The sequence below is a fragment of the Chanodichthys erythropterus genome, chromosome 15 (assembly GCF_024489055.1).
Source record: "Chanodichthys erythropterus isolate Z2021 chromosome 15, ASM2448905v1, whole genome shotgun sequence".
NCBI lineage: Eukaryota > Metazoa > Chordata > Actinopteri > Cypriniformes > Xenocyprididae > Chanodichthys > Chanodichthys erythropterus.
The window spans coordinates 28,071,905-28,216,083 of record NC_090235.1 but is presented as its reverse complement, the minus strand read 5'-3'; the positions used below and the strand labels follow the sequence as shown (position 1 = coordinate 28,216,083).

The 144,179-nt window shown below is 37.8% G+C and overlaps 6 protein-coding genes across 8 annotated transcripts; 3 read left to right on the top strand and 3 right to left on the bottom strand.

The window, feature by feature from the left end:
- Window positions 1-57,934: 57,934 nt before the first annotated feature.
- On the top strand, window positions 57,935-60,643 carry marcksl1b (MARCKS-like 1b). The gene is made up of 2 exons (XM_067411598.1): window positions 57,935-58,208; window positions 59,345-60,643. The coding sequence occupies exons 1-2, from the start codon at window positions 58,122-58,124 to the stop codon at window positions 59,879-59,881; spliced, it is 624 nt and encodes a 207-aa protein (XP_067267699.1). The 5' UTR covers window positions 57,935-58,121; the 3' UTR covers window positions 59,882-60,643.
- Window positions 60,644-63,460: 2,817 nt separating this feature from the next.
- On the top strand, window positions 63,461-70,971 carry hdac1 (histone deacetylase 1). Of its 2 annotated transcripts, none has more exons than XM_067411071.1 (14): window positions 63,461-63,581; window positions 64,336-64,448; window positions 64,539-64,656; window positions 64,804-64,878; window positions 64,976-65,114; window positions 65,692-65,833; window positions 65,915-66,007; window positions 66,111-66,219; window positions 67,629-67,769; window positions 67,856-67,964; window positions 68,560-68,687; window positions 68,878-69,024; window positions 69,220-69,268; window positions 70,264-70,971. In XM_067411071.1, exons 1-14 carry the CDS (start codon window positions 63,530-63,532, stop codon window positions 70,289-70,291), a joined length of 1,443 nt encoding a protein of 480 aa, XP_067267172.1. In that variant the 5' UTR covers window positions 63,461-63,529; the 3' UTR covers window positions 70,292-70,971. The 2 variants fall into 2 exon arrangements, with proteins under 2 accessions (XP_067267172.1, XP_067267171.1); XM_067411070.1 differs by having other exon boundaries at window positions 68,878-69,036.
- Window positions 70,972-72,701: 1,730 nt separating this feature from the next.
- Window positions 72,702-79,493, bottom strand: eif3i (eukaryotic translation initiation factor 3, subunit I). Its single transcript, XM_067411381.1, has 11 exons — window positions 79,355-79,493; window positions 78,981-79,073; window positions 78,814-78,901; window positions 78,586-78,651; window positions 77,514-77,663; window positions 77,302-77,429; window positions 75,104-75,214; window positions 74,929-75,018; window positions 74,744-74,817; window positions 74,512-74,604; window positions 72,702-72,980 (listed from the first exon to the last, which is right to left on the bottom strand). Exons 1-11 carry the CDS (start codon window positions 79,355-79,357, stop codon window positions 72,899-72,901), a joined length of 978 nt encoding a protein of 325 aa, XP_067267482.1. The 5' UTR covers window positions 79,358-79,493; the 3' UTR covers window positions 72,702-72,898.
- Window positions 79,494-80,813: 1,320 nt separating this feature from the next.
- On the bottom strand, window positions 80,814-92,311 carry txlna (taxilin alpha). The gene is made up of 11 exons (XM_067411101.1): window positions 92,219-92,311; window positions 91,552-91,712; window positions 91,153-91,422; window positions 89,469-89,560; window positions 86,990-87,160; window positions 86,545-86,739; window positions 86,136-86,255; window positions 85,849-85,923; window positions 85,162-85,254; window positions 84,875-84,970; window positions 80,814-82,698 (listed from the first exon to the last, which is right to left on the bottom strand). The coding sequence occupies exons 2-11, from the start codon at window positions 91,703-91,705 to the stop codon at window positions 82,393-82,395; spliced, it is 1,572 nt and encodes a 523-aa protein (XP_067267202.1). The 5' UTR covers window positions 91,706-91,712; window positions 92,219-92,311; the 3' UTR covers window positions 80,814-82,392.
- A 590-nt stretch (window positions 92,312-92,901) lies between these two features.
- si:ch73-130a3.4 (uncharacterized protein LOC664763 homolog) lies at window positions 92,902-94,848 on the top strand. Its single transcript, XM_067361353.1, has 4 exons — window positions 92,902-93,024; window positions 93,679-93,871; window positions 93,948-94,049; window positions 94,140-94,848. The coding sequence occupies exons 1-4, from the start codon at window positions 92,945-92,947 to the stop codon at window positions 94,368-94,370; spliced, it is 606 nt and encodes a 201-aa protein (XP_067217454.1). The 5' UTR covers window positions 92,902-92,944; the 3' UTR covers window positions 94,371-94,848.
- Window positions 94,849-96,712: 1,864 nt separating this feature from the next.
- kpna6 (karyopherin alpha 6 (importin alpha 7)) lies at window positions 96,713-116,643 on the bottom strand. 2 transcript variants are annotated; one of them, XM_067411182.1, is made up of 14 exons: window positions 116,526-116,643; window positions 110,191-110,324; window positions 109,183-109,278; window positions 108,875-108,974; window positions 108,702-108,796; window positions 107,712-107,843; window positions 107,523-107,611; window positions 107,285-107,384; window positions 106,594-106,757; window positions 105,729-105,807; window positions 105,500-105,625; window positions 105,179-105,306; window positions 100,797-100,975; window positions 96,713-100,561 (listed from the first exon to the last, which is right to left on the bottom strand). In XM_067411182.1, the coding sequence occupies exons 1-14, from the start codon at window positions 116,527-116,529 to the stop codon at window positions 100,374-100,376; spliced, it is 1,614 nt and encodes a 537-aa protein (XP_067267283.1). In that variant the 5' UTR covers window positions 116,530-116,643; the 3' UTR covers window positions 96,713-100,373. The 2 variants fall into 2 exon arrangements, with proteins under 2 accessions (XP_067267283.1, XP_067267284.1); XM_067411183.1 differs by lacking the exon at window positions 116,526-116,643 and adding an exon at window positions 112,547-112,728.
- Between the last annotated feature and the right edge of the window lie 27,536 nt (window positions 116,644-144,179).

Sequence of the window (144,179 nt, the reverse complement as noted above, 5' to 3'; positions counted from 1 at the left end):
GCATGAAACGCGTTGATGAAGTATGATGTCTGCGCGAACAGAGTGTACGAGGGTATGTAAAAACATACGCTGACAGGCAGATAGGACGCTATATTTCATTTGGACATAATATAATAATTAGATGAACATTTTATGGTCATACGCCTTCTACATACGATATATATATTTATAAAAATACATTTAGACCATTTAACATAGTGATTGTTATCACGATATGAGGAGACTTTCAACCAGTTTACCAAAAAAATGTTTCTGCAGAGAATCACCTATTGCACCTTTAAAGCAAACTAAAATCAAACCACCTCCCAAGATGGTCTCAGTTCTGTTCAAGGAGTCAGGGATCATTTGAAGCGTTCAAATATAAGGCAAAATTCATGTGTGAAACATCTAAATGAGTGTGTGAGATCAGCTTTGACTTCCTATGAACTGTTCTCATAATGAGCATCTGTCTGCCTGTGCCTTCCAATTTCAAAATGACACCGTCCTGGATATTCCAGCCGTTCAAGGCTGAGTCAGATGTGTGTGTTGGTATGCATGTGTGTGTATGTATATGAATGTATGTTTATAATCTCACTGACCCTGATTCCTGTCTCATAGTTGATGGGTTCTTCCCTCCTAACACAGGAAGTGCTTGGAAGCCGCCTCCCCCTTTCCCAGCCTCCCATGCTGCTGCATTCCTGACCCTGCTCCCTTGCTTTCCTTTCTCTCCACTCACATCCGCTATATTCCACTTCCCACTTTGTGTGTGAGTGAGTGAGTGAGAGAGAGAGAGGTTGGTACAGGGTCAGAATGTTCTGGGTCTTTGCCCAGGTCAAAGAGACACTCGAGTTTAACTCTGTCCTCGCTTAACTGCTCCAGTTCTGCAGCTCATCATATTGGCAAATCAGTATCTTCTAGTTTAATGACGAGATGAAAACACATGAAATAAAGAAAATAGAGGAATTTTACTTGCAGTGGCATATGGTTGGTTGAACATCAAGATAAACAATCTTAGTTCAAGTGCAAGACATGTTTGATTCAGGACATGTTCACAAATGGGTGAAAAATCCTGACAATTAATATTTGAATGATAGTGAATACTTAAAACAAATCTAATTTAATTAATTTAATTACTATAAACATAAGTTCTGATCTAAATGTCAGATTAATCATATTAAAGCTGCAGTCTGTAAGTTTTGCCTCTTTGTCGCCATCTCTGTTTGAAACCTGCAATTGCAGTTATTTGTGGAATTATCAAATTTATGTGGGTTGTGCATCGGCACGGCTCCTCAGCGCGGATGAATCTAATGTTTTGAGGTGTAGGTGAAAAAAGTTACAGACTGCAGCTTTAATATGAAATATCAAATTAATGTTGATAACATCATTTGAAATGAAAAAAAAAAATAGCTTGAATTATAAAAAATACTGAAGAATTTTCAATAGGGTCTCAGATTTTTGGATCTTGTTGTATATTGGAAAATTGTACAGCTACAGGTTTTTAGTCTTATTTCAAGCAATGTTTTAACCTTAAATCAAGCCTATATTCTTATTTGTCAGTGTCATTGTAAGGGTTTCTGGTAACTGGTACAGCATGGCCAGAAAATACGGAAATCATGGGTTTGTACTAGACTTTGAATCCATTGTAAGTCACTTTAGAACTATCTGTAAAACAATATAAGTTAAATAGTCTTAAAGTAAACACATAAAATAGAAGTGCATAAGTGAATAAATAACAGAATGCTTTCTCCAGGAAGTATTTGTTTAAAACACTGTTGTCTGCCTATGCAAGTAGTTACATTCATAAGCAATACATCACATGGAGATAATATTGGGCAGTAAAACAGCTCATTCCTCAAAGGAAAAATTGGCATGTTTGAGGAACAAAAGACCTGTATTCACCACTAGAGCACAATACGTCAAAGAGTCAATCAGAAATGAAAATCTCTTTTGTTTCTTCGAGTGACTCATTTGCTATCTCAATCGCTGTCTCCAAAGAAGATTTATGAGCAAAGCTTTCTTCATTATGTCTGTGTCAGATTTATGAATGAAAGAGTAAGACGCTAAAGAGCTATTTAGGGGAAAGCTACCTTCCTGTTCGGAAATGCATCACTTCCTGTTAGATTCGCAGCTGAGCCCTGGGGACACCGAGGTGATTATTCATTGTGAGTAGTTCCGATAGTGCTATCTCATTTGTTAAGTACACGGAAATCTTAAGTGGAGGCATCCCTTTATTTGCACTTGTAGCAAGGTGTCAACTGAAAGTGAGTGTAGAAATATCTGATTTTTTCACTTTCCTTTTTTCACAATATGTCAGACCTGCCAATTGAAAAGCAGGGGCCACCGACTGACTGAATGAATGAATAAATAAATGAACAAAAGAACAGTGGAGAGTGCAGTCTGAGGAATGGATTGACATTTAGTTCACATACTTTCACTTCTTTTCATTCATAGAATTCAGCTGAGCTGTATCAGCATAGTTCAAGGTCTCACACTGAACACAGTGGCCCCAAGGAAACAAGGAAAGCACCCAGAAAACCCTGACTACTCCATTGAGCTCTAGTCATGAGTGTGGCTGTCAATACAATGTTATTTATGTGTTTGAATGGTTATTTGAGAAAAATATGCACAGTAAAAGTTTGATAGCGACGGAAGCTAGTCATGTTTTTGTGAATGCATAAGTTTGCATTGTGCAAGACAGAGCTTGTTTGTGCAAGACTAATGACACATGACACAAATGCATGCCATTCATTCAGTCAGGCAGCAGACACACTTTTTACAGATGGCATTTTGGCTGCCGCCCTCCAATTCACCTAATCACAATGCACCAGTGCAGACAAACAAACAAGAACCAATGCAGGAACCGAAGTTCAGACAATAGTGCTTGTGATTCAAATCAAGTCCTGGACCAGAGAGCCACACAGAATCTGCGCTATTGTCCATGCATGTATTCAGAAAACTCCTGTAACCCTGTAAAGAATTGTTTTCAGAGAATGTACTTACTTTCAGATATATTAAGATATACAGTAAGTGTATATTCATATACAGTACAGTCCAAAAGTTTGGAACCACTAAGATTTTTAATGTTTTTAAAAGAAGTTTCGTCTGCTCACCAAGGCTGCATTTATTTAATTAAAAATACAGTAAAAACAGTAATATTGTGAAATATTATTACAATTTAAAATAACTGTTTTCTATTTGAATATATTTGACAAAGTAATTTATTCCTGTGATGCAAAGCTGAATTTTCAGCATCATTACTCCAGTCTTCAGTGTCACATGATCCTTCAGAAATCATTCTAATATGCTGATCTGCTGCTCAAGAAACATTTAATGTGTACAATTGTACAAAATATTTGTGTACAATATTTTTTTTCAGGATTATTTGATGAATAGAAAGTTCAAAAGAACAGTGTTTATCTGAAATCTAATCTTTTGTAACATTATAAATGTCTTTACTGCCACTTTTGATTGATTTAATGCATCCTTGCTGAATAAAAGTATTCATTTCTTTAATTTCTTTAAAAAAAATAAATAAAATAAAAATTCTTACTGACCCCAAACTTTTGAACGGTAGTGTATAATGCTACAGAAGCTTTGTATTTCAGATAAATGCTGTTCTTTTGAACTTTCTATTCATCAAGGAATCCTGAAAAAAAAAGTACACAACTGTTTTCAACATTGAAGATAATCATAAATGTTTATTGAGCAGCAAATCAGCATATTAGAATGATTTCTGAAGGATCATGTGACACTGAAGACTGGAGTAACGATGCTGAAAATTCAGCTTTGCATCACAGGAATAAATTACTTTGTCAAATATTTTTAAATAGAAAACAGTTATTTTAAATTGTAATAATATTTCACAATATTACTGTTTTTACTGTATTTTTAATTAAATAAATGTAGCCTTGGTGAGCAGACGAAACTTCTTTTAAAAACATTAAAAATCTTAGTGGTTCCAAACTTTTGGACTGTACTGTATATATTTAGATATATAAAGATCTGTTCACACCAAGATAAATAAAAACCCTAAAGCCCCGTTCACACCTCCAGCGACACGCAGTTACAGTGACTGTTGGTGACAGAATGTAAGCATGTCAAGCCATGGGAGGCACAATAAAAGTTCAGAAATTTCTACTTTATGCAAATGAGAAGCAAATTTCGTGAGCGACAACAAATAGGAGTGAAGGCTCTCTGGAGCTCACATCACCATCTCAACAACAACAAAGCTGGAAAATCTCATACGGCCCCATTCATTTCAGTGTTGATATGCATAACTGACTGAATTGACAACTCATGACTGACCAAACAACTCTAGTTAGAACATCACGGGTTGCCATCTCTTAATTATGGTTATTATGGTGTGAATGCAGCATAAGCTCGTTGTTTGATTCGGTAGGAACTGTAAAAGGTGGCTGCTGTTTGTTTGTGGTGCTCTGTGACTGTCTGTCTACAAACTCTGCATAACATGAAACGCGCTGATGAAGTATGATATTTGCGCGAACAGAGTGTGTGAGGGTATGTAAAAACATACGTTGACAGGCACTATATTTCATTTGGACATAATATAATGATTAGATGAATATATTATGGTCATACGCCTTCCACAGACCATATATATTTATACAAATACATTTAGACCATTTAACATAGTGATTGTTATCAGGATATGAGGAGACTTTCAACCAGTGTAACAAATAATGTTTCTGCAGAGAATCACCTATTGCACCTTTAAAGCAAACTAAAATCAAACCACCTCCCAAGATGGTCTCAGTTCTGTTCAAGGAATCAGGGATCATTTGAAGCATTCAAATATAAGGCAAAATTCATGTGTGAAACATCTAAATGAGTGTGTGAGATCAGCTTTGACTGCGACATGCAGCGTCAAAGCAACACGAGCGACAGTGACCGTTGGTGACAGAATGTAGGCATGTCAAGAGATGGGAGATGCGATAAAAGTTCAGAAATTTCTACTTTATGCAAATGAGAAGCAAATTTAGTGAGCGACAACAAATAGGAGTGAAGGCTTTCTGGAGCTCACGTCACCGTCTCAACAACAACAAAGCTGGAAAATCTCATGCGGCCAAAATTAAGATTGTTCAGCCTTACATTGTTCAAACCAGAGTCGGACACTGATGGAGAGACTCAGGAACTTTTACAGTCCAACTGGAAGTTTCTGAGTGGTTAGTGGATAAATTTATGTATAGTTGCTGTGGAGTCGATTCAACTCATTATTAGTCCTTAAATATCTACCTTTACATTGAACTTTGAGCGTTGTAACTTTGCAGATGTTGTTTATGCCCAAACAGAAAAAATACACACTAACTAAAGTTAAAAAAGTGAAACCATAACCACCCCTTTAATAATATTTTGTCATGCTTTAAAGAAATAGACTTATTATATTTTGACTAACATAATAAAACACATCTAAAGTACATGATTATAATGTAAGTGGGTCAAAAAAATCACCCTATCCTCAACTAATTGCATTTAATATAATTTTAATCTATAATACATTTCAATTGAACTGTAAATATCATGCAATTAAGTGTCCAAAAACATTACATTCAGTTTAAGTATATTCTTATAAAATATATTATTTCCATAATAAGTAGTCTTTGTTTTTCAGAGGGGTGCTATTACTAGCTATTATGAGTAATTTGCTGAAGTTTAATATTTTAAGTTAAGGGTTTCTAGTCTTTCTAGCAAAAGTAATAGTGATACCTTAGAAAACACCACTTACAAGTAAGCAAATATTGACTTGCTCTGACCCTTACCTTAATAGCATCCAAGTGGTATTATTCCTATTCCTAGTATTTATGACACTGAACAGTTCCCTTTTAAAGTGTGGCATCTTTGTTTTTACTGGTGACCAATGTGTTTATGGTTTCCTTCCTCGTTTCTTTCCTTGGTCCTGTATCCATCCATCCATTCTCAATGTAACAGAAGTCTATGTGTGTGACTGGCAAGGATACAGAGAGACGTTGAGGTAAAATCTGAGTAGATGAGACATGTTGACAAGACTGTGAATGAGTGTGTGAAGTGTCCTATGTGTTTAAGTGTGTGTATGTGTGTGTTTTATGACCACTCTGCCGAGTGCAATCTAAGGATCTGATTACGCTGTGAAAAAAGGCCCTCCAGCCCCAGTGTGATGGGTGCAAAGGGATCTGCGTTATCATTATCTACATCTGCTTTCTCTGACAGCCACATTCATTCACCCTAACTTTTCTCCGCCAGGCTTCAGTATCGAATATCATAAAACACTATACCATCCACCAAGGTAAATTCAACAGCTGAGCTATTTAAAGGTGCTTTGTCTTGTGATTGTCTTGGACTGACACTTATTTGCATGGATGCTGTATCACGTGAAGGTTTTCAGTTGCCTTTGCAGAAAAACCCATATTCACATGCGTATTTGTCACTCATGTACAAATTATCATTTACTCACCCTCACTGATCCAAACCTACATGAATGTCTTTCTTCTGTAGAACATATGAAGAAAATATTTTTAAAGAATGTTTTTGTCCATACATTGAAATGAAATTAAACTGTGTGCATAAAGTTGTTTTATTGACTCATCAGAAAACAAAATATGCAAAAAGTGTATCTTTAAATATACAACAGCATTTTTGTACCTTTAAAGATACAATTTGTGCACATTTTGTTTTCTGAGAGTGAATAAAACAGTTTTTTCTAGGGCTCATTATTAAAAGCTGCAGTTCGTAAGTTTTGCCTCTTTGTCGCCATCTCTGTTTGAAACCTGCAATTGCAGTTATTTGCGGAATTATCATCTTTACGTGGGTTGTGCATCGGCACGGCTCCTCAACACAGATGAATCTAATGTTTGCTGTCAGTCAACACATCGGGGTGGATACTAAACTTCAGAATCACAGATTCTACGTCTTGGAAGTATGACCAAAATAAGAATTTTCACTGGAAAATGTCATCTGAACAAGTAACATGAATGCTACTTTTGTTCTGACATTACAATAAATTGCGCTGTCAATGGTGATTAAAGCTAATGATTGCATAGCTCGGATCATGTCAAACTGTGCAAATTATTGTTATTGTTATACTCTGTTCTCAAATTGTCAATGTTAAAGGTGCCCTAGATTCAAAAACTGAATTTACCTTGGCATAGTTCAATAACAAGAGTTCAGTACATGGAAATGACATGCAGTGAGTCTCAAACACCATTGTTTCCTCCTTCTTATATAAATCTCATTTGTTTAAAAGACCTCCGAAGAACAGGCGAATCTTAACATAACACCAACTGTTACGTAACAGTCAGGGTGTACGCCCCAATATTTGCATATGCCAGCCCATGTTCCCAACATTATGAAAGGCATTAGACAAGGGCAGCCAGTTAACGTCTGGATCTGTGCACAGCCAAATCATTAGACTAGATAAGCAAGTAATAACAACAGCGAAAAATAGCAGATGGAGCAATAATAACTGACATGATCCACGATATCATGATATTTTAGTGATATTTGTAAATTGTCTTTCTAAATGTTTCATTAGCATGCTGCTAATGTATGCTACTGTTGGTTAAAGTTACCATCGTTTATTACTGTATTCACAGAGACGAGAGCCGTCGCTATTTTCATTTTTAAACACTGCAGTCTGTATAATTCATAAACACAACTTCATTCTTTATAAATCTCTCCAACAGTGTGTGTAATGTTAGCTTTAGCCACGGAGTACTATCAAACTCATTCAGAATCAAATATAAACACCCAAATAAATACCATACTCACATAACCCAAGCAGCATACATGACGAAACATCTTGTAAAGATCCATTTGAGGGTTATATTAGCTGTGCGAACTTTGTAAATGCACTGTATTATAGAGTCGTGAGCTCGATGGGCAGGGAGCATGAGATTTAAAGGGCCAGCAGCCCCTGAATCGGTGCATAGTTAATGATGCCCCAAAATAGGCAGTTACAAAATTTATTAAAAAAAAATCTATGGGGTATTTTGAGCTGAAACTTCACAGACACATTCAGGAGACACCTTAGACTTATATTACATCTTGTAAAAAAACGTTCGATGGCACCCTTAACAACATCAGCATTGCGTGACTATGTGTATTTAATGTGTTTTAGGGTTACCTGTACATTTCAATTTCTGAAGCCACACAGTCCGAAGTCTTTTGCTTTTGACTAGTGAATCTCCAGTTGTCACTGATTGTCATTTGGACCTTTCTGGTTTACAATCCGCCATCAAAATGATAAGTTTAATTATTCCAGCTGCTGTGAAAAAAGGCTATAAATGATCCGCTACCAGTAGCATCCTCACATATAACCTACTCACTGGGACTCCTTCTTCATGTAAACAGATGTGATGTAATGACGCAAAGACGAATGGCTGCATGCTCAAATTTCCTGCAGAAACCAACCAGTACCAATTTTATTATAAAACATTATTACAAACTTACCGTTGTGAATCGGGCTAAGGTAAGCAGATAGTTTTGAACACTGGCTGGTTATGTACTTGCCCAAAACTTGGTTTTGGTTCATTTTTAATAAAAAAAAGCTACAGGCTGCAGCTTTAAAAATAAAAATCTAACATTAAAATCATACATAAGTAGTTCAGCTTTAAATGTGCATTTCAGCATCAGCTTCCCATTGTGTGTTGTGAGGGATGATGGGATTGCGATCATGAGGGCAGTGTAAACTTAGGGATGTAAAACTGACATTGTGAAATGGACAGGTCCCACTTCAGCTGGAGAGAGAGATGGACAGCAGGATGCATTATATTTAAGTGGCATATGGGAGAGAGTGGACAGCTGTCACAGGTCTGAGAGAAGATACCCAGAGGCCGAGGGGGTAAAGTTACATCAAATCACTGCCCTCCACCTTCTTTTTGGTATTATACATGATCATTAACAACAACCATGTTTTTCACTATTTGAATTCACCTTTTAGGTTGTTTGCAGTCCATTTATATAAATATTTTATATATTTACTATATTTTTAGAAGAAAGCTGAAGTTCACAATTACTATTGTCAATGATGTATACATTACTGTTCAAACGCTTGGGGTCAATAAGATATTTTTAATGTTTTTGAAAGAAGCTTATTATGCTCACCAAGGCTGCATATTTGTGACCCTGGACCTCAAAACCAGTCAATTTTTTTAAATTGAGATCTATACATCATCGGAAAGCTGAATAAATAAGCTTTCCATTGATGTATGGTATATTAGGATAGGATATTTGCCCGAGATACAACTATATCAAAACCTGTAATCTTAGGGTGCAAAAAAAAAAAAAAAAAAAATCTCCTTTAAAGGTGCCCTAGTTTAAAAAATTGAATTTACCTCGGCATAGTTAAATAACAAGAGTTCAGTACATGGAAATGACATACAGAGAGTCTCAAACTCCATTGTTTCGTCCTTCTTATATAAATCTCATTTGTTTAAAAGACCTCTGAAGAACAGGCGAATCTCAACATAACACCGACTGTTACGTAACAGTCGGGGTGTACGCCCCCAATATTTGCATATGCCAGCCCATGTTCCCAACATTATGAAAGGAATTAGACAAGGGCAGAACGTCTGGATCTGTGCTGAATCAACAGACTAGGTAAGCAAGCAAGGACAATAGCAAAAAATGGCAGATGGAGCAATAATAACTGACATGATCCATGATATCATGATATTTTTAGTGATATTTGTAAATTGTCTTTCTAAATGTTTCATTAGCATGTTGCTAATGTAGGCCTCTGTTGGTTTAAGTTACCATAGTTTATTACTGTATTCATGGAGACAGGAGCCGTCGCTATTTTCATTTTAAAACACTTGCAGTCCGGATTATTCATAAACACAACTTCATTCTTTATAAATCTCTCCAACAGTGTAGCATTAGCCGTTAGCCACGGAGCACAGCCTCAAACTCATTCAGAATCAATGTAAACATAAACACTATACTTGCGCGATTAGACATGCTGCATGACGAACACTTTGTAAAGATCCATTCTGAGGGTTATATTAGCTGTTTGAACTTTTTTTTATGTTGTTTAAGGCAAGCGCAAGCTCTTGGGGCGTGGAGCACCAGATTTAAAGGGCCACACACACTGAATCGGCTCATTTCTAATTATGCCCCAAAATAGGCAGTTAAAAAAAACGAATTAAAAAAAATCTATGGGGTATTTTGAGCTGAAACTTCACAGACACATTCAGGGGACACCTTAGACTTATATTGCATCTTTTTAAAAAAAGTTCTAGGTTACCTTTAAAGTTGTCCAAATGAAGTCCTTAGCAGAAAAATCTATAATTTTGTCCATACAATGTATTGTTGGCTATAGCTACAAATATACCCCTGCCACTTATGACTGGTTTTGTGGTCCAGGGTCATTCTAATTTTCTGATTTGGTGCTCAAGAAGCATTTATTATATTATTATTAATGCTGAGCACAGTTGTGCTGCTTCATATTTTTGTGGAAACTGTGATACTTTTTGTCAAGAATCATTTGTAACATTATAAATTATGTTACTGTCACTTTTGATCAATTAAATGCATCCTGAATAAAGATATTCATTTCTTTAAATAAATAACTCTTTCTTATACTGAACCTTAACTTTTGAACTGTAGTGTGACTTTGCCATAGCATCAACGTCTTTAAACTCTGGAAGGATAAATCTGTTAGCCTCAGCAGATTATATTTTTATTTAATGATCCGTGCATGACAAAAGTTCAGCTTGCTGTATGAGAGTGTGTGCATTTGCATGTGTGTATGTGCACAAGTGTGCGTGTCTGAAACATTCTTTGGGGAAATGAAAGTTTAAGTAGGATAAACAGAGTCCATGACCCTCCCCAACCCAGAAAGAAGAAGAAGGGGTGGAGAAAACCGGAGAGAACGGACAGAAGACTCACAAAATTATAGGGGCAAGAAAAGAAGGAAAGAGAAAGAAAATAGAGAAAGACAGCGAAGCAGACTAGACGTCGGTTGGAGCACAGGAGGAAAGGACAGCGAGAAATCCAGAGAGAGAGGAGTCTTTTGACATTCGTGCCCAGTGAAGCTCACCATGACAGTCAGCATCCACACCAAGTCACACTGTCATTCCCAAAGGAAGTGGATGTATGTGAATACAATCCTTTTCCCTCCCACACAAGCACTGATATCGCATCAGTTTGAAAATACAGCACATTTTGAGTCATATTACCCAACATATTTCCTTTCTTCCAAGCTAATCACACCTAATGTGGGTCAGTGCACTTCATATTGGGTTTTTGTAATGATTGTTATATAATTCCCATCAGTCCAGGAGATTTGTTATGTATATTTAGCTGCCAGAGGCCTAACGTCTGTGGACTTTGCAACCACGGGCCAGAACACCAGGGGATTTTGATCAACCAAAGGCTAGTCATTTATGAATTCAGAAAGGACCCTTATTCTGCAGGGAACATTTTGGTAATCCCAGACAGACCTACTTGTTGGGCATTGGACTATGGGTGGTATTATTTAAAGCACCCATCTTGGCAGGACCAACCTCTAGTTGGATTACAGCGGGCAATGCTGTACCAACTTGGCTAAGAGAGTCCTCTGCAAAGAGTCTTAAGATGATGTTGTGCCATTTAAGAGCCTCAGAGATTGTAATGATCAGTCGTCACTCTGGCACTCACATCTGCTGAGAGGTTTCAGAGTATGTGCTTCATCAGAGTAAGTTTCTTCATTAGTTACAGTGACATCTAGTAAATCACTTAAAGGGATAGTTTACCCCCAAAAAATGAAAATTATCCCATAATTTACTCACTCTCAAGCAAGGTGCATATGACTTTCTTCTTCCAGCCAAACACAGTCGGAGTTATTTTAAAAATATCCTGGCTCTTCCAAGCTTTTTTTTTTTGTTTTTGAAGCCCAAAAAAGCACATCCATCCATTATAAAAAGTAATCCATACGATAGTTATATCCATAATTATAACTTTATAAACTGTAATCACTAGCTTCCAGTAATGACTGTCCGTGCGTTCACAAGAGAGTTGAGTTCCGAAGACGTTTTAGACTCATGTACGGCTGTTACTGGAAACCAGTTATTATAGCTTATAAAGTTATAAATATGGATATTTTTTTTTTTACAAAAATGTATCGCTTTGCTTCATAAGGCCTTTTTTAGCACCCCTAAAGCCATATGGATTACTGTTATGATGGACAGATGTGCGTTTTTTGGGCTTCAAACAAACAAACAAAAAAAAAATAAAACCATTCACTCCTATTACAAAGCTTGAAAATAAAGCCAGAATATTTTTTTATTATAACTCTGATAAGCAACTAGGATGGCTTGAGGGTGAGTAAATTATATGATCATTTTCATTTTTGGGTGAACTATTTTCTTTAAGGGGAACCAATGTCTTGCAATAATAAAGGGATAGTTCAACCAAAAATGAAATTTCTGTCATCATTTGGTATGGCTTTTGTGGAACACAAAAGAATATCAGTAGAATATCCTGACAGTAAATATGGATAAAAAAGCACCAGAGAAGTATAAAAGTGTCCATGTGAACCCATATTGCTTTGACTACAGTTGAAGGTGTTAGTCACTGAAAATATTCACATCCAATCATATTTGAAAGTATGTTCGATTTATGAATGTTCATAAAAAAAAATTCAAATTGGACTGATATTCCTGTGTTCAGCTTTATGAAAGTCACTATAAGCTGTTATTTACTTACTGAATAACTTCTTAGGTTTAATATGTTTCCCACATAATCACGTCACATGACTATCATAAACCTATCACATGACTTCATAAAACATATAGTATAGCATGTCATTTGGACTAGTTTTATGATACTTTTATGGTTCTTTTTTATGGAATAAAGAAAGTGATACCGGTTTAAAACAACATGAGGGTGAATAAATGATGACAGAATTTTTATTTTTGGATGAACTATCCCTTTAAGGCACTCATTATTTTTCTCTTTTTTCATTTTCATTATTTTTCTATTTTATGACTGATTTCAAACTTTAGCTACTCTCTGAATGCCTCAAAATATTCAATGTTTAATCATATAATATAGTATTTACATGTATTATATGAAGACTTCAGATAAAAAAGCCTCTAAGTGCCGACTGAAATTTTCTTCTAAAATAAGCATTTTTATCTAGCTTGTATGTTTATGTTCAGTTATTTCACTTTAATCCCATTTAATATGTTCATTGCCATTAAAGTGGAATTACTGAACCTAAACATGTGAGCTTGATAAAAATGCTTATTTTAGAAGAAAATTTCAGATGGCACTTAGAGGCTTTATATTTTTACATTTCCAGCAACAATTAAAAAGATTAGGCCATTACCATTTACTAATGAAGACAGTTCACAGCAATTAGCAACCTGCTCTTTAAATGATTTGTCTGACAGTGCTAAGAGAATATATTCCCATGCCAGTAACCCTTGAAAGCCAATGGGACAGAGATGTCAATTGGTTTGGCACTGTAAGTCAGGCATCCTTCCTTTTTTCCACAGATTCCTCTGAGGACAGAAAGAGGGCAGGGGAGAAGGATGGACCACCGGAGACAAAAGCAGAGAAAACTCCATCTTAAGGCTAAAATTTGTGGGTAATTTAAAAGAGGAGGAAGGAGTTTTTTTCAATGTCCTTTTTTCTACCACTAAACATCTGGTGTTGCCAGAAATAGAAACACATCAACTCAAATGCACGATTTTAAATCTCAAGGACTTAAAAAAAAAAAAAATCTAAAACCAGAAATGAAGCTGCAAAAATGATAAAAAAACAATACCAGTGTGGTATAATGAGAGTCTTCTGAACCCATATTGTCTGCTTTTTTATTTATACATTCAAACAGTGATAAAACAAGATTGGCTCCGGCCACCTGCAACTCCGCCTATACGGATTGATAGATTGCTGCTGGTGTGAATCTGTATCTCTTGAAGGCTCTAGTTTGTAACATCTTCCACTGTCATTTCCCACTCAGAAGGACAGGCTCAGATCCGTCCTCCCACACACCCTGCCAAGATTCTCTTTAAGAATGCTGGGAGACGACAGACCTCCTGCAGTCCCTCTGTCACGTCCTCCATCTTTTCCTCTCACACATTCTCATGATCATCGGCTTCACTGCCATCTGACCCGTCACTTTGACCTGTTTGTCCATGTGGTCTGATTGTTTACAGTATGTATTAGTCTGTAAGTATTTCCATACACTCGTTCTGTGGTTTGTCAGCTCTTCTCTCTGCAGTGATTGTTTAAACAGCGATTTACTTCAGTCTGTTCCACTAGATTGGAAATGGGCCTTTTCCAGCCAATGTAACCTTTTTGGGGCCAATTCACACACATACACACAGCAGGTATATCTGTAGGGCAGTGACTCTCACATGGTTTAGCTTCAGGACCCCAAATTTTACATAAAGTCAAGCAAATATCTGCATTGTATCACAGTAGGTAAAAACAAAACAATGAACTGAGTTTAACTGTATAGCCACACTCAGTATATTACAACATTGATGTAAATGCTTGTGTTTAGAGATCTAAACTCAGAACCGCGAGAATTAAACTCAGAATTGCAAGAAATAGTTAAAATTGCGTTAACTCGCAATTCCGAGGAAAAAAAATCAGTACTCTCAAACTTGTGAGATATAAACTTGAAATAGCAAGAAATAAAATCAAAATTGGGTTACACTTTATTGTAAAGTGTCTTTGTTACATTTAAGCACCAAGTAATATTAATTAACTACATGTACATACTATAGGGTTAGCGTTAAGATTAGTTGCATGTAATTATGCAAAGTTATTACATGTTATTACACAGTTATTATACAGTTATTATTATAGTAACTACATGTAGCAAGGATACTAAAAGTGTTACCCAAAGTTGTGTGTTATAAACTCAACTATATCAATTATGAGGAGGGAAAAAAAAAAATTGTGAGATGTTAACGAGAATGTCAAAATTACGAGATATAAACCTGAAATTGTGAGAAATACAGTCAGAACTATTATATAAAGTCTATTTATATCCGGAGTAAATGAAATTGCAAGGCACTACTCTTATTTACAAAGTCAGTCACATAGTCAGTCAACATGACTGCATTATTTTTGTGACTTAGCACCACACTAAATGGATGTAGCATCTCATCCGTGAACCAGTTAATTGAGCACTTGTGATATTGGCTGTTGTGCCTGGCTATGACGTGGGTCTTCACAAGACTGAAAATAGCTGGCATTTTGCTCTGACCCACTGGGGCAAATATCGCAGACCCTCCCCAAACAGCGTCGCCATCCTTCCAGTCTAGAAGAAGCGGAGAAGATGAACACTAGCTCCCAGTGCTTCATTCTCCCCACAAAGTTCAATCCATTACAGCCATTCGATACGTGAGCCCCATATGGAATCGGCGGTGGTTGCCATGGCATCCGCATAGCAACCAGTGCAGTTGCTGTTGCCTCCAGTTACCTTTTGTAAGCGTTTTGGGTTGAGGGGGTGTGAAGGAGGGGTGACCGTGACTCGGAAGGGTTCAAAGCACTAGATTATGGGATACCAGAAGATGAAAAATGGGTCACAGTAACAATAGGAGTATACAAGTGACTGACAGCTGTTTTAAAGCTTGTCTGCATGTCATGCAAATAACGTTGGGGGAGCGAGGGGTAGCGAATGAACCACCCCTGGTCTCATCTCCTCCATATTGTGTGGGCAGGAAGCTGACTATGATTTCGAGACTGAATGGGTGCAGTCAGATGAAGAGAATGAGGCCGATGTGAATGGCATCCGTTCTGGGAAGGCACACACAAGTTGACTCCACAATATCTGGACCCCCATCATGCCTTTCTGTAAATTAATCTAAGCGAAACCCCGTCCCGGGAGCCAACTGTAAATAACCAATCCCTTTGCCAATCCGCTGGGGCCAATCAGAGACAGAGCAGCACTGGCCTGCTGGCTCCATGTTTAATTCATAAGAAGACTTCTTATTTTAGTATGTACGTAAAGCGACAGAACTTTACGCCTGAGCAGGCAAAATTGCTCTTCATACACATACATACTGGTGAATCTGACAAAAACATATCCAGGTCACATTTTACTACAAAAGAAACAGAAGAAATTATATTTTTCAAATTGTGCATACATATATATATATATATATATATATATATATATATATATATATATATATATATATATATATATATATATATAAATGCATATATCATATACAGTCAAACCAAAAATTATTCAGACATTTTTTTTTATATTTGTTATATATTTTTACGAGTGCGTGCAGGACACTGTAGTTAATTTATGTAAGTGACATATTATACCCAAATATTCTTAATAGAGTGGACTACCAGTAAAATTTTCAAATTTTATTTAAAAAAATATTGAACCAAAAATTATTCAGACACTTTGACCTGACCATGTTTTGCTTAAGTACTATCTGACATGATTAAGAGATTTTTTTTCTGACACAGTTTGTCATATTTATGACAACTGTATTAATGAAAGAAATGTTCAAGGTGTGTGAATACATTTTGGTTTGACTATAACATTGTATTAAAGTAAGGTTTTTACAACACAAAATGACTGCATTATTCAATGATAATCATCCTTATGACTAAAGTAAAAAATAAAAATACAATAATTCAAACAGTAAAACATCTGAATTTTGGTGGAAAATGTGTTTAATTATCATTAAAATAATGTCATATGCAGAATATAGTAGTATTAAAATATATGTGACCTTGACATTTTTTGTACACACACACACACACATATATATATATATATATATATATATATATATATATATATATATATATATATATATATATATATATATATATATATATATATATATATGTATATATATATATATATATATATATATATATATATATATATATATATATATATATATATATATATATATATATATATATATATATATATATATATATATATATATATATATATATATATATATATATACATACATACATGCTTATTTTGTTTTCTGATATGCACATCTGTATATTTAACAAATGTAATTGTGTCTTCTCTGGCTCTTAAAAGGAGCTCACACTCCCAGGTCCACGTGCACATTCTGTCACACTGAGAGGTAGGCACATAAACATGAATATTTCAGATTGTTTCAGATCACTCTGCATGCCCCCACCCCTCCTTCAGTCTGGTCCCACCAGACTGTGTAGTACTGTATGATTCTAAATATGTTTCTGTGTGTGTGTGTGTGTGTGTGTGTGTGTGTGTGTGTGTGTTTGTGTATTACCCACTCTTACATAAAAGCATCTTCAAGAAAGAAGCAAAAACACAAGATCATCATTTATCATTTAGGCACATTAGCTTAACTAAAAGTCTGATGTGGGATGATAAAAGAAGATTACGATAAAACAGTCTGTCTGTGTGTGCTTTTATGTGAGGTTCAGTAGGTGTGTGATGCAAGCTGATGAAAAATCTGATGAAAAATAGCAGTGATAAAGCACCCTTAACCAATCAGACACCTGGTTCTCAGTGATGTCACCACAGATCTGTCGCACTTAAAGACGGCACTTGAGCGCTCTTCATGTAACTGTGTTCTAGAATATTTTATTCATCTCCTCAAGAATCAGTGCAGGGCTTGAGCTAAAATTTTCCGTGACATTGCTCCGTAATCTTCTAAAGGAACTGGAATCGCATCTCTGGCACTTTGTTTATTCATACATTGCAGCTGAAGAGAGTGTAAGGGCAGTATGGGTAAACACAGATGACACTGATATTATTGTCATATCTCATTGGGATGTTGTTTTAGTGAACGTACCTTGTGTACTGGGCCTCAGCCCCACCAACACCGGATACAGCTTATTATGGGAGCGCACACTCTCTATCGCTGTCTCTGTCTTTCCGCTCACACATATTCACCCAACCCCCGTTTGTGACCACTACGGGTCACTTCCTCTTCCCGTGCCAGAAAGGTCAAAGGTCATTCTGAATCCACCCCTGTCACTTTCAAAGCAAACAAAACTGGGGTTCCTCTCTCACCATGCATCTGTCCATGTGTGTGTACATGTACAGTGGCCCCAAAATGTGGGGTCACTTTCACCACACCTAAAAACGATTGATACTCTGTTAGTACAAAAGTAAAAATGACAAAAGTACATAGCAAAATTTATGGAAGAGGAATAGGGCCAAGCAATAATAAAAAAATAAAACCATCTCGAGATTAAAGTTGTTAAATTTCGAGAAAAAATTTGAGATAAAATGTTGAGAATAAACTCATTAAATTATTAAGTAAGAGTTTATTGTCAACATTTTATCTAGACTTTTTTCTTGAAATTTAACGAGTTTTTTCTTGTAATTTAATGACTTTATTCTCAACATTTTATCTCGATTTTTTTCTCGAAATTTAATGACATTTTTCTAATAATTTAACGAGTTTATTCTCATAATTTAACAACTTTTTTCTCGTAATTTAATGACTTTATTCTTAACATTTTATCTCGACTTTTTTCTCAAAATTTAACAAATTTTTTCTCCTAATATAATGAGTTTATTCTCAACATTTTATCTCGACTTCTTTCTTGAAATTTAACGATTTTTTTCTCATAATTTAATGAGATTATTCTCAACATTTTATTTAGACTTTTTTCTCGAAATTTAATGAGTTTTTTCTCGAAATTTAACAACTTTAATCTTGAGATGGTTTTATTTTTATTATTGCTTGGCCTTAATCATAACTGATTTTATACTTCCGTAAAAATTCCTAAAATTTAAGCAGAAATTAAAAAGAATTAAATATAAAAATAAAAGCTAATTCAAAATATTACTAAAAACTATAATATTACATAAATAATTCTAAAAAATAAAGGTGTGGTCACAATTCTCAATAGTGTAGTGTAGATTACTCGAACATCACTTCCAAACTAAGCAGCTTTTTTATTGGTAAACAGCGAGTTTGTTTGTTCAAATTGTAACAATTCTGGACATTTGGATTTTGCTGTCACAAAATTTTGTAAATCATGGAAGCTTTATTTGGTTGTAGGATAAAAACAGTCTTTGAAAGAGACATTTATTTACAAAATGTTTATGCTAACTTATCTACACTCTAGAAAATAATTCCGGGGACCTGTTACCACAACTTAAATAAATGCATGGTTGCAAGTTAAAAATTCAAATTTAAAACACTGCTTCAGAGCTTTATGAATCGAATCAGTGATTCGGAGTGCTAAAGTCATGTGATTTTATCAGTTTAGCCATTTGCTAGGCGATCCGAATCACTGATTCGATTCGTAAAACTCTGAAGCAGCGTTTTGAATTCAGGCATTACTATATTGTTGAAAAGTCGTTATTTTGTTTTTTTGGTGCACAAAAAGTGTTCTCATTGCTTTATAATATAAAGGTAGAACCACTGAACTCACATGAACTGTTTTAAATATGTTTTTAGTACCTTTATGGATCTTGAGATTTTCTATGGCATTGCTGTCTATAGAGGCCTCACTGAGCCATCGGATTTAATCAAAATAAATTAATTTGTGTTCCGAAGATGAATGAATGTCTTACGGGTGTAGAACGACATAAATCCAGCGTTAGCATCAGTTCTGCCAGGTCACGTCAGTCAAGCTTGCATCAGGTGACGTGTCAACCTATAGAAATATACGACGCCTATCACATCATCCATATATAAGCACCTAGGTATTATTGCATTTCTCAGGAGCTAATTACCCTCCTCCATCCCCAGCTCCTCCTCTCGTCAGTCAGGTTATGGCCTTACGATTCCCCTGAATCAGACTAATTCTTGAAATATGTGTTTGTTAAATTATTGGCATTAATGATATCTGCAACTGTTGGATCTGTTCTGTTTACCATAAGGGGTGTTATAGCTGCTCTCCCTGCTCTTACCCATGCTAGGCTGCATGGATGCGCAGGGAGATCTTGCCCAGAACAGAACCATACCGCCAATACAAACTCTATGCATTATCAATCATATTTGACGATAGTGGCCCTGACAGAAATGGTTTTTGGGTGAACTAACCCTTTAATTAAAGAGTTATGTTGACATAATAATGTTGATCATTACATCAACTTAATATCATCTGTAATTTAAACTCAAATTTCTGAGTTAATCAATGAAAATTGAAATTAATGAAATTGTCTTGATAACTTTGTAACTTAGGTAGTTGATTTCTGGTTCCCAGCATGCTTTGCATAGGACTGGATAGGGAGAATACATTTGAAATTAAAGGGTAGGTAACACACAGTTTCTACAAATCTCATGTTAATCTTGAGTACCTGTAGAGTAGTATTGCATCCTTCAAATCTCCAAAAAGTCTTTAGTTTTATCATATTTATAAAGGATAGATACGCTGTAACGAGTCTTTCCGAAAAAGCCGAGCTCCTGTTGCGTTATTTTTTTATTTTATTTTTTTTTTTATTTTATTTTTTTTTTTGTGAAGCCAACACATTATTTTTTTAGAGTGTAGGCCTATGTGCAACATAAAAGTCTTATTATTTAGCATTCCTTTTATGTCATGGTCAAAATTAAGTTTTGAAGAATGAGCAGTCCACAAATTGCCTCTTTTGCCTAGTCACAACAATCTCCAGACAGCTGTTTTTTTTCCCAGACAAAACAATGCCAAAATGGCGCTTGGGTCTGTGTGGTACCATCTCAAATTTGCATGTTAATGAGAATGTCACAATGTTGACATCCTACATATTAGTGCAATGTAGCCACTTTCTAACTAAAATTAGGGCACGAAATAGTGCAATATGGCCATTATTTAACTAAAATGCGTGAAAAAATAATAAAACATACCCACAAATTAATAAGTTGTAGTAACTATTTCTTATTTTTGTGACCAACATTTTTTTTCTTTCATATGCCATGTGCGGAAGAAAAAAGGCACAGTGTGCACATGCATGCTCATTCACTGTCAAAAAATGTGCTGAAATCTGTATGTTATTTGTAGTTATGAGGAAATGTGCTGTTGGGAGTTGTAGTCCAAATGTCAGCTGCAACACTCCACCTCCCTCCCCTTTGTCCAAATGTCAGCCCCCTCTACAAACATCCTAATCACCCCCTCTTACAATCCACCCCAAGATTTAGAGGCTCCCCGACCTCCTTTTTTACCCTGTCCAGCCTCTGTCCCAAAAATCTCCATGCACAGCTAGCAGGACAGCATGGCTCTGCTAATGCTACACAGGCTCAAGTGACCTCTGCGAGCCACCTAATCCAGATGAACACTGTCTAGACTGATCATTACATTCTAATCATGGCCGTTACATGCGCCGGTCCGCCCGGAGGAGAGCTGCCTGCAGGGGGAGATCGGGGCTGGGACGGGATGGGTGTGCATGTAAATGAGACCTCATCAAAATGCGCACAAACATACATGTGAGCTTAAAACTTGAAGTGTTTTGAATAAATGATGCTAATGGCCACTTTGGAGCAGTTAGCACAGACCTAGCCGGCTAGGCTAACAATATGGCTCCTCAAACGCAAGTGCAAACTACAGTGTGGATTAGCGTTTAAAGCTAGTTTATTGGCAAATTACTTATTGGTGCCTTGAAGTAATCTCATACTAGCATGCTAGTCATGTTTAGTAGATGGTTATCTAAATGTTTGTAGAAAATAATGTTGAAAGTTGATTTCAGTAGATATTACTGGTTTTCTGTACCTTTTTGAAAGTTTGTTTTATGGTCTGATGATTTATTAAGATACAGGCCTGTGTGTGTGTGTGTGTGTGTGTGGCAGTTGGTTGGGAACATGATTTATTGTGTAGCACATTGTAGCTCTAATTCCACATGATGTAATCTAGACTTAAAATATTGAGTACATTTTAAATGAAAAGTTAGCATAAGGTATTTTATGTGTTGTTAATGAAACACATAAACAAATACTGTACCACCTCCTGGTGTGTACCAGCTCCTGCCATGCATGTGTATGTGTGGCATGTGTGTTTGTGTATGAAATATTTATGCAGGCAGGCAGATGGGAGAATGATGCTGAAGCTTTTTTGACCCCCCTCCTCCTTCCTCTCTTTCCTCCCCAGTGTATCTTAGTCGTTTTTCCTCATTCTCTTCGCCTGCACTGCCCTAATCTCTCGTTTTCCTGCCGCCGTCAGTGTCAGCTGTCACATCAGATCACATTATTGGGAAGTGTGTGTAGGTGAGGCACCGTTTAGAGACAAGCCATGCAGCAGCTAATATACACTGTGCCACATCTCTCTCTCTCTCTCTCTCTCTCTCTGTGTGTCTCACTCTCTCACACACATACACACACACACACACATGCTGCATTTGTTGCAGTGAAGTTAATGAATTCTACTCAAACCTCAGCTATCTACTTTTTTTTTTACTTTTTTTTTTACTCACTGGCATGGAAAGATGCTTATTATGCATTAATTTAATGTAATAATAATAATACTAATAATAATAATACATTTCCGCTACTACTAGTAGTAGTAATAATAAAAAATAAAAAAACATCATCATTTTCTATTAATATTAAACAAATAAAAACTATGGAGAGAAATTAATAAGGAATATTTAGGATTTTGCCCTATTTCTAGATCACTAATAAGCAAATTTAATAATAAAGGTAGCTCATCCAAAAGTGAAAAAATGATCCCATGATTTACTCACCCTCAAGCCATCCTAGGTGTATATGACTATCTTCTTTCAGACGAACACAATTGGAGATATATTTAAAATATCCTTAGTCCTCCAAGGTTTATAATGGTTGTGAATGGAGGGCTGCGTTTTGAAGCCAAAAATATTGTATCCCTCCATTAAAAAAAGTAATCCACATGGCTGCAGAGGGTTAATAAAGGCCTTCTGAAGCAAAATAATTCAAATAACTAGCATCCGGCGGACGACCGTACACAGAATGCGCAAGTCAACTTGCGACAAATGAGTAACCTCTGACGCGATGTATAATGAAGGATGTAGCTTAGACGCCTCTCGTGATTAAAATAAATAGGGCTGTGCAACAAATTTAAGCTCCTCTTCTCTTATATTGAAATCCTCCGACATTCCTCTTCGATCGTTTTAGATTTATAATCCATGTCCGGTGATTTGTTTTGCTCTATCCTCTGCTCCTCCGTGTTCATCATTACGTTGTGCGTCAGGTCAAAGGATACTCTTCCGCTGCAAATCGACTTGCGCATTCTGTGTACAGTCGTCCACCGGTAGCTATAGTTATTTGAATTTATAGTTTTAAATATGAATATTTTTCTTACAAAAACAATATTTTATTTATTTTATCTTTTTTATGAATGGATGCAATAATTTTGGCTTCCAAACGCAGTCCCCATTCACAACCATTATAAACCAATTGGAGGACTAAGGATATTTTAAAATATATCTCCGATTGTGTTCATCTGAAAGAAGATAGTCATATACACCTGAGGGTGAGTAAATCATGGGATAATTTTCAATTTTGGGTGAACTATCCCTTCAATGAACAAATTTGTGACATTGATCTTGTGATCATATGAACGCCTTTATATTAATATTAGACAATTCAAGCAAAACAGAGAACAACAGGAACAAAAATAAAAGCAATACAAGTACAGAAAGTATTGTGACTCTTTGTGAATTGTCAAAATCTAATTCAGTGACAGTCATACCTTTAAAAAAAAATGTCTCATGTATTTATTTGATCAAAACTTTGAGTAAAAAAATATTTTGAAATGTTATAACAATTTAAAATAACTTCTATTTCTATATATTTTAAAATGAAATTTAATTTTTAATTTTAAAAAACAACATTTCCAGCATCATTACTCCAGTCTTCAGTGTCACATGATCCTTCAGAATATGCTAATTTGCTGCTCAAAAAACCCTTTCAATGTTGAAAACTTATCTGAAATATATATATTTTGCAAAATTATCTTTATTGTCACTTTTGATAATTTTAAAGCATCCTTGCTGACGTTTCAAATCTGAAAAAAAAAACAAAAAACACTGACCTCAAACTTTTGAACAATACTGTGTGCGCTGAAAGAACTACAAAAGTATGCGTAAATCCTGATGAATCCCTGATATTTATTCTTCATTTTACATCATTTGTTTTGAATTTTTCAAAATCCTAAAACATTGTTTATTTCTAGGTTATTTCCTTCTGTTTATTTCCAGCATGTGTCGGGTATGCTGTTCAGGCCCAGTTTAACCTCTGAAGAAGAACATCCTTTTACCTCTGGTAAAATCCCTGTAATGGCTTTTTGCCATTTTTACAATTTTACACTACTTTGAGTATGCAGTTTTCATATCCTCCATGCCCCATACAGAAATACCTTCAGAGAGAGTCAGGCAGCAGTCTATCATATCACCTTCTATGGCCTGCTATCAGTCCCCTGTGGCTTTGATTTAGGAGCAATACTTACTTTTGCTAATGTGGCCGTATGGCGGCCATCTCCCCGTATCCTCCCCTTTTATTTGCCCCACACAGGTTGCCTGTCACTCATCACTGTTCTTTGACCCTATACTGATGAGATGTGACCACCCACCGCTTAAAGGCCTCTCTGTAATCCAAACCCCCATCTTTGGTCAACACTGTTTGTTTCTGATTAGCTGGCTTTATTGCCAATGTGTCTGTGTTTGTTTGGAGTTAGAGACTTCCCAGCATGCTCACTCAGCTGTCTTACTTCGGCGTCAAATGCTGCTTTGACATGCTGACGACACTAAATCTAAATAGTTTTTCATTGCCATCTTACATGTGAAGCAAAAGCACTTTTCTGCGTCTCTCTGCATAAGTGTGTGGCTAAGTGCCTTCAGTGTAAATGTTTTTCCAATTGTGTGTGTGTATGGGATGTTTAAGTAGAGGAGAGTCCTGTCTACATTTGATTGGTCCCAGGGGCAGTAATTATGTGTGTCATGGGGGTTTCTGATAGGGTAAGTACAATTCTATTGATCCAGTGTGATTTGCATCACAAAGTGTAATAAGGAGCCTAATTGGTGCTTGATAACAAACATATGGCTGAGAAAGGCTTTTCATCACATAGGCCTTTTGTTTATTTCTTTTTCTTTATTTGTGGTGGCACTTCTCCCTCAACTCAAAGTGCTTCAGAGTAACTCAGGAATGCAAAAAGCCTGTCTGCAGTAAAAACGCTACTGGCCTTTTAGTAGCAGTGAGCTTTTGTAATTAGTGGTGTTTGCTAAGGAAGCATCTCTATTATTATAGCTTATATTTGGAGATGGGGATTTGAACAAACCAATAACTTTAAGTATTAAATTGTGCAGACTGGCAAAAAATCCCATAAACCTATATAAAAAAAGGCCCTACACACATCTAGGGACTCAGAACTTAGCATATTATAGCTGAATCCTAAAAAAAAAAAACACTTATTAGAATGATGAGTTAGCATTAGCAACTAACCAGAACATCCTAAGAAACCACTTATAGAACATTCATACTAAACAAAATCTCAAGAAACAAGATAGCAACATCCTAGAATTATTACAGGGGCTAAAACCAGTACTATTTTGTTCAGAAAATGTAATAACTCACACAAAGTGGAGCTACAGGTGTTCCTGACACCCACAATGTGTCAGTCTGTCTGCTGTTAATATAGTAACTTAATTCAACAACCAAAGGAATCCCTGTTTGTCCCTTTAGAAAGTGTTCTTGTGATCCCAAACTCATCCTGCTGTGGTATCAGTGACAGACTGTGACAGAGGGGTAAGTGGTGTTTCCCATTCCAGTGCTTGACCCTGTGCTGAGTAGCACTTTGATGGGAACCAATTACCCCAGGACAGCACCTGTCAACACAAGGAGAGAGTGGACGCAGATGAGGCAGATACTCACCTTTACACCCCGCACACAACAGGAGCTCGTCTCCTGCTGCCTCATGCTCTTTACTTTGGAGGGTCACATAGTACACATCAAAAGTGTAACATCTACTTCATTCAACTAATGTAAGGGCTCAAAGTAGCCCTTTCCATCAGTGGTTTTCAATCCTGGTCCTGGGGACCCACCGTTCTGCACATTTTGCAAGTCTCCATTATTTAACACATCTATCTATCTATCTATCTATCTATCTATCTATCTATCTATCTATCTATCTATCTATCTATCTATCTATCTATCTATCTATCTATCTATCTATCTATCTATCTATCTATCTATCTATCTATCTATCTATCTATCTATCTATCTATCTATCTATCTATCTATCTATCTATCTATCTAATTCAATTCAAAATTATTGTAAATCATACAATATTGTCAAAGCATACATAAAATACTGAAGAAAATAGAAGAATAGAAGAAAATAATATCAAATATTATAACGCTATCTCATATATTCTAACATAACTTAAAGGTGCCCTAGAACTTTTTTTTTAAAAGATGTAATATAAGTCTAAGGTGTCCCTGTGAAGTTTCAGCTCAAAAGACCCCATAGATTTTTTTTAATTCATTTTTTTAACTGCCTATTTTGGGGCATAAGTATAAATAAGCCGATTCAGGGTGTGTGGCCCTTTAAATCTCGTGCTCCACGCCCCAAGAGCTCGCACTAGCCTTATACAACATAACAAAAGTTCAAACAGCTAATATAACCCTCAAAATGGATCTTTACGAAGTGTTTGTCATGCAGCATGTCTAATCGCGTAAGTACAGTGTTTATTTGGATATTTACATTGATTCTGAATGAGTTTGAGGCTATGCTCAGTGGCTAACAGCTAATGCTACACTGTTGGAGAGATTTATAAAGAATTAAGTTGTGTTTATGCATTATACAGACTGCAAGTGTTTAAAAATGAAAATAACAACAGTCTTGTCTCTGTGAATACAGTAAGAAACGATGGTAACTTTAACCACATTTATCAGTACATTAGCAACATGCTAACAAAACATTTAGAAAGGCAATTTACAAATATCACTAAAAACATCATGATATCATGGATCATGTCAGTTATTATTGCTCCATCTGCCATGTTTTGCTATTGTTCTTGCTTGCCTACGTAGTCTGTTGATTCAGCTGTGCACAGATCCAGACGTTAATACTGGCTGCCCTTGTCTAATGCCTTTCATAATGTTGGGAACATGGGCTGGCTTATGCAAATATTGGGGCGTACACCCCGACTGTTACATAGCAGTCATTATGTTGAGATCCGCCTGTTCTTCTGAGGTCTTTTAAACAAATGAGATTTATATAAGAAGGAGGAAACAATGGAGTGTGAGACTCACTGTATGTCATTTCCATGTACTGAACTCTTGTTATTTAACTATGCTGAGGTAAATTCAATTTTTGAATCTAGGGCATCTTTAAACTTAAATTAACAGTGTAACACAATAGACCATGTCTGAACATTTGGTACCACAGTGGTTAAACAAATATATATACACACATGTACGGAGGGTCACTGTGGTGGACGATAGGGGAACACACTGAGGTCAGACACACACATTCACCTGCTGTCTCTCAGGCTGTGGCACATCCACACGTATCTCGCAGCCAGTGCTGCTGTCGGTCCCTCTCCTAATATTAACTTTATTTGTTCTACTTCACTCATGGCTGTAAAGTTCTTTATTACGTTACAGAAATGAGATCTCTAATTGATATGTATTTTTGACAGTGAAGGAGGAAGTGCATCTCTGTCTCGATCTCTCCTGTCCTGCAGTGAACACACACCCTTTGCTCTCTGGGTAAGCAGCTCATTCTGTGTCTGCCGGTCTCGATGGCTAGACTGTGCTCACTGAGCCTGTACTTGGTCAGGATCCGTCTCTGCTTTGTGTCTTTGACACTTTGGAGATATTCTTCTAATTAATAATTTGATTTTCGATAGAATTGTAATTTACTTTGTGTTTTAGTTTCCTCATCCCAATGTTCCAGATATGTATTTTTTAGATTGTTTGAAAATTTGGTTTATTTGGTTATGTTTGGGTGAGAAGCAGTGCTGGTCTGAGACTGGTTAGTGTTAGTAGAGTTAGTCAGGTTTGTAAGTCTCAGGACCAGCTGACTGAGGGAACTTTTTTCGGGGTTCAGTTCTTGGGTTTGTAATGCTTTAAAATGTAGCGATTCTGTAGGACTTGATCCTAGATGCATCCAGAATTTGAGGGATCTTTTTGCATATTAATAATCAAAGGGAATCAGCCTAATTCTGCCCTACATGCATTATTGGATGTCCTTCTTCGTAGTTTTAGGATCATTTTACAGAATTCTGTGTGTAGGGCTTCTGTTGGATGTCTGTCCCATTTAGTGTAGCTCTGATCAATGAGTCTATCTATCTATCTATCTATCTATCTATCTATCTATCTATCTATCTATCTATCTATCTATCTATCTATCTATCTATCTATCTATCTATCTATCTATCTATCTATCTATCTATCTATCTATCTATCTATCTATCTATCTATCTATCAACTGTCTGTCTGTCTATAAACTCGTATGACCGTCTCTCTGTCTCTTTATATACTCATCTGTCTGTCTACCTGTCTATCTGTCTGTCTGTCTATCTATCTATCTATCTATCTATCTATCTATCTATCTATCTATCTATCTATCTATCTATCTATCTATCTATCTATCTATCTATCTATCTATCTATCTATCTATCTATCTATCAACTGTCTGTCTGTCTATAAACTCGTATGTCCGTCTCTCTGTCTCTTTATATACTCATCTGTCTGTCTACCTGTCTATCTATCTATCTATCTATCTATCTATCTATCTATCTATCTATCTATCTATCTATCTATCTATCTATCTATCTATCTATCTATCTATCTATCTATCTATCTATCTATCTATCTATCTATCTATCTATCTATCTATCAACTGTCTGTCTGTCTATAAACTCGTATGTCCGTCTCTCTGTCTCTTTATATACTCATCTGTCTGTCTACCTGTCTATCTATCTATCTATCTATCTATCTATCTATCTATCTATCTATCTATCTATCTATCTATCTATCTATCTATCTATCTATCTATCTATCTATCTATCTATCTATCTATCTATCTATCTATCAACTGTCTGTCTGTCTATAAACTTGTATGTCCGTCTCTCTGTCTCTTTATATACTCATCTGTCTGTCTACCTGTCTATCTGTCTATCTGTCTATCTATCTATCTATCTATCTATCTATCTATCTATCTATCTATCTATCTATCTATCTATCTATCTATCTATCTATCTATCTATCTATCAACTGTCTGTCTGTCTATAAACTCGTAAGTCCGTCTCTTTGTCTCTTTATATACTCATCTGTCTGTCTACCTGTCTATCTATCTATCTATCTATCTATCTATCTATCTATCTATCTATCTATCTATCTATCTATCTATCTATCTATCTATCTATCTATCTATCTATCTATCTATCTATCTATCTATAGATATCTCTTTATATACTCGTCTGTCTCCATTGGGTTACATGTGGAAATGGGACCGTGGGAAGTGAATGGCTCTTTGCGGTGTGTTTACAAATGCTTTGTGCTCCAAAGACTTCTTGTATTGAGAGTTCATGCCTTGACCTTCATTTTCACTAGCCGCTGTGCTGTGTAATCTTCTTCATTATTTAAACTTTTTCCTCTGTTACCCCTAGAGACCACTCAAATACCCGTTTGTGACCTTGTTTTCGATATTATTGTGTGATTATCGTTGTCAATCTGTTCAGACCAAACCGCCAGGATTGTGTTGTCTCTCTTTCACTTTTTTCTTTTCCTCCAGTATTTAATAAAGTGCACATCTGGTTGCTTTTCGAATTTTAACAGTGGCCTACTTTATGGAGGACATGTTTTCATGTTTGTGTTGTATGAAGAGTCCTCACATGCTTAGCATGCAGAAATGTAAAGGCAGCAGAGAAGCTTAAAGCCTTCAAGCAACACTGTTAGGAGAAGACCCAAGAGAAAGACTAGGCAGAAGCTCCATGCCTTCTGAAGTCTACTTTCAGGCATTAAATTTACAAAAGAGAGAGAGATAAAGAAAGGGAGAGAGAGCTGCCTACCACAGCAGAGCAGAGCCGCCATTTGCACAGAATTAGGTCAACACTTTCTCCTCCACTCCTTCCCCTCCCTCCACCCCCCTTCTCTCTCTCTCTCTCTCTCCCGCTTCTCTCCACTCATTTCTTCTCCTCAGCCACCCGATTATAAATTCTCTTTCACATCATAAGAGCAGCTGGCAGTGGAGTGGGAGAGAGAACAGCAGAATACAACCCCTCAAGTCTGTCTCCCTCACGTGTGAGCTACTAGTGTCTTTAATGCATGGAGGAGAGAGTCGCTCACAAACTTCCACTCGCCATCAGCACGGTGGGCACAAATGCAGGTGCATGCTGGGCAAAACGGAAAGAGGGTTTTACAAAATAGAAAAAGCCACCAGAGAAATTGCAAGTAAGAAACTCAGATTAAATAAAAAGGTACATAAATAATATGGATTTTACATATTCTGAAGAAAACGTGAGTGCCATTAGCCAATGCAAAACCCGTCGACATTATACGCTATGGTCGCCAAGGCTTTACTATGTCGTTGCCGAGATGTTTTGGTTGGTTGTTAAAACCAACAAATCGCAAATTTGCAAATCGCTGAGTTCCGTCAACATCTTGCTGGGACAGCATTTGTTACATTGGCCCGTTATCATCTCAAATGTGTTGGTTCCTATTTGTTACATTCGCAAAAACCTGAACAATGCATCAACCTTACAAAGACTCTCTTTAGCAAAAGAGTATCTAACACCTGAGGCTCGTGGAAATATCTGCTGTAATGCCGACACATAAAAATTCTTAAATATACTATACTTCCAGCATGCATTGGAGCTTTGAGACCGGTGAAACCTTTAAACAAGGGAATCATGGGAGAAGGAGTTGAGTGAATAAAGAGGCCTGTGCTGATCATTAGAGTATAAGATGGCGCCGTGTCTGAGAGGCATGTATGATTTATGAGAGCTGGCACAGCTGAGTGCAGTCTTGGGCGATCTGTCATCTCAGTCCCTCTGTTTTCTTCTCTTCTCTTCCCCCCCTCTCCTTCTCACTGTCTTCCTGCCACACAGGAGAGATGGACTGAAACACCAGGTTAAAACAGTGTTTAGAAAGGGTCAGCCACTGGGACAAACACTCTGAGTACACAGAATTGTATTAAAAAGAGATGTTTACATACATTTTCTGTTGACCATGGTAGTAGTAATTCACCGAATGATGATCAAATGATGGAGAAGAGCATTACAACCGGGCATATATCCAGACGCAATGTGCAGCCAAGCGCACTTTCTGAATTTTAAAGAGCTGATTCAGGTGCCTGGATCACAGTCCCAATGTAGTACGCCAGATTGTGCTAGTCTGCTTCATTCTAGCTCTCAGAATCGCCCACAACATGAGAATTGCACCTTGCAGAATGCTTTTAGTGTTTTTTGTCAGCATGCTTATGCTGTTAGAAGATTTGCATAATTCTGTTATTGAATTGGGAGCTAAAATAAGACCAAGCACAACCCCCTTTCTGTCACTGATGCTTTTTGTTGCGATATGCATCAAAATTTATAGAGATGTGGCATTTAGTCTTTTATTCATGTGTCTTTATTTATCACACATCTCAGCAGGCCTTTGTATCTCACATCACAGCGTGGGTTCTTCTTGACTATTAGGAAAGAGAAAGACAGAAAGAGAGAGAGAAAGGGTGAGGTGTGAGGTGAGAGAGAAAATGGAAACTTTGACTTCCCATCCTTTATCTGTGCAATAATGTTGTGACTATTACACATATCCGCTGTATTATTTTACATAAAATGTGTGATTGCACATGATTGCGAACTAGATTTTTATTTAAATTGCTGCTTACCCGTGCAAAACTAGCTGGCATGATCCTAGTGTGTTCTGTGTGGTTGCCAGGGTGTTTCTGTGTGGTTTCTAAGATATTTGAAGTGCTATGTGTTTGCTTAGGGTGTTCTGGGTGCTCTGTGTAGTTGCAAGGGTGTTTCTGTGTGGTGTTTAGAATGCTATGTGTTTGCGCATTATGGGTGGCTGCTAAGGTATTTGTACAGTAGGTGGTTACTAGGATGTTGTGGGAGATTTTAGGGCATTGCTAAGCGTGTTCCGAGTGATTCCTAGGGTGTTTTGAGTGGTTGCCAGGGTGTTTCTGTGTGGTTTCTAAGATGTTTGGATTGCTGTGTGTTTGCTAGAGTGTTCTATAGTTGCTAGGACATTGAAGTTGGCTAGGATGTTGAGTGTGATTTTAGGCCATTGGTAGGTGGTTGCTAAGGTGTCCCTAAGTCAATAGAGCCCAGCCCTTATTATTTGTGATATTCTTGTCTCTAGATATGTTTCTGGTCCTACATTCTATATACTTGAACTTTCTTTATGATATGCCATGCAAACTCTAAACATTAAAGGAATAGTTCACCTAAAAAATGAAAATTATCCCATAATTTACTTAACCTCAAGCCATCCTTGGTGCGTTTGAGCTGAACACAATCAGAGTTATATTACAGTTTTTCTCCATTGGTTTGGCTCATTTCTTTAAACAGAAATTACATTCCTTAAAACAACATGGACAAACCTCCAAACCACTTGGAAATTGGAAACTTGGAAACACAGAACTGATTTTCTCAATCATTTCATCAAATTACAAATGTCTAAGCACATCTTTGCAAATGATTAAGTACAGGTAGCCTACATTTAGCACAATTTCCAAGTGAATAGATCTTGTTGATCTAAACTGATTGTTGATTCTCAGTCTAATGGTTGTTCGCTTCAAAACGTGTCAGCGTCATTTCATTGTATAAGCCATCACATGCACAATAGTCTGTTCAATTGTCAAAATTAGTCAAGAACATAATACCATGAATACCATATATGAATCCTTGGAACATTTGATAAATTTATTACAGCAATTGACAGTCAGGTGAAACTAGAACTTGACTAACATGTCAGTCAGTTACTGGTTGTCAATCATTATAACCTTTTTACAATTAAGCAGTGGTTCCCAAACTTTTTGGCTTCAGTACCCACTTTACCTGATTTGTGTATCCATGTATGAAAGTATTTGATTTATTTGACTTCAACATTTTGCCTAAAAACTGCAGCTTACTGTATGATGCAATTATCCTTATTTTGAAGAATATAACATACAATAAGAAAAAGGGTCAAAGAGCTGCAATTAGTGCCTCCCATGTAAATGTAACTAATACTGTGGGTTTTACTGTAACATTTCAGTAAGTCTAGTCATTGATGATTTTCCCCCTCCCCTTTCTGTCAAATACCCCCTGTAGTACCTCTGCATTTGGAACCACTGGAGTAGTGGCCAGTAGTATATTGAACTTGTGGAGAACATAGAACATTCCCATGTAATTGTCTGTAATGTAGTGTATGGCTCTTCTATATGACTGATTTGATGTTTTCTTTTTTACGCTATTGTAGAGAATAATGGCATTGGAAGGAAACTCCAGCTTTATTTACAGTACTGTAGGCTGCATACAATTTTCATTATTTTTTGTTTGTGTGTTTATATTACAGTATATTATGCTGTATACATTTTCTTTTTACTCTGATGCATGGAAGTTACTTTATGTGTGTGAATGATAATGGTTACAATTTCCTTGGCAGTATGAGTGCAATGTGTGATGCCAAACCTTGGAGGCTACTCTTACCCTAAAATCCTATTTCTTTTTTGTATTGTTTTATACACAATTGTATTATGTTAGCTAGACAAAAAACAGTACAGTAACCATTGTCAGTGAAGGACTGGGCTGAGACTGAAAGGTGGACATGAGGGATATTTCAATGGTCCTCTGCCATAGTGACAAAACATCTAAACATTTTGACTTGCAGTGCTTACACAATGCCAAAGGGACGAAGCATTTTGGGGGCACTGACTGTTTAAATGAGAAGAAAATTTAGTTTTGACACATGAGTGAACTATTTTAGGAGAGGTATGAGCTTTTGCAGGTGAACCATGGTGTTGTGCCGAACCATCCACGTCACTTTGGCAAAAGCACCAAGAGTGTTGAGAATGTCCGGTCTGTCCAGTCAGTCAGAAATGAGCCAAAGCAATTGAGAAGGATCTTTGCCATTTCCGTAACACTGACTCTTTAAATGTGAAAGGAATTAGGTTTGAAGCATGAGTGAACAGTTTTGGGAGAGATATGAGCTTTTGCAAGTGAGCTATAGTGTTGTGCTGAACTGTAAGACTGTTTTGCCAAATGATCTTAAAGTTTTGAGAGTGTAATTTCTGTTTCAAGAAATTAGCCAAACCATTGGAGAAAAAATGTAAATAATAACTTGGCTCTTCCCAGTTTTGAGTTTTTGAGGCTCCAAAAAGCACATCCATCCATCAAAAAAGTAATCCATATGACTCCAGTGGGTTAATAAATGCCTTCTGAAGTGAAGCAATGTTGTTTTGTAAGAAAAATATCCATATTTAAAACTATACAATAAACTATAATCACTGGCTTCCGGCAATGGCCATACTCGCATTCAAGATAGTCGAGTTCTGGTGGAAGGGTGACCTCTGATCCGATACAGCAAAACAAAATGCCGGTCACAAATTAGAAGTCTATAACAAGAAGTTTTAAAGAAAAATGTTGATATAAGAATTTCGATATAAGAGAAGAGGAGCTACGTCCTACTATTTAGAGGTCACCCTTTCGCCCGAATTTGACTTTCTCTTGAATGCCTGTACGGCTGTAGATTATAAAGTTTTATATATGGATATTTTTCTTACAAAAACCCATTTCTTTGCTTCAAAAGGCATTTATTAACCCACTGGAGTCGAATGGATCACTTTCATGATAGATGGAGGTGCTGTTTGGAGTTTGAAAAGCTCCAATCTGGGAAGAGCCTGGATATTATTTAATATAACTCTGATTGTGTTCTGCTAAAACATATATGCCTAGGATGGCTTGAGGGTAAGTAAATTATGAGATAATTTCCATTTTTTGATTAACTATTCCTTTAAGAAAATAGCACACCTTTCCTCAATAAACCACAAAATTTGAGGTATCATTCATGTCTTTAGCACAAATAGTTGAGGAAGAGTATGAGCAATAGCAATAGTGATTTTTGCCTGAGCCAGCAGCACTAGAAACTAATACTGGCTCTGCTTTTATTCTCTTTGGCACTGAGGCAGAGTCTCACCTGGCCGTTTCATCTTAAACATCCTGTTCACTGGGGATTTCTGGGCGGAAATGTTTGGAGTAGTGAGGTGGAAATGTGGGACATGGGAAACATTCCAGTTAAAAATGAACGCCTACTCAGCCCACGCTGTTTTCAGATGCTAACGCTGATGCTAATGTAGGTCAGAGATGTCCATTCTTGCTCCTTAGAGGCTAGTGTGTAGATTTAGCAGCTAACTGTATATTAGCATAGGACTACCACCATGAGGTTTATTAATGGAGGAAATCACACCGTTAACTGTTGTACATTATCAAAATACTTTTGTACAATCAATGGTAAAATGATCATTAGATTAAAAAAGATTATTTTTAAAGAAATAATGACAGCATCTGTGACTTGCCACAGAAAATAATTTCACATCACATCTGTCATAACAAATTTTTTTTTTTTTTTTCTTTTTTTTTTTTTTTGCAATCTGCACTATTCTGCAAATACTGTCTGTAGAGCTTAGCTCATAATGAATCTAAAATATTCTGTAAAATAATTTATGGGTATTTCCTCAACTTTAGGCACTTTTAAATACCAGGAGATTATTAATTCTTAGATATTTCAACATATTTGTTTTTGTTATATGAAGACATCATATTAAAACTGTCATAGATTTTTTTTTATCATGCCTTCATCGTTTATATTTAAAACTTTTCAAATCGCTTTTCAAATGTACTCTTATGTATCGATTTTATTTTTTCATTTTATTTTTTCAGACCCAGTCTTTCTATGAACATCCATCATAAAAAATATTATGCTTTGAAAGTGATGAATAATGTAAACAAAGAGTGAAATAAACATTGACCATTTTAATATTAATTGTTTGAAAAAATTAGCTGAAATATCATACATTTGAAAGACAAATTAAGAAGCATATATGTAAACAGAATGTTTTGTCAGTTTTCAATCAATATTAATCCAATCAAATCAATGTCATTTTATTAAATTAAGAAATAGTTATAGCTACATAAAATATTAGTTGTGAAACTGGCTGGGATTGGCCATTTTTTTTAAAACAGAAAAAGAATGCATGTTAAACAGATGTAGTGAAAATGACACTGTGGTCCGAAATTACATGTTTTTCATTACTTGTTTTATAAACAATGAAAAACAAAACAGAAAGTCTCCTATAATGCCTGCATATAAACTGTTGGACATTGATACACAGGGTCAAAAATGTGCATTGTTTAAGAAACACGTTAATATTTGTGATTTCCTCATGCCAAAGATCCATTTTGTGAAGTTAAAACTAGTAGGCAGACTGCTTTGAAGGTGAGATGTGTTCCAGTAGGGGGTGTGTGAAGCAGTCTTGCCCCCAGCAGCTCTGCCGTCTTTGGTTGCTCAGCATTTACTAGCTGGACCATCTCTGATTGGCCGACACATCAATGGGTGATAAGCATTTACTGACTTGACAGTTCCTGATTGGGTGAGCTCAGCCGTGTCTGGGCTTTCCCATTGTATCTCAGACAGTGGGGTATACGTCAGTGTGGCAGGCACATTGGGTTGGTGGCATTTAACAGCCAAAACCCCTCGCTCATCAGTGATGGGAAGATAATTCAATAGAGGAACAAGGAATTGATTCATTTTCCACCATGTAATTTCTGTGGTATTAAATGTTTCTCTACCTAACAAACACGTTTCTGTTTATCTCCAAAAACAGACACCTAAAATGTGTGTGCGCTCGTATGTCTGCAACACCCAAACCTCGATCCCAGCTGTCGGCTTGTTACCCAACCCCTACCCCCACTCGCCATCCCACACACACACATACGCAACACACACACACTTACCCTCCTATTGTTCCTATTGAACACAGGGACCAGTGTTATTGACTCAGCACACACACTGACCACTGCCTGGCCTCGCTTCAATACTACCATCAACAACACACCCCACTAACACTGTCCGCCATTCCCCTCTTCCCTCTCCACACACACACACCCCACCACCAACTGGCACATGGAGGGGGAGGGACGGATGCCCAAGGGTGAGAGTACAGAGTGAAAAGGAGAGCGGAGATATCAAGGACAAAATAGAGAGAGTGTTCGGTATTACAAGGCATCCGAATAATAGCAGATTTTCAGTCCGACAAGTAAATAGCCTATATAACTGTCTGCCAAATGAGATGATGACTGCGAGATAAGAATATGGAGGAGAAGTGATGAGATTTTGGCGAGACAGGGGAGAGAAAGTGAGCGGCAGAGGAACAGTATGTAAGCGGTGACTGGACTGAGTGATTAGTCTGTGCTGGGTGAAGGGGCTCTAATGGCCGCTCTGTGAGCGGGGGATTGTGACTAATGAGAAGTCAGACAAAGCCCCCCGCATGTCTCCCATGGACACCACCCCACCACAGAGACACACCGCTGAGCGAGAGGGAACGAAGGAGGGGCTGCTCTTTAGGAGATTTTAGATTCAATGATTTTGGGGGGCTTTATTGATTGTTGATGTTTAACTCTATATAAAGCCTACTGTTTCATTTGATATGCAAAGCTATAAACAACATGATAAACTTTGCTGAAAAACCTGTACACAATCTACTACATGGTTTCTGGCATCTGATTAAAAGGCCTTTTAGTATCATTCTATAAATGCCCCACCCCCTACTTCAGGTGGTACATGTGTCTTTTTGTGATTAAATTTTTAATGTTTTAAAGTAAAAAAATAACTTTTATTTTGTTACTTTAAGATAAACACATACTGGACTGAAGCAGCTTAAGCTCAAAGTGCACTACACTTTTAACACGTACTTGAGGGTCAGCGTACTTTCATCATCAGAAGAGTGTGGGCATACTGGATTTTTGTAAACACGCATACTTTTTACATGCAGGTCACATATGCGCATTTAATTTTTTTGCAGTAATGAATTTATCCACAAGCTGGCAATCGTGCCCTGGGGGCGTCAATTCACAAGGAAGTCGAAGAAAACCTGCATAAACAGAACAGGCTGGAACGCATGCAAGCTACAGCGACAATGGAGGCCTACATAGACGAGAGATTGTGCGAAGAGGTTAGAAAGCACCTCATTTGTACAACTCTAACATGAAAGAATACAAATATATTTACATGGGTTTAAACCCATGGCGAGAGATTGTTCAAAACTGTTAAAAAATGCGTCGAACGCCTGTGTACGCGTACGAGTAAAGTAATACTTTGCAAGGCTGTGCGTTCAGCTGTTTGTACGTGAAAAACAAAAACTTAAGTATACAGGGCTTAATGTTAACTTGATTGTCCTTGATTCATGTTAAAATATAAGGATCAAATATTATACATCAGGCTTTTGAGGAGCATTTATTTGTTGTACATCATTTATGCCCCCCCCACACACACACACACACACACACACAATAACAAAACTACAAAGCTTTGATCATAAAACTAAGCATTTAAATATCTTACTAAGATGTATTATTGGGAGATACATGACAGCTGATATGTGTAGCCTACATTTTATATAAGTTATCTGACATACTGTTAAAGATCTCATTGATTTACATTAACAGCTATCAAAAGCTATCAGCTATTTTTTGGCCATATAAATATCAGTAGCTACACCAAATTCAATATTTTTGTTAATTTTAATATCTAATATAACTGAGATGAGTCCTCCAGAGTCGTAGCTGGGCATCATCCACTTATGATCAGATGAATCTTAATACCTACAGATTCTGATAGTGTTGATATTTTGATCACGATTATTGATTTAATGAATTTTTACTTAAAAAAGTATCTCTGTAATGCTCTGATAGGTCTGTAGATAAATTTAAATGTCTCTGATTGACCATGCATGTGTACAATGAACAGTGACTGTGATTGATTAAAATGCTGCAAACTGCTGCAAAACGACAAAATTGGATTGCAAATGGAAAATTTTGATACAAATGGACAAAGAACTAAATGAAATGCTTTTATTTATTAAATTGATCAAATTCCATGAATTATGTCCTCTAGATTGAACTAGATGATCCACATTCACTTTCATCAATATTGCGATAGATTCCATTCACAATGATTCTGAATCAAACACTCAGTTTCTTTCACTTAATTTCTTCAGATAAGTGTTTAACCCAGTGGAACGAGAAAACACAAATGAGATCTCTGTAATAACTCAATTGTTTCTTTTAGATGTCAGTGATCTCACTTGTCTCCTCTAGAATGAGCTTAGATTTGTCACATTACACATTAGTCTTCTCTTCGGGCAAAATTCTGAGGTTTCAGTATGAGCTCAAATATTTCTCATCAAGACCAAATATTTCAAGCTATGCTGCTCATGTTAATTGTACTGCTCTTTATGGGTGTCAACAATTGTTTTATTTTTTTACTCTGAAGGAATTTTAGGAGAAACATCTAAGATAAGGTTCATACAATGAAACAAGAGAGCTCCATTATGTCTCTCTCGTGAGCTATGAAATTTTCCTCTGGGTATCATTCTCTCCTCCCTCAAAATGCCTGGCATTCCAAGAGGATTCCAGAAATTCCCTAGGCTCCATCAAAGAGTTTCACTCTACGTTCTGAACACACAACTCAAGCGTTTACATGCCAACACTGCACGCCGTGTCATGTAAATCTCTCATATTCCCATAAACAGCTGATTCTGTGCAAGTAGGCGGATTTTATTGACATTACAGTTACAGTAGTGCTTAATACTGGAGTATCACAAACAAACTCTGGCAAGAAACCCTTTCTTGCAGAGAGATATTGATCAAGCAATCCAAAAAGATTCTCTCCAACGGATAGGCAAATACAAACACAGGACTTAAACTGTAACAGAGAAACAGCACAATGAGGCTCTGTCAATGGCTAGTTATGCAAATAGCTAATAGAGCTATTTAGTCATTCAAGCCCTTTTGTTGAACTGGTTTACGGTCCTTGCCATTTATTTATGACTAGGACTGAAAGAATTCATGAGCTTTTTATATCCTTATCAGCCTATCAAAAGCAAGCATGGCCTACTTTAAATTGTATAGAGTGCTAACAAGGCAAGATTAAATGTCCATCAGTCCTGTATTTCTTCAAGAGAGACGAATATAGTGGTGCACTGTGTCAACACATACTGTAGCTGCACTCTTTGATCTCAGGCTCATGTCCTGCTGTGTTGTTTCCTTTTTGCCTTTTTTATAGCTACAATTTAGGGATTACTGTACAACCAGTGTCTTCATTAAAGGCATATCTTGCAAAAATTTGTGGAATTTTGTATTACTGTCTTGCATATATTTGTAAAAAATATATTATCGTTCAAAAGTTTGGGGTTGGTAAGATTTTTTTATAATGTTTTTGAAAAAGGTCTCTTATGCTCACAAAGGCTGCATTCGTTTGATCAGAAATACAGTAAAAATAGTAATATTGTTAAATATTATTACCATTTAAAATAACTGTTGTAATGTATTTCTGTGATGGCAAAGCTGAATATTCATCAGCCATTAGCCTTCAGTCACATGATCCTTCAGAAATCATTCTAATATGCTGATTTGCTGCTCAAGAAACATTTCTTTTTATAATCAGTGTTGAAAACAGTTGTGCTGCTTGATATTTTTGTGAAAACCGTGATACATTTTTTCAGGGTTCTGTGATGAACAAAGTTTGAAGAACAGCATTTATTTTAAACTTTTTGTAACATTACGAATGTCTTGACTCTCATTTTTAACCAATTTATTGTTTCTTTGCTGAATAAAAGTATTTATTTCTTTTAATAAAAAATCTTACTGACCCTAAACTTTTGAACAGTAGTGCATCAATAATTTAGTGCGTATTGAAATTGTAGTGCATATTTTCCGTTTTTTCTTTCTTCTTTCTTCATGAGAATGCTTTGTTGTTTAACCCCTCTTTGATACATTAGCAAAAATATGCAATTTTTGATGATGCATGTAAATAACAGCAAGCATTTTGTCTTTATTCTCTCTGTATACTGTACATTTTTACATTTTGCTAATAAGCCTTTTGTGTCCCTAGGATATGTCAACCCAGAGTTCTGTGGAAATATCAGCTTAAAATTATATAATAAACATCTTGTAGTTCTATAACTTTATGGATTGACCCTAAATCGGTCAATCCTGTCTCTGTCAACCCTGTTACCTTTCCGAAGGAATAATTTATAGCAAAATTATCTATTAACTTGGGACATGTTTAATGTTTAAGTTCATACAGAACTTTACTTAAACACCAGTTTCATAGGATGACCCAACTATAACAATTTCTATGCACATTTTACTCTCTTTTTTTCTGCACTTTGATAAGGTTTTGCATCCTGTACTCTGAACACGCCTGCATTTGATAAGCCTGAACACAATCCACAGACATTATTAGTAGCACTAGTGAGATTCTTACAGGGCGTTTTGACATCAGGCAATCTTATCTGAGAAGCAAAGGATTGTGGGAGGGACAAAACAGGGATGAGCTCGCGGCAGCCTTCCTGTTCGGGACTGTCAGTGCATCTCGCTTACTTCAAAGACAGCAACTTCACAAAGCCCAGCTTGTTTAAGGCTGGCTCCCGAAGCCGGAGAGCTCAACTGCTTTTGCATCTCCCCCCACTCGCTGTCCCATAAAGAGAGTTTTAATGACTGTCTCACAAAGCATACTGTTGTACCAGCTCCACACAATCATTGTCATTGAAAAGGGCTTGAACGTTTAATTAAATCTATAAGCTTTGGTAAACAGTCATTTGGATTGAGCTGTTGTCTAATCAGGGGACTGTATTGACAATGAGTCTATGACCATGGCTTTTAGAGAGGTCAAACCCGAGTGCTGGCAGAGTGGGGGCAAGTGCAGATTGCCCAAAATGGCCTTTGCCACATAAGCATTCAATCCAATTCTCATATTCGCCTGGATCACAACTGATCTGCCGCAACCTGTGCTAACGAACTGGCGGTGTTCAGTCTCGCACCCCTGTGAAGAGCGGGGTTAACGAGGCCAGATTTTAGAGGCAGCCAGCATGCGGTCACTTTGAAGTAGCATTTGCATCCGCAAATACAGAAGGGCTACAACCATTATGAAAATAGTAAGCTGTTGTGACCGTACCCAACAGGGCTACTTCCTCAGATCCTCCATGTAGCCACTTCCTCTTCTGCACTGACTATTTTGGTGATGGCACTCTGCCATTCCAAGTGATAACAGCTGTTTTGTTATCGCAGCATATGCGATAAGCGAGAGGAAATCATCCCAAAGGCTTCAGTGTCATTTCAGGGTTAATACGCAGCCACGGTTTGAGATGTCCTCCAACATGGAGGGACGGGGCGGCTTTCCAGACAACTCCTGGCTCATCTCTTGAGTTTCTTTGCCATGAGGGTTTCTCTCCCTCAAATTTTGGTTGGTGACCTAGTTTGGCTGCCATTCACATCGAGCAGTGAGAGAACCTTTGACACAGTTTTCATCTGCACAAAAGAGCGAATAATGGCTCACCCCCACTGCTTTGATTGTTCTGCACTTCTTTGAGGAAAGCAAAAAGAGGCAATGGGAAAGATGGTGCCACTCATCCTAAAAATTGCACACTGCTCATGTGGAACTTTGCAGCACAATAAAACGGAGTGTGAAAACAAAATGAAAATGAACTGCGTGTGGTCAGGGTGAACGTAGGAGCGTAAGTAGGCGAGCAAGCAACCTTCAGAAACTCTCTTTAGAAGCAACCTGGGTTTTCACTGACTTGATTGTCGAACAATGATAAAACTTACTACCTAACCTGCCCACAAACAAGGAAGATACTTGACAACCTTAGCTGCTTTTCCAATGTTGGACCAAACTGTTCTCGTTGCTTAACCATTCCATTCTATGCCGATCTGGCCCAGCTGGTACGGATATGGTTTAATTTTCCACTGTGGGGCTGATAATGGAGCTCTTTGGAATGTAATACAAATGCGTCAGTCATTAACGCAATAATTTACAGATGATATGAGATGTAAATGACAACCACGTTATGAAGGATGATCAGATATTTCTTTTAAAACATTCGCTTCAAAAACATGTTGTAAATAGTCATCAGTGCGGTCTTCACCGAGCACTTACACAGATACACATGGGAGCGTTTGAAAGCAGGCATCAATCGTGGACCAGTCTGCTGATAGACACCTGCTTTCAAACGCTCCTGCTCCCGCTTTTAAAACGCTTTCAAATTCAAACACTTCCATGTGCTTTCAAACGCTCCTGTGCGTTGATCACTGTAGCCAATCACAGACTTATCTGATGAGTCAACACAATGGCCAATCAGGGGTGTTTACGAATCCGCTCACTGGGCGCTCAAAGTGTCACATTTTTCAAATTTCAGCACTGACTTAGTATCGAAGTCAGTACTTTTGACAACTCTACTGACCTCAGACATTTGAACGGTAGTGGATAGCAAACAAATCTTTTGTATTTTTGATATTTGTACATATGTTTCAGCAGATGACAAGGGAAAACAAAGTGGATGGAGTAGCTTTGTAATGCAACAAAAATAGGAGTAAAAATATCTGTTGACTGAAAACAACTGGGCACTTCCAGCTCTAATTTTGCGTTGCATCAGTCTAGCCTGTCTAAGATGCTATTGTTCTGCAAACTTTACCTGGTGAGGACACCAGGTTAGGTTTGTTATTGTTCTGCAAACATTACCTGTCCCCAGCCACTGATGAGATGGAGCTGGTGTTGAAGCAGTTTTTCCCGCCTCTTCAATAGAAATGCATTGAATTGGGCATTGGATCAGTCTTCAGCACCATGATGATGGACAAGGGGTATGATAGATTGGGAGAAAATCTCTTTGGAAACTTCAGTTGCCCACATGATTAACCTTTTCCAGCCCACAGGCAACTAAAGTTGCCAAAGGTCTGTTCTTTTTCCATCTGTAAATATATTTTGGGAGACTACAATTAAGTTATCATTAAAAACAACTAGGAAATTGTCAATCTTAGGAACCTGCTGGATAATGTATCATGTCGTGGTGTATCAAGGATGCATTAATTTGATCAAAAGTGAACCTGAATGAAAACAACAATATTAAAGGATTAGTTCACTTTAAAATGAAAATAACCCATGATTTACTAACCCTCAAGCCATCCTAGATGTGTATGACTTTCTTCTTTCAGACGAATACAATCAGAGTTATATTATTAATCACCCTGATGCTCCCAAAATTTATAATGGCATCCATCCATCATAAATGTACTCCACAAGGCTCTGGGGTGTTAATAAAGGCCTTCCGAAGAGAAGCGATGTGTTTGTGTAAGAAAAATATCCATATTTAACACATTATAAAGTAAAATAACTAGCTTCCACCAGACCGCCTACCGTATTCAACTTATGAACAAAGTGTAACACCTCTCGCAGTTCAAAATGCTTATGCTACGTCCTACGGCTTTCGTATTCATCTTTCAAAACAGTCAGTTTGCTTTTTTTGTAAGTTGAATATGGAAGGCGGTCTGGCTTTCGTCACATAAATGCAGTCTTGGTGAGCATATAAGAGATTTCCTTTATTAATGAATCTTATCAACCTTTTTACACTCAAAAAAAAAAAAAAAACTCTTTGAACGAACATAAAAAAATCATGGATTTCCACATGATTAAGTTGATTTATTTCAGCATTATGCAATTCTGTTATTCCAATTTAATGTACTTATGTTGGGTCAACTTAATTTATTAAGGTTGATTCAACTTATTTACCATGGTTGGGCACAGCTTAATTTAATAGTGTCAGGCCAACTAATTTGCAATGTTTTGGAAAATAAATAAAAAGCAATAAATAAATAAATAATAAATTGTTTTCATATACATTGCTTTTTAAAATTAATTCTTCTTGTTTAATTGGGTTTAATTTAATTGAGTCCTGGTTGAGTTTACTTGATTTAAACATGTTATTCCAATATGAAAACATCAAGTTAAGTCAAAGAGTAATCGTTTCAAGTCATTTTAACATGAATCAATCACATTTAAACCAGAAACCTGATACAATGGTGTTGAATCAAAATAAATTGTTTAAATAAACTGAACAGCATCAAAAAATCTTTTTTTTTGAGTGTACCAACTTTTGAGTGTACAATTGTACAAGAAACTAAAGGCATAATTTAAGAAATGGGATTGTGAAGGGAAACGAAAAAGCAAAATATACAATGGAATAAACAATAAGAATGACTAAATAACCAGCCAATACTGAATGATGATGAGAAGGCCGAGAACGGAGATAAAGGTATCTCTCATTACTGCCTTATTACTTGCTCTTGGCAGGAGAGACGATGCTCTTCACCCCAGAATCTTTCAAACACTGTCCTCTCACTCTCTCTTACACACACACACTGCTATATACAAGTGAGGGTTACTGCTCTGTTCATTTGCCATTAATTAGATTTAGCCTCTGTCAACCAAAATCGAGCTTATCTCTCTGCCCAGAAAGTCCACAGCGCGGTCGCCAAAGCACACTGTTCTTTATCAGAGCGCTCGGGCTCAAAAGCCACGGCTCCATCATTTAAATGCTTGGCTTTTTCTGCGTGTCGCCCCTCCATTTTGTTTCTTTGTGCTTCGGGTGGAAAAGGAGGCTGTGTTCCATGCGTTCATAGCTGAGCTGTGTTAAAGCAGTGTGTCAGCACTGTTTTCCTCTCATAAATAGCTCTGTCTTCTCTTTACAATATCTTCATCATTGTGCATCAAATAGGGTGTTATTATGAGCAGACAAAATAAGCGGCAGCTGGGTGTGAATGTGTGTGCATGGGTTTAGTACGGGGGAGAATCAGTGTGGTTCAGTAGGGCAGAGCAGGCCCACTGGCAGTGCAGCTGCAGCATTACTGGGTCAGTGTGCCATCATGTTATTCGGCATCACTGTTCTCTCTCTCTTGCTCTCTCACTCTCTCACCCTCCCTCCCTCCCTCCCTCGTGCTTTCATGTTGGACATGACCCTTAAAAATGCCAAACTGTGCCAGGCAGTCAAGTGCTGTGCGCTGTGGTCAGCGAGAATGGTTTCTTCTTTTCTGTTCGTGAAGGTGTCTATAGCCTCCAGCATTTAATGGTGAGGTTAGAGAGAACAGGCTGGTTTGATTCTTGCATGCTCTTAATATTTAAGTCACCTTTAAATCAAAATATAAAAAAAATTTTTTTTGCAGTGTTTATTATAAATTATTTATCTGTGCACATTTTTATTATTATTATTATTTATGTGCCCTCATAACCTTTAATCAAAATAACTTTGCCTCCCTCTTGCAACAACATCTCTTTTATGATGGCATGTTTACTGGCGTGAGGGTGGGACAACCGGTCACTGACATGAGATCACAGCAATTGAGTGTAACAGTTGGGTTCCAGAAGAAAAAACTTCATTATTCTAGGAAACTTAGAAACCTTTAAAGACAGATCAACTGTGAGCTACGAGGTTGTTAATCCATGATATTTGCTTCTGTTGAAGCCATCAGCCCCTATTTCTAAAATAATCATGTTAACAGAATTCCTTGTGAAAAACTACATTACCCATGATGCTGTACAGAAATTACACCAATCAGAGAGTCGAAAAAAGCAACACACTCCAAAATAGCTATTTAGCTCTTCCCACTAACATGAAGCACTCCGAATGTAATCGAGTCAATCTCCCTATCCTCACACAATACTGAAATGTTTGTGTATATATACATGCATATTTTGCAATAAACTTAAAATATGCTATTTTTATACATATAATCAACATTTGCAAATGAGTAATTTTATATTTCTCCATTGTTTTTAATTCAATTATTCTGCTCGCAATGCTTCACGGGATTGTAGTTTGGTCCCACTTTATATTAGGTGGCCTTAACTACTATGAACTTACATCAAAAATACGTATAATGTAATTATTGAGTTCATATTGTATTGCAAAACACTTTTGCTACTATTTAGGTGGGATAGGTATAGGGACAGGTTTGGTTTAAGGGTTAGTTTTAGAGTTAAATGTAATTACAGAAATTAATTGCAGATGTAATTACATGCAGGTATTATTCAAATGTAAAAACTTGTATGTACACAATAAGTGCATTATATCAAATGATTCATTTAAAAGTAAGTACACAGTTTTTAAGGTCACCTAATTTGAAGTGGGACCTGTAGTTCTTTCCCTCAGTCTTGTGCTTTTCTTTCAAATCAAAGTTTGTAGTGTTCTGATTCACTTCATAGCTGATTGGCTTGGTTCGTGGCTTATAACTCTTTAACGAAGACTATTTTAAAATCCTTATGGGGAAAATTAATGAAAAGAATACTTCCAGATCCAGTGCCACTGAAAAGGGGGGCGGGTATTGCTGCACTCCATAGCAAACCACAACGACTCAAAGATCCAATTAATGGATGGACAAAATCTAGTCCCTTCCTTCTTTTTTTTTTTCTTTTCTCATTCAAGAAGCTGTTTCACTTGGATAGCCTATACATCACAATAGGGAAGAAAAGACTATCACAATGTCCATTTTGTGTCAACTTTAAAGATAAATACTTATTAATGTCCTTTAATCAGTAGTTTTGTGAGATCCAGTGATATCAAAATGAGTATGTACCCACTATATCTGCTAATGTAAGTGTTAGTGCTCCACACACACCCACACATAAGATCACACACTCACAAATTGGGTTACACAATTCTGTGTCCACAGCCCTGTTAAACGATGAAGCACTAGTGCAAATCCTTTTTGACACGTGAGCGTGCCACTGACCTTATTACTGCGACAACAGCTGTAAACAGGCTTGTTTGTGTTAGTTGCACAAATGCACATACCCAAAACACACTGGGTAATCTAAACTGAAACAACAGGTTGACGTTTAAAATTAATCAGTTTTGCAACCAAGATACTCTTACAAACAAAAAATAGTGTGTAATTTTATACATGAACAACATGATCAAGTGGTGCTAGACAATGTAAAAGTATCCAGCATGATTGTGGGTGGTTGCTTATGATGCAGTTGCTAAGGTGATCTGGGTGTTGCTATGTGGTTGCTAGGATGTTCTGGATTGTTGCTATGGTGGTCTGTGTGGTTGCTAAGGCATTAAATATGTTCTGGGTAGCTGCTAAGGCTTTAACTAGGATGTTTTGGGTCGTTGCTAGGGCATTACTAAGGTGTTTCTAGGATGTTCTTGGTAGTGGCTAAGGCATTAAGTCAGGTTCTCTGGGTTATTGCAAGAGCAGGCAATATCAGGGTGATTCTAGGTTGTTGTGGGTGGTTGCTAAGGCATTAGGTTGTTCTGGGTGGTTGCTAAGGCATTACTAGGGTGTTTTGAGTGGGTGCTAGAGAATTCCTTGGATGTTCTGGGTGGTTGCTAAGGCATTACTAGGGTGTTTTGAGTGGTTGCTAGAGAATTCCTTGGGTGTTCTGGGTGGTTGCTAAGGCATTACTAGGGTGTTCTGTGTGGTCGCTGAGGCATTACTAGGGTGCTTTGGGTGTTTGCTAAACAGTTCCTTGGGTGTTCTGGGTGGTTGTTAAGGCATTACTAGGGTGTTCTGTGTGGTTGCTAAGGCATTACTAAGTTGTTTTGGGTGCTTGCTAGAGAATTCCTTGGGTGTTCTGGGTGGTTGCTAAGGCATTACTAGGGTGTTTTGAGTGGGTGCTAGAGAGTTCCTTGGATGTTCTGGGTGGTTGCTAAGGCATTACTAGGGTGTTTTGAGTGGTTGCTAGAGAATTCCTTGGGTGTTCTGTGTAGTTGCTGAGGCATTACTAGGGTGTTTTGGGTGTTTGCTAGAGAATTCTTTGGGTTTTCTGGGTGGTTGCTAAGGCATTACTAGGGTGTTTTGAGTTGTTGCTAGAGAATTCCTTGGATGTTCTGGGTGGTTGCTAATGCATTATTAGGGTGTTTCGGGTGGGTGCTAGAGAGTTCCTTGGATGTTCTGGGTGGTTGCTAAGGCATTACTAGGGTGTTTTGAGTGGGTGTTAGAGAGTTCCTTGGATGTTCTGGTGGTTGCTAAGGCATTACTAGGGTGTTCTGTGTGGTTGCTGAGGCATTAGTATGGTGTTTTGGGTGTTTGCTAGAGAATTCCTTGGGTGTTCTGGGTGGTTGCTAGAGAATTAGTTGGGTTTTCTGGGTGGTTGCTAAGGCATTACTAGGGTGTTTTGAGTTGTTGCTAGAGAATTCCTTGGATGTTCTGGATGGTTGCTAATTCATTATTAGGGTGTTTCGGGTCGTTGCCAGAGAATTCCTTGGGTGTTCTGGGTGGTTGCTAAGGCATTACTAGCACGTTCTGTGTGGTTGCTAAGGCATAACTAGGGTGTTTTTTGTGTTTGCTAGAAAATTCCTTGGGTGTTCTGGGTGGTTGCTAGAGAATTCCTTGGATGTTCTGGGTGGTTGCTAGTCTAGGTGCAAGATATGCACTGAGGATTAATAATTACTGTAAGGGGGAATGTTCAAAATCATTAACCTTAACGTAAAACTTTATTTTGATGGTCCCTTTTAGACAATCTGTTGACTAGTAACATTGTACCTAGGCCTACATATCAACTAACTCTCATTAGAGTATTAGTAGACAGTTGTCTTAATATCTGCTAACACTTTATTTTGATGCCCACCCAACAGACATTCTACTGACTATAAGTAACTTTGCAAATACATGTCAACTTATTCTACTAACTTGAACCGAACCCCTTAATCTGCTAACCCTAAACAGTCTAATAATACTTAACTAATACTCTAATGAGAGTTAGTTGACACATAGGAACATTACTTATAGTCAACATAATGTCTAAAGGGTCTAACGGAAAAGTGTAACCAACAATAAATATTAATAAACAATAAAAATGATCAATCATAACAATCTGAATGAATTTAACTGGACATTTTTCTAATATTTGTAAAGTAAAAAAAAAAAAATTGTTATGCAAACTTTCGTTCCTCAGATGTGTCTACTGATTGTTGATGTGTTTCCTATGATGGCTCATTCACTTCCTCATGTGCTTGTGTGTGTGGGTGAATGTGTGTGTGGTGGGGGGGGGAAGCTCTTCCCTACGCAGAGATATAAAAATAACCTTTTGATACATGTGAGTAGATTTAGCCCACGTCCTCACGTTTCTCTATTCCTCTCCCACATCTAGTGTAAAAGGAGTAGTGGAAAGGAGAAACAGAACAAAAATGGGGGAGAGGAGCAAAGCCATTAAAATATGATGTTTTATTAACAAAGTTTGGGAGGAGCATGTTCAAATGATCTATCCAATCAGTACGAGAGGAGGCCTATATATATATATATATATATATATATATATATATATAGCCGACTCACCTATGTTCCTCCACAGTTTTTTTCTGCATCCCTCTGCCATCCCTACTCCTCACTCTCAGCTGGTTTCTAATCAATGATACGGTGGGAGTACTCTGGGTTCGGGCCAAATTATGAGCTCTCGGACAGCACGCCAAATACGCATACTCTTTTACTCTATGATTATTTGTAAGTGTGAACTTGCGAAAAGAAGAAAGGTGATGGGCCAAAGATGGACAAAGATTCTGTTTTCGTTTTTGTTTTGTTTTTATAAAGAAAAGGGCATTTGGAAGGTGGCTGGCCCATGCTCCTAAATCCATTCAGCTCACTGTCCATCAAAATGGCAATGGCTGTAACACACTGGCTGGCCTGCATGTTATCTCCCGACTCACCTGTGTCTGTATTGTGCTCCTTGTATCAATCTCTGGCCTCGGGCTATTCATGGCAGCATCTATACACAGGGAGAATCAAAGTGCTCAGAATTGCACTGTGAATACAGTGGTTTCATGTGATGGGTGAAACCAGAGGTGTGTGAGGTTTCTGAAAGAGAGAGAGAGAAGTCCCTTTTGCACCTGACATTAACATGCAGCACATCCTGATTTGCCAAGTTAGACATGTTCCTGGTTCAACATATTTTGTTGATTCTGGAACAACATTCCTGTCTGAAAATTTAATCCTAACCATATCCCTACCCCTGAACCTAATCCTACCCATAAGTTACCCCTAAAATCAGAGGGAAATGATAGGTTAATAACACTGATGTACAAGCACCTAACCCTGGTTGTAAGCCTAAACTTGACATAAACTGTAAACTTGTCCCTTAAATCTGATTGGTTGATTGGAATGTTGTTCTAGGATCAAAAAGAGATGTTGATCCATGAACATGTTGCACTTGGTGAAATCAGGTTCTGCGTAATGCGCATTTTGTATCTGGATTTTGTATCATTAATGAATAATACGCATTTTAAAACATTGACATAGAATTCTAAATAATATTTAAAAACTAATGTTTTTATTAATATTTAAAATGAATAATGTATTGAATATTAAACCCATTGACAGATCATTCAAGATAATAATTTAATGAATTTTAAAAACATTTAAGGATATTTCAAAACAATCATTTACCAAATGTTTAAAACATTGACAGATAATTCAAAATAATAATTTACCATTAAAAAAAAAAAGAAAAAAAAAAGATGGATAATTCACAATTTTTTATAAAAATAAACATATAAATATCTGGTACTTTGTGTTTCCCTATACATTTAGAGAGTACTGTATTAATGGACAAAAGTCACCAGCAAAAATAGAGGGAAAAATAGAGAGAAATTGGAAATTCCAGTGGAATAATTAATTTGATTTCTTTATTAAACCACATGATCAGACTGAAATATCAATGTTTATGTTGTCATTTTCACATTAATAGATAAGAACAAAAAGAAAAAAAAACCCTGCAAGAACCAACTTGTTAGGTCTGAAAATCCCTGAAAACACAGTCTGGCAGATAATGATTATTAGTAATACAACCTCATCTTATTGGTCTAATGACATGTGCATAACAAAATGTATTCGCTTTAGCTTATATTTGTATAATATGGTCAGAATCCATCTCTGACCACCTCTGAATGTATACTTTCAGTGATTTGATCACAATGTGTTGTGTTCTGGCTTAGTTAAATCTGATTATGATCCAATCACCAAAAACCAGGTGTGAAGGGGGCCAGAGAGCAGCAGAATGCGAAAGACATACATCTGTTCACAATACACAGACAGCTTGAGCAGTGTCGTAATTCAATTCACAGTATCTCTCCTCCATGCAGTAAACAAACCATTTTTCTTATTTGGAGATTGCAGTAAGACAGATGCACCAGTGTCTCCATGCAAAAGGACATGAGGACCATTCTGTGACTTGTTAGTGGTCAGGAGAATGTGTGATAGGTGGTAGATAATAACATTTAAATAACAAATCCACCTTTTTTTACGATCTAAACAGCTGAGGAGAAGTTGGCTCTCGTGGAATGAGTGCGCAAATATGAAGTAAACACTATTAGATGGTAAACAGTCGCCTCTAATGTAATATAGGACCTTCCGCTCAATGAATAGCTTAGTACTTACTGAGGCAGAAATGCCCGTGTAAATTTGATCTTACTCTGTTTAATGGCTAATTGGCATATTTGCTGGAATTTGCCCTCTGGAATTTCCCAGATACTGCTGATGCAGTCCGTTGTGGAGAGGTTACACAAAAAGGGAAAGTAAAAGCAGAAATTGGCATGCGGGGTTATGTGACAAAGCGAAAGTGAAAGCCACGATCTGAGAGTAAATGTTGAAATCATGATTCAAGGGATTCCCAGTGAATGTCATGGCAAAGAAAATCCCCTAGGTTTTTACCACGTGATATTTCGTCTGCAAATACAGGTGGAGCACGTATCTGCTATAGCATCATGAAGACGTGTGGGGACAGCAGGTGTTTTCCAGGGTTAGTGTAAATGAGGAACTAACATGGCCAAATGCTGGTACAGTGACTAAAATACAAATATGTTCCTATGAAGGGAAGTGAAGGGAATGTTTGATGGATTAAAGTCCCATGTTTTGGGACTTTACTGTTGGTGTTGGTGAAAAACCTGGCTTAAAGGGATAGTTCACCAAAAAATATACAGTAGGCTACTGTACAAAAGTCTTAGGCCACCACCAGCTTTGTTGTTTCAGCAATGTTTTAGTGACCATTTATTTGCATTTTTCAGTCTCTTTATTACAATACAAACAGAAAATACATAAATGTTTCTTAAGCAAAAATCTGTATTTAGTGTGACCTCCTGGACTTCTTCCATTTTCTCAAAAAAGAAACTCTGAGAAACTCTCAAGAAATAGTCCTTTTCCGTTCCATTTAGGTTTAAGAGAGCCAGTTTCCTGCTATTGCTCAAGTGTAAGACGAGGTCAATAAATACTTACCAGTTTAACCTATAAAAGCTCTTTATTTTATGTTTATATTCTAATAAAGAGACTTATAAATAATTATATATGGTCATTATATAATTTTGTTCATACAATGTAGACCAATGGGGTCCAAAAGGAATGAATGAATGAATGAATGAATGAATGAATGAATGAATGAATGAATGAATGAATGAACAAACAAACGAACGAACGAACGAACGAACGAACGAATACTTACATACATACATACAAACTTTTGGAACGGCATAAGGGTAAGTAAATAATTGCAATTTTTTTTTTTTTCCTTGCACTTCTGCATAATCAAACTAATTGGCTATGAAATTATGTTATTATTACCACTCTTTACCTGATAAATGATTTAACTGCATCAAGACCTGAGAAGCTGCACGTATGGGAGGCATGCAGTTCGGTTCTCTAAACTTTGTTTCCAGACCAGATAGTTTATTATTGTGACAAGCCAGTCAGGCCTTATGCGAAACATCTAAGAAAACGTCCCAGAGCTGAGTGACCTTTGGGCCTTTTGACCCTTCCGCATACTAAGGCTCAAAGCTAAAGTCAAGATTATTTTCTTGCCTTCATCTTTGCCTGAGTTGAACATCTGTCTCTTAAAAAGCTATGCCATATGCTGCCATTGTCTCCGGAGATTCTTATCTCCTCTTACAGATCGATGACGACAGACAGATTAAAGCAGAAGTCATGTTTTGGATAATAGCAGTGTGCGTTTAATGAGCTAAAAGTCACCTCTGGTGTGGAAACACACGAAAATCTAAAAAATTCTAGTATAGTACAGCAACAGTTCTGTTGTAATACAGAAATTTTCACAGCTGGCAAAACTATTTAGTCAAAGCTTTCGGTTATTAGGAAGTGGAAAAAGGAATGTTTGTGTAAAGTTGTCGATGTGTGAAACTGTATTGAGTGAGTAATTTGTGATACATCGATTTATTAAGCAATACAATGTTACATCTCTCTTTTTCTGTCTCTCTCTCTCCCTACCCTCCCCTCATCCCAGCTTGTGATGCTCATCAGTTGCCTTCTGAATGGAGAACAATAGGGCCTTTTGAGGATATAAATCTCACTCTGTGTTCAGGCATGAAATCTGGGCAACCAAACAAAAAGGGCCATTGAGTGTTGTGAAGAAAAAAACAAGAAAGAGATAAGATGCCCCACGTTGAGTATAGCAGAAACCAGTGAACTGCCCCTAGGCCATATCTTAAAGAGAGAGAGAGAGAGAGAGATATGCTATTAAGAATCAGAAATAGACAGAGTTTGGAGTGGGTCACGTACCTCCCCTCGATGTCCTCCCCCGTGCTCTCACTTCCATCAGGGGCGAAGTTTGCTCAGAGGACGCCGGAGCAACAACATGTCCTGACTTCTCTTCCAGACAGCTGAGTTTAAAGTTTAAAAGTGCACTCCGTCTCAAAGCTTGCGCCTCTCACACCCTGAGGAGACCCTGAGTGCTGTGTCTTCTGCTGAGTCATGGAGTCTTGCCGGTGGTCCTACACAAAATAACATAACCTATATTATTATCATGGCTCAAACCGATCACACGCTAGAGCTCACATGCTCCTGAGAGCCTGCTGTTGTTTAGCCGATGTCGATGCGCGGCACACACAGACAGATTCTAGCTACAAGCTCTCCAATATCTAAATGAAGATTTTACAAATCCCAGATGCAGACACAAACTTTAAGCTCAGCTGTGTGGACAGCAGGGCATAATATTCATTATTTATTTGTGATAATTTTGCTGCTAATGTATCAAAATTGTTTTTATTTAGCTATTAAGTTTCCTAAAGGCATTGTTATTTGACTAGTTTCAAGGTCCTTCCTTCCTTGTGACTCCCAAGAGTGAGAGGGCGTTCTGTAGCACCTCTGAATGAAACTTTAGAAGCAAAAACTGTTAAAGTTTGATTCATTTCTATGAATTGATTCAAAACTCTGATAGAACAACAAACTGTCATCACTTAAGTATTTCACATCACCCTGTCCCATTGTTCATATTTTTAAAAATACAATAAGTTTCTATTTTAAGAATGCATTAAGTTGCTTAAAGGTGACAGTTAATGCATTTATAATGCTACAAAGGTTTTCTCTTTCAAACAAATGCTATTCTTTTGAACTTTCTCTTCATCAAAGATACCACGGTTCCCATAAAAATATTAATATTAAATATTAATTCTGCATATAAATTAAAATAATTAAATCTAATTTTCCTTGTGGGTTTCCTTTACTGAAACCCAATATGGAAAACATGCCTTAATTGTACAGTAGTCAACATCTGAAGTGGATCAAAAAAGTTAATCAAAATTGTCTTAAGAACTAAGTTGTCCTAAGAGGAAGGTTTTAGGACAACTTTGATGAAAGGTTTTGATCCACTTCAAATGTTGACTACTATATTTTGGTACTTACATGAGATATTGCCCAGCACATCAGCTCAGAAGCCTCTTAAAGGCACCGAGGGGGATCTGGGTAACTCAGAGGAATGTGAACTCTGCTCACTTGACCTTAAGGTCACAGTGGTAGCCACTGAGCCTACCAGAAAACTCTGCTTTGGTTGGGAACAATTCTATGAGACTTGAATGTGTCATTTATTCTTTCCTTGGCAGATTTCCCTGCACTGGAGTCTGTAAAGTCAGCATCTAGTTTCAGTTGAGTCCATAATGCTGTAGGGTGACCAACCCCCACATTCACACCATCACTGTCCTCCTCTCTCGCTCCCTGCTGTGGCCAAAACAGTCACAGAGCTGAACAGAATCAGTTCTCACCTGCCCTGCCCGGTCTGATGTCCCTATCATTGGCATATCAACACACCCATTGACATTCATGTGCGAGATGTTGCTCCTGCAGGAGCTATTTGTTGTCTGGCCATGCAACTCCACAGGGATTAAAACACCAGGCCAAAGAAGACTCTCTGCTGGATGGAAGGTGTGAACTGCAGGCCTCACTGTGGAGGACGCTGGCCATTTACTCTTCCCTCCAACTTTCGAATGATCTGCCAACAATAAAGGCCTTTCAGCCATTAGGAAAGGGAAAAGCGAGAGTCTGACGCACGGATGATGAGGTGATGTGTCCTGACCCGTCATCAAGAAAATGAACCACATCACAAAAGCTCCGGGCACAAGAAGACTCCCCCCTCCTCCTCCTCCTCTTCACTCCATCACACCCAACCCCCAACTCTCTCCATGGAGAAAAAGAAGAGACTGTTTCAATATATGAGCTTATTCATTACATTCTCTCATCTGACACACACAAAAAAACGTATTCTGCTCAGTTCCCCCTCCCCGAGGTTCTGGACATTCTGAGAAAGTGGCGAGATGCAGATGCGGTGAAACATTCTTCATGAGCGTTTGCATGCCTTGCATTCCTCCACAAACAGTTTAGACTTTATGTCATTTGACAAGGCCGAAGAGAAACAACAAGAGGGCTACGTGAAGCAGAGAAAGACGGAAAAGGAGAATGAAAAAGATTTATATGTTGTATAATATATCTCAGGAAATCATTGGTGGCACTTTGAGATGACCTGATTATCAATATAAAACAGTGCAAGAACCAATAAAACTGTGTTTCTCAACTGACGGATTGTAGCCCAAAATGGGTCACAGGTCTGTTCTCATGCTAAATGCATATAATAAAATCCAACTAACCATAAAATAGTATATAGATAGGATCATAAAATAAACCTTTTAAAAGGGACGAGACATTTCTTGCCATATCTTTTCATAATGCCAAAGGTCATGAGTCCAATCAAACTTTATGGTAGTTTGGTGCATTTCATCTGTCACTTATTAATGTGGCTAATACTAAAACATGGTTTGGCCTATTTTTGTGTCATGTTACCACACTTTTGCTTATGCAAACTTATGCCTACACTGCAAAAATATATTTTTATGATGCGTTATCACAACATTTTTTTCACATCATTTTGTCAAATCAACTTAGATAATTAATGTGGTTCACATAACATAATATGTTATATTTCTGTTGATTAAACCAATCGCCTTTGTTGTATTAACTCAATTTTTTCAATAAACTCAAAATTTTAAGGCAACCAGGTAACACTTTTTTTAAGTTAAACCAACAATTCTTTTTTACAGTGATTAGTACATTTATTTATTCTCTGTCTATGCAAATAAATAAATACTTTTCAACGTTTCAAGCAAAAATCATTTTTGTCATGCACCGATTTCTGATTCAACACTATAATGAGCTCATTTTTTAGTACCACAGGTATAAATATTGTGTTCATATTGCCATTATACACAATCTATAGGCTAATTAATAGAAAAATATATCCTCAAATCATATAAGCCAGAATGCAAAATATATAATATAGTAATCTAACTGTTAATTCAATTCTAGAGTACACATGCATTCACTAATTACCATGAGCAGTTTAATGAAGCATACAGGTTGTTTATCAGAGTAGTGGGTAAAAGTATGCACTTATATTAATCATTAAATGGTACTGTTGTTTTGAGGACAGTGAGTCGAGTATATTGGAGCTACAGAGCACATTCACCACTGACATGTCATAAATGCTTTAGTTCTAGTGTGTAGCTCAATGGGTTCAATTAAACTGAACCCCCATTGCTCTCAGTAAGCAGAGAATTCAACAAGTCACCCTGTTGGTTCCCTCTTCTTTCTAGTCTAGTTTGATGCCATTTTCTATTTCCATGGACCTAAAGTGGATTCAAAGAGGTGGGACATGGAGGGTTCAATAAATGGGCGGGGCCGTGCTTCAGATTGGTTCGAGTTCCCGAGGCACGCCCATGGGCGGGGCTTTTGGTTATCTTGAAGCGCTGTGGAACTAGAACTGGTAGTAGTAGGTCGTCTTCGACGCTCACGGGTGGAAGAGAAGAGTGGATCATCTCAAGTTTTCCTTATAAAGGAAAAAAAAAATCACCAAATTTCCTCGCGCCTTTGGATGCACGTTACGCCCGTTGGTCTGGATTAATTTTTCTTCCACCTACCTGAATTTGAGTTCTTTTTAATTTGCTTTAAAACCACATTAAGAATAATGGGATCCCAGGCATCAAAGGGAGGAGTGGCTGTGGAGGGGAAAGCCGCCGCTGCTGACCCGGCTGCCGTCAAGACTAACGGACAGGTAATTCATCTCCCCATCTGCGACACACCCACATCTGACCAACAAGTGCTTTTGAGAGAGTTGCAAAACCACCGTCAGCGATTTAAGCATCACTCTTGAGTGTGACAAAAAGACGGTGATTTTAATGGGAAAACAACGAAATAGAAGAAGTATATCATTAATTCGTTGTCTTATTTATCATTTTGTCTCGTGTGCACGCGGGAAAACCGAACGGTTTCTTTCGAGAGAATCACATTAGGCTATTTAAACACGGTTTACTGTCTTGCGCTGAAAGCGTATTTTTATTTTCTACATGTTGACGATTTATTTCTGCCGTTAAAGTCCGTTTCTAGCGCTTGGAGACGGTCGGTGTTGTTGCCATGCGATCTCCATTAACGCCAGTGTAGGAGGATGCTGCACGTATTCACTATGCATGGGTTAACAGCAGGGGGTTGCGATCAATCTGGAAAATGTGGTTGTAATTGGTATTCGAGAATATGGTTTTGTTTTGTTTTCAATTCTTTTTATTTTAGTGTTTTATCTATTCTAATGGATACATTTTCATGTTTTTGTATTCGTTTATCATTTATGGGTTTTTTCCCCCTCTTTTCAGTATAAAAACATTTAATTTCGTGAGGTTATGTCGGATTCTGCTTTATTTTTCTTTCTGTGAAGCGCGTGGATTTGCAGACACACGGGCTTTAAAGTCTAGACATAGAGACGAGTCCACGGTTGGTCAAGCTTTTGAGGTTTTTTGTGACTGAACCGCTTTCTTATCAATGAGTGTGCTTATATTTTACGTTACTTTTTTAAATCGACGTTTGTGGTTATTCAATCGTCGATTGATAAATAGTGAATGAAGCTCAATGATATTCTCCATCGTGCTTCGCTCGATCTCAGTCTTTTGTTCCAAAGCTGCCGTCTCGGTTCGCATTGTGTGTGTTCTGTATGGCTCTATCGCCCTCGCTCGGTGGTGTGCGGTACTGCAAGGCGTCACCTCGAAGACATGCATTATTTACGTGACGGGTCACTGATGTGTCCGTCGACGTTTGAAGGAATGCCCTGCTACATATGTGCATATAGTAGAGCCACACTGAATATTCAATCATATTGGTTTGTGTTGTATTAATTATTAAATGTCAATTTTATTTTCTCAGGAGAACGGGCACGTTAAGACCAATGGCGATGTCTCTGCCAAGGCAGAGGGAGACGCCGCCACCACCAACGGTTCTGCGGAGGCAGCTAAGGAATCTGAGGCTGGAGCCGGCGATGCAATCGAGCCCGCGCCCGCTGCCGAGGGAGAGGCCGCCAAACCAGAGGGCGAGGCCACCAAGGAGACCCCCAAGAAGAAGAAGAAGAAGTTCTCCCTGAAGAACTCCTTCAAATTCAAGGGCATCTCGCTGAAGAAGAACAAGAAGAGCAATGAGGTGAAGGAAGAGGCCGCCGCCACTGCTGCTCCAGCCGCTGAAGAGAAGCCAGAGGAGAACGGGGCGGCCGCCGAGGAGAAGAAGGAGGAGGAAGCCAAGGCCGAGGAGACACCCGCCCCCGCCGAGACCCCCAAGGCCGAGGAACCCGCAGCCAAGGCTGAGGAGCCTGCTGCCCCCAAGGAAGAGGCTGCTGCACCTGCTGCAGAGCCCACAAAACCAACAGAGGAGACCAGCTCAACACCTGCACCATCCGAACAGAAGGAGTGATTGTACTTCACAAAGGACTTTGTGAACTGTTTTTCCAAGAAAAAATATATATTTATATATATGTGTATATGTATACATATGTATATATACATGGATATATGTATATGTATATATACACATGTATGTGAAAAAAAGACTCCTCGTGCCACTTTCTTCAAGATTAAAAACAAATGACAGACTAGATTCACTAGTTCACTTCCCTGATTATGGCTCAAAGATCTGGAATTCCGAGCGAAAGCCGAAACCTTTTGGAAGCAGGATGTCAGTGCAAGAGTGAGTTGAGGATGGGATCAAGGAGGAGCATCTTTCAAGCCCACCACCGAATAGATGCGACTATACTGATGAATTGTGCAAGATAAACATCACCACATATAATGACTGTTAAAAAAAGGAAATCGAAAAAGACTTGCCAACTTTCTACATTCCTATATTTTAACCCAAATTTAAGTATTTTGTGGTGTATAGAGAACCATTTTAAATATCCAGAAGGCTTTGTCTCGTTTGTTTGAAATCGCATTTTAATTTTCATCTTGGCTTTAAAAAAACAAAAAAAACTAAATAAAAACACATTTGAGCTTGCTATGTTCACATTTGAAGTTTTAAAAGAAGCAGAGTTGTTATGTGTTAAATGTGAGCCTTGATCTGCTTTTTGGTCTCTGTAAATACATTTGACCAGTTTTGTTCTTTATTTTGCTAATGTTTAAAGATGTTACTGGTTTTATTGTAAAGTTGATAATGGTAAATAAATGTTGGTTACCTACAGATGTTCACTTTGTGTTTGTCCTTCTTCACAGTGGCTATTTTCCAAGGTAAAGCCCCAAATAACATATTCACGTTTTACAAAAGTCACTCATGAGCCACTTTATCTACATTCAGACGTGTAAAATTAATCCACTTGGGAAAATAGAAAACTTTCATACTGAATCATACTGACCATCGCATATTTATGACTAGCCACACACCATAATCAGTAATGTGGCCTTGTTTAAATACAGTATATGTAAAATCAATAAAAATGCCTTGATGAACGACTGAGGTAACTCTGTGAAAGCCTAATTCCCTTCAAAAATGAGCAAATCTCACAGTTTAGTCAAATTATTGAATTAAATAATCAATAGTCTTTTGTATTGCATTACACGATTATGCTTCACATTTCAATCACGGTTCATTGACATAAGAACTACAGTTTTCGATAATTATTGGTGCCCAAATTAGCTGAGTGAATTAGCCACTGGCTTGTGGAAGATTTCTGTGAGGATGTGATGATAGACAGATTCATTTACAAATTTAAGCATGTAAATTCATGAGATAATTGCTTACTGTACTATTTTTCTCCTTTCCCGTCCTTGGATGAGTAACCGTCACATTGTAAATAAAATATACATATACGCATTATTTATTTATTTTATATTTTCCCCGTCTGTCTCTTTATGGTAATGGCAACAGATTTATCGCTGGGGATTGGGGAATCAAATATAAACTTATGGCGCCACCGTGTGTTGGATTGAAGTATTGCACTCCCATTTGCAACTAGTTTCATAGTAACCTATGGACTAAGAAGTGCAAATGTTTAGAAATAATTATTGCACTTAGTGTTGGGTTTCTGAAACAGGCTGTTTTATTGCATCTCCATTCTGATTGAACAAACACTCCTGTTATATGTGTGTTAAAGCACAATCTCTTTGAATTGTGTCAAGCGGTCAAATTTAAGCATTGGATTAAAACATTAAACCATTGCTCTTCTTCCTTTTTGGCACTTTTTATTTCTATATCTTCCTTTTCTGTGTTAATAAGTTAATTTTCTGTGTTAATAAGTTCATATGTTTATAGGCCTAAACATCATCTGGCAGAATAGAGAATATGCAGGAATATACCGCAGGAATTATGGGGAAAGAAGGCATTATATCTGATAGCAGCTTGGTGGAATGTGAGGATGGTAGTTATACTCAGATATAGTGGTAGACGGTGCTGGGTAGGAACTGATTATATGTAATGGATTTTTGGAAAAATATTAGCCTGCTCTACATTTTAAAATGCTATTCAGATTATAGTTACTTTTTTATTGATTACGTGATTGCATATTATTCACACAAATTTATTCATTTCAATTATTTGAATTATCAGTGAGTCATTTAACTGTGTATTCCTGCTATTGGAATATAGTAGGAATAGGTTTTTGTCTTTCAAACACATTAAAGTGCACAAAATGACACAAAACGTCATTTAGGCCTGTGTAATCTACACATGCATGCCATACAGACTCCATTAGCATAGCAAAGTTAGTTTTGGTTTTGTGAATTTCTTAAAGAATACACAAATTCATTTTTGTGATATCTTTTTAAACTGTTTACCACACATCCATGTGCATCTGTAAGTCAAAATTGCCCATTCATAATTCTAGAAAGTCTCCCATAAATGCAAACATTGTGTCTGTGGTCATCTGCATCAATGGAGAAAATGCCCTTCATATATTTTTTTATACATTTACAATCCATGCTTCTGAATTTGGGGACAAAAGCACCATTCAATCATTTGCATATATGAAACTAATAAGTTAAACACTGTGAATAACTGTGAAACATTATGTCTTAATTATAGTGATCTTCACTAATTATTGATTCTGGAAGTCTCTGGAAAAAAAAAAAAAAAAAATCAAACCTTGAAGACTTTGGATGTGTTTTATCACTGTTATTAATATTTGTTAATGTGATGCAAAATTATTTTGTGAGCCAAACCTATTTGACCTCAAATATTTATTTCTGAAGTCTCAAAAAGTGCATTTGAGATAAGTTAAAATTTCAATAATTTATCAATACATTTGCATGTTCACAGCTCGCTGATATTTATTAAAAGACACTAAATATTTTAGTGTTCAGATGTTTTATTTTTTGATTAATTTGATTAACCCAATTAATTTTTATTTATATGATTTAATAAAAAAAATATTAGCCTATTTTTTTTTTCATCAACTCAGGAACCTCCTTCTTTCACAAACCCCTGACATGTAATGTTTAATGCACTTAATGTTGTTGAAAACAAAGAATAATGGAATCTTTTTTCTTTCACTTCATTATTTTATATCAATATGGTACAAAATAATTGTATCCTGTTATTTTTTATCTAAAAGCAATCAAAAAGTTGTCAGAATAGGCCTACATTACCTAAATATTACCAACTACAATTTTCATTATGTAATTTGTAATCAGTAATGAACTATAATTTGTAAGTAGTCTATTTAAAACTGCTAGTAGATCATTTTTCATCCACCATTGCTGAGGAAAAGGGTTTTGAGTACTTGCATCCTTAATTGCTATCGTTTATGAGTTAATAACTAGGGAAGAAAAAGTTGTAAATAAACCAATTAGAACTGATTGTAATAAATAAACTATCAAAATTATTCCGTGATTGTTATATTTTCATTCTATATGCATAAGAGCAGACGTTTAAACAGCTGTGGAGTAAATGGAACTAGACCTAAATACTTGATTAAGACAGCAAGTGAAATGATTGGCGGAAAAACGAGAGACTCACGCCCTCCGTGATGGAATTTGAACTGTGATTGGCTCAAAGCTACCCGAGACAAGTTGCTATTGAAGTTCCTCAGTGCGCAGAAAGCCCGGTAGGCGCAGGCTGTAATTGGAGGGTAAAATGGCGCTGAGTTCTCAAGGAACAAAGAAGAAAGTTTGCTATTATTATGACGGTAAGAATTGCATTTTTCCCGGTGAAATATCGAGCTTTTATTCTTAGAGAAATGAAACGCGGTGCCTGCTCCGGAATAATTCTGCATAATGCCTAAGTTCCTTTGAGTGCTGCTTAATTGTTAGCCGGGTTTAGCAGCACGGTGCTAATGCTAGTGTTAGCTTAGCGTGCTAGCTGCTCTTCATCCTGTTGTTCTTATTCACTGTTAGCAGCAAGTCCACAGCATGGAGCTAACACCAGCAAAATTCACACTCTTTTTGCAAGTGCAGTATATCGCATACACTTCACCACATTTATTCTTTATCTCCCGCATGTAGCGTCGATAAAATTAGCTTTACACTATAGACCGTAAGAGTTCATATGAATTGAGCTCGTTGCCCTTATTGATGTCTTCAGTGCTAGTTGTAGTATCACTCCGAGCGTGTGTGAATGATGCTTTAGTTTGTAATGGGAGCAGTTTTGTCTTTGTTTTTCCCATGTTGTTTTCTCTCATCTCCCCTTATTGTCACGTATGAACATCGAGTTGTGGATTGTGATAAAATTATCAGGTTGAATCTTTAGTATGGCTTTGTGTCTAGTTCAGGGCCTATTGGAAACATTGATTTTTCCATAATGTCAGAAATAATTCAATGTTTTTTTTTTTTCAAAGAACACTTTTTGTTAGTCTTCCATGAAACCAGGAGTATCGAGCAATTTTCTGTTTATTATTTACAAAATTTTTTATTTATTTTTTATTTTTTATTTTTTCTCTACAGGAGATGTTGGGAATTACTACTATGGCCAGGGTCATCCGATGAAACCCCACAGAATCCGGATGACCCATAACCTCCTGCTCAACTATGGGCTGTATAGGAAAATGGAAATTTATGTAAGAAATTCACCACTACTTTTTATATACATTTTTTTTTTTTCATGTTTTTTTGGCTAAGCCAATTTCTTCATTTGTTTGCATGTTTAGCGGCCTCATAAGGCCAATGCTGAAGAAATGACCAAGTACCACAGTGACGACTACATCAAGTTCCTTCGTTCCATCCGCCCAGACAACATGTCTGAGTACAGCAAGCAGATGCAGAGATGTGAGTTGATGTATTTTCTTTACTCAAGATGATCAGTTGTGAAGTCTTAAATGACAGCAGTAAATTTAACTGTGATACAAGTTACTTTACTTTGGACTTCTTTTCATGTCTTGGTTGTACAGTGAATGTGTTTTATTGTCTTTACAGTTAACGTAGGGGAGGATTGTCCTGTCTTTGACGGCTTATTTGAGTTCTGTCAGCTCTCAACAGGTGGATCTGTTGGTAAGTGTTGTTTTTTCTCCTCTCACAGAGTCTGCTTAAGGTTTGCTTATGTTTGGTGCAGCTAAATGTTTTTTTTTTTTCTTCTAATAATTCTCAGCTGGGGCTGTGAAACTCAACAAACAGCAGACAGACATTGCCATTAACTGGGCAGGTGGCCTTCATCATGCCAAGAAATCTGAGGCATCTGGATTCTGCTATGTTAACGACATCGTACTGGCCATTCTGGAACTGCTCAAGTATGCTTGTTACTAAAAAAGAAAAATGCTCTTATGCTCACCACGACTGTATTGTTGATCAAAAGTTCAGTAAAATTGGTTAACATTGTTAAAATCTAATTCCTATGATGGGGAAGTATTCTAATATGCTGATTTGGTGTTTAGTTATCTATTATTATTATTATTATTATTATTATTATTATTATTATTATTATTATTGATATCTATCAAGAAAAATGTAGAGCTGTTTCCACAAAAATATTAAGAACCAAAAATGTTTTCAACACTGATAATACTCATTGATAAGTGGGTTTTTTTTTTCGTAACTGACCACAAACTTTTGAATGATTGTGTATCACCGTTACCACATAATACTAATCAAGAAGTTTTATAAAATAGAAAATTTTAAAATTTTAATTGTATTTTTACTGTATCTTTGATCATATAAATGTAGCCTTGGTGAGACTTTTCAAAAACATTAAACTCTTATTCCAAACTTTGACCAGTAGCGTGTGTATAAGTTTCATAGAATTTTATAGTTTAAGCTTATGTAAAAACTTTTATTTTTATTACTCAAAGCCTTCAATAATCTTTCTAGATACCATCAAAGAGTGCTTTACATTGACATTGACATTCATCACGGTGATGGAGTTGAGGAAGCCTTCTACACAACTGACCGTGTCATGACTGTGTCTTTCCACAAATATGGAGAGTATTTTCCTGGTACTGGAGACCTCAGAGTAAGTCCCTGCAAGTTTTTGCAAGTAAACGCTTTTTGATAAAATATGCATGTAACTATATATTCTTATTTTCTTTTATAGGATATTGGTGCAGGGAAGGGAAAATACTATGCTGTAAATTACCCGCTCAGGGATGGTATCGACGATGAATCCTACGAAGCCATATTCAAACCTGTACGTTTGTAAACTTTTGCAATCCATAAAAAGCCTCACTGCCAAAAATGTGCTCATCTTAAATTGCAGATGAATGAATGTGTGTTGTTTGAATGTCTTGTAGATCATGGCCAAAGTGATGGAGATGTACCAGCCCAGTGCTGTGGTGCTCCAGTGTGGTGCTGACTCTCTGTCTGGAGATAGATTGGGCTGCTTTAACCTCACCATCAAAGGTATCAAATTCAATCAAACCTCTAGTTAAGTCTTTAAAGGATTAGTTCACTTCAGAATTCAAATTTCTTGATAATTTACTCAGCCCCATGTCATCTGAGATGTTTGTCTTTCTTCAGTTGAAAAGAAATTTAAGGTTAAGGAAAACATTTATGGATTTTTCTCCATATAGTGGACTTCACCAGGGTACAACGGGTTAAAGGTCCAAATTGCAGTTTCAGTGCAGCTTCAAAGGGCTCTACACGATCCCAGACGAGGAATAAGAGTCTAGTCTAGTGAAATGATCGGTCAGTTCCTAAAAAAAAAAAAAATAAATAAATAAATAAGACGCAATATGCTTTTTAACCACAAATGCTCATTGTGCACTAGCTGTGCGATGCAGCATACATTACGTAATTGTGTTGGAAAGGTCAATGCATGATGCAGATGTAGGTTTAAGTACCGAACAAGTGTTTACAAAAACGTGCAAAGACTAGGTCAAACGCCCTTTACAAAAAAGGTAAAACAATGATTGATGATTTTGAAGTTTGAGAAGAAAATGGAATGGAGTTTTTCACCCTACCGCGGTACTTCCACCTACGTCACGTGTGACCCTTTCCAACATGATTACGCAAGACGAGCATTAGTGGTTAAAAAGTATATAATTTATTTTTTTTAAGAAAATGATTGATCGTTTTGCTAGATAAGACCCTTATTCCTCATCTGGGATTGTGTAGAACCCTTTGAAGCTGCACTGCAACTGCAATTTAAACTTTCAACCCATTGGTAGCCGTTGAAGTCCACTATATGGAGAATAATCCTGGAATGTTTTCCTCAACCACAATTTCTTTTTGACTAAAAAAAGACAGACAAACATTTTGAATGACATGGCGGTGAGTAAATTATCAATAATTGAGTAAATTGAACTAATCCTTTAAGGGCAAGCTCACACTACAGAACTAGTTGAAACCTTGTTTGTGAAGTGTGAGCACAACAGCAATTCTTGTCATCTGTCATCTTGTCATATCCGCATGCATACTACACACAAAAACGTTGACAAGGTGTACAGACTTTAAGATAATTGGTCAAGAGGCAGTCCTGACCAGCAGCGAAAACTTTTCTTTTTTTCCTCATAGTGATGAGATTTTTCCGTTTACACTATATGCACTGTGATTGGCTGCATTGGTTCCACCTTGTTGCATTGCACACACATTTACTAGATCACATGGCAATATCGAATAGGTTTGAAAATATCGCAGCGTCTGTGACTGCTCAGGTCGCTGACCTGCTTATACTTAACAAGCATCAATGACCACAACAAGCACAGATTTGGCCATAATCCAGGGATTAATCCAACCAAAAGTCATGTATTGTGAGCTTGCCATAAAGTGAATGATATTTGTCTAACCAAACCCCTGTGTGTGTGCTTCAGGTCATGCTAAGTGTGTGGAGTACATGAAGAGCTTCAACCTGCCCCTGCTCATGCTGGGAGGTGGAGGCTACACCATCAGGAACGTGGCCCGCTGCTGGACCTATGAGACGGCTGTAGCGCTGGACAGCACTATTCCCAATGGTGAGACTCTTGATTGTTTTGTTAGATTGACATATTTTGTTCTTTTGATGGTCAACACCAATGAACTTGTTCTTTCGTTACATCAGAGCTCCCGTACAATGACTACTTTGAGTATTTTGGACCTGATTTCAAGCTCCACATCAGCCCCTCCAACATGACCAATCAGAATACAAATGACTACCTGGAAAAGATCAAGTAAGTGGAATGAATTGCCAATTCAGTTCACATTTATTTGTATTGCTCTTTTCACAATACAAATCGTTTCAAAGCAGCTTTACAGAAAAAGCATGTTTCTACATTTTGTTATCAGAAGCGACTGTGTTAATGTCCATATGTTCGAAATATACAGTTCTAAGATGATACAAATCATGCAGTTAGCTAGCATCATATATTCGTTTAGGCAGAAACAATCTCATTAAGCAGTTATTACAAATTGTGATCATAGTGATTACAATAAATAGAACATTTGGCAGTTGTGGATATTGATTCAGAGTTGGCGTCATCTGAAGTCCTGGCAGGGTTTGGCGGATGGATTCAAGTTAATTTGGTATATGGATGGAAATCATGAAAAAAAAAAAAAAAAAAAAGAGTATAGATGTGGATTAGATTGGGTTTGTAATTTTTTTTTTTTTTTTTTTTTTTTTTTTTTTTTTTTAATGCTTTTGTTTTACTCATGTTGCAAAAAACGAACCAATTTCAGTCTGATATGATAATTTGAACTTGTATAATATCCATTACATATCTGCAGGTTGAACATTGAGATATTTTGTCTTTTTGTTTTTCTATACAGGCAGCGGTTGTTTGAGAATCTGCGGATGTTGCCTCATGCCCCAGGGGTTCAGATGCAGGCAATCCCAGAGGATGCTGTTCAGGAAGACAGTGGAGATGAGGAGGACGACCCTGACAAACGCATCTCCAGTGAGTGCCAGCTTTATTCCCTTGTTGCCGGCTGTTTCATCACTGACTGTCAAATACGGAAGGATGCGGAATTGATCTTCTTGCCTTGTCATTGTGGACCGGTTTCATGCGCACTGATACTGATATATAGAAGTTTAGATCTGAGTGTTTCCTAAGGTCAGAGCATAAATGTCGTTTTTCTTTTCTCCAGTCCGTGCCCATGACAAGCGGATAGCCTGTGATGAGGAGTTCTCAGACTCTGAGGACGAAGGACAGGGCGGCCGGAGAAATGCAGCCAATTACAAGAAGCCTAAACGAGTGAAGACCGAAGAAGAGAAGGATGGAGAAGAGAAGAAAGGTGAGCCAACAGGTACAGCTGGTTTCTTTTATTTCAGGCTCATTCATATTAGCAAGAATTGGTTATCTCAGATTGCAATAATTAGCACAAGTTTTTATTCATTTGCGTATTGTATAAGAAAAGCACTGCATTGTAGTTAAAAGAAGTTAATTTAAAATATGAAGTTGACACACTGTCCCTCCAATATGATACTAGATGTTAAAGAAGAAGAGAAAGCTTCAGAAGAAAAAATGGACACAAAGGGGTAAGTTCTCTCTCATATTGTGGGTTTTGAAATGTGTGCTCTGGTTTTCTGGTTTTTACTTAAATTTTTTTCTTTTTTAAATCTCTGAAGGGTTTTTTTTAATTATTTTTAGAACTTTTTTTTTTATATATATATTTATCGATGCTACTTCAGCAAGGACACATTACATTGATCGAAAGTGACAGTAAAGACATTTATAATTGAATCTATTTCAAATAAATGCTGTTCTTTTGAACTTTATTCAGAGAATCCTGAAAAAATGTATCACAGTTTACATAAATATTAAGCAGCAAAAACTGTTTTCAAAGTTTAATAATAGATGTTTCTTGAGCAGCAAATGAGCATATTAGAATGATTTCTGAAGGATCACGTGACACTGAAGACTGCAATGATAATAGCTTTGCCATCACTGGAATTACTTTTTTTTTTTTTTTTTTTTTTTTTCCTTTTTCACAATATACGGAAGAGGATTAGGGCCAAGCAATAATAAAAAAAATAAAACACATCTTGATTGTTAAATCTTGAGAAAGTCGTTAAATTATGAGGGGGGGGGGGGAAACTTGTTAAATTTCGAGGAAAAGTCGAGTTTTTATCAAATTTAACGAATTTGTTCTCGTAATTTAACGACTTTTTTCTTGTAATTTAATGAGTTTATTCTACACATTTTATCTAGACTTTTTTTTTTTTTTTTTTCTAAATTTAACGACTTTAATCTCGATGGTTTTATTTTTTTATTATTGCTTGGCCCTAATCCTCTTTAACAATATTACTGTTTAGACTTTTTGATCAAATGTATAGTTGGTGAGTATAAGAGACTTCTTTCAAAAACATAAAAAAAACCTGCTAACCCCTGATTCTTAAACTAGTGTATAAATAAGCAAAATTTTGTGAGCAAAAATAGTTTATATTTGCTGTATAATATTTACAAAGATAATTGACCCATGGTTTTTTTTCAATGTTTATGATTTTTTTTTTTTTTCTTTTCTCTTTTACAGGCCAAAAGAAGAATTAAAAACAGTCTGAGAAATGGACATGTGGTCCTCATGGATGCATGAACTTAAATTGTCATACACCCTCATCTTCTCAAACGACAAACCCACATAAACACGTTAGATGGACTGTAAATTATTTTGTAAGACTCGTTTTACTATTTGTAATCTAATGAAGCGGTATAAAAGTTTTTACATTTTACAAGTGTGAAATGACAGAATTTTTTTTTTTTTCTTTTTTTTGTGCTTTGGAACCATGTTTGTTTGCCTCCCGCCTTTAATACTTATGTTACTGTTTACCAACAATAGCACCTCAAACAGGACCAGAGATAGCACATATCTTTCTCTCCCATCATGGGAAACTCTCCCCTCGAATTTGTTTTAAATCATGGATTGACACTTATTGGCCGCTCTTATTTAGTTTTCTCTGCTGATGCTGTTTGAGTACAGTGTCCTTTACCTCGTTTTTAAGCGCTAAATGTTTGTTTTTATTAAGGTGTCTGTCTTGGATGGCTCTGTATTGAACTTTCCCCCTGTCTGGTGGGGCATGGCAAAGGCTTGCTGTATTGCTGTTAGATTCCAGATTATTTTCTGTTGTTACGCTAGCAGGTCAGTCACACGACTGACCAGATATAGCCGTTTGGAGTTCCAGAGTTCAGTGGTTGTGAAATGTCCTTATTATAACAATGACTTTGATAAATAAAGAGAAACTCTCTGACATTTGTGGATTTCATTAATCTTGTACAAATGCAGTATTTTACTGTGTTCACAGCTTGTTGAAAATCTGAAACTGCATACTTAGTATAAAATTCATCAGTGATCATCACATTAGGTTGTATATTTGCAAATCAAACAATGCATCCAACAATAACACTTTACATTATGGCTCCGTTCATCAACATTGATTAGTGCAGTGTTTCATGAACAATGTTTTAACATTTCATATTGTCTTTATTGTTTTTAAATATAAAATGCTATATTGTTAGATGGAAAATACCATGCATGTATATTTGCCCATAATCAGACTCGTTCCCACGAGTTTATATGTTGTGGCCACGACAAAACTAAATGAACCGAACATGTCCCGGTCACTGTAATATAGCCCACTGAATCATTCTCAATCTTAATGCTGACAACAATGGAACCACTAGGGAGAGAACTGTCAGGAGATGTATTTCTTAGCACAAAAGAGGACAGTGGTACTAGAGGATTACCAAATCATTAAGTGTGAAAATATAGCAAAAGTAACACAGAAATTCAAAAACAATGGACTTGTGACGAGGCCCCTGAAATAATCAGGCTTTCATTTAGTGATGGATTTTTTTGCTAGACAAAGAGCAGGATAAATACCAAGTGAGTGTCTCAGAGTCAGCAAAAACTATGAAAAGAGTAACTCTTTCTCACAGAGTAAGATGCAGCCTGCAGAAATGACATGTACCTACTGTAGCCAAAGCACAATAAAGTCAGTTAGCCATTTCCAAAGCCCATATTTACAAAATATAGATTCTGGGAATCAATACTCTGGTCTCATGAGACCAAATCAATCATTTTGGATCTAACAGCATCCAAAATATTATGGTGTTGCAAGAGGAGGAGTACAGTGGGAAGTGCCTGGTTCCCACAGTAAAGTTCAGTGGTAGTAAAGCTCTTATATAGGGATGTATGAGTGCTGAAGGTGTGAGGGAGTTGTGTTTTATCAATGCGGTCATGAATTGCCACACCACTGTGTAATTTAATACACAAACTTGAAACAGATGTTACTCTTTCCTCACTCCCTGCATTGTTGGGCATTTTTTCAACATGACAATGAGGATATGCATTCTCCCAAGGTGAAAAACCTTCTGTGGACATGTATTGCACTCAATCTTAACACTCTTGAGCACCTGTGGAGGATTCTGTAGAGATGAGTTGAGCAACACTCCCCATTAAAGATCATGGCATTTAAGGAGCTCATCATCCAGGAGTCAAACAGGACAGAGGTGACATTTTGTCATGAACTTGTACACTCCGTGCCAAGAAGGGTCAGAGCAGTATATTCAAAATAATGGAGAGCATACTAAGTACTAGAATATTATACTTTTGTTGAATTAAATCTAGGTTGTACTCATTTCTGCAATTCTTAATTTAAACAAAATTGGCTAATTTACTTTATGGCTATTTATGGCATATATTTCTTTTTTTATTATGTAATGTTTAATACATTTGTTTTGCCATCTTTCCATGAATTGTATTAGTGATCATAAAGAAAATACATCTTTTGTATTTGTTCAGAGGGGGTGTACTCATTTATGCTGTGCACTGTATACCCTTAACCACAGATTTGATACAAAATATTTGTAAAGGTTTAAAAGTTTTATGAAGCATTTCAAAAGCACCCATCAAATCAGGTAAGCTTCTACAGTGATGGCACCAATGTATAAAAAGACAATAACAAAAGAGTCCACTTTATATCTCAAACCCAGTTTATTCAGAATGTTAAATTCTTTAAATACACATTGCATCAAATGCTTTAAATGCAATATTTGTATGAAGGTGGCCGTATAAAACTCCATGCTTGGCCTTGTGTAGTTGATCAGGTGTTACTAGTGTGTCCAAATGGCGATCTGTCTTGGGTGTTGGGAATGCTGGCAGTCACTGGTTATTACGCCTCAAGCTCAAAATCAAAATAGTGGGGATCGAAATAATGAATTCTGACGTAACCATCCTCTCCTCCACTGCTATAACTGTGGGTGGAAGAAAGCAGTGACATTTTTTAAATAGTTAACGATAACAATGGCAAAACATTATGGTTTTTGGTAACATTTTGGTACCACTTTACAATAAGGTTTCATTTGTTAACATGAACTAACCGTGAGGAGTATTTATTATTCTTAGTGTAAATTTCTACATTTACAATTACATTTTTTAAATCAAAAGTTGTGTGTTAACATTAATGCACTGGGAACTAATGAACAATTGTATTTTTATTAACTAACATTAACATAGATTAATAAATGCTGTATGTATTGCTCCTAGATAAGGTTACCTCATGTTGACTAATGTTAACAAATGATACCTTATTGGATAGTTACCAAAAATGTAATGTGCCCCTATTATGCTATATATTAAAGCTTTCTAATTTAGTTTACTTGCATTAAAAGAGATAGAAAAAAAATGTCATAATATACTTTGCAGGATCACCTTTTTCTCACAGTGTCTAAAACAGTTCGATAAGGATTCAGTATCTTTAAACCCCTCCTTTTCAAGAGCCCACCGATTGGTCAGATGGCCAAGTCTGTTGTGATTGGTCTATTGCTAACAGCTTGGTCAGAAACAAAACGTCTATTACCAAATCAGAATTTCAGCTCCGGAGGCTTCCTCAGAACTTTTATACACTGTGATATGAACAATAATTGTTTTAACATATCAATTCGAGCCCGAGTCCTCATCCTTTGGAAGTGCATGACAGAAAACAGCATCTTCTCGAAATGTCAAGAAAGTATGAATCAAAGTGTTTGAGGGCAGATCAAAGTAGACATTTTTCACGGAAAGCCAAAGAAGACCATAGGCTGGTATTATGCAAATCTGTTACAAACCTATGTACACAGCAAAATCACCAGAGTTAAATAATCTCTGCTTTGAGTACATATGGGCCCTCTCTAAATAGTTTTAAAGTAACACTGAAGCAGAGTTAAAGTTAATGAGATAATTAAGCAATGAATGAGCATTAGTGATGAACACCTGCTGTTAACAAGCAGAATAACTGAAGAAAAGATGATCCTCCTCTGCTGAGATCTTGATATAATATCTTTTATCTTCAGGTTTCATCTAAGACTGTGGCTGGAGTCAGCTGTAGTTCTTGTGTTTCTCTTTTCTTCAGTGATTCTGCTTGTTAACAGCAGGTGTTCATCACTAAAGCTCAATTATCACTTAATTACTCGCTTAATTATCTCATTAACTAACTCTGCTTCAGTGTTACTTTAACACCATTTAGAGAGGGACCATATGTACTCCAAGCAGAGTGGATTTAACTCTGGTGATTTTGCTGTGTAGGTTTATGCAGAAAGTAAGACTGAAATTATTAACAACTCATTCAGGCAGTTCAGAACCTGTTCTTTCTTTTGGGAGACAATAACTCCATTTGTTGTGCTCTGTTTGAATCTTTCCAGGTCTTTTACATTCACAAACAGCTATTTAACACACTGCATGAATAGTAATATCTCAAAGCGCATAATAGGGGCACTTTAAATGCACATAGAAAGGTTGAGCACAAACCTTTTCCCATCTGGATGGAATGCCACACAATTGATGGGGCCGAAGTGTCCCTTCACACGCCCAAACTCCTCTTCATAAGCCGCATGGAAAAACCTAGAAGAGAGTGGCAGTACTGGATAAGGAATCTTTTTTTTTTTTTATAAATCATTGCACTTTCGTGATTTTTATTTATTTATTTTTCAAAACATGGAAATCACATTTAAAAAGGTGTAGGTATGACAATTAAACTAACCTGGCCTCGAATTTGCCGATCCTAGTGGAGGTGGTTGTGACTTCCATAGCCTCCTGACCACCTCCCATCACCACCTAAGCAACACATAACATCTCTGCTATTGCTAATATAGAAAACATTTACACAACATAACACACAACCCAAGTTCAGTGTGAGGGCAAATACAGTAGATTTCAGAGACTTACATGATCCATGATGGGCGAGATGGCTGAGGAGTTAACAGGTCGCTCTGTTTTGAAGGTTTTGATGTGATCAAGTGTTGTGGAGTCAAATAACTGAACAATGAAGGAAGCGGTATGTGAGTCAAACTAACCAAGATTCATTTCCGCCAGAGTTTATGATTCACGTTCCAACACTGACCTTGGCAGTACAGTCTTTGGAGGCAGTGATGACCATTGTGAGATCCACAGATGACTGGATGTCATTGATCTGTTTGGTATGTTCTTTTGCCTTCTTCAAGACCTCTCCTGACTAAAGAATCACATACATTAGACAACATCTCTTCATGGGTATTACGATGCATGTGGTGGAGATATACATTATCATTCAAAAGTGTGGGGTTGATATGCGTAAGTCTCTTATGCTCAACAAGGCTGCATTTATTTGATTAAAATACAGTAAAACAGTAATACTGTGAATTACTACTACAATTTAAAATAACTGTTTTCTATTTGAATGTATTTTAAAATGTAATTTATTCCTGTGATGCAAAGCTGAATTTTCAGCAGGCATTACTCCAGTCTTCAGTGTCACATGATCCATAAGAAATTATTCTATGTTGATTTACTGCTCAAGAAACATTTCCTACTATAATCAATGTTGAAAACAGTTGTGCTGCTTAATATATTTGTGGAAACGGATACATTTTTTCTCCCAGAATTTTTGGATGAACAAAGTTCAAAAGAACAGCATTTATTTTAAATATTTTGTAACATTATAAATGTTTTTAATGTTAATTTTAAATCAATTTAATGTACCCTTGCTGAATAAAAGTATTATTTAAAAAAAATTATAATAAATTAATAATAATAATAATAATAATAATAATAAAAATGACCGACCCCAAACTTTTAAACGGTAGTGTAAAATAAATAGTGGTGGGCATAGATTAATTTTTTTTAATCTAGATTAATCTTGAAATTAATCTAGATTAATCTAGATTAAATTGGCTCATTTGAATTCTGCCGAAGACATTCAGAATATGTGAGATACCCAAATTGTCCCTGCTTCCCAATGTCCATACTATCCATCCTAAATAGTATGTGAGATTAAAATAAGTGTCCCAAAGCATAGTATGTTTGAAAAGAGTATGCCAAAAGTCCCCGGATGGTCTACTATTTCCAGTAGATTTGCAAAGTGTGGATCCGTGCAAGCTAATATTGCCCACAACCCATTGCACTTTGGACGAAGATTCAGTTCAGAACTACGAACGCGAGTAAAAAGTGTTAAAAACTACAAAACATGGCGAATATGCACGATCGACGCTGAGAGGTTGTTTAAGTGACTAATAATCAGTTCAAACTGATAGAAAATATTTATTTTCATCTGCAAATACCAATGTGGACTTTTATAAAGATCTGATTGGCCATTAACTTTTAAATGCATCATTATGCATTAATATGAGAAGAGTTCTCCACATGAAAGACTCGCGACTGCAGATCAACGTGCTGCATTTCTCTCCGATACGGTAGGAAATGAGCTAAATGAAATGTGGAGGATGTAAAATGATTGACAGGCCAGTTTACGGTGACTGGATGCGACAGAGAACAAAGACGCAACTGTATGACGTGATATTATGTCCCAAAGCTTGTCTACTCTCTTGCTACACACTCAAAAGTAAGTACTTTTTGTTCACAGAAAGAGTACATACTTTTAGGGCGTATTATAAGTAGGCGAATTGGGACGCAGCAAATGACTAAAAGTAATCCGCCATTTTGTCCGACAAAGCAGATAGGAGTTAGAAGATTAACCTCGGTGGAGTTAAACTTGAAAAATTGTGTATATTGACATCTTTCCGCGTTTGAAACAACATTGATTCTCATGTTCATTCATGTTTATTTGATGCTATAAATGGACTCTTAGTGAGAGATGATCGGTTTACGAGCTTCTTGAGCTGAGGTGCTACAGCAATCTGTCACAACATATTAAAGAGCAACAAAACGGTTTTTATTGTTTGAAATTCTTAAAAAAAAACTACACAGTTTTAAAGCTGTGACTTTGTTAAATATCATAAGTAACCTGCTCTGTCTTGTCTGTCGACGTGTTGTCAGTGTCCTCTTTGCTCCGTGATGCATTTATCACTGTGTGTGGTGTGAAAGCAACAGTAACTAAGGGGGGCGGGTCTTTGCGAAGGGTCAATTCGGCTAGGTATACATCCGCGCTAAACTATCAAGGTGAAAGTCATCATAACTTGCGTAGAATAGACCCAGCTCCCAACCCAACTTTGAGAATAGATTAACGGCGATATTTTTTTTAATCGCCCGATAAGAGTCTCACGTTAACGCAGCACATTAATGCCGATAACGGCCCACCACTAAAAAGAAACAACAGACACAAACCTTAGCACTGAACTGGTTAATTTCTCCATTTTCATGGCCAGCAATCACAAACTCCCCCAGCGGACCCCATACAGCACTGGTGATCTTTGATTCACTGCAGGGCACAGACAGATATGGCTGGTTGTCCTCTATGGGAGAGAAACAAAATATGAATACCTCTGACAGGCAGCATCACCAGTACTGTTTTAATCACCAAAAGTCAAAATACTAACCAATTTGCTGGGGGTCTCGCAGGTCGAAATAGTTGAGATAGCACTGGTAGCCCATCTGCTTGTCTGTGGAAAACATTATGATGTTCCCACTGAAGTCAAAGCCACACGTCCTGACCGCCGAGCTGGTCTCCAGCAGAGCCAGCTGCTTTCCTGGCGGAAAAGACCATATATATAATTTTTTTTGGACATTTTGTAAAACACAGCTTGTTGACAAAGCATTTAAATTGACAATAAATAATAGTTTAGTCTTGGCATGGTTTGTGAAAAGAAGCTCAACTTACAACACTGGACAAATACAATAAAGACATGATGCTAAATTTCATTTAAAAAAATAATTAAAAAACTTTGATGAACATTTCAATTTCTGAATTAAAATATTTTTAATATTCTCTGAGAGGGCTTAAATTGTAATGTGTAGGTGGTGTGACTGGAGACTAAAAAAAAAGGCAGAAATTGAGAATTTCCAATTGGGTGGTAATAATAATAATAATAATAATAATAATAAGTAACTGTAATTTTATTTTAAATAGTTAATATTTTAAAAACAATATGCAGGTGGTGTGACTGTCTGGAGATTGCAAAATAAATGTGAAAAAAACAAAAACAATAAAAGGCTGAAACTGAGAAAATGTAGAATAGTTTAGTAATAATAACAATAGTAATAATAATTATAAGCCACTGCAATTTGATTTTAAAATATTAATATTTTTTTAAATTTTATTAAATGTTTAAAATATTTGACAATTTTGAGTTGTTTGTTTGAAAATAATAATAATAATAATAATAATAATAATAATAATAATAATGTTTTATAATATTAAGATTTAATATTAGATATTAATATTTAAAAAACAATCTGTAAGGAGAAAAACATTAAAAGACTAAAGGTTTAGCATTGTTTTTAAACACTCACACATATACATACATACATAATATATAATATATATAATATATATATACACACACATATGTAAAAATTTTATCCTTTTGTTGCTTTGTTGTTGCCATGCATAAAGAAAGCACAAAAAAAAGAGAATTATTTGTGTATTTTCTATTATAATACACTGCCAACCTGTCTCACAGTCCCAGAGCCTGCAGCTGTTATCAGCAGATCCAGTCAAGACATTCTTTGTGTCCCCTTTGAAACATGTTAAGAAACATTTTTTCCAAAAACAAATGACATGTAGTAAAGAAAGTTGCAGGGGACATATTCACATATATCCAAATGACGCAAGAAAAAATAAATAAATAAAATTCATTTAGCATTTTTTCAACACTGAAGATCATTTAGAAAGGATACAGTCAACATCCACACACCAGACGGCACCGGTGTGTCCATTATAAGTGCCGAGCCTTTCTCCATTGACAGAGTACCAAACATTCGCAATCTAAAATGACAATGTACATGTAAAAATATAATCCCAAAAAATGCATTGACAAATTGTGATGTTGTAGTTTATCACTTACTGGATCCTTGGCTACTGAGAACAAGAGATCTCCCTCTCTGTTGTATTTGATCTGAGTGATGGACCTCTCATGGCCCTGCAGAAGAATGGGTTTCTATAGGAAATATAAAGCATGAGTGTTTAATGTTCATGATTTAATACATGACAACAGAGTCACTGTAGTTACACACGATTGAATGCCTTGCTGTAAGTGTTCTCACTAATACAGGTGACGCTACAGTAATATAACAATCATTAACTTCTCATCACAATGAAGAATATTTGACCAATGTAAAACTTAGCATCTGCTAGCTAATGAAGAACCAACGGTTAACAGACTTCCGGTGCGTCTGCATTACATTTAATAGCTCAAGTAATACGTAGACCTATGCTTACCATTATCGCCGGTTTCGTACGGGCAGAATATGATCGAAATTATATTTCAATCTGCCGCAGAAAAACACAGTACGCGGTACGCGTGCTCAACTGCGCCCGGTTAGAAACGGAAAAGACGGACTTCACTTCCTGTACAGACAAAAACAGGTCCCTGTTGAACAATGAACAATTCTAACGGTCCGGATAGAACATAACATAAGAATAGAAAGTGATAATTTTGTTAGCGCTTCTTGAATAATGAGATGATAATACATTTTTAAATGTTTTTGTTATATTATTTGTCGCAAACGTTAACCCTCTATGGTACGCAATATGATATCAATGAGAAAGAAAATTATTTGTGTTGTTTTTCCTGCTTAAAATTGGACATTTAAACAATATCAGTAAACATTTTCATAAATTTTTAAATTATTTATTTTCTCTCGAGGCAACATAGTACCACAATGGAACATTTAAACATTTGGCATTTTCATGTAGAAAAAAAGAAATATATTTATTGAAAACATAAATTCTTTAACTAGACACTTGAACAAACACATTTATCTAGTTTTTAATGTATTAAAAGTTTCATATTTAATAAAAAGTAACATTTTATATCCAGCTGTTGCCCTCAGGCAACATTGTACCATAGTGGAACACAAATATTATATAAATCATTATATTATGTTATTATATCAAGTTATCATATCCATCTTCATCCTCATCTCCATCTTCTCTCTCACCCTCACTCTCTCCCTGACAGATTGTCACTATGATTTCATTTTCCTCATCCTCACCCTCATCAACTGCCAGTGCTACCTGTGTTTTATACCTGTTTGAAGTGCTATAGCAAATGTGCATATAATATATGCAGATATAGTATGTGAATTACTATTCTTATAAGCACATTACAAAATCATGTGAAAATGCCAACATATTTAGATAATTCTAACTCTTTTCCTTACAAATATAATACATTTGTATTCAAACAATTATGCCTGTATGGCCTTATGCGATTCCATTATGGTACAATAGTACAACACACAGTTTTTTATTATTTTCTCGAAAACATTTGATGATATATAATGTAAAGTTCTTAAACATACTTCTTTATTTGCCAGTGAAGGTGACTCATATTTTTTGTGGGTGATTAAATGGATACAAACAAGTGGAAAAAAGCCCTTTCAATGGAGAAAATATGGAGTCATGTGACGTGCTGTTGGTCATGTTTTGCACTTTTATTGATTAGTATTTCAGTTATTCTGTCCTGAGATACATTTGATCAATCAATTGGTGCCTTATTTTATTAAAAACAAACTAAAATAGACCATGTTGCCTGGAGGCAACACTGTACCATTTTAACTGAGACTAGACAAAAACTAGTATTACTATTAAAATAACAGTCACACACACACTAAATTAATACATAATATAAACGTTTATTTGTACTTAAATAATGTTTAATATTTGAAATCAGGACACTCTTTAAGCTACCGAGATACAGATGTTATTGGTGTTATCCTGTGACATATCAGTTTTCGACAATGAATACAAATAAATCATATTTAATTTTCTTAGTATTTTAATTTGCAAATGTATACAGGGTGTGGAAAAAAAACAACAGATCTTTGGTACCTTCTTATATAATGGGAATGTCAAATTGAAAGAATGACTGGCAAATAAGTTAAAATGATGATTTCCACACACATACCGGTTGACAAACTTTTTGAAACAGAAAATTTAAACCTGTGCAGTAACCTTGACTGGAATGAAACGTGGATGAGTTTACATGGCCAAATTATAACTTTATGCACTTCTTATTCAACACTTTACCAGCAATTTTTCTACACTCAGAATGGAACTGAAAGGGTACAATTATAGGATGTAAATGCACTGGGGAAAAAAAAATCCAAGAGTGCTGAAATTTACTGACATCTCAGAACTAAGTCACTTTGTGTCAAACATACATTCATTATTCAGCATGTCAGTGCTTTGCTCACATGCTAAACACCGAGATGACATGAACAGAGCTAGAATTGCATAGTGTTCTTGAATCTTCTTGTTTAATATGATAAAATTGGGCTGGGGATTCAACCGTTTTTAATATGTTAAACATTTAGTAAGCCACTAACACAAACAGCCATGTGATCAGTATCTGAAATAATATGAAAACCATCCAAACTGAAATCACACACTGAATGAAATCCCTGCGGTCATGACATCATTTAAGTGCACATTCCTAATTAGAAGTTAATGGAATGAGTTAAAGGAATGTATCTACAATGCTGGATATATTATCTGAAAGAATCTAGTGGTGTTTAAAGATGGTGTAAACTTCATTTAAAAATACATGTGATAAATTCAAGTGTTGTGCAAAAGCTTAAAAGAAATATGGGTTCAGATTAGATGACCCTTAAACTCAAAACAATGTTAGCCTTAACCGTACATCTACATTTCTAAACTCTGAGAAGTGATGAATAATAAATCATACATTCTTTGTTTGGTGCAGATTATTTATAAGAAATAAAAAGAAATCGAGTGGTTGGGAAGTGCACAAGCATATTTTACCTAATACAACAACTTAAGGCGAGAAATGAAATAAAAACACCCAAAGACAAAGCATGTCACATAACAACTGCTGTTTCATGGCAAAGAATTTTTCCCCAATTACAGCAATCCATCTGTTAAGATTCTTTACTTTTCTTTTTTTTTTCAGACAAACTGAAAAGAGACAAGCATTTAGTGGACAAACACTGAGCATTCCAAGACAGCAGCAACATCAATGCCCCTCTAAATGCAAATATGGAATTTTCTCGAGAATAAGGTGGGATAAAGCAAGCCACATAAAAACCAAAGAGTATAAACGCAGCATAGGGGTCATGTTGAAGGCACAATCTTCCCTGACACAATGAAAACCCCCCAAAAGCAGACGAGTCAGCAGTTCTGTCACAGACGCAGATGCAGAAAACAACAGACTCCGACTGCTGATGGAGGGTCGGGGGTCTGGTAGAGGTGGGAAGGATTGTGTGTGTGTCCTGGCCACCAAGAAACAGCAAGACTCAATCCTGGGTTGAGCACACCTCTCTGTGACTCTCAGCCTCCAGATCTGGACCGCAGTGGCACACTGGGCTACAAGTGGTTTGTGGAGTCTCTGGGCTGTTCTGATGGACAGGGCTGCCCTCTTCTGAGTCTATCGCTTCAGGTGGTGACCCCGTCTCTGTTTCTGGCCTATTCTCAACGCCTGTGGAGACACCCTGAACCTTCTTGCTCAGCTCATTACGCTCTATCTGTAATGCACGACAGAGCTTTTCCAGTCGCTGCACCTTCACCTGCAGGCTTTCAAATTCCTTGTCTCGTAGTGTCTTCTAAAGTGGACAACAGAGAGAAAACATTTACAGCTAAAATTTACAGCTTTTAAACAGTTACTGCTGTAACAAAGTTTTAAATTTAAAAGGCCCGATATACTTCAAACTAAATTGTAGAACAAACTAGGGTGACATAATTAAAAAAAAAAAATGAGGCCAAAACGAAGTTTGTTTAGCGTTTGTTTCAATAGTTCAAAACAGTTTGCCAAAGTTATATTTCTGAAAATGTTTGCTCTGGCTGGTAAACCCTGTTGAATTACCATTGGTCAGTGGTGATTATGTATTCGGTAAGTGTGACTCTGTAACTCCACCTTCTTTGGAGTCTTTGGTTCAGTCTTTGGTTCAGTTCTTCTGTTCAGTCAGTCAAGGTCAGATGGCCAGCATTAAAGGATTAGTTCACTTTAAAATGGAAATTACCCCATGATTTACTCACCCTCAAGCCATTCCAAGTGTATATGACTTTTTTCTTTCAGGCGAATACAATCAGAGTTATATTAAAAATCACCCTGATGCTCCTTCACTTTATAATTGCAGTACACGGAAACCACCTGTTTGAAACTCAAAAAAAAAAAAATGCATCCATCCATCATAAATGTACTCCACACGGCTCCGGGGGGTTAATAAAGGCCTTTTGAAATGAAGTGATGTGTTTGTGTAAGACAAATTGCCATATTTAATATGTTAAATAAAGTAAAATATCTAACTTCCGCCAGACCGCCTTCTGTATTCAACTTTCAAAGAAAGTGTAACATCTGTGCAGTTCAAAGAACTTACACTACGTCCTAAGCATTTTATATTCAACTTACGAAACAAGCATAACTGAGAAGACGTCAGTTATGCTTTTTTCGTAAATTGACAGAAGGCGGTCTGGCGAAAGCTAGTTATTTCACTTTATAACATGTTAAATATGGATACGTTTCTTAAACACATCGCTTCATTTCAGAAGGACTTTTATTTTCAATGCCATTATAATGCTTAAAAGCATCAGAGTGATTATTAATATAACTCCAATTGTATTCGTCTACACCTAGGATAACTTTAGGGTAATTTTCATTTTAAAGTGAACTAATCCTTTTAAAACAAACATACTAGAGAGCAGCTTTATGGTAGAAATCAGCTGGGATTCCATTACAGATTTGTGCAAAAATTTTGCAATAATTTTCTAAATGTCGATTGTCACTATTGTGAAATGATGTTTCGATTAACTGATGTTATGCGACTAAAATTTTTTTTTTGTCCTCTTGTGACATCATTCCAAAAATCATGGCAAAGGATGTTAGTAGGTTTAGGTATATCGCAGCCACTGCACTAGCCATTATTTTTAATCAAAGGAGATGCAGGCATGTTATCAAAGCATTAATGGCAAGAAAAGCCCCTTATACTTTGGAGCGGCCATGCATGAGATGTTTCTGGGTGTTTCACCCTCCTATAAATTGCATTTCTTTGTTGTGTAGAATGCATTATCTAGCAATCATTTGCCTTTTATGAGTTTAATAAAAGGACTCTCTCTCATCTTCTGTCCAAACATACCGCGCCATCTTTAAAGAATGTTTAACTTTTACATAAGCCAGGTGACCTGTAAATGCGAAGAAACTGTTTCTATTGCAGTTTTGCCTGATTGCAAATTGCCTGAAAAAACACCTCATGCAAGCGAAAAAACTTTTTTGTGATGCATGGGAGTTTTCGCAAAATTGGCATGTTTCGATCGGGCATATTTTCAATTTGCAATTTCAATTTGCACAATTTGAAGGGTAATGGAGATGCAGCTATTGGAGCTGTAATTCAAATTGAAGCGAAACTGACACTTTTTTATGTTTAATACTGTAAAGATGCTTGCTATTGTAAAAAGTGCTATTTAAATAAACATGATGTGACTTGACTGGAGTGCTGAAGTGCAGAGCTGGTGAAAACATATCCACATCGCTATGAGCAGATGCTTTCTTTCTTGTCATTTAGAAGAAAGCACGCAACACATTTACATATTCATCTAAAAGTTGCTCTCAAAAGCACAGGTGGCATCGAGATGTTCACTAACAGTATACCACTGAAAAGCTATTTCAAATGTCTTTTTACCCCCAAGCGGAGAATGAAGAGTAACTTAACTGTGAGTATATCAGGGCCTTAACTGTCAAATATGACAGAACAGAACTGGCAAAGATCTGAGTACAACAATCACCTCCTCTGCCATCTCCAGCAGAGCTTTGTTACTGCTTTCCCATCGTGATCTGTACATGGTTGTTTCCTTCTCCAGCTTCTTAATCTTCTTGGTCATCTGCAGCATGATACAAAAACAGATTAAAGCACCTTTCACATAAACACAGACAATTTATGTTGTTGTTTTGTGAAATGTGTGACAAAACGACCTACATTCTATGCATGAATACAGGCCTTGCAGACTAACAGTTTCTTTGTAAGAGTGTGAAGTCCACAACATCCACTAATCACTACTAAACAGTCATTTACCTTTTCCATCTCTTGTTTGAAAGTTGTGAACACCTCGTTGCTTTTGGAAAGTGTGTTCTGAAACTCTTCAAACTTCTCTGTGTACAATGAGAGCTGAAAAAGACAAATCAAAAACATTTTAGCCTCAGATTTACTTAAGTCAACCATCATCACAATTCTAGGGAGTTCTGGGTATTTTCTAGATCCCTCCTTCTAATCAACGCAATTTTCTGCCGAGTGGTATACGCTACCATTCAAACATTTAGGGCCAGTAAGATTTTAATGTTTTAGAAAGAAGTCTCTAATGCTCACAAAGGCATATAACTGTTTTTTATTTTAATATGTAATTTATTCCTGTGATGGCAAAGCTGAATTTTCAGCATCATTACTCCAGTCTTCAGTGTCACATGATACTTCAGAAATCATTCTAATATGCTGATTTGCTGCTCAAGAAACATTTCTTATTATCAATGTTGAAAACATTGCTTATATTTTTTTCAGGATTCTTTGATTAACAAAAAGTTCAAAAGAACAGCATTTATTTGAAATAGAAATATTTAGTAACATTTTAAATGTCTTTACCGTCGCATTTGATCATTTTAATGCATCCCTGAATAAAAGTATACATTTCTTTCCAAAAAAGCCACTAATAACTGGGTTTGTCCTATAATTGTGTGAGTTAGGTCAGATCTGTCTTATGTCCCTCACCTGCTGTTTCAGATGAACTTCCTGCTGTTTCATGAGCTCATACATCCTCTGAGACTCAGCTGCTTCTTTCAGGAGCTGGAAAAGAAAGAAATGAGAGACCATAAGAATCTTAATTAGCGACCGGCAGCTCTGTTCAGAAGGCATAACCACACTGGTGCACATACAGTGGCAGTTTCACAGTAAATTTATGGTACATTCATTCCCACAATTAAGAGAGAATAAGTTTGTTTCTGTAACTTCAGCTGACTACATGTTTGAAGTACTGGGCAAAGGATGTAGAAACTCACAAAGTCTTTCTCCTTCTGATGACGGTCCTCTGAGTCCTTGAGCAGTGCCTGTGCCTGATGAAGCTTTGCATCTACCAGCTGCTGTTGCAGATCTTTGTGCTTGAACACCTTGTCAATATGCTGAGAGAAAAAACTATGTTCTTAAGGACAGCGACTCCAAACCAAAACTCAAGTAATACATAAAAAATATGAATGTCACTGTAATAAACTTTAAATTTTTTTACAGAATCACAAACAATTAGCTTAATATGGCATCATAAACAGTACTGTACTGTATTGTTTAAAGCTTAACACTAGCATAGATGTATTCCTATTTACAGGCTTTAACTTCAGTTAAAAGGCATTACAAACTTATTTTTCCTTCCAGAAGTTCTCTTCACTTTTCATCCTTTATGTCTGTATCTCTCACCTCCTCTCTGAGCTCGTACTGCTCAATAAGTTTCTTCAGTTTGTCAGCCAGCTCCATGTTCTCCTGTCTTAGGTTTGCATTACGCTCGTTGTGCTGCTCCATCTGAGCTTGGATGTCATTCAGCGTCACCTGGAAATGTGAGGTCACTTCCTTCCTTTTCTCCTCCTCCAATCGGGCACGTTGCACACCATCCTCCTGCCAAGTAAAGCAAACATCAATCCATTAATCTCACTAAAGAAAATATAATGCAACAAGCTTCTGGTTATGTGAAAAGTGGAGTTGGAACAGACCGATTAAATAATATTTTGAGCAGGAAGTACCTTTGAACACCTTTGAATTTAGATTTTGCATGTGGCAGGCACCACAGACATGATGGATTACAGTGTACCCTTTCTGCATAAATAACCGATATCCTGTTATTTGCATTCATATCAAGTTAGTGTACCTTAAGTGTGCGGTTGTGTCTTTGCAATTCTCGACAGAGACTCTCCAGCTTGCTGCGCGCCAGGATGGCCTTGCTGTGCTCATTTCTTAAGTGGTCCTTCTCCTGGATCAGCTGCGTTTGCTTCTTCTGAAGAGCCCGCATCTGTTTCTGAGAGTTACGGTGCTCCTCTAGCTAAAAGAAACAAAGCAGGACAGTTGTCTAAATTAGGGTTGTCATGATACTAGAACATCAGTAGTCAATAGCATATGCATGTGATGTGAAACATCTTTATACAGTATCTCACAAAAGTGAGTCCACCCCTCACATTTCAGTAACTATTTTAGCATCTTCTCAAGGGACAATACCATAGAAATGAAACTTGTATATATTTTAGAGTAGTCAATGTGCTGCTTGTATAGCAGTATAGATTTACTGTCCTCTAAAAATAACTTAACATACAGCCATAATTGTCTAAATAGTTGGCAACAAAAGTGGAGTACACCCTAAGTGATAACACCTCTACATCGTTTAACCATGCAAAGCCACATGTCCTATTCATCATTAGTGTATCTTGTATTGGAGCAGTTAAAATTTGGTGCTGTGAGTACAATTCTGTCATACTGACCACTGAAAGTTCAACATGGCACCTCATGGCAAAGAACTCTCTGAGGATTTGAGAATTACAATTGTTGCTTTCCACAAAGTTAGCCTAGGCTATAAGAAGATCGGTAACACCCTGAAACGGAGTTACGGTACAGTGGCCAGGGTCATACAGAGGTTTTCCAAGATGGGTTCCACTCAGAACAGGCCTTGCAAGGCTTGATCAAAGAAGATGAGTCCTTATGCTGTGTGTCAGGTGCAGAAGCTGGCTTCAAAAAACAGACACATGAGTGCTGCCAGCATTGCTTTAGAGGTTAGAGGTTTATGTTTATGTTTAGAGGTTAACGCGAAACGTTAGCTTGTTAGTGCTCAGACCATATGCCGCACACTGCAACAAGTCAGTTTGCAGCCAAGTCTGGCTCACAAGAAAGCCCGCAAACAGTTTGCTGAGGACAACCTGTCCAAGAGCATGAATTACTGGAACCATGTCCTGTGGTCTGATGAGACTAAGATAAACTTGTTTGACTCAGATGGTATCCAGCATGTGTGGTGAGGAGTACCAAGAAAATTGTGTCTTGCCTACAGTCAAGCATGGTGGTGGTAGCATCATAGTCTGAGGCTGCATGAGTGCTGCTGGGACTGCACTTCATTGAGGGAGACATGGATTCCAACAAGTACTGTGACATTCTGAAGCAGAACATGATGCCATCTCTTCAGAAACTGGCATTTTCCAACATGATAATGACCCCAAACACACCGCCAAGATGACAACTGCCTTGCTGAGGAAGCTGAAGGTGATGGAGTGGCCAAGTATGTCTCCAGACCTGAACACTATTGAGCACCTGTGGGGCATCATCAAGCAGAAGGTGGAGAAGCGCCATGCGTCTAACATCCAGCAGCTCTGTGATGTCATTATGGAGTAGTGGAAGAGGATCCCAGCAGCAACCTGTGCAGCTCTGGTGAATTCCATGCCCAGGAGGATTAAGGCAGTGCTAGATAACAGTGGTGCTCACACAAAATACACTTCGGTCACAGTTTTGACATGTTCACTTAGGGTGTACTCACTTTTGTTGCCAGTTATTTAGACAATAATGGCTGTATGTTGAGTTATTTTTAGAGAACAGTAAATCTGTACTACAACACGAACAGCACATTGACTAATCTAAAGTATATACAATTTTCATTTCTATAGTATTGTCGCTTGGGAAGATATACTAAAATGGTTGCTGAAATGTGAGGGGAGTACTCACTTTTGTGAAATACTGTATATGTTTCACTGAAGAAAGCTCTTAATGTGGAAATGCGAGCTGAAAATGCCCTGCACTTCCTGGTATTGTATGCATGTAGACAAAATGAAGCCCAGTCAGCTGAAATGGCAACAATCTTTAGTCATAATATCTTTTCCACCCTCTTGCATCGACATCTCTTCACTGATGATGCGTTTACTGGTGTGAGGGTGGGACAACCGGTCACTCACATGACATCACAGCAATAGCAAACCACAATGATACAACGATGGACAAAACGAGGTCCTGCCTAACATTTTTTCTTCAAGAATCCATTTCACTCGGATATATGTCACAACAGGGTAGAAAAGACAAATTGCAGCTTCCGTTTCAAGCTAACTTCTATCAGCTCATCTTAACACAGAGCACCGTCTAGTATCAGTCAGTGTACACTGACTACTCTATCACTACATGAAACTACTTTCAAATAACTTAAAATGTTTATTGTTTTATTTTTTATCCTTGAGCTCCATTTATAATGTTAGTAAAGATTTTTTGCACCCAATATGTATTTTTCTCTGACTATTTTCTACTCTCTCTCTCTAAGAGTGATCTTTTCTCTGTATACAACAAATGCTTTGAGATATTGACATCTTCTGATCATCAAGTCTTACCAGCTCAGCATATTTCTTACAGAGACCACCCAGTTTCTCCTCTGGAGTGCTCAGTGTGTTGAGAGTCTGCATTAGAAGGGTTATCTCCTTGCCTACAATGCACAGAGAATGGAATTAAGGTTAAGGATAGATCTCGGTATCTTGATTTCAAATCAGATCTTGGAAATATTTTGGGTACATGTCAGAAAAAAAAAAATCTAAATGATACCAACTATACAGGGTACCCTCTCACCTTTTTTCCCTATGACTATTAATGATTAAAATAAACGAGAGCCCAAATTCACCAAGTGCTTATACAGATACACACGGGAGCATTTGAAGAGCAGGCGTCTATCAGCAAACCTAACCGATAAATTCAAACACTTCCGTGCGCTCAAAGCATCACATTTTTTAAATTTCCGTACCAACTTGGTATTGCGGTCGGTACTTTTTACAACACTAATCTATATGAATATATTTTAAAATATAATTAATTTTTTTGATGACCAAGCTTAATTTTCAGCATCATTGCAGTCTTCAGTGTCACATGATCCTTCAGAAATCATTCTAATATGCTGATTTGCTGCTCAAGAAACATTTCTTACTATTATCAATGTTGAAAACAGTTGTGATGCTTAATATTTTTGTAAAAGCCATGATACATTTTTTTTTTTCAGGATTCTTTGATGAATAGTACAAAAGAACAGCATTTATTTGAAATAGGAATCTTTAGTAATGTAATGTTATATCTTTGTTTCTATGTCTTTACGGTCACATTTTATCATGGGTTCTTGCTAAATGAAAGTATTCACTTCTCAAATCTCTCTCTCTCAAAAAAAAAATTAATTCACCCAAAAATGAAATTTCTGTCACCCTTAATTACTCACCCTTATGTCTTTCCAAACCTGTAAGACCTTCATTTATCTTCGGAACACAAATCAAGATATTTTGATGAAATCCGAGGTTTTTTTATCCTCTATTGAAAGCAACAAAACTATCACATTCAAGAATACTTTTTGTGCACAAATACAAAAGAATAACGACTTCATTCAACAAATTCATCCTCTCCCTGTCTCTCCTCTGCTACACTATTTTTGTTGCAGCTTCCAGGTTCTATGTCTGAAAGGCGGCTCAGTATTGGCCGACACCTGTTCACATGAGCAGCACGAGTTGCGTGTGTGAAGCTGGCCAATAATGAGCCGGCGTTCGGACGTAAACACAGAAATGCAGCACTGCGCCAACTGCTTACAGACTGACAGGGAAGAGGAAAAATTGTTGAATAAAGTCGTTATTTTTGTTTTGTTTTTGCTCACAGTATTTCCATCACTTCATAACATTAAGGTTGAACCACTGTAGTCACGTTGACTATTTTACCAATGTTTTTACTACTTTTTTGGACAATGAATACAGTAATTTCTTTGCTTTCAATGGAGGATAAAAAATAAAATAAACTCTCGGATTTCATCAAAATATCTTAATTTAACACAAATATTTTTAAGATATTTTGATGAAATCCGAGTTTTTTTTTTTTTTATCCTCCAAAGATGAACGGGTGTGGAACGACATGAATAATTAATTAATGACAGAAATTTCATTTTTGGGTGAACTAACCCTTCAACGTACATAAGTGTTTTCGTGTGCTATTGCATTAATAGCAAGTCAAAGGTTGGTAGCGCTACAAATGTAAGCAAACACACTGACTCACCAAGTCCCTTCACTTTCTTCTTCTCTTGCAGCTTCTTCTGGTCCTTCTCCACGCATCCGTTGCCATTCAGTTTGGCCTCCTCCTGTTTGCTGTCCTCCTTCTCAGACAGCCCATTCACTTCCACACCATCAGGCTGCCCATTGGTCACTGCCACATCCTCGCTGCCAACTCCACCATCCTCATGACAATAGGTGCTAAGGATGTCCTCCAGCTGTCTACTCAGCTCCTCAGCCATGTCACGGGAAGAAGAAAGCGCTGCAGCCTCTGCCACTGAACACAAAGGAACATGGGAGAAGAAATATAGCAATGACCTTTCCACAATGAAGATGTGAATGCACTAACATTTTGCTAGTTTAGAACACAAAAGGAAAAGAAAAAAAAAAGTGTCAGGTCCCTTACAGCCTTCATCAGTCTGAGCACTGTTGGTTGGTGTGCCGTCCGGCTGTGTTTCGGTTTCTTTAGGACTGTTGGTCATCTCAGATGCCGCGGTGCTCTCCTCCGTATCATCTGCACTGCTATCAGCAACTGGATCCTCAATCTCCCTTCTCTGCATTGCTGATCTTTGAACAAATATAAAAAGACACCACATTACACAGATAAACGAATACGACTATATAATAGCTTGAACAGTTTCGGTTTCAATTCAATTAAAACGAATCTGATGTGTAAGAGATTTACAAAACAAATGAGGATAACACTTGTTGACTACGTAACTCACTACATAACATTAAAACGCGCTAATCACTAAAATCCGACTTGATCACATTTAGGACAGTCAATTCTTAAATGTTTCCCGCAAACTTCAGTGAACAACAACCGACAGACGTGCCTAAAAAGAACAAGTGTTACGTGTATCTGACTGTTTTTAACTGTAAATAAACATACACGTATAATTGAGAGCTGTAGAGCTGTAGCTGTGTAACATCTCGCTCGACTAGTTTAGCAGTCACGGCTAACCAAACGCACAGTTAAACATTTGCTAACTGACCTGACGCGCTCTACAATTTTTCAAAACAAACACAATGTACGTATCTGCGTTGTCAGATAATTGTGTTTAAAATAATACCGGTGTCACGTTTTGGTCCAAGAAACCACTTCTGATGTTTGTCAGCACTCTTTACCCTTCCCACTGCTGCTTCTAACTGACACAGGAAATGCCAAGGAAACACTCGAAGATGATTGGTCGAACCGTGGCAAACTTCCGGTGTATTATTAGTGTTTTATTATTATTTTATTGTAATCTGGCAGTGGTTTATTATTTCTTTGCTTTGTTTTTATTAGCTTTTAATTAATAGTTCTTAAAATGACATGCGTTAGCCGCTAGTGATGGGAGCAGCGTCACCATTTTAGACCATTTGAATCAATTGAACCAATTGTTTCGCAAAATGATTCACTGTTTCGAATTCGAAGCGCTCTAAACACCACAAGCGAGTGGAACCCGGTGCAACGAAAATCAACAAAGAATACAATATTTACAAGCAAAAACACAGTAAACAAAGTATTCTGTAGGGGTTACAATACGTGAAATTCTGAATGAAATGAAATAAAGCGTTTTATATTACATCTGCTTTTTTATTATTCAAATATCAACATTTCTTGAACAGCAGTATTTTGAAATGTTTTCTATCAACGTGGTTTGATGAAATCACGTGACTTGGCGAGTTCAATACAAGCTTCGAACTACTGATTCGACACAAGAGATTCATAAATGTTTCGAAGCTTCACGTTTCGCGAGCGTTCAGCGTCGTCGCCATATTGGACCGGGCAACTCACTCTCTCTGGAGATACAAAAATGCCTGATTCATGTGTTGCTTGGGGTTGTAAAAACCGCCGCACAACCCTGACCAAATCCCGGGGAATTACCTTTCACAAGTAAGATTGAACAATTGTTTCTGGTTGTATTTGGTCGTTATATCGTTATGTTGACATAGCCAGACTAAGCTAACAAAACAAGCTAGCAATGAAAGCTGAGACTGTATAACAAATATTAAAGGTAACGTTTATATGATTTCTTATAAAGCGTCCGGTTGTATTATATTAAAATTGTATTAACTCGACTCATCACGACCTTTCTCGAACTCCATATCACTGTTTGGAGCAGCGCCACCAAACAGCCAAGCTGTGAGCCACAATCTTTCGCTAAAACAAATGACCAAAAAAACAAAAACGAAAATGAAGCAAAGTCAAACTTTAGTCTGATATGACTCCAATGTTTCAGGTAAAAAAAAAAAAAAAAAAACGTGACAGGTCAAATTAATGTGGTTCCAGAGCGACTTTTATTCTGAGACTTCTTCATATTATTTCAGAAATTGGAAATAAACTCCACCTCTTGAAACTTTAACCGAATACTCCTGGTTTAAATTATAAACTAAATCAAGATTTTTCATCTATGTTGATGTTTTTTCATGTTTTTCTCTATACATACTTTGTTTTACAAGCTCCTCATTTCATCTGAGTGACTGACATAATATGATTGTGAATCTGACTGTTGTTATCTGGCTATCTAACTTGTCTCACACTTTGAAGGTTTCCTAAAGGTAAAGCGTTGAGGAAGCAGTGGGAATTCGCCCTAAGAAGGAAAGGTTTTTCCGTCAGTGATTCCTCTGTGCTATGCAGTGAGCACTTCAGGGAGCAGGACTTGGACAGGACAGGTCAGACTGTCAGGGTCAGAGATGGAGCTAAACCATCTGTATTCAATTTCCCGGCTCATCTACAAAGAGTAGGTCTACCTCTAGATTAAAGGATTTGATAGCTAGTCATTAGGCTTGTTTAAATATTTTTTTCTTCCATTTTAGAAGGTGTCAACCAGGAAAACAAGAACCTCAAAGAAAGCTGAAGAGAGCCTGTCAGTAGACTGTTCTCTGCAGTTACAAGAGACTAAAGCTCTGCCTAACATTGTGAGTATTTATAATTTTTCACACCAAATGCTTTGACTGAGTGATGTGACACAAACATTTTAATGTAAAAAATTTCATTCTTTCGTCTAGGACCACTCCTATGCATTGCCAGCAGATCCCACTGGTCTAAAGGCCAGACTCAGTGAAGCCTTGGCTAGAGTAGAGAGTCTGGAGAGGGACATGAGGAACGTGAAAAAACGAGAACAAAGGGCAAAGAACATAGTGCTTGCTCTTCTACAGGATCTGAGTGGAAAGAACCTCATAGATGAAGAGCTGGAACACAAGCTCAATTTCTACTCGGGGAAAATTAAAATTCTATAAAATGTTGAACTTGTATTTCTCATGTGTGCATCTTTCCATGTTTCTATAAATTCCTGGTTATTTCAAAAGGAATTTAAGGATTTGTCTGTGCTTACTGAATTTCAAATCTTCTGATTGACCAAACTCTCCACATACATGGTCCAAAAGCATTCAACTGTCTAAGAGAATCTTTTCTTTCTTGACCTCCCACGTCCACATATATCGGAACGTTTTTTTTTTTTTTTTGAGCCTGGTGTAATTTGACAAAATTCTGCTTCATTTTTACAAAGGTGGATGCCAAGCCACAACATAATGTTAGATATGTTTATATGTATATGTGATATTGATATGTAGTTTGGTAGGAAAACACTTGCAAAGTCATCAGACTTTCTTTAATGTTGCGTGTATTAATTTCTCAAATGAACATTTTATTTGTGACATAATTTGTAAGCCATGTCTTATGCATGCATTTCACTTTTGTGTTTTTCTAATTATGTGTGAATGGATAAGTATGAATAAATCTCTATTGTAATAAATATTATAATATTATTGTCTACTAAATGCATACCAATCAGGCATAACATTATGACCACTGACAGTTGGAAGTAAATAACACTGATTATCTCTTCATCACGGCACCTGTTAGTGGGTGGGATATATTAGGCAGCAAGTGAACATTTTGTCCTCAAAGTTGATGTGTTAGAAGCAGGAAAAATGGGCAAGCGTAAGGATTTGAACGAGTTTGACAAGGGACAAACTGTGATGGCTAGCCGACTGGGTCAGAGCATCTCCAAAACTGCAGCTCTTGTGGGGTGTTCCCGGTCTGCAGTGGTCAGTATCTATCAAAAGTGGTCCAAGGAAGAAACCATGGTGAACTGGCTACAGGGTCATGGGCGGCCAAAGCTCACTGATGCACGTGGGGAGTGAAGGCTGGCCCGTGTGGTCCGATCCAACAGACGAGCTACTGTAGCTCAAGTTGCTCAAGAAGTAAATGCTGGTTCTGATAGAAAGGTGTCAGAATACACAGTGTGTCGCAGTTTGTTGTGTTTGGGGCTGCACAGCCACAGACCAGTCAGGGTGCCCATGCTGACCCCGTCCACCGCCGAAAGAGCCAACAGTGGGCATGAGAGCCTCAGAACTGGACCACAGAGCAATGGAAGAAGATGGCTTGGTCTAAAAAATCACGTTTTCTTTTACATCACATGGATGGCCAGGTGCGTGTGTCACTTACCTGGGGAACACATGGCACCAGGATGCACTATGGGAAGAAGGCAATCCAGCAGATGTGCTGAACAAACAAGTCAGATCCATGGAGGCCCCACCTCGCAACTTACAGGACTTAAAGGATCTGCTGCTAACATCTTGGTGCCAGATACCACAGCACACCTTCAGGGGTCTGATCATGCCTGATCATATTTTCATATATATATATATATATATTACACACACAGTTTGCAGGTGGTCAACAATTCAACAATTGAGGTCACAGCTCAAATAACTTAGGACACTGAACATATCTTTTTACTGATTCTTTACTGTGTGTACATGCCATAGTCCTGCTGCAGGAGGCATGAGGACTGCACATGTGGACAGAGCAATAAAATGCAATGTCTGATTGTCCTTGTAGTACCAAACCATGTGTCCACCCAGATGTGTTTGAGAACTTACAAGTGTCTTGGTGGAAGAGAGGATTAAAATCTCTCAGCAAGAACCGCCACATCTGGTGCAGTCCATGAGGAGATGCACTGTAATACTTGAAGCAGCTGGTGGACACACCAGATACTGACTGCTACTTGACCTGCTGGCCTTTGTTCAGGGACTCATTATTTCATTTCTGTTCTTCAAATGTCTGTGAAATTAGTTCAGATTATATCTCAATTGTTGAATCTTTTGTTCATACACATATTCACACATTAAAAAACTTGCTGGAAGAAAAGCAGTTGAAAGTCAGAAGACATTTCTTTTTCTGCTGAGAGAACCAAAACTATATTGAGGAACTGTTATGTCTAAGTATATGAGAATAATAACAACATGTGGTCAGTATATTTGGATATTGCAATTATAATTTGAGAAATTTTTCAGGAAATGCATCTTTAAAATGGAGAAACCCTGAAGTAATGTGCATGCCACAACAAAACAATGGACAACTTATATTTATATAATATATATTATGAATATTTAATCAGAAAGTTATTTAAACAAATGTATTTGAAATAGTTAGATTGAGAAAACTCAAGTCTTTGGGAAAAGCAAAAACAATTTAAACCAATACTGGTCTACCTAAAACCACATTTCTCTGTGGAAGTAATGGTAACTTGTTCCTTCTTGAGCTAGTTAACTCTACTCCTATACTGACATTACAGAAGTAAGTTTACAAACCAGGTGTTTTATCATTTTATTTGTATCTGGACAAAAAGAAAAAAACTCAAACATTTGTTCAGAATTGTTCATGTATATGTTTGTGTGACATGTTCAGTTTGTGTGTCCGTCACTCATTCATATCGTCGGTAAAGTCAGTCACAGTATGGGCAATTGTAGGCAGAGGAGGAAAAAAAAAAAAAAAAAGATTTAAATATAAATACATTTAAAAGGAAAGAAATTACCAAACCAGGATACAATATCCACCTGGGCAAGTCTTAATATGGTGTATGAAAAGTACTTAAACATGTAGCATTGTAAACACAGGTGAGTCAGCATTACTACACAACCACATGCATCAGCTCCAAGTTTGGAAGAGACAAAAAGTCTCAAAATGTCAACATCTACAAGATCTAGGACGGAAGACCATAAAGACCTAATTTCATTTATTTGTGGCCTTTTGTAAATATTTTATTGTTTTCTGCACTTCTCAGAAGTTATTTTAAAGGAGTAAAGAGCAGCGCTCAACTTTAAATTGTGCCAATATAACAATATAACCGTTAAATTTCTGGTTCAAGTGTAATTCACAGAGACACAAAGATCATGAGACACCCAGATTTGTTTTTTGTGTGTGAGTGTTTCTTTTTAAATCTTTTGGCTTCTCAAAGCAATGTCCTTAAATGAGAACAAAATGTCTGCAAAAGAGGCCTGAACTGATTTGGATTTGCTGTAATTGTGCTACAATTAGTTACAGAGGGAAGTCAGACTCAGAACAACACAGTTGGGTCTACATGGTAAGCTAGTGCGCTTATAAACGAGAAAAGAGCTACAAAGACACAAAAATACTCAGAGGGCAAAAAAAAATAAAAAAAAAATACAGTTTTTCCTTCGATCATTAATATCCTCCCTTCCTTTATGCCAAAAGAACTACGTTCAAAATGAACACAAGCTAAGCAAACAGTACACATTGAGACAGTTTTTCAACATTGCATTGGCCTTGATAAAAAGTATTAATTATGCAGCACAATAAATTATGCATTTTTCTCTTTATACCTTTGAGTTTACCAATTTGGTGTACAAGTAGCAGACCATCACATAATGAAACTGTGGCAGACAATGTAACCGCTAATTTGTAAGATAAGAAAATAGAGCAGCAATATTTGCACAAAATATGTGCACATTCAAGTAAATAAAGAAAAAAAAAAGAAAAAAGAAAATCAAAGACAGATTGATACACATCAGCCTCTTGTCTTTGTTGGTCTGATTGGCACTTTTGTGAATAGGAGTGCATTTCCATTAAGAGATAATTTCTTTGCTTTTTTGATCAACATAAGAATCCACCCAGTGGTCTTGTAGACCATTAGATATTTTTTATAAGCATAGTTTTTTTTTTTTTTCCTTTCCTTTCCCCCAATATGATCTCAGTCATATTTTTCCCATTTCTCTGATAAAAAAAAAATCTGGACTGCAGCATTCTCGTTCTGAGATGGACCTGTAAATGCAGTAAATGTCATCTAATATCACACAGAACTGGGATTTGAACCGATTTAAAGAAAAAAACCCTGTATGATATTCACCTTGATACTGTTGTTAAGGTACATAAGATTGTGAAGAGGTATTTTCAAAAAGTTAAATTCAAGTGTCTCCAATTCAAAAAGGTTCTTGAACCCGAATTAGCATGGAAACCTCCTTTCGGTCATCAGTTCTGATCAGGAATCGCATCAGACATTGACATTTATAGAAGGAAATAACTTCTAGATATTAGTCAACCAAAACACATCTGTACCAAACACAGGATGCTGCTCCGTTAATAACAGATGCCAAGATGCCCTTCTAAACTTTGCATCATTAACCTTCCGACATCATCCGTCAGTCAACGTCTATGTTTTCATAGATACAGGCCCATACTAAACCAATTGACCCCTAGCATTCACTCAGAGAAGCACCCTTCTCTCGCACCCTTAGTCAGTGTATTATGGAGGTAGAGGAAAATGCTTCCATAAATGACGTGGAAGTTTACTCGCAGTTTTAAAGTAAACCACAGAACATTTCATACGGTGCAGGAGGTTAATATTCAAACTTTTCATGCCCTCTGTCTGAAATCCACAGCAGTCCAACATCAAACTCAGGTGTTTTTGGAGGTTTTAACTTTTAGTGCATCAACTCAAAAAGTGCCAAAGGGTGAAATTAATCAACATGAACATACTCGCATAGGTAGAGAATGGAAAAAAGAAAAGACGTTTGGAGATTATGGAAGTCATTTTCCCCTCGGTTTTATGCTTATCTGTAAGTGTACATGTTTATGAAGTGTATGCTGGTCTTGTATGCATGTGTGCAAGGTGTGTGCAAATATAACAATATCTATATATATATTTTTGCCCATATATTTCATTATTATTCATTATATAAATAAGTATTCCTTGCCATACCGACAGCACCTGCAAAACTACAGGACAACTCCAGCTAATGAGCGTGAAATAATTGTTGAAGATCTGGCAAGGGATACAAAATGGCTGTTGGTACCAACAGAACACCATGCAAAACCCCAACATGCACATACTGAGGGCTGCACGAAACAAACACCTTGAAGTTATCAGAACCACCCAGTATTACTATGCTCCAATTAATGACAAGAAAAAAAGAGCAGAATTAAGACTCCATCATGTGCATCACCCCGGCCCTCAGATGTGTGCTTATTTCCCCCAGAACACATTTCAAGTTAAAGCCTTTTGATCAAAAGAAGAGTTATTCATAACACTGCACACCACGAATATCCTACGACTAGATATTTCACCTCTGACTGGTAAAAAAGAAAAATGGGCTTTTTTACTAAATGGGCTCTTTGGGCCCCTCTTTACCAGTCATTGTCTTTTAACAGTAATGACTTTTTAATATTAGGATACTCCTTTACTAAAATACCTGGATTACTTCAACACCACCCACCACCACGTCAAACAGACTCTACATGAACTCCTGTCGTTTCCACACCCAGCATGGTCTGAAATGATGAAGTCAATGAATACTAATACTAAGAAAATTGAAACAGCTCCAGAAAGCCTTTGAAGAGTGCTTAAATAGTCATGAAACTCATCTGCAGATATTACGGTAAAGTTTTGTCTATAAAGCATGGCCATATATATATATAACCAGGCTTTTTTAATTGCCAGAATATGAGTAATGAACAGAAGAAATTCTACAAAGCAACACTTGATGAAAATCCAACCAGGATCAAAAAGATAAAGATGAAGATCAGTATTTTCTGATTTTCATTAGACGAGTAAACTATTCTCTCATCTTTCAGTGAAACGGGAAAACTGAAGCATACCTTTCCTCAAATAAAAGAAAAAGAAAAAAAGGGCACAGCTCCACGATTTCTACCTGAGGGGGATGATTATTTAGCTGCATCATTGAGGGGGGAAAAATTGAAAGAAACTAAAATCCAACTCTCTCTTGGGTGTGGCAGGGCAGTGGATTGGTTCCCCTGCTTAAAACACACCTCATTGTTTAAATAAATCAGTCTGGGTCATGGGTTGCGGGGCGAAATTTGGTTCACCCAGATGTCAATCGCTGCGCTCTGAGTGTTTCCGACGTTTGTTTTAGTACGGATACGCGGTGCGGGGAGGGGCGTAAAGGTCAGGGGGCGGCCGGGAAGAGTCTGAAGGCTGGTTATAGCTGGAAGCCCTCCATGGGAGCCTCCTGCTGGGGGAAAAGGAACTGCTGCTGGTTCTCATCCACCTGTGGTGCCAGACTAGCATCCTCTTCCTCTACTCCAAAGTAGTGCTCGATGAGGTCAAAGGCTTTCTGGTAGATCTCCTGATTTTCATGACTCTGTAGGAACTCGATTTTGTCCAACCCTGGCAGAAAGAGAGAGAGAGAGAGAGAGAGAGAGATACAGTTTATATTTCACAATATTACAGCTTTTACTATATTATTTATCAAATACATGCAGCCTTGGTGAGCATTTCTTTCAAAACTTTTTTTCATCTTGCCTACCTATCGAACTATCAATCAATATCTGTCCGTCTATATAGGTCTATCTGCTGGTCTACCTATAGCTATGTAAATGGTGGTTTGGTGAATTAATTTTACCATAGGCTTCCTCAATGAGACTACAATAAGGGTTGATGCCGCTGCCATTCTGTTTGGCCTCCTGCTCGCCCAGTCTGAGAATGTTCTCCAGACCATTCAGAGCCACCAGCACGATCTTGGAGTCCATCACAGTCAACAGATCACACAGAGGTTTAATGCAGCCCAAATTCACCAGATATCTACAGAAAAGAAGCAGATGAAAGAATAAGAGAATGAATACGCAGCAGCATGTGTGTCATCATATGTTAATTTTCTAATCAATAGGAAATAATACTAAAATAATCTAAATAAAATTATCCTGATTGGAACACGGTCCTAAAAAAATAAAAAGGGATAGTTCACTGAAAAATTAAAATTTGATGTTTATCTGCTTACCCCCAGTGCATCCAAGATGTAGGTGACTTTGTTTCTTCAGTAGAACACAAATGATGATTTTTAACTCCAACCGTTGCCGTCTGTCAGTCAAATAATGTGAGTGAATGGGAACTCTATCAATAAGAGTCAAATAAACTTGCATAAACAAATCCAAATTAAACCCTGCGGCTCGTAACGACACATTGATGTCCTAAGACATGAAACGATCAGTTTGTGCGAGAAACCGAACAATATTTATATTATTTTTTACCTCTAAAACACAACTATGTCCAACTGCGTTCAGCATTCGGTTAGTGAGATCTGATCGCGCTCTGACAACGGAAGTGATGTCTTGCACTCATTGAAATATAAGCGCGAGACATCACTTCCGTTGTCAGAGCACGATCAGACCTTACTAAGTGAATGCTAAACGCAGTTGGACATAGTGGTGTATTAGAGGTAACAAAATAATATAAGTACTGTTCGGTTTCTCACACAAACTGATCGTTTCATGTCTTAGGACATTAATGTGTCGTTACGAGCCGCAGGGTTTAATTTGGATTTGTCTATGCAAGTTTTTTTCGACTTTTATCGGTGGAGTTCCCATTCATTCGCATTATTTGACTGACAGACGTTAATGGTTGGAGTTAAAAATCATAATTTGTGTTCTACTGAAGAAACAAAGTCACCTACATCTTGGATGTGCTGGGGGTAAGCAGATAAACATCAAATTTTCATTTTTGGGTGAACTATCCCTTTAATTATTTTTGGCACATAATATTTATTCTCCCTTTGCTGCTTTGTGTAATTAGTGAAATTAATCTTTTTTTAAAACTAGACATGCCCCAGTACAACTGGGAGGACGTCTGTCCTTCAGAACTAATTTTCTCATAAAAAATAAACATCATCTAATTTCCCTTAGTACAAATAACTGAAGATGACTTTACAAAAAGGGAATTTATATTTGGCAAGCCATGCCCATCAAATCACTGCGTGAAATATAAGTTTGCATTTCAGATTTAGACACAATGATGCCATGAGCACTGGCACTGCAACTGAGATGGAAATGCTTCAGACTGAGTCAAACATCCCAAGGTCAGCAAGTGAACAACACTAGGCATTCAACTGGCTCCACTTTCCCCTCCCTGTTCTGCACTGATTCTACAAAACATGTAACATGGACCAACGTGGAAGCAAGAAAGACTTACATTACGCTATGCGTTATACGTTATGCAAGCTTCGGTCAAAGACAATTTTCTATCCTTACACTGTGTCCTAACCAGAAGCGATGCGATAAGATTCCAGTATGTCCACCAGACATGACACGAATATGAAACAAAGTCAATCAAAAATCACAGCCAATCAGAAGAGCGTAATTTAAAGGGGTCCTGACATAAGAAATCAAATTTGCCTTGATCTTTTGTCATATAAGAGGTCTTTGTACCATTAAAACAACCTGCAAGTTTCATAGATTAAAATGTCCTCCTCATTATAAACCAAGCATTTATTTAATCAAGCTCCAAAAACGACTCATTTGGATATGGTGGGATTTGTGATGTCAAATGGGCAAATACATTTACACATGACCACCTCCAGAGCAAGACAACAAATAGTTATACATCACACCATAGGTCCCAACCACTGGCATTTAGTCACTTAACAGCTGACACTTGCCTACACTGGTTGTGAGTGTGGTGTCACTACAACCAAGTTCTGAGTTTCCAGTCTGTGAGGAAAACAACATTAACAGATAAACTACATTCAGAGTCTCTGCCCAGCAAGATGACAACAGATGCGATTCCCAAGTCTCCACGCCAGAGAGAAAAAAGCGGATTGCCAAACTCCTAAAGCTCTGGACCAGAGAGTCAGAAGACAGAGACATTTGCAACAAGATTAATGGAGAGCAAACCTTCACTTCAAGGTACCTTCATTTCGGTGTTCTAGATGGTTAAGGACCTTCTGCATCTATGTAAGGGCCTCATCTGCATGTTTTTAGGACTTTTTGGTACTCCAGGAGACCAGCATCCCACAGAACTTTAAGTTAAAGGCTGTTGAAACAGATTCAGGCTCCTTTCCCCACTCTATTGTTACCCAGCACAACCAGTAGAAGACATCACCACTATCAGACTGCTCACTCAACCACGTGGAACGTAAATATCACTTACCAAAGCTCATTCCAGAGACCTTGGCATTACTGTATATTATCAGTATATGATTTTCAAATTTACATTAGTGGCAACATAGCTGATGCTAGTTAACAAATAATGTTTCCTTTATTTGTTTGAATAATTTCCATAATATAACATAACTCTGCCATGGCCACACTGAACTTAATCACTTGCACTTTATTCCTTTATCATTCATGCCATGGTATTCATTTAATAGTTGTTAGTTATCATAGTTTATCTTTTTGTTAATAAAATATATTTTATTACACCTGTGTCTTGTATTGATAATACATAAGAGGCTCTACAAGTTGGCCGATAACTAATCCAACAGATTGAAGGAAGTTTGTCATTGACCAGTCTACATAATTTATATTTGATCAACAATCTTTGATTGTTCTTTTATGTCATGGTGAAATTACAGGCTGGTGCTCCATAATATCAGAAGGAATTATCTGACTCTCTCAAGCTCATCTTAGGAGACTTATGATCAAAACTCACAATATTAATTTGGTACCACCTGTAAATCACTAAATAACAGGTGCCTCATGTGAGAGAACGTAAAACCATTTACACATGTCAAGACCCCTATAAAGCTGAAATAAGAACATCACATTTAAAACTAAAAGTAAACAAAAAGAAACAGCTTAACTAAAGGTTCAAGTAAAAAAGACTGCTTGGACACAAACCAAAAAGTAAAGCTTATTCATAACACATGAACTGATGAATAATAATGTCAAGTCATAACACCACACTTATGTAACAACGCAGACTCGTACATTATAAATACCATTAGATGATATCTTGGATGAGGTAAGTGGTTTGTGCTAAGCTTATGCTAAAGGAAGCACTCTGTAAGTCAGCATGGGCTGATACATTTAATGAAGCACTGTACTGGCTGTGGGAAAATGTCATAAGTGTATGTCTGATAAAAACTAAAGCAATTTGTAATAAACACTTTAAGCACACGGCTACTTCCAGACTATGTGATATCACTAGACAGCATGAAAACCACACTGCAATTCAATCTGGATAAACGCATCAAAAATGCTCCCTGGTGATTCTCTAAGATTAGCGCTTATGCTGTGCCATGCTAATGGCCATCTGAGAAGGCCCAACTTGGCCAGACAAAGATTGTGAGAACTGTGCGCACAGTGTGGCTTATTTTGATCAAGAATCGCTCACTTAGACAAAAAAAAGAATGTCTGACAGACAAGTAAAGAGGGTAAATATGAAATGAAAGCCACCAATTATAGGCTGACAATCGGGTCAATGGCAAATAAGAGGGTCAACGATAAAGTGTTTTCCTTTTTTTTTTTTTCTTTAAAACTTGTCACGTTTTGTGTACTCTGTGTTCACGTTGGTTTCATACACTAAAAAGGTTCAATATAGAACCATAGGGGTCATGACTCAATTTTAAAGAATCCTTTATGCCAGAAAGGTTCTATTTAAGGAGAAAGGTCTTAATCATGAAAGTATTGTGTAATGATTTAACAAGTTAATTTATTTTTCTTCTTTACTAGTAATAAAGTATGTTTATGAGCTGTTTAATTAAATTTAATAAAAAATGAATTAAAACTAAATTAATTCAAACTAAATCCAAAAAATTTATCTCATGTTGGAAACCCCTAAAAGGTTCTATATGAAGCAGCTGACAGAACCCTTTAAGCTTCCATATAGAACTTTTTGCAGCACTTTACAATTTTATATTTTGCCATGTCAGTCACCAAAAATGACAGTGATTTACAGTTAAATTAACATTAACAGTGATTGCAAATGGTATGGCCGTCTTGACGACAAGTTTGTCAGATGTCTAAATGCTTAAGATGCTTAAGACGTGCTGTTCATACACTCAGAGCTAACCTGATCTGCTCAGGTGTGCCACCCGACGTGGCATTAGTGATCGCCCAAGCCGCCTCCTTCCTGGTGCGAAATTCTGCTTTCTGTAGGATTTCTATCAAGACTGGGAAGATGTTTGCATCTATTACAGCCTGCAGATGAAGATTACAGCGAGAAAAAAAAACAGAGGATTAGTCATTCTTAAATCCAAAAATAAATCCCAAGTTCACACTACAAACAAGTTCACTCCTTCGAAGGCTTGATGATACGGTCGTAACCCTGTCGCACGTGATAAACAAGCTGAGCCCTCTGGGTAGCAGATGTGGAGTGTGGGTCAGGGTGTACCTGAATCTGTGCTCTGTTTCCCGCTGTGATGTTGGAGATGGTCCAGCACGCCTCCTTCCTGATGGATTCCTTGGCGCTACTGAGCAGGTGCAGAAGGCAGGGGAGAGCGGAGCAGTTCAACACCACCTAGGGAAGAGAAAAAGAGAGGATGAGGTGTCCATCCATCTCCTGTCTAAAACCAGAGATATTCATACATGAAGAACAAACGCATCTGCTCACAAAAACACACCTGCGTCTGAATGTCATCTCCTGTAACAATGTTTCCAACAGCCCTCAGGGCAGGAGATGCCACCTTGTAATCGGTGTGCCTGCAAGAAAAAAAGGAAATAGGTCATCTAACGAAAAGTTTAAATCAGTGATTCTCAACTTTCTTGAGTCATAGGGTTCCTACTGCCCTACACAATATTCAAAGGCCCCCTGATATACATAGATATTTCTGTATTTCTGTGTTTTTTGTATTAAAATTGATAAACCACATTTATGATTTTAGCAGTTTCTAGAACTGTATGTTTTTCAATTAGAACATTTTTTAATAAGAAATATAGTTTCAGATTTATATTGTTATTATTAAGTATTAATTTAAATAATTTTATCTCTAAAAGTATTTTCAGAGAACCACTAGTTTATGCAAAGCTCAAATAAATAATAAAAATAATATGCCAATAAGCATTTTGCAATTGTAATACTGAGCTTTAAATGAAATCAAAACAGATCATACTTAGTACTTTTGGACTTGGAATACAGCATTTATGATGCATTTATTATTTATTTTTTTATCTTAAGCTTGACGTCTACTGTTCACAAAATACATTTGTTTTATGGAAAAATAATAGCATGAATAATTTATAAAACATCTACTTTTGTTTTCCTGAAGTAGTCTTGTTATACTATCCCGTTTATAGTAGAATAACAAACAACTATGGTTGATTTATTCAAGACCACATCCTTCATTATGGCCTGCTGAATATTCAGTTTCACTATAAAATATGTCACTGTAGGACTTACAAGTTTAGCAGTTTCGTGTTGACGTTAAATATGACCTAGAAATTAAATATGACCTAGAAATGACAATGTAGTCATAACCGCTGACTCACATGAGCAGCTCCACCAGCCTCCTGCAGACCCCTGAATCAATAACTGCCTGGATCTTCTCATTGGGCCCATCAGAGAGGTAAGAGAGGGCCCAACAGGCATCAGCCAGCAGGTCTGAATCACTGCTGAACAAAAGACGGGACAGCACAGGCAGGCATGGAGACACCTACAAGAGCAAAAGAGAGCTTTCATTATGATAACGGCAGGTTAAGAGAAAACAGAGCGCTTAGCTTCTGAAATTATGAAAAAATGCACCCTGACTGCACTGTGTGTGTGTGCGAGAACACACTCTTTTCATATAATACATAATATGAGATTAGTTAACGTACACTACCATTTAAAAGTTTGGGGTTGGTAATTTTTTTTTTTTTACGTTTTTCAAGCTCTTATACTCAACCAAGGCTGCATTCATTTATTCAAAAATATAGTAAAACAGTAATATTGTGAAATCTTATTACAATTTAAAATAACTCTTTTCTATTATAATATATATTTCAGTTTAATATTTCATATTAAGGTGTTTAAGGTAGTTGCCAGTGTACAGATACTGTAGAAACAATGGTATTATTTTAATTTCAGTATCGCCATGGCACCCATTTGCTGGTACTTTATACATGCCGTTAGTGGTGTCAAGCGTCTTCTTAAAACAAGGAAATTAAGAGTGTTGCCAAGGGTCAAAGAAGCAGTAAAGACCTTCTCAAAGTCTGGGGGTGGACTTTTGCCTCTGCAGAGGTTGGACAAGGCCCACACAGCATTCCTGGTCATTGTGAGACGAGTTGATTTGGTCAGCAGCCTGGGGAAAAGTAGTATCATTAAGAAAACAATCAATCCTCATCTTCAGCAAAAAGTGTTTGTTTTTTTTTCTGCAGAAGATGTTAAATTCACTGCTATGTCAGATAAACAAGTATTGTGGTCTCATGTTGACACTCACATTAGTAGAGGTGGAAGGATATTACAGTTTAGCACATAATCTCTGCACACAGCGCTGTCTCCTGCAATGTTCCCCAAAGCCCAAACAGCCTGTGACACAAAGATTCATTAATATACCCATATGGGATTCATACTCATTTAGCTCAAACAAAACAAGGTGACTTATCCCTTGCAACTTTATAACTCGTACCTGCTCCTGTACGTCTTCAAACTCGGAGTTGAGAAGCTCAATAAAGACAGGTACAGCACCGGCCTCGATCACAAACTTTGTTTGCTGAGATGTCCCAGATGCGATGTTGGTCAGTGCCCAAGCGGCCTCAAACTGAAAAAAAATAAATAAATAAATAAAAACACACACAAGGACATGACCTTAGAATTATGTTGTCAAAAATATTGATATTTCAATATGCATCAATACTGAAATATCTGAAACGGTTCCTAAAATGCCTCTTAAACAGCTCACAAGTACCAAATTGACTTTTTTCATGGCTTACTGTGCTTAAATGGTCAAATACATACAAAATTATGTCAAAATGCCTGCCTTGCCGAGTATTTAGGTAAACAGTTATTTTCGTAACGTAAAAAGTTGAAGAATTTGCATGTTGTGTAACAGTGTATTGGATCTGTGCATACGCTTCTAAAGTGACAGCAGCCTAATAAACCTGCTGTCTGTCATGTTAATCAAAGAACAAAAGAATTTAAATTGTAAATGTAAATTTAATTGTAAGCATTAATCTGCATTTGATTTTTACAATGAAAAATATCCAGTTATTTTACATTTGATTACTTTCATTTCTGTAGTATTTCTAACCTGAATACTAATGATAGACCCTCAAAAAAAAAAAACGAAACGTGTTTATTTCATTTGTCTCTTTATTCTATTGCATTTATTAAAGCTATCGTTTGCAAATTGTTTGTTCTTAAATGTAGTTCAAAGATTTAAATAAAGCATCCCTATTACAACAAAATTACTCAAATTATCAAAAAATTATGAGATAAATTATCTTCATGGCAGTATATATATATATATATATAAACATATACACATATATATTTTCTTATATATAAGTATACTTATATATTTTCAAGGTATTGTATCGAAGTTGGAAATTCCAGTATCGTGACAACACTACTTTAGAATTATAAATGGAAAAAAATATCTTACTTTATCAAATCTCACCTGTAATGTGCAATTTGTACTTTTCTGAAGGAACTCAACAAATCTATTCACAACTCCCTGTGTGCTTATCACCTCATCAATAGGTGGGTTTGGTTCTGAAAAACACAAAGATTGATTTCTTAAAACTCAGGCATGCTTTTAGGAAACTCCAGACATGTGATTGAGTAACATACCTTTGGAAAGTAGTTTTCTGAACCTCTGTGTTGTGACCAGTTGTAGTTCAGGATCTTCTGAGAAGAGCATTTCAACCATGTCTCTTGTAATTACTCCGTCCTAAAAAACACATAGGACAAACTTGGTCTAGATCAATGACAGTAATTGGTTTCAGTCCAGGTTTGCACCTCTGAGCCTCTGAACAAATCAATAGTGCTTATTGAATTAAGGGGTCATAATGCACTACTAACAACAGTCCCAGAGTTACCTCTCCCTGTAAGTGATATAATGGGAGAAAGCACACTGTGCATTTCAGGTTTGAACTCACTGGGGCTGTGGTGGAGGAGACGTAGGAATCCATGAGTGGACTGTCAAACATTCCCCCTTCTTCACCCATCAGTTCCACATTTCTTCTCTTAAACAGCTGCCAAGAGAAATAGAGAGAATCAATGGTGCAAATCTTATCAATTGATGTGACAGTTAAATTTAACGTGAGACAGCATTTTGTAACATGATGCATTTCAGGGTGCAGAGAAAACATGGCTTCTGAAATGATGGGGGGAAAAAAATACACCCTGACTGCACCGATATTAAAGTGTGTGTGTTAGGGCTGCACAATATATCGTTTTATATCTGAATGTGCGCATCTGTGATAGTCGCATCAGAGGATGTGCGATGTCAACTACAGGGATCGTACTGTAGTTGATCCGTAAAGACCAGGCACCACGGTTCGAAACGCACTTGGTCCTCCGATTAATTGCAAAGTTTAACCATCATAGAGCAAATGTTTATAATTTGCACGTTTTTTATGTCCTGTCAGTTTAACCATTCAAGTGATTTTACACCATCTGAGCGCAAGAAGACATGAAAGAAAACTCAATTCGGAACACATTCTTTCTCGTCTATTTGTGCTTGAGAAGAAACATACATGCAAAATTGTAAAAAAAAACAAAGTCTCAGCGAGTAGCCCTGTAAAAACAGTCGCTTATGGCTTAGGGCTTACGTGAACGTAAACAACGAAGAAAGAAAATGAATGCGTATCATTATTTTGGATCCGTGCATTAGGTATTAAAGTGACAGCAGCCTAATATTCCTGCTACTGTCCGTGTCATTAATTAATAAAACAACAAAATGAGAAAGAGAAAGAGAATACAAAGAGAAAATCACTTTTGTAGCTATAATAACAATGAATTATATTTAATTTACACCGCGAAGACTATGTAGTGTTATTTTACGTTTGATTATTCAATTTCTGTACCTGAATATTGTTAGATTACCAAGCAAGAAAGAAAGAAAAGCAAGCAAGCAAGCAAGCAAGCAAGAAAGAAAGAGTCACCTGTTGCTCTCGTTTCTGTTTCCTCAGCTGAATGCCTTCCTCCTCTCTTCTCCGACGCATTTCCTCCAGGTTGAGTGCTTTATTCTTATAGCGGTTCATCCTGAAATTATCCTTCGCAGGACTTCCTGAAGGCTCTGCAGATTAAGTCAGAAATGTTAGACATCTCCAAAAGACAACAGACAATTAAAGGGTTCATAACATGAAAAATATAAATTTTCCTTGATCTTTTGACATACAAGAGGTCTTTGTACCATTAAAAAAGTTTCAGAGCTTAAAACATCCTCCTAATTATTAACAAAGCATTTAATCAAGCTCCAAAAATAGCTTGTTTGGATATTGTGGGATTTGTGATGGCACACAGACAAATGCATTTGCATATGACTGCCTCCAGAGAAAGACATCGACAAACAGTTATACATCATCACACCACAGGCCCCGCCCAATGATGTTCAGTCACTTAACGGCTGACACATGATTACACTCGAAGTGAGCGTCCCGTCAAAGCAAATAGAACCCATTATAGTCACGGACGCTGTCTACAGTAAGCAGATACCCGTTCGTTTCAAACAAAGATAGACCATGGTAACCAACCACCCTCTCACTGCATACTATCAAAGACAGATATACCAAGACACTGCGCTTACATTATTAAGAATGGGAGAAAGTGCTACACTTGATAAGGCAAAATAAACCCCACCTTCTAAATAAAAGAGCCAACTGCTAATTGGTAAAGTCATTGTGTCACTGCAGTCATTAGAAACGCCGGTCCTTTAGAAGCACATAAGCACATTAGAAATATAAGCTTTTTTAAAGCTAGAAACAGTGGCAGTTCATGTCAGATTTTGTTTCAGATTTGTTATTTAAATGTGACTATGGCAAGCAGTTTGAGATTTTAAGTTTTCCTAATTCAAATAGACAGTGGTCTTGGATGCCCGAAATAGCTACCTGGAGGTGTTGCTAATATGGCCACTGAGTGAAAAGACTACTTGAAAGGGACTTTGATCCCAGTAATATGCAAGATTAGCATTAGGGATTTCCAAATCTAAGTGCCTCACCTATAAAACAAAAGCAGTATAAACCACTGGTAAAACAGAAAATGGTTTATTTGTTTTAGTTTCTGGCTTGACCATGTGACATCACAGCTAAGATATAGGAGCATCTCAAGACCACATGAAATTGTGATTTTTGGACCTTTTAATTAAAAGTCATTGTCCATATAATTTTGGCCATGCAGTATATTTTTATAGCATATACAGTATATGAGCTTACATTGGGGTCATTAAGATTTCTTTTTAAAGAAATGTATACTTTTATTCAGAAAAGATTAGATAGATCAAAAGTGACAGTAAAGACATTTATAATGTTACAAAAGATTTTTCATATCAAATATTTAGCAGCAACTGTTTTTAACATTGATAAAATAAATGTTTCTTCTGAGTATTATAAAAAACTCAATTACATTTTAAAATATATCATAATAGAAAACAGTTATTTTAAACTGTAATAATATTACACAATACTATACCGTTTTTACTGCATTTAAAATGAAATAACTGCAGCCTTTTATTTTACTGACAGCAAACTTTTGAATGACAGTGTATAAAACAAACTTCTTGTACCTGTCGAATGAGAATAAAGAGCTTGATTTGAACTCTTCATCCCAATTTGCAGATGGCTAAGTACTTATCTCTGTCAATGAGTTGCTAGCGAGGAATATGAGAGCAAGACCTCCACAAACTGTCTGCTGTGGACAAAGAAGATATTCATGTATTTGGGGATCTTGACGGGAAAAACAAAACAGCTATGACAATTTCAATTGGTGTGCCATCTGCAAGAGCACACATGTCATCAATAACGAGACTTAAATGGATGTGGAAGTGCATAGCTTATTAAACCCTTCCTTTCAAAGCATAACAATGACTGCTGGAGAAATTGTTCAGCAGTCTCAGCAGCTATCTCCAGCTTCATTACTCACTTTGGTCTGTTTGTGCTGAGCACAACACACTTGAACAGAGCCACCCGGAGTTAGTGAGCAAAACCACTTTTATTGAGGGTGTCTAAACACTGTTTGCATGAGCAAGCAGCTAAAGCAGCCTGTCTCAGCATTTGTGTGGCACTGAGAGCAGAGGAGGCTACGAATGATGACTGGCTAATGCTACAGAATGCACATCAGGGCGCTAACAAACAAAGTGCCTGAGGGTACAGCTGCTGATCTTGGATCCTCTCCCATCCTTTCTGTATGATCTTATTGTACAGTCTCAAAGGAGGAAAATATTCCAAAATCAGCACTGGCACCATGTGAAGACCTCCATAACCTTCAGTCAGTAAATCTGCAGTTCTGGAACAGAGAACTTACACAAGTATGACTGCTTCACTGCTGCTGTTAGAAATGAGTCTCCCTGATGGGTGAGGTTTTTGGTGAGATGGGTGAGGCCTTCTTGCCAACATATGGAAGGATGCATTTTCAGTTGAGCTCCTCAGGAGCAATATAGGCCATGGCTTAAAGAGAATAGTCCACCCAAAAATGACATTCGTCATCATTCACTGTTGGTACAAAAATGAGTTTAAGAACTTTTAAATTATCTACACGACTGTTCAAAAATCTTGGAGTTGCAAATTTTTATTATTTGCAATGTTGAAAACAGTTGTGCTGCTTAATATTTTGCGGATTGTGGAAACCTGTTTTTCTTCTTCTTTCAGGATTCTTTGATGAATAAAAAGTTCAAAAGAACAGCAATTATTTGAAATAGAAATCTTTTTTAACATCAAATGCATTTACTGTCACTTTTGATTAATGCATGCATGCAGAATAAAAGTATTCATTTAATTCATTCATTCATTTAAAAAAAAAAAATCATACTAGCGCCAAATTTTTGAACAGTATTGTAATGAGTTGCTTTTCCTCCCATCTAAGTAAAATAAAAGGGCAGTAAAGACTTTAGCTTGCAAGAGAACACAAAATCATAACCAGATTGAGTCATACTCATAAGCAAAACTTAAGAACTTGATCAGTCAGATTAGCAAATGAATCATTCAGTACAAATCAGTGAAAGAACAAAAGAATATTTGTTCATAAATCAGATGCCAAGATTTGAATAACTCATTCGTCAGTTCCTCAAAAAAAAAAAAAAGCTTCAAAACACTTGGAATATAGTATCTGAATCATATGGACAGCCCCAGTGCCCATTCACTTTTATTATAGGACTGCACGAATATGACAAAAATCATAATCGTAAAAATAAAAAACAAGCTGAAAACACTCTTGCTGAATTTTTATTGCTTTTCTACAGCATTAAGTCTCAAATGCCAACTGTACATTGTTCTGGTTACTTTTTTGAATAAAAACAAAAACATACGGGCCATTTTCCTGGTTGCATTTGCACCGCCAGTATGAACTCTGAAGTGATGTAAACTGCACTTGTTGCAGTGACTTTTATTTTGACAGCGCGGCAGACTTTTAGTTTGACGGTGCCAAGAACCGCTCAGCCAGAGCCTTTTATACAAAGAAAGTAGACAGTATATGAAAAAGTATTAGCTTTTGCCAAGTGGTTGATGCCCAATGTCACTAGCCAAGCAGAAATACATAATCATGTTTCACTTGGTCCGCTTAAAGTCACGCTGGATTTTATCTTTAGCGTAAGGCTGAGAGGTCCATCTATCACTGTTTTCTATGTTTGTAGAGTTACCGTAGTTCATGGAGTAAATATATAGACTGTGTGTATATGGCTTTTTAAAAAAAAAATGGTGGGTGCTGGTGTTTTGCATGCATTCGACCAATCCGAGTACACTGGTAGTTCCTTTTGTGCAGGGTTAGATCTTTTACACTGAAGTAGTCGTGATTCGCCTTTCACAACGTAACATGCTTGAAACACACCTCTTAAAAGGTGCAGTAAGTAGTATTTGAACTACACTGTTGGACATTGGGTTAATTTCAAATATCAACAAAAAAACACGCCGCTCTCTTCATTCCTCTGCCTCCAAAACTCACACTCCGATCCTTATCACCCTGCTCCGAGTCGGTCTCGAAACCGGCCCGATCGCTGCTGGCACGTGAGGCGAATGCACTACCAATGACGCTAAGCACCTCATTCTCTAACAGCCGTCATTGTGCAGTGGTTTAACAGCACAACTCTCACTATCTGGCCACTGTTACACACACAATGTGAGAGTGGATGTCTGTTTATCACAGCTGACACACAACAAAATGCTTCACGAAAAATAAAGTTGATGATCGAACGACAAGGAAACACAAAAAATGAACATACAGTACACAAGAGTAAATACAAAGTGTTTGTTGTTAGTCGGCAACAGCACAGCAGCTCCAGACAATCGAAACCCAGTGTTACGTACATGAGAAGCGGGATCAAAGCAGTTTTCAGGCCTTCCCTCTTAGCTCTCTCCAGCGCTGGAAAGCTTTTCTAATATAAACCTTGTCCTAAAGCACTTGCCTAGGCATAATCTTTCATTCCTGTGATATTCTTTTGAGCTGTTTTGTATTGTGTCCCATTTCTCATTCTGCAGTTTTATTTTCTTATTTTCAAATCTCCCTCTTTCTCGTTCTCTCTCCTCGACCGTCATACTCCCCCTAATGCTGATTGGTTAGGTTGGACTCTGCCCGACTAACTTCCAAACAGTGTATTTGAAATATCACTGGGTCCCCCTTTAAGCACGCCGAATAACGCAAATGGATCGTGGCATCCGTAATTATAATCATCATTAGAAATTCTATTAATTGTGCAGAGATATTATATTGGGTAAAGTGGCCAGGATATTATTCTGCCCCATGGAAGAAAGAGGTCATATGGGTCTGGAATAACATGAGGATGAGTAGGATGTTCATGTTTTGATTCTGAAAGAACATCATAATGACTCTGTTTTACAAATTTAGATGGGATGACAAGCAGGCTGTGCCTCAACCCGACTCAAGCGCTCCATGACATAGTTGCCCATCACATGGGCCTCACAAATAGCAGTGTGGGCTGGGCCCCTGTCGCAGAACTATTTTAAAGGAGTGCGTTTGCTATGGCTTAAAGACGCAGCACTAGGGACAGACAGCCTCAGGGCATAGAGTAGACTATCCAAATATTAACTTGCAAATGGTGCTCCAAAATGAGTTTTAGTGCCAAAAGACCAGTATAAAATAGTTTAATGACTCAACAATAAGGACTGCATGATGGCCAGAGGCCAACATGAAAAGCGCTGATTCAAATGGGTTCATCATTTAGTATGCTTTGTATCTTGTCAATTTAAACATTACATTTTTAAAATGTAATGGGCAGCTGAGCTGATTGTTGATTTGTTTTAATGGGCGGATTTCAGTACAAAATTTGCACCATGTAAAGCAATGAGAAACCCAATTTAAAGAACTGAAAAAGTGCAGCCTAAACTGACCTTCAGGTTTCAGAACACTCAAATTACAAACTGAAATGCCATGGCGTGTGAAAACCTCTAAATTGCCATGGAAAAGCTGCCAAAATATCACATTAATTTCCACTGTAATGATTCTTTGAAATAGTAGCCTATAAGACCAGTAACAGCAAGTCAGCAGCAGTCAGGATCTGGCATCATATCAGACCATCCTGTCTGTATCATTTCTGTCCCAACCTCTTCCTCCCTTCAAACAACCCATACTACAGTATTCTCTAAAACGCGGATCCAAGTAATATTTAACAGACATGCATCATGAGTGATGTTTTATTGCTCCTGAAAACATAACCATGGGGTTTCAACAAGAAACAGCTCATTTACTTCCATTCGTTGAAGTAAACTATGAATAAACATCTGATAAACAGTTTTAAAACAGAAACTATCAGCTATCAGGGTTGGTCACATGTTACAGCTGACTGGTGAACTCGCTGACATTGTAGATCAGTTGTTTAGTCTGTTTAACCCAGTCAGCTGTCTACCTAGACAACATTTATAGACATCATTTTTGTGAAACATGACAGTTCACTGGGTTCTTCAACGTATAATGTTGTCGTGTTTCCTCTTCAGCAACTATGTAGGCTTCAAACATGAGACGATTTCACAACATCTGACTGAACATGACCAAGCGTTTCCACCGGCAAAGCCTCAAAACCACCTTCCACTTCTGTAAACTCGAATACATCTCACAAGCGCCTGTATGAAAAGCGTTTTAGCTTCAAATAACTGCTCTCAGGTTCACTGCTAAACCTATAGGTCGAGTACAGCAATGTGCTAAGCTAACTGGCCCTTTACACTCATGCTTTAACTGACATGATGTAGCTTCTCTCGAATTCTCGGCTACAGATTTGCTCCCCAAAAACCACAAACAGTAATAACTCGTCAAAAAATAGTACAGGTTGAATACTTACCCATCGTACTTTCTTTACTGATATTCGCCTTGATGATTGGTAATATCAACGCTGTAATCTTAACACTCTCCTTGTCTTCCAGAATTTGCTTCTCACAAACAATATGTCGGTGATCTACGGAGAGCCGAAGGAGACAAATATAATGAGAGCGTTTCCAATTTGTGTCCTACGAAACGCCGAGCAAAATGAGAGAATAGTCTGTCAAAAAGAGGCTAATGTAATCTATAATTATTATAGAATATATAATGTTTTTATTCCCTAATGTATATTTAGTGATTTACTGCATAATCACCTACAAATTATGAAAATATCTTATGATAAATAGCCTAATATTTGTCCCTGAAAATTGTATTTCAAGAACTAGTTTGCTATAGGCTATATAAGCTTGCTAATAATACACAATACAAAAATAATGTCAGCTAATGTGGTGACCCAAATATTGTTTTATTATTTTGTGCATATTAACACATTGCCAAGACAAATGTCCAGCTCTACTAAACAAATGCAAACATAGGAGGGTGCATAACCTATAATCATATTAAGAATAATAAAATAACATTGGTATGATATTATTTTACATTTTTACATTTATACAACACAATTGTTTTCAATAGTACTGTTTCATGTATAAAATCATCTAATTTTATGTAACCTATATGGAACTTCCCCAGTAATAATAATTGCGAATCTGCATTTATATAAATAAAATCTATAATAAATCTATGTAATCTATATTGAAAACTATATTGAAGCATTTCATGTGTTGTTTTAACCTGTTCTTGAAGCATATTTTATTTTATTAATGATGAAGAATTCATCAGCTGTTCTCCAAGTTTCACACTATTTTCCAAACAAGGAAGTACCTAATAAAAAGGGTATTAATTATATTTTATCTATATATCAATTTGATAAATAAACAAGAATAATGGATAATGCAATATTTCTTGATATAGACTACACAGCCTATAGAATTTATATTAGTCTTTATTTCTTCCGTTTCGTTCTTTCTTTTCTTGATTCAGACCAAAGACCCATAAATTTATCCTGTCCTGAATGTGACAATATGGAGCTTACAGTGGATTGTCTTTGCAGCCTTGTAACTCCATTAATGCACTCGGCTCGGCACAAATTGAATGTGACGCAATAACAGAGTGTGTCGCACCTGCACTCAATTCTCTGCAAGCAGGTAGCGATAAATTATTGTACAACTCCTGTGTTTGGGCCCCTGATGACATTGCATTCAATGAACACTTGGGGGCAACATTGGATTAACTCAGTGAGGGCCCCAAAGGGGACTCGCCATGCAGACATTTTTATCTTCTTCCTGAGACACTCTGAATTTACATTTACATGGTTTAATGTGATGTGTAATAATGAAATGTATAACATCTGCAACCTTACCAGCACTACTGATGTCAGTTTCCCTGCAGTGGTTTACAGTTTTCCACCAATTCCTAATTTAAGGACCATCAAACCTGATCTTGTGTAGCTAGGCAGTTTAAAAGAACAGGGAAATAATACAGATTCATTTATCAGTGCCAAGATTGTAAAAAGTAAGTCATGACCCCAAGTATAAAGAAATTCCTATGTCTGGTATAAGCAATATGTTTCAGTATGCTGTGTAATAATGGCCACACAGTTTTATTGTTTTCACAAAAATGAGAATTATTGAATTTCTCGGACCCTTTAGTTGCCAAATCTATGAATAGAAAGTCATTTACATTTTGAAATATTTAAATCTTGCATTCCGATTAAATTTGCATTCCTGCTCCAATAGTGTATTCTCCCAGCCATAAAGTCAGACAAAGTAAGGAAGGAAGGCTTTAAGAATATTTATAGAAATATGAATTGTTCTCCTGCATAATTATTTATGCCTGTCAGCGCTCTTGTACATCTAATCAATAACCAGTGCTATACGCACATATTTACACTTGACAATACTACTGTGGCTTCGAGCATTATACAGCCAACTAGTAATTAAGATTAAATAAAGATTAAGTTCCCTTTAGACTTCATTTAATTATACCATGCCGGCTGTTCTCATTTTCTATTGTATATGCATGTTTGCTGATGAAAAGCAACCACGTAGACCACGCAGTTTGCTTGTTAATTTTGGCTAATCAACCCTTCAATGTATCATTTGCAAAATAACAAGATAACCATCAAAAGCACTTTGGAAGGAACGTCAGTGAATGCGGTTTCTAATTTGCTGATTCAATTATACAGCATATGCTAATGACCAGCCTCTAAGGTACTCCAGAATGAGAGTTGACTGCTTGTCACACAGACGTCTATCTTTGGATCCCATGCAAGCAGGGCTTTGTGTCTCCCTAATAAAGAGAGATCCAGATAGCAGAAGAGGGAGGTGCAGCTACTGAACAGAGGTGTGTGGGCACAGAGAAAGTGATATGTCTTTATTAATAAACCATAAAATTAAATTCACATCGTTCTTCACTCCCCACCTCCCTCTTTATCTGTCTCCCTTCATGTGGAGCCAGCAAGGTGGCACACGAGATAGCACACTGTAAGCGTATAGTTGAAAAATTTGACAGAGAGAGACGGTCCAGCTGTGCTAGATATCACAAAAGTATGGTTCTAGTATTGCTAGTTGGGTGTCACAACCACCAGGCACCCAGATAACATGAGATGTCAGTTTGAGTGGCAGACTTTGATACTTTAATTGGGTGTTTTAGATTAACTCAAGGACATGGATTTAAAGGGATAGTTCACACAAAAATGAAAGTTTGGTAAACCTGTATATTGTCATTTTGTTTCCATGAAAAAGGGTGAAAAGGCAGGAACTTAAATACAAGGTTAATGAGGGAACTAATGATGAACACCTGTGATGATTAAATGAATTACTATGACAACTAAAGGGTGGCGGGAAAACAGAACAAAGGAAGACATGTGACATGAAAACAAAACTAGAAGTCCATGAAACTAAGATAAACAAGGCATAACTGTAACATTACGCCCCCCCTCTGAGTAGGCGCGTCCTCGCACCGTAACAAAATAATAAACTTGAGGCAGGGAGGGTGGAGGCTTTGGAGGAGGGCGAGGAGCTGGAGAAGGGCTGGTGCGAAGGAGCAGGCTGAGGGCTGGCAGAGACAGGCAGGCCAAGAGGCAGAGACTCCATGGAGGAATAGATGGAGGGAGCATCCATGGGGGTGGTAACGGGAGGAGCGGCCAGATGGAACCGACCCAGAGCACGGTGACGGCGGTGTCGAAGGAGGGAGGAGCCAAGGAGTAGGCATGGTTGACGACCTCCGTGGGACGAACGATGGAGACTGAGCCGATGTCAGGGGATCCTCAGGCAATGACGGAGAGCTGATGGGACTGAGTGGCGCCGCTGGAACTGAAGACCTTGGCGAAGGCGCGGTGACGAACACCCGAGGCGACATCAGAGTTCCCGAAACCTGAAGCGGAGCCAGTGCGACCATGGACCTAGGCGAGTCCGGGGGGGAAGGAGGATCCCACTGCAGCCGTGGAGAACCAAAAGCGCAGCGGAAGGCTCGTAAGTCCATGGCACAAGGGTGACGACTGACCAAGGGTGAGCCGACGGGACAGGGGAGCCTGGTGTAGTTTCATGGTGGAGGATCTCTGATGGAGTCGAGGGTGGTAGGAAGCAAGGTGAAGCCAACCAGTCGACAGTCCGAGGTGTTACGAGGGAATCAGAGGCCGGAGGCTGAGCCACAGGATCCAACTAGATCTGCCGATGCTGTAGAGTGCAGGCACGGAGACTTCACCTTACTGTCAATAAACACTGGGGAAGTCTGTGGAGTGTGGCTGGACAAGGCTGCTGGAATCCTCCGCTTCACCCACTGTGAACTCAGATCTGCTCATCCACAGCGCAAAGTTGATGTAGCTCACTAGAGTCCAGCAGGGATCACCGAAAAGTCATGAAAACAAAACTAGAAGTCCATGAAACTAAGATAAACAAGGCATAACTGTAACAGAGCTAAATTTAATGTTTTTGGACACTTAATGTTACTTGCAATTAAATGAAAATCTATTATAGTTTAAATTTATATTAAATACAATTAGCTGAACTTTAGAGTGCTGTTTTGACCCACTTAAGTAGGACTTAAGTACAGTACATCTTAAACGTAATGTCATAATTACTACTATATTGTCTTTGCAATATGGATAAAGTCTACTGCTGAATGTACTGGCAAGCATTTATGGTAAACTAAAATATACTTTAGTGTCTTTTCTATTGGAACTTGTAATTCATGCATTTGAATATATTTGTAATTATACATTCAAGTGTACTTTACATGTGCTTTAGTATGTTATAGTCAGCACATTAAAATAAGGGTAAAAGTTATTATTGATTTAAAATGTATTTTGAAGTATAACTTTCGATTTGGCGTTATTACAAATTGCACTTCTTAAAAGTATACTTAAGTGTGTTAAGAAACATTGAGCCAGTCTTTGCACTTGACCACTTGTCTACTTACATGACATATTTCCTGCATTTGGCCCAAGTGTTCTAGTGGGCGTGAAGATCGCAAGTGTGCATGTAGAATTTCTTACCCGATGGGAATGTTAGTCCAGGTCGCAGCAGTGTTTCTCACTGTTGTTTTTGTTCTTTTAAGAACTTACCACAGAACACGGCGACACAATGACACAGCTGACCTAAATTTGATGGCTGAATTTCGGATATGTGTAATATATTTTCATAGAACGTGGTTTGTGAAGTTTTTGTCCATCTAAGAATAATATGTCATTCTGTTATAAGATTTAAATGTATATTAAATGTATATTTAAATTAATATTATATTATTTGTGTCACGATCTTCAGCTGGAGTGTCCTTAATAGCCACCAGAGGGCTCTCCACCCCAGACTCTTGTTATTCCCTCACAAACTACATTTCTCAGAACTCACTGCTCAGTATCATTTTCCCTGATTGTTCTTAACTGATTTGTATTACCTTGTCAGTCCCTGCCTATATAAGCCTGAAGTCTTATATGAGTCTAACTGCATTCTGAGCCATTGCATCTCTGTTTGCCTCAGCCCTGAACTCAGTTGGATTGTTTGTTTTGTATATGACCTTTGCCTGGATTTGGATTATGATTGTGGTTTGCCCTTTAAATAAATACTGTGTTTGGATCCTCAACCTTCGTGTCTCGAGCAGTATATGACAGAAGACTTAGCAGCTATGAATCCAACAGTAAGAATCATCCATCTGCGTCAAGGTAATCAATCTCTCGAGGACCACATCCAGGACTTTCTAGAGATTGCAGATTTCTCTGACCTCCTAGACTAGGCTCTCATTGATTTCTTCTGTTATGGACTCAATGAACACTATCAATCCAAACTGATCCATGATGGTTCTCAATTTCCGGACTACGTGCTGTTGTTGAGTGGGTCCCCCTTCACTTTTGGTTAGGTAGAGGACAATGCTTCCCCTAAACATTTTTTGAAGGGGGGCAGCATGCATTAAGTTCCAGTGGCCACGGAGCTTGGCAAATGACGATTACAAGCATGTCCAGTTCTGATGGTCACTAGCCCTGTACTGTCAGTACTTTCCAGTCCAGTTATCCCCACACCAGAGCCTGTTAACAACATGGCTGCCACGCCAAAGTCTCCAGCCATCATGGACACCACGTCATTGTTTCCGGCCATCACAAACATTGTCTGAAGCTACCAGGGCAGTCCCTCTGCGTTTGAAACTGGCTTCCAGTTTGGAGGACATACCAATGATGTCAGTGTGAGCAGCTGGCATCTCTGTGGTGGTATCTAGTCTGAGGGTCCCAGAGGTTCTTCCACCATCAATTGTACTCTCTGTTATAGCGATGACGATTTTGTGTGTTTGGGCCGGAGTGTTGCACACTCCTCTCCAGCCCAGCAGAAAACCGCTTTACCTCCAAAACCTGCATTAGTTCCAGCCTGTGAGTTTCCTGTCTGCTCTGATGCAACCCAGAATTTTCAGCCTGCCCTGACATGACCACAGTGGTCCCCCTGTGGTGGTCATCTGCTTCACCAAGGTGGTTTTCAGCTCCACTGAGATGGTCTTCAATCCCATCAGCTCTGCCTTGGCCACCTGCCAAGCCTGTGCCACCCTGGCCACTTGACCTGCCTCCGTCTCCAGTCCCTCCTCCATTCCATAGACCTGGCCCTTCATCCCACCCCACTCTACCTCCTTTCTGGATTTCTGTGTCTGTTTTAGGAGAGTCTGAAATACGCTTCCTAAAGGGACAGTTCACCCAAAAATTAAAATTCCGTCATTTACTCACCCTTGAGTTGTTCCAAACCTAAATTTCTTTGTTCTGCTGAACACAAAGGAAGATATTTTTGAAGAATGTTAATAACCAAACAGATATGGGGTACCATTCACTTCTACTTGGTTACAAACATTCTTTAAAATGTTTTCTTGTGTTCAGCAGATTTTTTTTTTTTAAATACAGGTTTAAAAATACTTGAGGGCAAAAAAAAAAAAAAGAAAAAGATTATTAAAAAACCGTCAGCTATATATTTTTTTTCTTTTACCAAGGAAAAAAAAACACATTGATTTTCACTTTCACATATTTTATTGCCATGATTAAAATGCACAAGGAAAGAAAACCTTTTCCTCAGGCTACAATGTCTAACCTCACAGTTGTAAATAGTACTTCATGCAGCAAGATGTGACAAAGTGAGGGGTTTACATTGGAAAACACTTAGCTATGTTAACTGTCTCCAATCAATGCGCCTCAATTATTGTACACAAATGAAAATTGATAAAGATACTTAAGGAAGTGTCACAGGCATCTAGAACATCATTATAAAAGGACAAAACAAATTCAATAAATCACAATTTATTAAATTGCTGTTTATATTTCCACTCACAAAAGCTGTGCATATTTATTCAATTGTAAGAAACTCAGCCACTATGACATTTCCTATTGATAAAATGAGAAATAATAAGCACCAAAATGCATAAACTTGGAGGGCACTGGCTGAAAGAATAAAGTTAGTGTATATCAGAGAATTGGCTTTGGGCAATAAACATGCTAATTTTTCAAGAGTTTGTGAGAGAATCTATTTCGAGGACTACTCAAGCCAAACACATAGAAAGAGAGATGTGTGTAAAGAGAAGAGTGCTAGCCGCAGCCCCTGAAGGTGATCTCATTATTACACTGAGCTGCACTAGTCAGGGGGCTGTGCACATAAATCCTCATAGTTATCCTGGATCAGTGGACATGAGAGACCAGAAGGCCTGGGGCCAACATCTCCTTCTCCCTCACTAAATCAGTCTTGCCCTGGACCAAACTCTGGTCCTGCTTGATCACTATAGACCCTTAGAGACAGGCCAGTCCTCATAAATCCATACCGAGAGTGCTTTGTCACAAGTTGCAGGGCTTTTTTAACATTATGAATCTTCAAACATGAGACTCTATGAGCCTGAGGATCAATGGGACTATAAATACTAATACTGTCAAAGTAAAAGATCTTCTGATACCATAAACAAATCCCCTGGGAGCCCTAGCGTGGATGTTATTTACAGTTAAAAGGATCTTTCGGACAAAACTGAAAATTGTGTCATCATTTACTCTCATTCATGTCATTCTAAACTGTATGACTTTCATTCTTCTATGGAAAAGAAAAGGAGACATTTTGAAGAATGTGGTGGTTTCTCTATTACATGCTATTGCACTGTAAAAATGTATTGTTTTCCAATGCAAACATCTAAACATTATTAAATCAAGATACATTTTCCTAAGAAGCAAAATGAAAAATAAAGGGGTCATGACATGAAAAATCAAATTTGCATTGATATTTTGACATATAACAGGTCTTTGTACCATTAAACGAGTTTGTTTGCCCATATAATCTTAAAGGTATTAGGTTTAGCTAGTTTGGCTTGCTCAAGCTCTGATATACCCCCACAGTGAATAAATATAGGATATGAAGGTACCTGAAGGTGGAGTTTGGGGACGTGGAGGGATGCTGGAACAGCTGAGACTGAAGAGAGGTAAGCAGCTGCTTATACACTCTGGCTGTTTATTGGAAGTTTCAGAGCTTCGTCCTCTTCATTATAAACAAAGCATTTATTTAATCAAGCCCTAAGAATAGCTCGTTTGGATATTGGGGGACTTGTGGACTTTCTGGTTCCCAAAAAGGATGGAGATTTAAGTCAATTTCTGGAATTATTTTGTCTGAATCTCATGCGAAAGGAACTCTGGTTCAAGATGCTGATGTTGAAGTCCATCTTGTTTTAAGTCCAAGCAAGAGATTGGTTTGTTACTGTTGATATGAAGGATGCATATTTTCATATTCAGATCATCCACAGGAAGTTCCTCAGGTTCACTTTCAGGGGCAAAGCTTACCATTTTCGGGTCATTCCGTTTGGACTAGCGTTGGTTCCACTGACTTTTAGTGTATGAACAAGGCTTTTGCCCTGCGTATCTTGATCTTTTATGGGAGTGGACTTGAATTCTTGTGCCATGTGGGCTTGCCTGAGTCAGTTCAGACCAGGGCAACTGGTCCACGTAGGTTTGGGCTGCATACTGCTGGGTCTTATGGCAGCAGCGTCCCCAGTGGTTCAGCTGGGCCTGATTCACACAAGGCCATTCCATTGGTGAATCAATGGCCAAGGGGTCTCTCCACATTGGTATCCTTGTTGCAGGGTCAAGGTTATGCGCAGAGGCTTTTGTACCTTGCTTCTGTGGACAATGGTTTCTTTCCAGAGGGGTCCAGTTAGGCGGGGTCTGTCGCTACAAGACGATCACGACAGATGCCTCCCTGATGGGCTGGGGTGTGGTCTACCATGGTCGATCGGCTTTAGGAGTCTGGGAAGAGGTTTAATGCCACTGGCACATAAATTGTCTGGAGATGTTGGCAGTGCAAGGTGTATTTTTCTTTAGGCCTAGACCGAATTTCCACATTCTGGGATGTTTTAACCTAGGGGTGGATCTACTCTCGAGCCAGGGGCTGAGGCCCAGAGAATGGTCTCTCTGCTAAGATAACACCATTTTAATTCATGATACCAATAATTCCAGCTCTAGAGCCCCCTCTATGAGGCAGCTGTATGCTTTTAAGAGGTATCTGTTTGTATCTTGGTGTAAGCAGCATGGGTTGGACCCAGTCTTCAGTGGGAGCAACTGCAGCTACTCTTAAAGTCTATGTGGTGGCGACTGTTGCTGAGCATGTGCCGGTGGAAGGTGTCCCTGTTGGGCAACATCCTTTGGTTTCCTACTTCATGCAAGGGGTAAGATGCTTTAGGCCTTTCTGCCCTGTGAGTGTACCTTCATGGGACTTATCTGTTGTCCTGGAAGGGTTGACAGGCCATCCGTTTGAGTCATTGGAATCAGTGTCAGATAAGTTTCTGTGCCCGGTTGCATAAAGCACCTTAAGTGTAATTTTCCCTTAAGATCGCCCTTATGTTTCCCTTAAACTTAAGGGTGTTGCAGAAAATAACCGTTAAGTGTTACTTAAGGGTTTCTTTAGGCGAAACGTCATAAACCCTTAAGAATTTCCCTTAAGTATATATTTTTCACTTAAGTAATGCGTAAGTGTTGCATAAAGCCCCTTAACCTTCATTTCCCTAAGTATATCGTAAGGTTCGTAAAACTTCACCTTAAGTGTTACACAGAGTGAGCAGGTTCAATCCAAGTCGTATAACGTGCCACGATCGGCCGCTTTATATGATAGACAAATTGTACTTTAGCGGTTTATTCACATAAACATTGATGAAATATAACATCTTATAACATATCTTATATGGTAAACGGAAGCGCAAACGTGCGTGCATCACACGCAAAAACAACCCTCATTGGTTCTTGCGCGCACATTTGAGCTTCCGACACAGCCGTAATCATATGGATGTCTTTCAATAAATGGACATAAATGATGAGAGAATATTAAAAATATCTTTATTTGTTGTCCAAAGATGAATGAAAGTCTTATGGGTTTGGAACGACATGAGGGCGTCAGGGTGAGTGAATGACGGCAGAAATCTCAATTTTGAGTAAACAATCAATTTGAGTTTCTCGTCTCTTTCATATTTGGTTTTCTTTTTTGTTTTCCTTATCCATATTATGTTGTTTTCTGTGAAAACTTACCACGATACGTATTAACAAATAACGTGTCCATGGCAACAGTAGAATTTTTTAACGGCAAAACCTGGGATGCTGTCGTTAAACACTTAACGGTTTCCCTTACCTAAGAGAACAGTTTAAGAGATTATATGCAACACCCTTAAGTCATTCCCTTAGTTAAGGGGAAATAACGCCTTAAGTGTCATACTTAAGGGAAAAACTTAAGGTGCTTTATGCAACCGGGCACTGACCCTTAAAGAGTCCTTTTTAAAGAAAAGTAATCTTGTTTTTCCTTTGTATTAGCAGATTTGTTTTTTTTTTTTGAGCATAAACTCACTCAATTTTGATAAATGTTTCAGAAAAGAAGACATAACATTTTGCTTTGCTATCTTGATTTAAAGGTGCCCTAGATTGTTTTTTTACAAGATGTAATATAAGTCCTAGGTGTCCCCTGAATGTGTCTGTGAAGTTTCAGCTCAAAATACCCCATAGATTTTTTTAAATAAATTTTTTTAACTGCCTATTTTGGGGCATCATTAACTATGCACTGATTTTTTCAGCATGGCCCCTTTAAGAGATGCGCTTCCTCTGCCCCACGAGCTCTCGACTATATATACATCGCATAAACAAAGTTCACACAGCTAATATAACCCTCAAATGGATCTTTACAAGATGTTCGTCATGCATGCGGTATGCATGCTTCGAATTATGTGAGTAAAGTATTTATTTAGATGGTTACGTTTGATTCTGTGTGAGTTTGAGGCTATGCTCTGTGGCTAAAGCTAACATTACACACTGTTGGAGAGATTTATAAAGAATGAAGTTGTGTTTATGAATTATACAGACTGCACGTGTTTAAAAATGAAAATAGCAACGACTCTCGTCTCCGTGAATACAGTAAGAAACGATGGTAACTTTAACCACATTTAACAGTATATTAGCAACATGCTAATGAAACATTTAGAAAGACAATTTACAAATATCACTAAAAATATCATGATATCATGGATCATGTCAGTTATTATTGCTCCATCTGCCATTTTTCGCTGTTGTTCTTGCTTGCTTACCTTGTCTGTGTACAGATCCAGCCGTTAATACTGCCTTTCCTTGTCTAATGCGTCGAATGGGCTGGCATTATGCAAATATTGGGGTCATATATATTAATGATCCCGACTGTTACGTAACAGTCGGTGTTATGTTGAGATCCGAGAGTTTTCCGGAAGTCTTTTAAACAAATGAGATTTACATAAGAAGGAGGAAACAATGGGGTTTGAAACTCAATGTATGTCATTTCCATGTACTGAACTCTTGTTATTCAACTATACCGAGGTAAATTCAAATTCTGATTCTAGGGCACCTTTAAGAATGTTTCTGCTGGATATTTCTACTGGAAATCAAGACAAAAAATACTAAGTAAGAAAATATTAATTTTGCTGTAGACAGAGAACAGAGACTAGAACTTTCAAGCTTTAAAAGGACATAAAGCACCATAAAATTAGTTCATATAAGTCATGCGCTATATTTGAAAAGTCAAATAATTGGTTTATGACCAGACATTTTTTGAAGTCATGGTTTAAATTATTTAAAGTTAATTCAGTTAATAAAACTCACTCAAACCTATCATATGATTTCACAAGATTTGTAATATAGTGAAAAAGTCCATATTTAAGGACCATATTTAAAATAGTTTTATGATGCGTTTGTGTCTTTTTTGAAGCATAAGAGCTTCAGACAGGTTCAGTCAGACAGGTTTGAAACAAAATGAAGGTTAGTCATTCAAGACAAACCATTCATTTTTGGGTTAACTGTCCCTTTAAATGTAATTGTTAATTTGTCGAATCGTGATCTCTCAGGTCCCTCTATGTTATAGTACAATGCCTTTTCCTCATTTCCCTCCAGTTTCCATCTGACCTTCGTTGTGCTTCACTCAACCAATTTATTATGTCTAATTGACAAACTAGATCAAATTGCTTTGGAAAAAAATAGTGTAAATTCCTCTTATAATGAATCTCGCTAAACAAATATTTCAATACCTGTGAGGTTTTCCAGACTGTTCTGTTCAGTATTTATCTTCATCTGACTTTTAATTGTTTTTCATCTTCTCGACTCCCTGCAGATTCTCTCTCCATGTGCAATCTGTGCTGAGGTTTTTAATCATTAAAAGGTCTCTTTTTTTTTTTTACATGTTCCTGTCGTAACGGTTTTGAAACAGTCATAATGTTCTTGAGAGATACTGTTTTGTTGTGACAAACACAACAGGTTTGTTTTGACAAAGAAAACAGACTGTTGACATTTACATGAGTTCAAATGACTCGAGTTCTGAATTCAGTGAACATCAACTCATTTACATTAATTATTGTAGAACATAATACAAAATAGATTAGTTTTTGATTAGCATTTTAAATGCCCCATTGTATCAGAATATTTATTATATGCAAAACTGATCTGTTTGGATGTCATCATCGCTAGAAAATATTATTTGATATTTTCCACCCAAGTTTATATTCAGTTTGCGCACAAGTCTGCACTTACGAGAAAAGAAAACTGCTAAAAAGTAAAGATAATCACTTCTTGGAAATATTATAAAAGTTAAAGAGAAGAAATAAACCCCAGATTACTTGAAAAGCCCACAGTCAGGTATATTCACTGTAATTACTGTGGAGTTTGAATATCTTTTCAGCTTACTGCTTTCTATTGCTGCTGACTCCGCAATGTGAATGAGTGTGTGTGTGTTTATGTGTGTGTTTCTTCGGTGTGTGTGAATACCCAGGTATTAGAGGACTAAAACACAGTCCTCTCGTCCTCTTAAACACAGTGCAGTGATGGATTATGGGATGTATGAATGATGAGCATGTTGTGCTGGGCCGTTTGTCTCTCTCCGCTGTGGGGTGACTGAATGCAGCTTCCTTACCAGCACCCGGCCCTGCATGAGTCCCAGACACTGTCTCAGCCCAGTGTCTGCCAGACACTTCCAAAAACAGTCACACCTCAGGTTAGACCCAGCAGGACACATGGAGAAAGCAAGAATATCACACTGAGCTGAAAAATAACACCCTTCAATATTTTTCTATCTGTGACTATATTCTTAGCACATAAAAAAGCAAAAAGATGAATGTACACTTAGATATCACACACAGTGAATCAATACAGAGAGCATGTTATTTTATGAATTAATCTAAAATTCCATTATTATTATGTATTTGGTTCTTCTTTATGTAAAGCACTTTGAATTACTATTGTGTGTGAAATGTGCTATACAAATAAAATTGCCTTGCCTTGCCTAAAATACAACAAAGGTATGACCTAAAATAAAGAAATAAATGAAAGATTCTGTCACTAATTAAAATTCACATTCAAATCATTTTGATTAATTTAATTTGATTCATTGATTCATTTTGATCACACATTGATAAAACAGTTTGTAACGACACAAATATGTTAAACTGAAGCATTCACAAGTGGTCTCTGATACTGTCACATTCTTATCTTGCTCTGTTCTGTCTAGTCTTAGTTTTCATTGTTTGGTTTAGTCCTAGTCACTCATCTGTTGTCATATTTTCTTATTATTTACTGACATGTTCCCAGTTCCTTTGATTAGTCTCCCTGTGGTTTTAAGCCCTTAGTTCCCTTTGTTCAAGGCTCAGTCTTGTTTATGTTTGTGTGGTTGTGTTACTATTATTCTTCTGTGATCTCCAGTGTTCTCCTAGTTTAATCTTAATTAAAGGTTTTCTGTTGTATTCTCCATCATGCGAATATTGCAGCCACTCCTTACAGAAGACTGAACCAAGACAAAATATAATTGGATTTACCTGCAGCATGCCTGCTCTGTTAAGAGCAAAAAGATCAAGCCCTCAAGGACCACACGAGAGAATTTTTAAACCTGGCATGCCTTACTACCTTCCCTGACTGATCACTGTATGTGTTTTTCCTGACCAGCAGTGTAAGGCACACCTGCCTGATGATGGTCATTGGGCTACATTTGCTGTTTTTGTGGAGTGGGTGCTGGTGAACAACTGATCGGAATTTGCCATCTGCCCGGCTGAGGAGGACATCACCAGTCCCATTCTGGACCCAGAGCCCAGTCAGCCGTCCACACTCCTCAGCGCAGACAAACTGTCCAGCCCACTGCAGAATCCGAGCCCACACTCGCCAGGGAGCCTGAGCCCGAGCAAAAGCTGAAGGCCGTCTTAATTCCGGGGCCCATGCACAAGATTAAGGGCTGAACAGATGCATGAGCTGGAAAGATTGTCTGTCCCCGTGGGTTTGCTTGTGGAGTACAAGGGCATGGAAGGAAGCCCCGTCTATACCCCTGCCACTGAGTGTAACCTGTGTCTGGCCTTGGATTTGGAAGAGGATATTTCCCTAATGCTGGGTACATACCACAATATAATCTGGCTGATTTTTGGCCGATTGTCCCCCTTCCGACCATCCTAGGTAATGTCCCAATTATCTTGATGGTTCTACAGATTATTTTATCAGATTTTCCTGTGGTGAGAGAGGTGTTAAGAGTGACTGAATCTGCTTGGAAGAACGCCGGAGCCGTCCTGAGGTGCGTTTCCCAAAAGCATCGTTAGCCAACTAACATCGCAAGTTCCGTCGTTACTTACATAGTTCAACGATTTGGTGTTTCCCGAAACCATCGTTCAAACGAACATTCGCAAACTGCATCGCAAACTTGTGTAGTTGGAACAACAGCTCTCAAGCATAGTTTCTTGTTTTTATGACATGTGGACTTAATAAATCTGTATGTTGAGCAAAATAAGCAAGCTGACATTAAGTACAATGTATATCTTTTATTTCGAATATAAACAAATTAATGTAAATTTATATATTTTAGTTTGTCAAGAGATTTAAAGCACTGTTTTTGGAGAGTGCGCATGTGTGTACGTGCTCTAGTACGTAAGAACAAGCTTTTGATTTAATCTGGAAATAAAGCAGAATAACTGAGAAAAATGAGAATTAGTCCTTTAATGCCATTTCCATTATTTATAGCAGAAATTATAGCATTAATTTGATCTCAAACGGATTCATTAAAAGAAGTTATTATGCCACTACCTGCATGACGTCATTCACCAACGTGGTTGAACGACAGGTTTGCGACAATACGGTTTCGGGAAACAGTCGTGACTAGCTAGTTGATTTGTTCAACGATGCATCGTACTATGGTAGTTCAGCAGCGAGTTACATTGTTGTTCGTGAAACGCACCCCTGATCGTGAGTCGTAAATATTTACGATCAGAAATCCTGATGTGTGGGGGGAACCCCGTGGACAAATGTGTGCATGTTCTGGAGATTACCACGTGAAATGAAACTGTTGTGAATGGGAAGCTCAGGCTGGAGATCCAAGTGCAGCGTTTTATTTACAGTGAGAATGGTCGTACAGGCAGAGTCAATCAGGAACAAACAGGAGCAGCAAAGGACAGGCAGGGTCGTAGTCAGGGTACAGGCGGTAGGACAAAAGGCAGGCAGATATCACTCACAGAACAGTGTACAAGGCAAGGATCAGGACAGGCAGCAACGGATCAATAAACAGGAACAGACAGGAACGGTAGCAGCAAATCAGGCAGACAGAAAAACACAGGGGAACGCTCGGAATTGCAACAACAGTTAACAAGACTTCGCGGTGAGGTGGTGTGAGTGGAAGTCCTTTATAGTCCTGATAATTAGTATCAGCTGGGTGTGGTGATTAGTGTGGCATGTGCATGACTGTATGTGGCAACAGGTGATTGGTGGAGAGAGTGCATGTGATTGACAGGGAGGATTATGGGAAATGGAGTCCGGAGTGAACAGGAAGAGACTGTGACCGTGACATAATGCCCCCCTCCCGGAAGGCGCGGGGGTGGGTGCATTGGAGATCTAACAGCAGCCGGGAATGGGATCTCCAATGCAGCCCCAGGGACTCAGGCAGCCACGGTGGGTCAGGCGGCTCGGGCAGCCACGGCAGGTCAAGTGGCTCGGACAGCCACGGCAGGTCAGGCGGCTCGGACAGCCACGGCAGGTCAGGCGGCTCGGACAGCCACGGCAGGTCAGGCGGCTCGGACAGCCACGGCAGGTCAGGCGGCTCGGACAGCCACGGCAGGTCAGGCGGCTCGGACAGCCACGGCAGGTCAGGCGGCTCGGGCAGCCACGGCAGGTCAGGCGGCTCGGGCAGCCACGGCAGGTCAGGCGGCTCGGGCAGCCACGGCAGGTCAGGCGGCTGGGGCAGCCACGGCAGGTCAGGCGGCTTGGGCAGCCACGGCAGGTCAGGCGGCTTGGGCAGCCACGGCAGGTCAGGCGGCTTGGGCAGCCACGGCAGGTCAGGCGGCTTGGGCAGCCACGGCAGACGGCAGGTCAGGCGGCTTGGGCAGCCACGGCAGACGGCAGGTCAGGCGGCTTGGGCAGCCACGGCAGGTCAGGCGGCTTGGGCAGCCACGGCAGACGGCAGGTCAGGCGGCTTGGGCAGCCACGGCAGACGGCAGGTCAGGCGGCTTGGGCAGCCACGGCAGACGGCAGGTCAGGCGGCTTGGGCAGCCACGGCAGGTCAGGCGGCTTGGGCAGCCACGGCAGGTCAGGCGGCTTGGGCAGCCACGGCAGGTCAGGCGGCTTGGGCAGCCACGGCAGGTCAGGCGGCTCGGACGGCCACTGTGGAACAGAGTCCATAGTTGACCCCAGCGGGTCAGAGTCCATTAGTGGCCATAATAAATTGCAGTCCAAAGGTGGCCATAAAAATTCAAAGGCCCATGCCAGCAGTGGTCGGGCAAGGTCCCCACCCACAAGCTCCCCACCCCTAGGTATACTGCCCCCCCCAAAAAAAGTTCTTGGGGAAATCAAGGGAGGCATTGGCGGGTTCATGGGCAAGGAGCTCGGGTGGCGCCAGCAGGGCAGATGGCCTGAGCGGCAGCGGTAGAGCAAATGGTCCAGGCGGTGGTGGCAGGGCAGACCAAGGCTGCTCTGTGGCCGTATCAAGGAGAGCGGGCAGTTCGGCCTCCGTGGCCGTATCAGGGAGAGCAGACAGCTCCGGGACGGCAGCGGGCTCGGGCTGCTCCGGGGCGGCAGCGGGCTCGAGTTCCTCAACGCACGCAGGACAGCCAAGACATAAAAAGTGAGCACAGCCCTCTGGGCCAAGACAGGACAGACCAGGAGAGCAGGCTGTGCTGGATTGGACTCACTGGCTGGAACAACCCCTGCATCCTTGAGCACCGCAGGTGCGGCCATCTTGCCCGTGGGCACTGGCAAGGCAGCCATCTTGTCCATCGCGTCCAGGGCGCTTGAGTTCGTAGCAACTGGCGAACTAGAGAGCGTTGCAACCGGCGATCTTGCGAGCGTTGCAACCGCCGGGCTTGAGTGCGAAGCGGCCGGCGGAGACTTGGGGATGCCAGCTGCTCGGACTGAAATCAGCGGTGAATCGGTCACACTGGAACGCAACCCTCTCCGCTCCTGGACTGATCTAGAGACGTGACGTGACTCTGGGCGATCAGCGAAGGCGTGACGTTGCTCTGGGCGATCAGCGAAGGCGTGACGTTGCTCTGGGCGATCAGCGAAGGCGTGACGTTGCTCTGGGCAATCAGCGGAGACGTGACTTGGCACTGGGTAATCAGTGCTGACTTGACTTGGTGTTGTTATTGTGGTGACCGCCATTTTGTGAGTGTCATCTGGCAAAGCGGCCATTACGTGATCTACCATGGTGTCGCATTCCTCCGCGAGCCCCACAGTAAACAGTGAACCAACAGTCAATAATGCATAATCCAGAAAGCAAGTAAGTGATGAACGCGGTCCCTCTTGTCTAAGTTTATCCTGAAGGGGTTGATTAATGCCATCGCAGAAAAAGTCTATAAGTGCATAGTCAGGCCAGTCTGCATAATAGGCAATATCCAGAAACTTCTGAATGTGGTCCTCCAGGGTACTATTACCTTGACGAAGGCGGATGAGACATATAGCTGGGTCCATGTTGATACTGGATGTGACAGAAACACTCAGAAAAGCTGCTGGATCTTGGGGTGGCGAAGTCTTCTGTTGTGAATGGGAAGCTCAGGCTGGAGATCCAAGTGCAGCGTTTTATTTACAGTGAGAATGGTCGTACAGGCAGAGTCAATCAGGAACAAACAGGAGCAGCAAAGGACAGGCAGGGTCGTAGTCAGGGTACAGGCGGTAGGTCAAAAGGCAGGCAGATATCACTCACAGAACAGTGTACAAGGCAAGGATCAGGACAGGCAGCAACGGATCAATAAACAGGAACAGACAGGAATGGTAGCAGCAAATCAGGCAGACAGAAAAACACAGGGGAACGCTCAGAATTGCAACAACAGTTAACAAGACTTCATGGTGAGGTGGTGTGAGTGGAAGTCCTTTATAGTCCTGATAATGAGTATCAGCTGGGTGTGGTGATTAGTGTGGCGTGTGCATGACTGTATGTGGCAACAGGTGATTGGTGGAGAGAGTGCATGTGATTGACAGGGAGGATTATGGGAAATGGAGTCCGGAGTGAACAGGAACAGACTGTGACCGTGACAGAAACAATATTCAATCAGAAAGGAAGCTGACAGAAGACGGAAGCCTAACAAATGCAGTCATGGCACAGCACAAAGATGAATAGATTTGGACAGCAGGATCAGCTTGAGTGTTTATACAACGTTTCCTGTAGGCTAAAACATACCAAAATCATTCCAAACACTATCATCGCAATTTCTTCCTGCCTATCGTCCGCCATGTTTATTCTGAAGTCGCGAGAGATTTTGCAAGATTTTCCATGTTCACAGTCGGGACTCTGGTTGAAAATCTGTTTATGTGTAGTGTGCTGTCTTTGTCACATCACGGAGCAAAATGGTTAAATCTAGGATTTTTTTTTGTCCTCATGTTTGTGGTCTCTCACATTTTGAAAATCTTTTAGTGTACCCAGCATTAAGGCCTTTGCACACATGCGTTTTTTCGTATTCGCAATCCTAAAAAATCGTCACGCACAGAGACCATGCACACTGCGTCAGATGCGTATTAATGAATGCGTTGCGAAAAAAAATCGAAAAACAAATCGCAAAACAATACAAAATTAAGTCTTCAAGCAGGATTAGTTGTCTCCTCTTTTCTTAAAAAGAGAAAAAGAAAGAGGAAATATTGGGTCTATTCAATCCCGAGATTGCATAGAGAGAAAGGAGAGTTCACCTCATCAAGGATTTGCGTGATTATCAGAGCTTTTCAAAGATTACTTCAGGATGTCAGTGGCTCTGTTTGATGCTTTACTACTGGCACAATCTGTCTTTATATTCTGTATCTTTGTATTCGCATGTTGTTTGTCATTCAGTGCTGCTGTTTTGTGCTGTAGAAGACGTGGATCAACTTGTCAGATGGCATCCTGGATTTTTGCGTTCGCGTACGGTGACTCAAAATGCGTGCCATGCGAAAAACGCAGAGAATCGAACCTGATCCGAATATTTTTTTGACGGACGAAAGTTTCGGAGGCAGTGTGCAAATCTGATTGACATAATGTGAGGTCGAATTAATTTTTTTTAACGTGCGAAAATTTTGCATGCGAATTTCGAACTCAGTGTGCAAAGACCTTTAGTTTCCCATCCCCACTGGTCCCGCCCAGCTCCAAGTCTCCTTCATCTCCAATATTCCCAGCCAGCTTCCCTCTCCCACCTTCTCTACCAAAGACAGCCAGTCCTTCAGTCCCACCTCTGCTAGCTCTCTTTAGTCCCTTGGCTCCTGTTTACTCCACTTTGCTGCATGGATCCGCCTTGGTTCTTCTGGTCACCAGCTCTGCCTTGGTTTGTGGATCCCCTGCCTCTACCTCGAGCCTCCAAGCCCATCACTCCACTGCTGACGCAACTCTGGCTCCTGAGTTAATAATCTTAGGTCCACAATAAAGGACTTAAAACCCCAAAGGCTTTTCTGAGAGGTCTGATATCACATCTGAGATGCTATTATGGTCATGTTTGTGTGTGTGACTGCACATGCTGAGTAAACCCCTGATGTCTTCCTGTCCTGATCTACCCACTCTCTCTCTTTCCGTACACGCTCTCTGAAGGCAATGGCAAATTAAATATTATGCTCTTCAGAAGCCACATGAGTGAGTTCTATAGAATGGAGAAAAACGCCTCTCACAGCAAGCTCCGCCTGAGTGAAAGAGTGTTTCGCTCTTTGATGGTTTAAATTTTTGAACTGTGTTTATGTGTGTCTGAGTGTGGATTATCTGCAGCATCTGTCAGTAGTTTTTCTTTCTGCTTTCTTTGCTTTGGCAGGCTTCTCTCTGAAGCACCACAGAAAAGGCACTGAAGCATGGGGCAGGGGGTATGGACATGCACTTCAACCTACTTTACTGAAAAAGAAAGTGCTTACTACTAAGTTTTATAATATTTCCAAAAAGAGCTTTGAATGTCTTACTGATAGAGAGAACACAAGTTGTCTCTGCATATTAAGCAAACCAGGCTCATTGGAAAAACATGACTTGCATGTTTTGCAACACTTTCAAAGTGAAATGAGTGGAGCTAACATTTTATTACGTTGGTTGTTGTATGTATTGCAATTGTTCAAAAATTAAATGTCTGGTGAGTGGCATTTGAAAAAAATGTACAACCTTCACTAAACCCAATGCTATCTCATGACCAATTCGTACTTATTCTACGAGGTGGCTATTTCGTATAAATTCATACGACATCACTCGTACGAATTCGTACGATTTGTCTAAACCCCAGTGACGGTTAGGTTTAGGGGCGGGGTTTGGGGTAGGTCATTCGTATGAATTCATACGAATTTGTCAACTCGTAAAATACATACGATTTAGCAAAAAACGTATGAATTAGTACAAGTGAGGTCGTATGAATTCATACGATTTAGCCACCTCGTAAAATACAAACGAGTTGCCGTGAGATCGGGTTGCCAAATGATAGTGTTAACAAAAGCAATGATAAAAACACATTTTCTGAAGCAACCATGACAATTTATCTTGCTTTTACAAGTCTTTGAACTCTTGATTGTTTCATCCGAGCTCTTCGCAATGCTGCACTTCAGTGTACATTTGTGGAGTTTTGCTGAAATGTAAGAAGAGGCATATTTTTCCATTGAGCCTAGGTTGTTATTAAGCTAGGACATGAAAATGTTGTGAAGTAATGACCTCCTGGCGAAGATGATTCTGGGTCATCTTTTGACCTTTTTTTTGGGCATGCAAAGATAAATTGTTTCCTATCTGTAATGTTTCCTAATGTAGTGAGCCCATTCATTTGGACTGTCGCTCTGAGAGACAGCAGAAGTGAACAAAAAAGGAGGTCAAAAAGGAGAACTGAGGTTTAAAGAGAAAGACTGAGTGACACTGAGAAATGGATTGAGAAAGGGAACATCATCCTGCAGGGCTTTTTCCATTCTTATCCTTAAGAGGAACACTGTGCTTTTTCTTGAACAAAGCTTCTGGCAAAAAGAAACAGTCAGGACATATACACCCAGACCTTGTGACATGTGTCTGTTCTCCTTGAATCTCAATCTTCGGCTGAAGGGTGGAAAAATGGGAGGTTAGAGTGCTTTCAGCACACTGGTTCCACTCTTGTGTGTGTGTTTGTGTGTGTCTGGCAGTCGAAGCACCGGTCTGGTGGGGTGGGAGCAGATGCAGGGCTGTGTGGAGGGCAGGTGCACTCCACTCTGCAACAGTGGCCACCAGAGAAACCCAGCGGCTGTTGCTGCTGCTGCAGTAAAAAAAAAAAAAGCCAGCCCCAGGAGGAGAGCTTTTTATATCCAGCCTGAGATCAGAGAAAACACAGAGGATACTGAGGTAGGGATGGGAACCGTAAGGAATGTAATGATTCTGTCTCTGATAATGATTCCTCGTCCTTTATGGTTCTATTAACAAATCACTTCTAGTTGAAATATCTGCATTTACTTATTTCCTTTGTTGCCAAATGAGATCATTTCACATATCAAGAGTTAGTTATAAGAAATCAGAAATAAACTGACAAATTCTTGCAAAAAACAAGTTACATATCACATGTCCTGAAATATAGCTCTGATAAAGCCTTGTGTGATACTGTGGATTTTTTAACATTGATTGCGATGGTATTGATGTGTAATGGTACTGACAAATAATCATTCGACTGGACAACAATATGCATAGTGCAACATGAGTCATCAATACTTCTGTTTTCTTGGCATAAAAATATTGTCGATTTAGTTAAGTTAGAGGACAGAATATAATTTAAAATCCCACTGTAGTCAATAATTTTATCCCTTAAAACTATTTAACCTTTTTTTTTTTCCTGTGAAAAAAATTCTTAATGCCTTAAAATAGCTTGAATGTAACACTACCCCCTTGCTTCATTTAATATACACTGATCTATGAATATGATAATAAGCCTTCAGTTTAACGACATTAGGTTCATAATTTCATTTATCATTAATTGAAACTGTGCGTTTGCATTTAGAAACGTACATTATGTATTTAGTCCGTCCATGCAATAAATGCGCGCCCTTGAATAAGCGAGGATTTACTTCAACTGCTCAGGTAATGTCAATGGTATGACCCATTTCCATAAAACTTCAGTATTTTATCTTTTAGAAAATAACGGCGACCTTTCCAAGCAAAAAAAAGTGTTTTATTTCAACAGCAGTGACCACGCAATGACTTGGCAGATTTATCAATGGCTTGAACGGTTTGACTCAGGACTATTGCTATTATAATAGAGAGCTGTCTATGGCAAGCCGTTTTGACTTTTATTCACATCTTAGGATATGAATTCTTGATATCAACAATTCAGTTGTTGATATCAGGAATTTAATTTCCACAATTTTACTTCTTGATATCAACAATTCAATTATTGATATCAACAATTCAGTTGTTGATATCAGGAATTACATTTCCACTAGTAACAATGTTAATTCTTGACATCAACATTTGAATTTCCACTAGTAAAAATTCAATAGAATTCTTGATATCTGTAATTGTCACTAGTGAAATGTCACCATAGGCTACCATTCATATTCAGTTGTTGATATCAAGAACTGATTTCTTACTAGTTTAAAAATTCCTATTTCACATGTCAGAAATACAATTTTTGATATCAATAATTACATTGCTACTAGTAAAAATGTTCATTTTTGATATCTGAAAATGTATTTCTGATATCAATATAATTTCAGATATCTAAAATGGCTTTCTTACTAGTAACAATCACTTCTGTCAGGACCACTATCGTCAAATATGATAGATAATGCATAGAGTTTGTATTGGCGGTATGGTTCTGTTCTGGGCAAGAACTCCTTGTGCATCCATGCAGGCTAGCATGGATAAGAGCAGGGAGAGCAGCAATAAACCCCCCAGGGTAAACAGAACAGATCCAACATGCAGATATCATTAAATGTCATGATTTAACATACACATTTTTCGAGAATTAGTCTGATTCAGGGGAAATAATAAGGCCAATCCTGACTGAAGAGAGGAGGAGCTGGGGATGGAGGAGGGTAATTTGCTCCTGAGAAATGCAATAGCTGCTGATAATACTGAGGCGCTTATATAGATGCCGTAATAGGCGTCGTATTCCTATAGGTAGACGCAAGTCACCTGGGAGTTAGCTGATGCAAGCTTGACTGACGTGACCTGCCAGAACTGACGCTAATGCTAGATATTTATGATATCAGAAACTAACATTGTCACTAGTGAAAATAAAATTATTGATATTGATATAGTACCAATTCAATTTTTAATATCAAGAACTGACATTTCAACTAGTGACAACTGAATTATTGATATCAAAAATTATTATTTTTACTAGTAAGAATTGTATTTCTGATATGTGTAATTGGAATTTCAACTAGCAAGAAATCAGGTGTTGATATCAACAATTGAATTTGAATGGCAGCCTATGGTGACATTTCACTAGTGAAAATACAATTACAGATATCAAGAATTCTAGTTTTTACTAGTAGTTCTTGATATCAAAAATTAGCATTTTAACTAGTGAAAATTGAATTGTTGATAACAAAAATTAACTTTGTTACTAGTGGAAATGTAATTCCTGATATCAAAAAATGCCATTGTTACTAGTGGAAATGTAATTCCTGATATAAAAAAATGCCATTGTTACTAGTGGAAATGTAATTCCTGATATCAAGAATTAGCATTTTAACTAGTGAAAATTGAAGTGTTGATATCAAGAATTCATATCCTGAGAATGAATAAAAGTCAAAACGGCTTGCCATAGCTGTCATCTGCTCATTAAACAACAGAAGCAGAGGAGAGCTCAAATGCAGGCTTCTCAAAAATATGTCAATGAGAGGTACGGATGGAGCGCATGCGCATTCCAGTGAAAGGCTGTAAAGAGTGGAGCATGTATCTGTGAAGGAGAGCTGCGAGGGCTCGAGTGACGTGCACAACGTCTCCATCAATTTGTGCATGTAGTAATTTAATGTTTATATATTTTAAAGCACTGAATCACTATAGAATCGCGATTAATCCGATTCTTAACATTTTACATCAAATATAATACCGAAAATTCACGATTCAAAAAACATGTTTCAAGATCGATGTATATGCATCGTCAGGATTTGTAATCAATGCATCGAGAAAACGAGTGAATCGTTACACCCCTAGTTAAAAGGTAGTTTGTGACGTCAGAAACACCAGCGATTTCAAACTGTGGGTTTAAGACTGTCTTTAGATCACTACGGTGTTCATATTAGGACTTCCTCACACCGACCTCAGTCTTACAACGAAAGGGCGTCATGCCTCAGACTAAAAGGCTTCAGTCATCGGACAAAACGGTATCGCACCTCAGAAAAGGCATCGGATGAAACGGACTCAGACTAAAAGGCATTTTTTTTTTTTTTTTTTGTATAGCCTAACTTTCTATTGCCTTTTATCCCATCATAATGCCCTCCATCTGTTGTCTTTTTCTTTACTGTTACTATTCCCAAATTGATGTAAGGTTTGTGTGCGTGTTGATGGTATTCATGTAGGCTATTTATGTAATCCCTTGGCAAATAAGAAAATAACAGAAAGAACATGCCGATTTTCACATCGGTCTGCAGAAAAACAGCAACGGGCTGAATGAAAATGTAAAATGTGACTCTTCCATCCAGATAGTGGTATTCTGTTTTTATTGTTATTTTTATTTTTTAAGCATTCCATTTTTATTCTTATGTATTTGTTTCCTTTTTATGTAAAGCACTCTGAATTACCATTGTGTATGAAATGTGCTAAATAAATAAAATAGCCTTGCCTTGCCTAATCGACTCTCTGACAGTAGGTGGCGCTGGAACAGCAGAAATAAAGCCGTTTCCTTGGTAACCTCTGTACACAAAGCAGCTGTGCTTATAACAACGCATTCAAACCCTTCTTATAAAAATGAACCATGGTTTTACTACAAATAAAACAAAATGGTTATTGTAGTTAACCATGGTAACAACAAATTAACCATGGTTTAAGGCATTTGTAGTAAAATTATTGTTATACAAATAGTAGCCTATCAATCCGACAAAAAAAAAAAAAAAATCATAGTTAACATTTTTAACCATGGTTAATTTTAATTTACAAATCTCAGTCGAATATGTTTTATACAACTTAGTGTAACATTTAACAGAAAACTGTGTGCACGTGACATCACATTGAGGCAGGGCATTTCGTTTCTTTCTAAGTCTGTTTCGTCTGATGCCTTTGCGTTTGATGCCTTTTGGTCTGAGGCTGTTTAGTTCGATGACTAATTGTATGAAACCTGACACTTGACGTCGTTTTTCCTGAGACCTGAAGCCTTTCAGTCTGAGGCGCGATACCATTTTGTCCGATGACTGAAGCCTTTTAGTCTGAGGCATGACGCTTTTTCGTTGTATGACTGAGGTGTGAGGAAGTCCTAATATGAACACCGCACACTGCAGTTTTAACGAGAAAATACTCAGCAATGGCGTTGACTTATGAATTTGCCCATGGTTTGTCTTAAAACATGTTAAAAACACCATAGATATGAACAACATTAAAAACTTGATTTTCACCACAGGGGGACTTTAATTTATGCTACAATTTAAATTTATGCTCAAGAGTGTCAGAAGTCTACATCTGTATCAGGTTCTACTATACCAATTGCAGAATGAAAAACAAGCTAAATATTGGTTCAGCAGTGGTTTGTGGTCCAATAATTTGTGTCTCAGTGGTACTCTGTTTGAACTGCACATGTTCGTACTGTGTGTTCAGGAATCATTTTCCCCACAGGTTAGGAAAAACGTAGCCTGAGACTGGATTTGCTGACCCAGTAAAAAAAGAAGATATATGGGAAAAAATAGTCATCCCCATCTCACTGTCTCACACATAATGCGTTAATTCACTATGTATGAATTTTTCTCCACTAAATGGACCAGTGCAACCTTGCCAGGGCACTCAACAGATATTTGAATATAAAAATGGTTCCATTATTGCCAACGATTTGGGATCCACTCAAGTTCATTGGCCCTGAAGTGTCATCTCCTGAAAGAGGTTAGTTCGACATCAGGACTATCGTCAGAAACAGTATGCTTGCAATAAAGGCTTGGCTTTTCGAGACTGGCGGCAACATTCACTTGAAGTGGCCTTGAGATTGTGCGTCTAAAGTGCTTGTGGGGAAATTAATTAGCATATTTAGAATTCTGGAACAAGAATGTTCATGTTTGCGTGGTTATGAATAAACATGACCATTGCTTTGGCAAAAGTACTCAGTGGAGATGTGAGAAGTCAGTCTTAATCAAAGGGTTGCAGACACAGTGGTGGGTTGGCAGTCAGCTGGTTACTCTTCACAGTAAAAAAAAAAAAGACTGACATTTTAGAATCCTCTCAGCTACAGAGTTAGTAACCAGAGATAATTTTCTATAGACATACACGCTCACACATGTATAATTTGTGGCTATTAACTAGCCCGAAGCCATTCACAATCTGTCTAAAATAATTTGACCTACCCAAAAGTCCAGTGGGCCAAAGGCATTTTTGAGCTCTCGTTTGACATAAATAAACTGAAACCTGATTCTGGAAGAGCCTTTAATCCTCTAAAGTTGAAATTGTTGCAGATATAAAATCAAAGGTGGAGTTAAGTAATATATATATATAGCTTTGACTTTGACTGATGGATGAAAACACTGGGAGAGAAATGTAGAGGGCAAAAAACTCTGCCTAAAATATCACACTTCTTGGAAGGATACAAATTGGGTCTTTGGGGGGAGACACAGTGGATACATTTTGCTACAGAAATGTCTTGTTTATACTTGCCACCTCAAGTAGTATATACGCTCATTGTTGAATAGAAAATTGAGGTGTGAAAAGCAAAGGTTTTGAGTGTGCCAATGTTAGGGTGGTCACGCAATGGACACGCAACTTTTATACTGCAATACAGTAACATTCCTCTTGTTACATTCTCACCTCAGTTCGGAGGATTCCAAATATTATTGCATTTATATTTATATTAAACATAATATGTAAGTACAACATTATATTATATACACTGCTGTTCAAAAGTTAGATTTGTGTGTTCTTGTATACATGGTTTATGCGGACACAAGTGTGTGTGTATTTCAAAGAAGTCTCTTAAAGGTTGCATTTATTTGATCAAAAATACAGTAAAAACAGATCAATTGTGTAATTTTATTACAATTTAAAGTAACTGTTTTCTACGTATTTAAATATATTTGAAAATGTAATATATTCCTGTGATGGCGAAGCTG

Excerpts from the sequence above, each read along its gene's own strand:
- marcksl1b (XM_067411598.1), top strand. The coding sequence starts at position 58,122 with ATGGGATCCCAGGCATCAAAGGGAGGAGTGGCTGTGGAGGGGAAAGCC. Across the intron at positions 58,209-59,344 it reads CCGTCAAGACTAACGGACAG|GAGAACGGGCACGTTAAGAC; the intron begins GTAATTCATCTC and ends TTATTTTCTCAG.
- hdac1 (XM_067411070.1), top strand. The coding sequence starts at position 63,530 with ATGGCGCTGAGTTCTCAAGGAACAAAGAAGAAAGTTTGCTATTATTAT. Across the intron at positions 63,582-64,335 it reads AGTTTGCTATTATTATGACG|GAGATGTTGGGAATTACTAC; the intron begins GTAAGAATTGCA and ends TTTTCTCTACAG. Across the intron at positions 69,269-70,263 it reads GAAAAAATGGACACAAAGGG|GCCAAAAGAAGAATTAAAAA; the intron begins GTAAGTTCTCTC and ends TCTCTTTTACAG.
- eif3i (XM_067411381.1), bottom strand. Across the intron at positions 75,019-75,103 it reads CCAAAGACTGTACTGCCAAG|TTATTTGACTCCACAACACT; the intron begins GTCAGTGTTGGA and ends TTCATTGTTCAG. Across the intron at positions 72,981-74,511 it reads TTCCATCCAGATGGGAAAAG|TTATAGCAGTGGAGGAGAGG; the intron begins GTTTGTGCTCAA and ends TTCCACCCACAG.
- txlna (XM_067411101.1), bottom strand. The coding sequence starts at position 91,705 with ATGCAGAGAAGGGAGATTGAGGATCCAGTTGCTGATAGCAGTGCAGAT. Across the intron at positions 91,423-91,551 it reads TGCTCAGACTGATGAAGGCT|TGGCAGAGGCTGCAGCGCTT; the intron begins GTAAGGGACCTG and ends CTTTGTGTTCAG. Across the intron at positions 89,561-91,152 it reads GAAGAAAGTGAAGGGACTTG|GCAAGGAGATAACCCTTCTA; the intron begins GTGAGTCAGTGT and ends TGTGCATTGTAG.
- si:ch73-130a3.4 (XM_067361353.1), top strand. The coding sequence starts at position 92,945 with ATGCCTGATTCATGTGTTGCTTGGGGTTGTAAAAACCGCCGCACAACC. Across the intron at positions 93,872-93,947 it reads TCCCGGCTCATCTACAAAGA|AAGGTGTCAACCAGGAAAAC; the intron begins GTAGGTCTACCT and ends CTTCCATTTTAG. Across the intron at positions 94,050-94,139 it reads CTAAAGCTCTGCCTAACATT|GACCACTCCTATGCATTGCC; the intron begins GTGAGTATTTAT and ends TCTTTCGTCTAG.
- kpna6 (XM_067411182.1), bottom strand. Across the intron at positions 107,844-108,701 it reads GTACAAATTGCACATTACAG|TTTGAGGCCGCTTGGGCACT; the intron begins GTGAGATTTGAT and ends ATTTTTTTTCAG. Across the intron at positions 105,808-106,593 it reads AGGCTGGTGGAGCTGCTCAT|GCACACCGATTACAAGGTGG; the intron begins GTGAGTCAGCGG and ends TTTTTCTTGCAG.